This window comes from Anopheles cruzii, chromosome 3 (genome assembly GCF_943734635.1).
Source record: "Anopheles cruzii chromosome 3, idAnoCruzAS_RS32_06, whole genome shotgun sequence".
Classification (NCBI taxonomy): Eukaryota; Metazoa; Arthropoda; class Insecta; order Diptera; family Culicidae; genus Anopheles; species Anopheles cruzii.
In genome coordinates, this window is record NC_069145.1 from 23,449,795 (window position 1) to 23,587,850 (window position 138,056).

At 48.3% G+C, this 138,056-nt stretch overlaps 15 protein-coding genes across 18 annotated transcripts; 7 read left to right on the forward strand and 8 right to left on the reverse strand.

Annotated features, from left to right (window-relative positions):
* Positions 1–12,512: 12,512 nt before the first annotated feature.
* LOC128272724 (O-glucosyltransferase rumi homolog) lies at positions 12,513–14,034 on the forward strand. Its single transcript, XM_053010591.1, has 2 exons — positions 12,513–12,884; positions 12,951–14,034. Exons 1-2 carry the CDS (start codon positions 12,743–12,745, stop codon positions 14,012–14,014), a joined length of 1,206 nt encoding a protein of 401 aa, XP_052866551.1. The 5' UTR covers positions 12,513–12,742; the 3' UTR covers positions 14,015–14,034.
* A 1,168-nt stretch (positions 14,035–15,202) lies between these two features.
* On the forward strand, positions 15,203–19,909 carry LOC128272977 (UDP-glucuronic acid decarboxylase 1). Its single transcript, XM_053010872.1, has 5 exons — positions 15,203–15,286; positions 15,946–16,409; positions 18,528–19,115; positions 19,193–19,459; positions 19,533–19,909. The coding sequence occupies exons 1-5, from the start codon at positions 15,226–15,228 to the stop codon at positions 19,653–19,655; spliced, it is 1,503 nt and encodes a 500-aa protein (XP_052866832.1). The 5' UTR covers positions 15,203–15,225; the 3' UTR covers positions 19,656–19,909.
* Positions 19,910–20,210: 301 nt separating this feature from the next.
* LOC128270077 (zinc finger protein 502-like) lies at positions 20,211–22,655 on the forward strand. Its single transcript, XM_053007482.1, has 5 exons — positions 20,211–20,572; positions 20,643–20,941; positions 21,008–21,337; positions 21,406–22,200; positions 22,275–22,655. Exons 1-5 carry the CDS (start codon positions 20,335–20,337, stop codon positions 22,653–22,655), a joined length of 2,043 nt encoding a protein of 680 aa, XP_052863442.1. The 5' UTR covers positions 20,211–20,334.
* Positions 22,656–23,027: 372 nt separating this feature from the next.
* LOC128273207 (hexosaminidase D) lies at positions 23,028–25,312 on the reverse strand. The gene is made up of 3 exons (XM_053011134.1): positions 24,967–25,312; positions 23,277–24,871; positions 23,028–23,195 (listed from the first exon to the last, which is right to left on the reverse strand). Exons 1-3 carry the CDS (start codon positions 25,310–25,312, stop codon positions 23,028–23,030), a joined length of 2,109 nt encoding a protein of 702 aa, XP_052867094.1.
* Positions 25,313–29,799: 4,487 nt separating this feature from the next.
* LOC128272191 (lysophospholipase-like protein 1) lies at positions 29,800–31,435 on the reverse strand. Its single transcript, XM_053009949.1, has 2 exons — positions 31,198–31,435; positions 29,800–31,107 (listed from the first exon to the last, which is right to left on the reverse strand). Exons 1-2 carry the CDS (start codon positions 31,271–31,273, stop codon positions 30,431–30,433), a joined length of 753 nt encoding a protein of 250 aa, XP_052865909.1. The 5' UTR covers positions 31,274–31,435; the 3' UTR covers positions 29,800–30,430.
* Positions 31,436–31,954: 519 nt separating this feature from the next.
* On the reverse strand, positions 31,955–37,626 carry LOC128270078 (protein bride of sevenless). Its single transcript, XM_053007483.1, has 5 exons — positions 37,401–37,626; positions 34,801–35,592; positions 33,928–34,377; positions 32,417–33,861; positions 31,955–32,342 (listed from the first exon to the last, which is right to left on the reverse strand). Exons 1-5 carry the CDS (start codon positions 37,624–37,626, stop codon positions 32,013–32,015), a joined length of 3,243 nt encoding a protein of 1,080 aa, XP_052863443.1. The 3' UTR covers positions 31,955–32,012.
* A 3,853-nt stretch (positions 37,627–41,479) lies between these two features.
* On the reverse strand, positions 41,480–65,599 carry LOC128274037 (synapse-associated protein of 47 kDa). 2 transcript variants are annotated; one of them, XM_053012122.1, is made up of 10 exons: positions 65,530–65,599; positions 62,302–62,885; positions 57,731–58,003; positions 51,729–51,808; positions 51,553–51,650; positions 51,342–51,479; positions 51,125–51,264; positions 50,908–51,035; positions 50,040–50,360; positions 41,480–42,748 (listed from the first exon to the last, which is right to left on the reverse strand). In XM_053012122.1, the coding sequence occupies exons 2-10, from the start codon at positions 62,496–62,498 to the stop codon at positions 42,615–42,617; spliced, it is 1,509 nt and encodes a 502-aa protein (XP_052868082.1). In that variant the 5' UTR covers positions 62,499–62,885; positions 65,530–65,599; the 3' UTR covers positions 41,480–42,614. The 2 variants fall into 2 exon arrangements, with proteins under 2 accessions (XP_052868082.1, XP_052868081.1); XM_053012121.1 differs by having other exon boundaries at positions 57,722–58,003.
* On the forward strand, positions 65,405–67,289 carry LOC128274039 (zinc finger CCHC domain-containing protein 10). Its single transcript, XM_053012123.1, has 4 exons — positions 65,405–65,508; positions 65,968–66,178; positions 66,274–66,435; positions 66,504–67,289. Exons 2-4 carry the CDS (start codon positions 66,141–66,143, stop codon positions 67,015–67,017), a joined length of 714 nt encoding a protein of 237 aa, XP_052868083.1. The 5' UTR covers positions 65,405–65,508; positions 65,968–66,140; the 3' UTR covers positions 67,018–67,289.
* On the reverse strand, positions 67,187–70,067 carry LOC128270079 (DNA replication licensing factor Mcm2). Its single transcript, XM_053007485.1, has 2 exons — positions 70,062–70,067; positions 67,187–69,989 (listed from the first exon to the last, which is right to left on the reverse strand). Exons 1-2 carry the CDS (start codon positions 70,065–70,067, stop codon positions 67,329–67,331), a joined length of 2,667 nt encoding a protein of 888 aa, XP_052863445.1. The 3' UTR covers positions 67,187–67,328.
* A 579-nt stretch (positions 70,068–70,646) lies between these two features.
* LOC128270455 (transcription initiation factor IIA subunit 1) lies at positions 70,647–76,499 on the reverse strand. 3 transcript variants are annotated; one of them, XM_053007851.1, is made up of 6 exons: positions 75,487–76,499; positions 73,231–73,443; positions 72,673–73,153; positions 72,267–72,581; positions 71,930–72,171; positions 70,647–71,841 (listed from the first exon to the last, which is right to left on the reverse strand). In XM_053007851.1, exons 1-6 carry the CDS (start codon positions 75,511–75,513, stop codon positions 71,734–71,736), a joined length of 1,386 nt encoding a protein of 461 aa, XP_052863811.1. In that variant the 5' UTR covers positions 75,514–76,499; the 3' UTR covers positions 70,647–71,733. The 3 variants fall into 3 exon arrangements, with proteins under 3 accessions (XP_052863811.1, XP_052863815.1, XP_052863812.1); XM_053007855.1 differs by lacking the exon at positions 72,267–72,581 and having other exon boundaries at positions 73,246–73,443; XM_053007852.1 differs by lacking the exon at positions 72,267–72,581.
* A 1,032-nt stretch (positions 76,500–77,531) lies between these two features.
* Positions 77,532–81,088, forward strand: LOC128275745 (squamous cell carcinoma antigen recognized by T-cells 3). Its single transcript, XM_053014355.1, has 6 exons — positions 77,532–77,659; positions 77,732–77,952; positions 78,014–78,355; positions 78,429–79,264; positions 79,341–80,520; positions 80,593–81,088. Exons 1-6 carry the CDS (start codon positions 77,624–77,626, stop codon positions 80,711–80,713), a joined length of 2,736 nt encoding a protein of 911 aa, XP_052870315.1. The 5' UTR covers positions 77,532–77,623; the 3' UTR covers positions 80,714–81,088.
* Positions 80,864–82,627, reverse strand: LOC128275746 (something about silencing protein 10). Its single transcript, XM_053014356.1, has one exon. It carries the CDS (start codon positions 82,592–82,594, stop codon positions 81,146–81,148), a length of 1,449 nt encoding a protein of 482 aa, XP_052870316.1. The 5' UTR covers positions 82,595–82,627; the 3' UTR covers positions 80,864–81,145.
* Positions 82,628–83,002: 375 nt separating this feature from the next.
* On the forward strand, positions 83,003–87,922 carry LOC128274739 (RRP12-like protein). Its single transcript, XM_053013038.1, has 8 exons — positions 83,003–83,428; positions 83,496–85,751; positions 85,821–85,980; positions 86,045–86,317; positions 86,392–86,669; positions 86,735–86,895; positions 86,959–87,514; positions 87,601–87,922. The coding sequence occupies exons 1-8, from the start codon at positions 83,031–83,033 to the stop codon at positions 87,710–87,712; spliced, it is 4,194 nt and encodes a 1,397-aa protein (XP_052868998.1). The 5' UTR covers positions 83,003–83,030; the 3' UTR covers positions 87,713–87,922.
* LOC128274740 (transport and Golgi organization protein 2) lies at positions 87,534–89,668 on the reverse strand. The gene is made up of 3 exons (XM_053013039.1): positions 89,448–89,668; positions 88,214–89,257; positions 87,534–88,107 (listed from the first exon to the last, which is right to left on the reverse strand). Exons 2-3 carry the CDS (start codon positions 88,867–88,869, stop codon positions 87,885–87,887), a joined length of 879 nt encoding a protein of 292 aa, XP_052868999.1. The 5' UTR covers positions 88,870–89,257; positions 89,448–89,668; the 3' UTR covers positions 87,534–87,884.
* Positions 89,669–105,696: 16,028 nt separating this feature from the next.
* LOC128269679 (uncharacterized) lies at positions 105,697–119,280 on the forward strand. The gene is made up of 4 exons (XM_053007065.1): positions 105,697–106,536; positions 116,850–117,501; positions 117,563–117,878; positions 117,945–119,280. Exons 1-4 carry the CDS (start codon positions 106,196–106,198, stop codon positions 118,130–118,132), a joined length of 1,497 nt encoding a protein of 498 aa, XP_052863025.1. The 5' UTR covers positions 105,697–106,195; the 3' UTR covers positions 118,133–119,280.
* Positions 119,281–138,056: the final 18,776 nt, after the last annotated feature.

Here is a 138,056-nt window from a genome sequence, read left to right on the forward strand (position 1 = left end):
CATACGCAAGCATGAAGCATGCTTTCGAAAAAGATTGCGACTGTTTTGCAAATGGGCCAGTCATGTGGTAGTCACTCTTTAAGACCTCTTTGACCCACAACCCCCAGCACACAGGACGGCAATCCTTTTATCGATTTTCCAAAGCGCCCTTGGGGCAAGTACGAGTCACTTGACGAAGACCGTTTTTCACGGTTGACAAAGTAGTTCAAATTGTAGGGATAATTAATGAAGTTTATGCTGCTGTTTCCGGGGGTTTCTAGCACAAGTAGTGAATCTAAGTGAATAGTTGTTAAGCAGCGTGTAGTTTTGAGACTTTGAAGCTATGTTCAGATATAATTCTACAAATGGATGAACTAAAGAATGTTTGCATAATAAAATATATAATACTTTACAGGGCTCACCAAATACCAACAACTAAACTCAAATCATAGTGCTGTCAATTTTGTGTAAAATAATAGATGACCATTTTTACTCCTCTCCTACCTAGTTCGGTAAGGCCTCGTTGTAATAGAGCTACGTATCTCCCTGAGTTGTAGCTTTAAAAGCTAGACACTCGAGAATCTCTTGCACCTAAAACACGATTAGTGTCTTTTTTCCAAACCTAAATCGTGAGGAGTGGTTATTCCGTGGTCAGAGGGTTCTGGCATTGGTCCGATTTTCTATCTTCATTTCAATTTATTCAGGTGACAGATGGCAAATTGAATCGAGGGTTGCTAAAACTTTTCCTACTGGCTGTTCGGTCCCTTGCTTCCTGCGATTCGGTAGTACGAAAAACTTTCCTCAACCTCCGCTGAATGATTGAGATGATCGAGCATTTTGGGAACATAAATATTCATTCAATGATGTCACTTTTCGATTAGGTGGCTATAACCTATCGTAAAGTCCTTCGACAGTTTAATGTTTTCCAACATACTGTTTGCAGAAGAAACATTGTTCTTCGCGACACTCTTTCTTTGCCTCTCGCTTAATCACGTTATTGAAATTCATTTGCTATACGTTTTGTACTCACAGCTCTGTTCTTAAATTCTTTTATATCTTTTTCTACTCAATTGACATGTTCTTCCTGATTGTCCTCTTTCCATGCGCTAGCTTTGTAAATTTTCTCATAAGCTCTAAGGTTTCCATCATAGAAATTTAAAGGACAGACAAGTGTTATTTTAAAATGATCCACTTTCTATCGTTTAGGACGGATGGAAACCATTAGGAGCTCAGCCTTATTTCATTGGATTTTTTGTGTTCTTCTATTGTTCCTTTGTGGTCTTAAATACTATATTCTTCTAGTGAACAATGAATAAGCGCTCGAATCAGTGAGTAATCGTGACCATGCGTTGGAGTAATCGTGCGTTGGAAAAATGTAACTGTAATGTGATATAAAAACATCAACGCAACACTGTTATCTTTTTATAAACGTTTGATTATCCAGCGTGTTTGCCCTATGCAAACTATATCCAGTTACATACAGCCACGATAAAAGGAAACGATACGATTGAATGAAATTTTTGAAAAATCAGGATTAGCCAAAACCGCTTGCAAGTATGTTATAATCTGACGAATGTTTTGCAAAATCGGCAAATTTATCAATGGATAGTGTGTTCTTTCAATTGCACCAAACATTCAACCAGTCACCACCGTGTACGCATTGAGTCCCACACCCTCTACCTTCGCAGAAATCAGGCCATGCGTGTATGCGATTCGTAAAATCGGAAAAAGTGTTCCATTAGCGTGATCACTGACGAATTGTTCGCTGTGACCCGAGTGAATGTAAACTACGGAATGGTGAAAAAATGTATGTTGAATGTTTGGTGCTTTTTTGGAGAATTCACGGTGCTATCACGCCACTGGGTTGATTTTGTATAGCATAACAATATTTGAAACATCAATTGTCGTTTCTCGCGTGCTTTGTAGCGATTTTGACTGCAGAAATTGTACTTCCTGATGGTCTATCCCTGTTGCATTTCTTCGCCATTTCGATAGTAAGTAAACTATATGCATTCAATAGCAGTCGCATTATTGTCTCTCTGTTACATTTGTGTTTATTTTATACTTTACGAAAACTCATTAAACCACACAGTATCTTCGAAATCATTCAGCAAGGGGTTTACTTTCTCCGCCATTTGCCAACTCCGTCCGTTAACCGATGCTCGATTCCCGTCGGTGCGATTCTGCTCGCTGTGCACTAGTTGCCCGTCTTAGACATCATAAACTGTGGGACTTGACGATGTTTCTGCTACACGGAAGCTTTTCCAACATTACGTGGGTGTGATTTTGATGAAAGACAAAAGCATGTCTTCAGCCATCATTTGCCAATAAGCAGTATAAAGTGTGACACAAGTCGCCTGCGATTATCGTTTTCCCGTTCGCACCAGCGAGTACGGTTGTACGGAGCGAGCATGTAACATGTGTTGTTATGTGGCACAAGCAAGTCATTGAAATTGTATGTAAGCGAATTGAACCCTTCTAGAAGCGATTGTTACCCTTCTAAATGAAGAGGTTTCTTATAGTGATTTACTTCACTGTTCTGTGAGTGCGCAACTGTCTTTTAATGGTTTAAAGATTTCAATCAACTGTCTACTTGTCCACTATTTCCTTTATCCTTTCACTTAATATAAATTTCCCCAGCATTTTCCAGCAAATAAAGCGTAGTAGAACCAACTTGATTGTTTTATAATGCAAGCTGCTGTAGACCATCTTGGAGATCTTGAAACATTGGCGCTTCGCGGTTACAGTAGCTGATGATTGAAAAGCATAACGCCATTCATTGTTCATGGCCCGGTGCATCTCTAAACAACCAGACGCTACAGTGTACTTGCCTGGCGCGTTCCGTAGCATGGAGCTGCTTGCACGTCCTCCGCGGATGTCTGTCGGTCAGTCACAAACAGCGCGTAAGATGGATCGCAGATCCTGGACAGAATAATCCATCAGTCGGGCTTTTTGTTTGCCCCAGCAGGTAATTCTCCATCCTCGCGTTACGGTCTGGACGTCTGGCCCTCCCAAAAGCACAATACCAGGTATCTCTATTTTATCGACCGATTATGTTTATTTATGTTGCATGAAAAAGGCGAGCCTTCACCACATCGCTTCTTAGAACCGTTCCCTGGCATCCGAATGTGGCTCTGAACCGTGGCTCTGGCGCTAAAAATGTGGCAATCGTGGCCGTACGTGAGCCACCTGGCGTTGTTCAATGCCTCTCATTCCATGCATCCATGCATTACCCTGTGCACCGAATCAACTGTTCACCAGGATCAGTGTTTACATAAACTGCCGGCTCCTTCCACGACGCTCATCCAAACGCTGCACGATAGACTATGATAGATTGGTTTGTTTGTTGATTTATGCCGAGGAGAAATACAAACACGGTAGTATGAATGCGTGCTTCCTACTGTTTTCAGATAGTGCTCATCTTTATTGTGGCGGAATCCACGTAATTCACAATTAATTGTTTACCGGGAAAAGCGGTCTATTTCATGGAAACACCTCATGCTAAACAGGTTATACTTTTATTGTACTGAACTAGAAACATACTGTGTTATCATCGTGGGATCAATTTTCACCTGAAAATACATTCTGGCGGACAAAACAGAAAACTTGCTGCTGCTTATCAAGGGAAAACATTCTCTGCCATATCTGGAGGCAGCAGTGCGGCTATCATTCGTAAACTTGATATCAGATAAGTAATTCGCCCGTCGGTTAAAACATACAACAGAGAAATGTACAATTTCATTATGCTATAGGAGTACATAAGCCACAAGGTTGAAGAGCACCGGCACCCCTTTGGGGGTTGTGGCAAAAACCGAGGCTACTGAATACCGACACGAGTTCAAGAGACCGACCAGGCGCCTCCATTAACGATGAGTGAATATTGAATATTCGTTCGGTGCGCTAAATCGAAAAATTCGTCAGAGCGATATAACTCCATTCCGTGAATCGGTTTCTGTTGGTTGGTGGGTAAAATCGAACGACTGCGATTATTCATTTCGTCATCAAAGTGCTTCTTCAAGGGCTTATGCGCGCACAGTTAAATTTGTGCCCTCTTGTGAGCTCGATACGTGATATTTAAACATCATTGCGAGAAACAACTGTGTACTTTTCTGAATCATAGCTAAGCTAAGCAGTCAAGTTCACAATGTGAGCTCGTTGCGGTAACTTATACCAAAATTACGTTTCGAAACAGTTTTGAAACCCACGTTCGATCTGGGATCAGGAAGAAGCGACACCAAACTTATGAAGTTCCACACCCACACAGAGAATGTACGGTACCCAACACGTTCAACAGTGTTCGCCACCGTAAATCCGTTTCGAACGTTTTCAATTTCTCAGCCGATCCTTTCACAAAACTTCATGAAGCGTGCGAAGGGATTCTTTATGCGTGGGGATGCTGCCATGGTTCGAGCATCATTTTTCAGCCCGAAAGCTTTCTTTGGGATCTGCTAACGGTAAAATTGATACGCGTTTAAATTCAATGGATCCACACAATCTTTCACTCCTATCGAAGACCTTTCGGAAGTGGTTGAGGTACTGCCTTTGGAGCCAGTGCTTTCTTCCTATTTCATCGCATTTTCTGCGTGGCAACATCCGCGACAACGACGGCGAGGTACGACGAATGATACCATATTAACAAGCACCCACGCCGGTCGCTGTTGATTGAAGAAAGGACTGTGGGCCATTCGGTGACGTTTCAGTTACTCGGCCCCCGGAAAGAGTATGCCTAACGAATGCCGAGAAGTAGCTTTTCCGAGGGGCAGCAGCGGCAAAGTTGGCAGACAAATTTGGCCAATATTGAAAAAAGTTCTCGTTGACAGCGCACATTTGAATAAATATTTTTCGAACCTTTTCCAACGGTATCATTGTCGTGTGCATATGTTCGTTGTCGCACCCTCACGAGCGCCCTAGCGAACGTTAGCAAGCGACCGAATGTGAAGATCAGCATCATTTAAAAGGAAAATAAATAACCTTTTATCCTTCGCCGAACGGCGGCACCTTCGGAAAGCGTTCTTCGTTTCTCTGGAAAGCTGTGACACAGCGACGCTCAATAGATACCAGTTGAAGCACTCATAATGCCGTCGTTTTACGAATATTTCTTCAGCATATTGCGGAAAAGATAAAATGCTTCAATGCTTTGTCAAAGCCCAGTACGCTGATTGAACCAGTTATGTTACATTTAAATTGATCATTAAGATTGTGAACTATTTCCAACTCAGAATGACTAATACACATATTTTACTCAGTCAAATGATGGAACCCATGCCGCTCCAGAGAACTGAAGAACAGAAAACTCGTTTAGTGATAAAGTCGGTGATTCACTTTTTGTTCGGGTTTGCCGCGCCATGCTCTCGGGCGGTTTTTGCGGTGGTTCTTTAACGCCCATCTCTCGCCGAGTGATTACGGTTGACGGGTTCTGTGGCTAGCAACGTTGACCGTAACGACACAGGGATGGCGAATATGAGACAACCCGACTCGACTCCATGACGATGATTGCCATGCCGTCGGCAGTGACTTGACGAAAGGATTAATTATGGAACTGTGGACAGTGGTTACGAAACTGCATGAAATGAAACTAAAAAAGGATCTTAGCAAACTTATGAACTCTGCCCAAGATGCCACACGAGAGAGAGAGAGCGAGAGGACGAGAGAGGAATTACGCAGCATAGCTCTCATGCTCTTCATCGCATTGTCCGAATATTCATTACCTTCCCGAGACATGGAACAGCCCCGGGCTGGGGATAAAAGCCGTGCAGACAAGCAATAATAATGTCCTAATGAACCATAATTGCGTCAAGACCGTAGCCGCCTCTTAGACAGACATATTGGATTCGCCTACGAGATGTCATTTTTAATGCTGCTGTGAGTTTTTAATAACATACTTCAGAGTGGATGGAGCCTCATAACTCAGCGGGTGCCGCTGGAAGCAACTACCAATGTCTCTGTTATTTCTAGAGCAAAATTCCCCAAAAAGTATGCGTTTAAATGCTACTTAACGCGGTGAATAAAACAAACACAAGATTTAGCACCGGTCCCATCGTTTCAGTGGATTTTTAACAACCAAAAGACGAAGGGGACTGAAAGCATAAAAACTGTGTCTGAGTGTCGGGTATCATCCCGGTGATCTCGTTGGATTAGTTTGAATGAGCAAATAGTGCGGAACGCAATCTCTCGTATAACAAGGTTTACGGTTTAGCTAAATTATGCCCATGAAATGACGGCTCGAAACGTATTTCACAGAGGTTTTCAGCATTTTAAATCCGTGGTTGGCAATAAAAAGAGAACCTAGTCAGCTCCATAAAAATGTCTCGCAAGAAACCTTAAAAGCACCGAGGTACTAGTTATGTTAATGAACCACATTTTTGCAAATAATTCAATTCAGGCCAGGAGACAATTACTATCTGGAGTACATGAGTGAAAAGCAATAATTCCTTGGAATACACAAACTTTACTTTTCTGCACCACCCAAACTGATGTCTCCATGCGTTGACTGCTTCATGACAATTGTTTTCTCCAAATCTTTCTACAACGTTCTCAGTACAAAGGCAGTACACAAATTTTCTAAGTTTAAATACCTGGAAACTACGAACGAACAGGCAGTTTAGAATGTTGTGCTTTTTAGGACACTTCCCACTTCATCTTCAACATCATCATCATCCTCAGCATCATCATCGTCATAAAGAGCATCATTGCCAGCATGGGCCAGTGGGCTATTTTTCTTCCAGTTTACTGTGTTCGCAAGGCACTTTATTGTTCACGCTGTGTAAGCGCACGGTTTTGAACGAGAGCTTCGAGAGCCGCAACCTTTGTGTAACTGACCACGATAAGCTGTACGAACACGAAAGGCTTTGCCAGCATGCTCCAACATGGAACAGCGAATAGTTCTCACGCTCCGTCCGTGGAAGAAGTGTGTCAATTCGTGGACCGGTGTAGGCGAAAAGTTTTTAAGCACCCTCTCTCTCGTCCTCTCTCTTTCTATTTCGTCATTGTCTCGTTATTTATGCATGTGAGCGCAAACGTCGACGTTGACCGGGATCCTACGGCGCAGGATTTTGGGATGCTTTGGAACGGACCTTTCCGTAGATTTCGGTTTTACTGCTAACAAAGCTCTTCTCAGTGCAACAATATGCTGTGGTACAAGGCAGTTCTTCGCTCCTCGTTTGTATGCTCGAAAAAGCAAAGATTCAAAAGGATACTTTACCTAAACGCGAAACAAACCAGGCATCTATTCAGTATAACACCAAGACTTACGACACGTAAGTACTGCTTAATGTACGAATAATTCAATTTAGAAATTAAATAAATATGACACAAAAAGTGGTCAAATTTATTCAAATTGTATTTTAAGTTTATATTCATAAATATTACCGAACTCTATAACAACTTTCTAAAAAAAGTACAGTACCCAGCATTAATTTTGTACCATTTTCTAGCACAACGACAATCAAACTCCTAAATACAGCCCAGTCCGTTCCGCTAAGATTAAAAAAAAACCCTTAAACTCAAGACATTGGCAAATATTTTTACAGAAAGTTCTCTCCCATTAGTCAACTTTCATTGTCTTTCACTTTTGTTTTAAAGTTGTGAATAAAATATGTACTAGGTCTATACGTTGAGAAAAGGACTTTTAAAAAGATGGCTGTACCTGCCGATTGGGACTTCCCAGTTTTGCTGTTCATTCATCATTACCTTATTTTGACATCAGGTAAATGAGTCCAGGTCGTAAAAAAATTTAATCAGTTTGCGAACGACCGTTGAAAGGGTTAGACCATGGCGAGTTTTGTGCCCGAAAAAAGCGTTTTGCGGGGATTATAATTTTTCTGCTCCTCTTGAAGAAAACTGCTTCGGAATCGCACCAAATGCTTGTCGGGACTTGTGTTTGGAAGATCACAGTGCTTTAAGTGGTTTAAAAAATTCCAAAATGGCGATTTTGACTTAACAAAAAATAACGTCGAAGGACTCCAAAAAACGGACTTTCTGATGGGACAGAAAGGTGTGGTGTTTCACAAGCTCCTAAAATCTGATGCAAACGTTAATTCCGATCGCTACTGACAACAAATGATCAATTTGAACCATGCATTTATCGAAAAACGACCAAAATGCAATTCTAGGGGGTTCCAATGGGGGCGCCTGGTGGCCCGTGGAAACAAGCACCAGGCCCCCCAAAAAACAAAACTGTTTGAGGATACTATCAAATCACTTGGATGGAAGCTGCTATCCCTCCCCGCGTTATTCCCCAGACTTGGCTCTTTCCGAATATCATTCTTTTTCATCGATGGGATACGTATTAGCTGAGCAGCCTTTCGTTTTTCTACGACGAAGTCGAAATGGGATGACTAAATAGTTTACTTAAAAAGTCTAAGAGTTCTTTCGTCTGGGAATCCATGATTAAGCAGAGAGATAGGAGAAATGTATAGCGATAGCACATACTTTGAATAAAATAGAAACTTGCAAAAAAAAATTATAAACATTTTGTGTGTGTTAAAAACAGTCCTTTTCTCAACGTATAGACCTAGTATAGAAAAGTTTCACACTGTTCCAAAGTAATCATGGAGCAACTTTCATGAGATTTGTTGTTGTTCCACGTTCCCAGAAAAAGTTTTACGAGCTTCGTGATAGAAAGCGTGAAAAATATCTCTCTACCAAAGCAAGGTCGTGCGCCGCGTGTCCAGTTGGCAGTGAAATAACATGTAATAAATCTACCGGAATTCCGTTGCATCAAAACTCTCCCCTCGGAGGTCACAACCGTGCGCATGCACAACCGAAACAATAACCGTTGCTGTGTTTTTTGGTATGCTCGTCGGTTCAGCTCGAATATCGCAACTTTGCTGTGTTTGGCTTAGGTTTCGGGGCGTAAAATCTAAATTCTACGCTAAATTTTTCCAAAGGCTGATGGTAATTGATTAGACATATGATGGTGGCAATTGTATTGAGCTTAAATTTACCTTCTACATTTTTTTAGTTTATTCAAAAGTTCCTTCAACATGCTGCATCATCGATCGTTTATTGACATCGTTTTTCGATCCCCCGGGAATAATAATCCGTTGATGTGTTTACATTTTCACTCAACTGAGCAGCTCTATGACGAAATGATGAACGCTAATCGCTTTATCCGTGTTCTTTTCCACCGTACCATGGTTTTTACAGTTCTTACGGTTATTAACACATGCCTATTATGACACGATTGCATTACAGTTTGTGTGGTTTAATTGAATGTCTTGATGTTGACAGCTAAAATCCATTCAATTGCGGGGCACAGCAACACTCTAAGTAAGCAATTGTCGATGGGCATCGAGGGAGTAAAACGGCGTGGTGCTCGCGGCCCGTTGCGTTAACCAGCTTTCGCAATTGTACACGGTTAATACGAAGAACTTTTCGTCATGGGAAGCAAAAACCAACAGCTTAATTCCCGGGAAATCACACCGCCATGCCGAAAATTCGTGCCGTGACGGCCACAGGCACAGCGAGAAGCACTCACCGAAATCAAAATCGTGCAGGAAGCACGAACGCTTGCAGACTAAAAGGGCGATGTCGAGCCGGTCGGTGAAAATGGACGAATGCACCGTCGGGCAACAAAAGGGGAAACAACCGAGTGAGACCCGACCGGAAAGCGCAGGTGCCAGGACGGGAGGGGAGCTAGCTCTGGCATCAGGAAAAACGTCGGGGAAAACGCGTAACGTCCAAAGTCTAAACCGTGGTTCGCACTTGATCTGGATCGACGACGTGCACTGAAAATGCACAGAGCCCACAGGAACTCATTCGGCAGCATCATTCGCATCATCATCATCGTCATTCGTCATTGTCCCGCTCGTTTCCGGATTTCGCGGAGCAACCGGGCCACTGCAAGCAGAGGAGAGCGAGTTTTCCATTAAAGGTCGATACGACTCTGGGGGCTGCATGCTGAATGTTGAATGGAGTTTTCGTAAACAAAAACCTGTGCGTGAAAGTAAAACAATTGAAGTATAATTTATGTATGAAGTTTGGTTGTTAGAGCGTTCTTCTCGTAGAGCATTTCAAAACAGCATTACGTGGTTCAATCTTAGTACATCCACTCGCACAGTTTATGATTATAATATTTGAGTAAATTTTTGACCATACTAACAGTAGTTTCGTTTAAATAATTAGCAGCAGTGTCGATGTTACTGTTACATTATGTCATTTTCCCTTTGCCCCAACCAAGTTGTCTGGGGATTCCTTTCACGTCTTTCCTATCGCCGCAACGGTCGAAGGCTTTAAGGGCCGTTTACACGCAGCGATATATCGCTGCAATGTCTTGTATCGATTAATCGCAGCGATATATTGCAGCCAAGGTGAAGCGTCTACACGCCACGATGTATCGTTGCGATTTGAAATGACAGCCATGGAAGTAACACTGTATTGGTCTGTCTTGGCATTGTGCGTTTCGGTTAAAAATAAAAAATAGAACGTGCCAAGAGTACTTATCAGTCCCAGTGGTCGAGGAAATGGCTTTTAAAGTGAAGCCATTATTCTCACGTTAAACTTTTGCTCTAAAAACATTCAAAACAACATGCCAAACCACCATCAACACACGCACACATGTCTATCCACCGTCAGCACACGCACCCATGTATGGAGATTGGACCGAAATTGATGCTCGGCGCATTCAATTTTTTTGATCTGCCAATCTGGTCGTATACAAGCAATTTGTTCCTTTTTTGCTGTCTACACGTAGCGATATATCGTTGCAATTGGTTTCATACAAGGCATTGCAGCGATATATCGCTGCGTGTAAACGGCCCTTTAGACGCAATCAATTATTTATCGCGATGCCACTCATTCAACGTGGCTTTGTATTCAATAACCAAAAAAATGTTTTTTATGTTCAAAACCTCACTGACCTTCGAATTTGCCATCCCAGTCACGTTTCTGATGGCACGAGGTTTCGTTCGATGTTTTGAGGTCAATGTGAAAATTACAGACGACACGATTCCGGGCCACTAATTCATGGTAATGCTGTGCTTTCGCCGGGATGATTATTTTTCTCAGTTTTTTGGTGAAACCTTCGTTCCAGCGCTTCTGGGTAAGTTTTGTGTACACGTTTTGTTTCAACTGCTGCATTTCGCTTTAGCATTAATTATGTGAACAGGCCAAAAGAGACGAAAAACATTAAAGGACAGAGAACGGGTTCGGGACCTTTCAATATAGAAACGCTTATTCCTCCTTTCCAATCGTCAGAACCATTTTTAAGTTTCACACCACCATTGGTAACCATTTTTTTCCTTCTTGCATTTCTATGGACGGTAAACTAACGTATGCATCATAGATAACAACAATGATTTCCTAAGCCCACATGTAATGATATTATTCATTTAATTAAACCTATGAATTTGCATTTAAATTAAAACCAACCTTGAGCGACTGTTGATATTCTTTTTTGCTTTAGCTTTATGGTACTGCTCGCCTAGCATGCTCTGATTTGTTTGCGCATTGATTATATAAAATTTTGTTTTTATTTTTTTTTTTAACAGGCTGTACTATGTGACGCTGTAAACAGCTGTACTTTGTGGCTATACTATGTGAGTTCATAGAAACTAATCGATTTTGACATTGATGAAACTCACTTAGACGTTAATATTACACGCGAAACACTTTGCCAATTGATAAACATTAATTTATTCAATTAGGCTTCCCTGTAAATAACTCGGAAAGAGTAAATGGCATTCAATAGCTGCATTCTATAATTGAATCAAACTGCATAATTTGCATTTAAATTCACATTGGCAAACGCGTAAAGGTCATTTCCAGGATTCCAATTGCAACAGTCCGGAGCCGTGGGTGCTCTTGTCGTTTGCAACAATAGATAAGCGCAGACAGCAAAAAATTAGATTTGAAACCAATGATTATATAATTATTCAATTATTTTCTACCTTAACACACCCTAAACATTTGCTGAAAAACACTTCAACTGAAATGTGATAATAAAAAATAAATTTTATTTTGCTGCATATGCAGCTTTTTTACGCGTAGTGTATTAAAAATGTTTAGATAACTCCAAACAAAGCATAAAAGTGTAGTTTTCGGTGGCATGCTACTCTTTTTCTTTCTGAAAACCCCAGAACCTTATTACTTTTATCACAGTTTCACCCAGAAAAGTGTTGTTTTTAGTGTGAATTATCAAAAGATATTGTTTGGACTTTTATTGTAATCGTTAAATTATTCGGAATTTACCGTAAATAAAAACCGTTAACCGTTTCATGAGTTTTCGAACACACCCAGTGAGCAGTTTCGAATTAGAATATACTCATTTTCGAAACGTCTCACGCTCACTGAAGTGAGACAAAGTCCTCACAGTCTTTGTCTTTATCTTAATTGTCTTAATTATTTGTCTTAATATTGTCACAAATATTCTTCGCGTAAGAAACAGCTTTATTAACAACACTTACTTACTTACTTTTTAAGTAAGAACAGCTTTATTTAATAAAATTTTTAAATTTAATTTTTGTCTGGCTGGCTGCCCTGCCCTGGCTGACAGCAGCTCTCATCAGTTGTCATCGCAGCAGAACAAAATAAAAAACACGCCACCGAAAATTGTTCGGCTTCGGGAGAAAAAACCGGGAGGATTATCTCGAGGGCATTCGGAAAGACTTCGAGAAGGCCGCCAAAGTGCAACGATCGAAATGTGACGACTACAACTACGGAAAGAGCCGCCTTAAGTACGGCAACTACAGCTTTCTGGGCAAAGAGCGCGCCTTGGAGAAGGGTGATCCCACGAAGGCGTACAGTTACTACGAGAAGGGCAAACATGACCCTGTTCAATCCACTAGCTATAGTTCTGTTTATCGTCCTGCAACGAGTGTCCGCTTCCGATGATGGAATGTGTGTTGCGAAGGAACAATGCTCCGAATCGAGTGAAAACACGCCTGAAACTAGCCGCTATACAGCCGGTAAAAGGACACCGGCGCTCCGAATATTACTGAAATCGTCTAACGGTTAATCGTTCCATTTTCCAGAATTCAACGTATATTTCAGCAAAATTGAATCAGCTTTAGCCGGGTTTGTTCCATGCAACGACACGAACTGTAACTGCCACGCAAATGTTCTGAAAGAGGACCTGAAGCAGTTTAAAGCAACCGGAATCACGAAGGATATGATCGAACGAGCCAAACAGTACGGGACCCACTACCAAGTGATCGACCACAAATTGTACCGGCAACAAGATTGCATGTTCCCTGCACGATGCTCGGGTGTAGAGCATTTCATCAAGCCACTGCTCTCCCAGCTACCCGATATGGATCTGATCATAAATTGTCGCGATTGGCCGCAAGTTCACCGGCACTGGAGCAAAGAAAAGACTCCTGTGCTATCGTTTAGTAAAACGGAAGAATATTTCGATATCATGTATCCGGCATGGGCCTTCTGGGAAGGTGGTCCTGCCATCGCCCTGTATCCGACCGGCCTGGGACGTTGGGATCAACACCGCAAAAGTATCACGGAGGCCGCCGCCGAGGTGCCGTGGGAAAAGAAACGGCCCATGGCATTCTTCCGCGGTTCACGCACTTCCGACGAACGGGATGCATTGGTGATGCTTTCGAGAACCGAGCCCAAACTGGTCGATGCACAGTACACAAAGAACCAAGCGTGGAAATCTCCCCAGGACACACTGAACGCTGAACCGGCGCACGAAGTAACGCTCGAAGAGCATTGTTGGTATCGATTTCTGTTTAACTTCCGAGGCGTCGCGGCAAGTTTTCGCTTTAAGCACCTCTTTCTCTGTCGATCGTTGGTGTTCCACGTCGGTGACGAGTGGCAGGAATTTTTCTATCCTTCCCTGAAGCCATGGGTCCACTACGTGCCAGTGCCGGTACGCAGCACTCCGGATGAGCTGGAAGCTTTGATTCGTTTTTTCGATGAGCATGACGAACTGGCACAGGCCATCGCCGAAAGGGGCTATGAGCAAGTATGGCAACATCTTCGTATGGCGGATGTCGAGTGCTACTGGAAGAAACTGCTGAAGCGGTACGGCAAACTAATACGCTACGCGGTGGAGCGGGATGTGGGGTTAATCGAAGTATAACGTGATGATAAAAGACTGAACAGAACGCACGGACACACAGTTAGCACAATCCATGTCAACCTTATCTTATGATTTCATCTAATAAATACGGTATTAATAGGAAATATAAGGCATACACGACGACTCCGATATTGATTTTCTTATACCTCCCATCTTTCACTCACTATCTGGGAGTTGTTTGCAAAAGTATCGTTCATCATCCATAATGTGCCAGTGGAATTGGAGATTTCGCACCTCAACATTGAGGCTTCGAGTGTTAACCGTTTTACATAACCCTCGCATATGGTGCAACAAATTTACTACGCTTCATAACCTGTCGTAATCGATAGCGAAAACGTGGTCGAGAAATTAAGACCTCTCTTCCGAAAACACGCATAAAACTGGCCGTTGAACTTGAAACAGAAATAGGCGCGCATAGCAATAAATCGTTTTAATTATGTGAACATTCCCAGCGGATTATGCAAGGTGGACGCCTCGTGGAGCAAACGAAGGAAGATTTTAGTTGATTGCTTGTTAAGCATGTCTCACGCCGTTTCTGAAGATCATGGTACAAATTCGCTTCTTAAATTTTGTTTCAAATTTTGCGCCATATGCAAAACCCGAAACCGGTTGGTACGCATCATTACGCAATGAACTCGTTCTTTGCCAATACATTCACCGGTTTGCATTGAGCTTGAGGATGGCCTTAACATTATTGTTTTATCGTTGGCCAAACGTTAAAAATGACCCTATTGGTAACGATCGCTTAATGATAGCGATAGGTAGCTGCTCAATTGCATCGCTCCAATTTCACCGCTCCGCTCGAATTTCACAAAACCAAACGGTAATAGTATATTGCGGGGATGTTGTGTGATGTTTATAGTATGACCGCGTAATTTATATGGATCCAATTAATTGGGAAAGTTGAAAGGGAAAAGTTCAAACATGTGGGATCGGAGCAATTCTGCTTTCCGTTATAAACCCGAAAAAAAACGCTCCGCAGCTGATCAATGTTTTACTCTGCATCTCATTCACTCGTGGGTCTCCAGAGTTGCTGCCGTCTCACCATACGGTTGCCATTGCCAGTGCACGCACACCATCGCACCAGCGTACTGCGCCTGACACTGCGGGTGGAAAATAAACATGTCAAAGCCAGTGGTAGGCAGAGACTGGTTTCAATTCGACCGCGGCTTGGTTTTCGGACAATTTGTACCCTTTCGTCGGTCAGTGATATGGTGTTTTCGAAGAGAAAGATGAAGCAGTTCTTAGCGTTCGGAGTGACGATCATCTTTGGTAGGTTTTGCGCGCGCCCTGAAGCTCCGGCCCACTGTTCGCGGACGGTTCGCGTAGTGTTCTCGCGCATAAAGTTGGTGCGTGCCCTCGCTGCGTGCTCGGAAAGACGTTCCGCTTTGTGGGACGATCTAATGCAAGGCAGAACATCTCTGGTGGTTGCATTGCCGTGTCCGTAGTTACCTTTGTGTCCACAGCATAAATATGTCCGTAGCATAATATCAAGTTTCGTGTGAGGCTGTCTATGATCGATACGTCCGACGCGTGTCGGGCTGTTCTAGTGTGTCCGTATTTACGCAATCTGTTTTATTTTTCCACGATGCCTTATTTCTCTGCGATTTGGCAACGTTCCGGTCACAAGTACGACAATCGTTGCCCATATACAGATGCTTTACTTCTTGTCTTGCTGTTTGTAATTGCGGGACACTTTTTCATGGCGCGCGATTTTCTTCCCCGTAATCATGATGCGCCGTTCAACGCCGGGATAAGCTCCAGATACGGCGTATCTAGGGTTGTTTATTTGTTGTTAAGGGTGTATGCTGCACCTTGCTTCGCTGGAATGCATTTTTCGACGCCAAGTTGTGTCACCTTACTGTTTTTTTTTCTTTCCGCTTTCCTTCCGACTGGTGCCCTGACCTTTCCTTACGCTCTTCTCATCACAGTGATTTGTTTGTACAAATCGTGGGGCAATCCGGTGCACGGAATGGGACCGGGGCAGTACGGCGACGAGGACTTTGCCGACGAAGCCGATAACAGTGTCTTGGGTGCGGATAGCTTCGTCGTTGGTGACAAGCGGTTAGCGGGGCCACAGGAGCGGACAGTGTTAGCAACCGACGATCGAACAATCAATGATAGACGGCCCCTCAATGGTGCCCTATCGGCGGAGGAGCGCGGTGCGATTGGCCGGCCAGTGTTCCGCGAAAAACATCGAACGAACCAACATAACGATCTCCGGCTGACCGCGGCGGAATCGGACAGCGAGCGAGAGTCCCGGCTCAACGAACTGCACGAGGCGAAGCGACAAATTTTGGAGCTGGAGCGCAAAATACAGGAGTTGGAAGGTCGGATACCGCGCAAGTATCCAGACGTAACCTTTCTGAACTACAAGAACCGCAAGCGAATCTTGGTGAGTCCACGTTGGCGAATGCACGCCAATAATTTATGTTTACATTCACGTACGCGATCTTGAAGTTTATCTTTGCCATAAATTGTTCAATGAATTAGATGCCATCGCGTTATATGTCACTCTGGGTTTAAACCGGTGTGAACCGAAACTTTCCGATCGGTATCAGTAATGCTCTGGCATCATGTATGATAGCGCCAGATGGATCGTTGATTGCGTTCCGTTGGAAAACCATTTCCTTTAGGTTGGGGCTTATGTTTGAGCAATAAAAAACATACATTTGAACTCGAGAGCTGTAACGGAAGTTGTGTTTTACGAACTAAATCTATAGAATTCTATGCATGAATTTTGCATATGCTTTTGACGGTAGCCCCTTGCCAGTTCTGTAATCCGTAGCATAAACTATCTTCGTGCTTCAAGGGAGGTTTAAGTAGGACAATATTCTGTTGTGCAACTGAGACGACCACTCTTGTGAGAAACGTGTGTTGTTTGTCATTCGTCTCGTAAACTCCCCTGTTCCTTTTTAAACGGATCTGGATGATGTTTCGAACGTGATACTACACATATTGACAAGAGTCGTTGTCGCGGTGATGTTAATGGTTGAAAAATATTTGCCTATTTGTCACGATCCTTTCGTTCCGAGCCTCGCCACACACTCCTATGTTAATCGCGTAGGGTTTCTGATCGGCACTGTGTAAATATTAATGGCGTGTGAAGGTGTGGAATACCTAAGTGGGAATACTTCGGCTAGGTACTTCATCATCGTCTGCAGACTCATAATCATGTCTCAAGAGCACCCGCCCATTGAAAGTGGTTGTTAGTGGAGATGAAATTTCAAAGCCAAATTTCAACGCATGGCCGAACGTATTGATAGCGCGGTTACGCAATGGAGGCCCTATCGACAGCATAAGATGCACTCCACCATTTACGGAATATCTTTCCGATGGAACATCATTCATAAGCTTGTGAAAATTATGTCGACTACTGAAGCAAACAATGCTGAGCCAAAAATCTTTTATTCGGTTTTATGTTTTGCCTTCATCAAAACAGCTTTGAGATGGAGATGTTATGTTAGTCTGACCTCCTGTTTTAATTTTGTCTGACCTCCATCAAATCTTTAATGACAACCTCTTTTAGCAAGCAAAACCTAAACTGCGAGGTCCTTCGATATGAATGCATTTAGAGGGAGTCTATTTCAGCGTGCTAACTACCGCTGGTCTGAGTGCTTGTTGAGCGTTGCTCTTCCAAATAAAGGAATGTTTTCATTTTTTGTCGAAAGTTAGGTAATTTCGCCTCGAGTGAGCTTTGCTTGCCGAAGCTATCAGCTGTGGCAGGCCTATGTGTCTATGTTGCAATCGCTTTCGGTGTTCCATCAACTTTTTTCCATTAGTTCCAATATTATAAGGTGGATATGCCGGGAGCAACAGAATGCAAGTCACTACTCCAATTTATTTTTTTACTTTTTTTGTCTGCTTTTGTCGATCAGCCCAATTATGGTATACCGCATAATAACGAGAAAAGAAACTCGTTTTCCAAAGGGCCCCTGTAGTTGGGCGGCATAAAGCGTTTAGCGAATCTATTTGTAGGTTATGACGCGTAATATTTATGCAACCAATTCACTTTATTTGTGTTGCTTGAGAGGCGTATTAACAGATGAAGGCTTGTTGGATTGAAAAAGATTTGGCGAATACAGTCGTTGAAATATTGTTTTGTATCACATCAATGAAACCTTTGTTAAACACCGCGGATTATGTGTTTAGTCTTTGATTTGTCATTTGAATCAACCAGAATGAAGTCGCTAAATCCGTGACCCACGCAATACCCCAAACCGCACACCTGCCTTCTGCGCTGTTTGGCATGGCACTTTCGGAATCTATTTTTATTTTACGTCCAGGGAGCACAGAGCAAAACTTTGTCTTCTCCTTCAATCTTCAATCACAGGAAAAGTGTGTCACATATATTTTATAGAGACTACGCTCAGTATATTTTTTTGGTACGCGTACGATGGATGATCCTCAAGTTGAATACCCTACAGTTCCCATTTAGGATGTCTGTTACAAGGACAACGAAGCAACTGTAATTTTTTTCAATACTTTCTTGTTTCTTCACATATTTGCGCAGATAACAGGAGGGGCTGGATTCGTAGGTTCACATCTGGTCGACTATCTCATGATGCAGGGTCACGAGTTGATAGTGGCGGACAACTTCTTCACCGGTCGCAAACGCAACGTGGAGCATTGGCTTGGGCACGAGAACTTTGAGCTTATTCACCACGACATCGTCAACCCCCTGTTCATAGAGGTGGACGAGATCTATCATCTGGCGAGCCCCGCCAGCCCCCCGCACTATATGTACAACCCGGTGAAAACGATCAAAACGAATACGCTCGGAACGATCAACGTGCTGGGGCTGGCGAAGCGGGTCGGCGCCAAGGTGCTGATAGCGAGCACTTCCGAGGTGTACGGCGATCCGGATGTGCACCCGCAGCCCGAAACCTACTGGGGCCATGTGAACCCGATCGGACCACGGGCTTGCTACGACGAAGGCAAGCGCGTCTCGGAAACGCTCAGCTACGCCTATGCCAAACAGGAGAAAGTGAACGTACGCGTAGCGCGCATTTTCAACACTTACGGGCCACGGATGCACATGAACGATGGGCGCGTCGTGTCCAACTTTATCATTCAGGCTCTGCAGAATCAGTCAATTACCGTAAGCCTGTGCGCCGAGCCAGTTTTCGCGTAACGCGTGGCTAAAGAAAGGTCGGGTTCTCTCATTCGTTTTCGCAGATCTACGGTAGTGGGAAGCAGACGCGTTCGTTCCAGTACGTGTCCGATCTGGTCGATGGGCTGGTCGCGCTGATGGCGTCCAACTATACGCAACCCGTTAATCTGGGCAATCCGGTGGAGCGCACGATACAAGACTTCGCCGAAATCATACACGATCTGGTGGGCTGCAAAAGTCAAATCATCGAGCTACCCGCCGTGGAAGACGACCCACAGCGACGGAAGCCGGATATTTCGCGGGCCAAAAAAATTATCAACTGGGAACCAAGGGTAAGAGCGGCAGCCATAAAGGGTGGAGGTGAAAGATGCTTCAAAGCTAACGTGCCCCTTTTTCCGTCACTAGGTTCCACTGCAGGAGGGACTTATGAAAACGATCGATTACTTCCGTAAGGAGCTGGCGCGATCGAACCACTCGCAGCGGAACATTTTCGTTCCCGAAACGACGGAGTATCGAAATTTACTGTGACCGTCCTGTGGCTGGGTGTGCAGATCCGTGGTGAATAAGCTCTAACGCGCTAGGCTTGCTCAGTGAAGTGATGTTTTTTCTGTTTTGTAGATAATCCTATTGGGTCATAGCTGAAAGAGGTGTAAATTTTTTTTATGTTAGTGAGAAGATATTGGAAAGCCCAGTTTTATACATATTGTACATATTTTCTAGTCTGGTTTTTGTCAAGCGTCGTGAAGCGAGGATGTCGTGTAATTAGAAGAAGTAGAAAACGATCTGTTGGAATAATGGAATGCAAAATAAAAGATGGAAAACTGAAATGCGATGTTTAAATTAAACACCTACTTATACTGGGGGACATTTAACGATTTGGCAACGAATTTACATGATACACAAGAGGTTATAAAAATGTCTATCTGATGTCCCTTACAATTATGTCTACCACTGTAAACCAGGCGCTATGCTGGCAACACTGCTTGTCACTGCGTTTGACATTCCATTACAAACAGTAAACAAACCTGCCAGCTGCAGATTGTTTTGCTTACTGTTGTTTCAATGCAAAAGTGCAGTTTTAGTTTTAGTACTACCGGTGAAGATTTAGTGATATCTTGAACACACGGCGGTGGCGGTTTAGTGCCTTGACACACACCCGAAGCCAGTGGTATCTTTCGCGCTTCGTCTGCATGGACCGCCGAGAACGATGAACGATCTGTGCCGGTTGTGTTTGAAGAAGTGCGAACTTTTCGGAATGCACATCACTTCCGCCGATGGTTTGCTGCGCAATGTGCCCAAGATGCTGCAAGAATGCATCTCGATCGAAGTGAACGACAGTGAACCTAACATGTTTTCGAAGCTTATCTGCAACGATTGCCTGTACAAGCTCGAGCTGTTCGCAGCCTTTCGGGAGCAGTCTTTGAAAAGCCAGGAATATTACTATGGTACGATACAGAAAGGTAATTAATAGGCAGATTTCAACTCCATTCGCGTTTTGCGTCTTTTGTTCCCAAGGTCTGGTACTCTACTACCAACAACCAACACCCTGCTCGTCGACCGCGCCAGTGATGGGTGCAGCGTGCGAGGTGTTTGGGATCGTGAATGATTTACAAACGGGACAGCAAGGGGACCCGGAACATCATACCGAGGATGACGCGCAGCACCATCAAATTCTGGCCGATATCAACTTCACCGGGAATGAGTTTATGATGGACGAAACGGAAAAGTCTCAGTTGAACAAAGACTATGATGACATAATCCGGAGCTTGGAGAAGGACGACCTCGATTTTACGACGAACGATGACGCTTTTCAAGTAAAATCAGCATTCATGGGCATCCACTTTCAGCGCATAAAGAATCTAACGTTAGTCCGGTTGTAGATCAAGAACGAGTTGGGAATGACGATTTCCAAAACTGCAGAACAAAAATACTGCCAAAACACCTTGAAGGAAGATCAGCAACAGCAACAACAGCAGCAGCAATCGCAGGATCACTCGCATCTGGAGCAAGACCATAGGGACAGCGGACGGGTTCTGCTCTCGGACACCGCAACACGATTAACGGACTGTTTTAATCCGTACGATGAGATTGCACAATCGATCGCAACTGATGGCACCTTACACCAGGATCAAGCACCCACGGAGGACGACGGAATCGATTACGATGATTTCGTTGGCATGGCAACGCCATCGGACGTCCATCAGGAAACGGTATGAACAAATATGCAGCCCACGAAACATTGGCCAACAGATTGAAATAATTATCTGCTTCCCCTTAGTCGATCTCTGACATCCAGGTACAGCATTTGATGGAAGATGTGGTCCAAGGAGAAGGTCTCGCCATGGTGCAGACTGAACCGTCGCAGAACGCGCAGTCAGTCATCGTATCGTCTACGGATGAATTGCTGCAGGAACAACCGATTCTCACGACGCTGGCCGCACAAGACACGGCAGACGATTTCCGACCGCAACCGAGTGAACCGGAAGCGCTTACCGGTCACACCGGGACTAGCAGCGATGATCTTCCTCCGGATGGCAAAACCTGTGGCGTGTGTTTCAAAACGTTCCGCAGCCGGCACAAGCTTAAGCGACACCTAAACACCCATCTGCGACTTGCACCGTTCAAGTGCACCTTCGACGGGTGCACGAAAGCATTCAAATCACGCATCGGCCTCGAGGAACATCTGGCGCGACACAACAACACGTTCGAGTACTCGTGTGACATTTGCTCGAAGGGTTTTCAAAACCGCAGTTACCTGACGGCGCATCGTCGTGCGCACAATACAGTGCGCAACTTCCAGTGCAACCTGTGCGGGCAGACGTTCAAAGCGAAACAGGCCATGCTGAACCACAAAAACCGCCACCTAGGATTGAAACCGTTCGCGTGCGATCACTGTGACAAACAGTTCACCACCAATCCGCTGCTGCAGAGACACGTCCTCGAGAAACACCCCGTGACCAGTGCCACGGAAGTGCGCTATCCGTGTGAAGATTGTGGTAAAAGTTTCACCTCGCGAAGCTACCTGAAGGTTCACCGAAAGATCCATCGGAACGAGCGTTCGTTCGTTTGCGAGGTAAGCCATCTGAGCGGTTTGTGGTTTGTCCCTTGTTCCTCCATTGCTGAATTGTTTTGTGTTTCTCGATTTAGATCTGCCAAAGAGGACACATAACGCGCGTTGATCTGGAGGTACACATGACGACGCACACGGGCGAAAAGCCGTACATTTGTGAGATCTGCGGCAAGGGGTACTCCCGACGGAACGCGTTGTACTGCCATCGGCGTACGCATACCAAGGAGCGCCCGTACAGCTGTGATATCTGTGGCCACGTATTTTCGCAGTACACACCATTGCAAGTGCACCGCCGAACACACCATGAAAGCGGAAAGTGGAAAGCACAGGTGTCATCTGAGGAAGCACCAGCACCACCACCACCACCACAGGACTTACGGTGCACGATCTGTATGATGTGTGACTTTGCGACAAAGTCCTCGTTAGAAGAGCACATTAAAATAAACCATTCGCGGTAGTGGTTCGTGAGTAAAACCTCGAAATTGTGTCGGATTATTGATTTCGATCTTACTGGGGCCGACGTAACTGCAAAAGAAGAGTTGTACCACAGGGTCTCGTTGTTTGAATCGGCCTCTATTTTCACGTAATGTTTGTCTACTTCCGCATGTACTATTCACTAGTTCCGTCAATTACGGGCCGCTTACAGCTACACGCTAACACAAACACCGTCACGGTCAGTCTTGTTTTGTAATCAATTTTGAGACAGTAAAAATGAACGCTTCCACACGATCCGTGGGTCTGCTGTCCTGTTCATCAAGATCCGTTCCGTTTTTCGCAATCGTCGCATCCCGCTTTCAGTGGCGAAACGGTATCTTGACGTACTCGGCTAGCTATGTTTTCTCGTCGATGCCTAGCACCTCGAACGGCTTCAAGTAGGGCAGTGGACGCTGTGGCCAAACACGTCGCTTTCGTAGCCCATCGCCGGCCCGCTCCAATCGCTTCAGCTCCTCCAGTATGGGAAAGATGCGCTGCTCGATGAACTCCCCCCCGTACGTCCACTGTGTCCGGCAGAAAGAACAATCAGTTACAATAACCCGTTTATTGAATCGCTAGAAGGGCACTTGTTGCCCGCCACTTACATGATCGTACGCCTCGGCCAGCGTAGAGGCCGCATTACGGGCCAGATTAGAGACCGAGTTCAGCAGACGATAGTTTTCACCGAGCAGATCGTCCACGCGGGCCGCGCTGCTGAAGTTGTGCCGAATGTTGTAGTCCGTCAGCCACCCGCGACGCTGCTTAGTGTCCTCGATGTACTCGTTCGCCTCGGTCACTAGTGTCGTGAGGCGCAACATGAACCGATAGATCATACTACCCGGAAACATGCAGCGTGAGAAGGTCACCATGAGCGAGTCCTTGTGAAGCTCCAACCACGCATGGTGCTCCCCGTTGGGTTCCGGGCACGTTAGGCTGCTGAGGATCGGGTTCGTTCGGGCGCTCACGTCAAAGTATCCCTTCGCTGCGGTCGACAAGCATACCGCCAGGCTGGGTAGAGCCGTCGGTAGCAGTTCGCACAGCACCGCAAAGTGATCGTACCGCTGCCAACCGGTGAGCGCTAAGCCTTGGAGTCCGTGCGCGAAGCGGTTCCCCTCGCCCTGCATCACCGCCAGCCACCGGAGCGTGTTCTCCAGATGTCGTCGAATCGGTGGCATCAACAGTCCCTCTCCGTGGGCACCCTTGAAAGCCGACGCGGCCCAAGCCGTTCCGAACACCGACGCGTACTTCTCCCAGGTGGCAGACTGTACGAACTTGTAGATATCTTCCGTGTACACCCAGATCATCGGCTCGACAAGTGGCCCAATGCCGGACGCCTGAAGGGTATCGAGCGAAATGTGCCGCAACATGTCGTCCCAGATGATGATGCGAAGTTTGGGCCAACGGCGGCGTACCAGCGAAGCTACGTTGTACACGTGATCGAGGAACAGTTGATCCTTGAGCCGGTGCCGGCACCGCGAGCACTCCGCCAAACGGTACACCTCGTCGCAGCCGATGTGGACGTGCGTCAGTTTCGGCGTTAGTCTTTCGATGTCTTCCCGGTGCAGAAGATTCTCGTTGTCGGCCGGGGTGTGATACTCGATCACTTGCCCCAGAAGCTCCTCCAAGAACGCCATCGACGCGTTGTAGCTCGGACAGAGGGCCTGCGGTGAATCGTCGACCTCGCGCAAATGTGCAAACTCATTCAGCTTCAGGGCGTACTCAAGGTGACCGAACGTCTGCACCAACGGAATCACGTTCAGCCCAAGCGCAAACGCTGTCTTCAGGATCTGCAGCAGCTCGTCCCGGTTGTAGGCGTTCCGGGCGGCCAACGGTGCCAGCGACCCCCCGTAGGGAAACATGTCCTCGTACTCGAGCAAAATACCGGTCGCACCGAGTGTCTTCAGGATAGGCAGCAACCGCCTCAGGTACGACACCTTCGGTGGGGCTCCCTTCAGGTCAAAGTGAACCAAGCGCTGGGCCGGAGGTCCCGGTTTACCGCCCGGACCAATTCCAGCAATCACTGGCACGCCCATTCGCTTCAGCTCATGCTCGTAATGGCTCTGCCTCTCGGCGGCTATACGCATTTCGTCCGAGATGTGTCGTAGCACCTTGCTGGCCTCATCTGCCCGACCACGGCCCAACTTTGGCTCGTGCTCAATCTGATGATCCTGCATGATCGTGTCCCAGTCGCCGGCGCGTGCTGCTGCAGAACTCAGTTTGTTAGTACCTCAGCGGTAGAGTATGGGAAATGCTTCTTACCCAGTGCCGGCTTTCCTGAAGAACCCGCTATTCCGCCAACATCCGAGCTTCCGGCGGAAAACAGAGTCGGCTTTACGAACTTAACGCCACCATTTGAGTCCTGCGAGGTGTCGCCAATGTAGGTCGGCGCACCTGCCCGCGATGCCGCAGTTCCGGTGTTGGCGGCCGTTTCGTAGAAACCCAACCGATGCAGCAGACTTTCGTGACGCCCGTGCGTGTGGCCAAGCATCAGTTCACGCAACGACACTATTTTGCCACCATTCTCCGTAATGTGGGTCGTGTACAGGAAGCCCCAGAACCACAGGACCAGCAGGAAAAGGAGTGCCGCACCGACGAAGAACAGCTTGCGGCGCCAGCAGACCATCAACAGGCGGGAATGCATTGTGAGCTGTCGGTTCTAAGGTTGACCCAGTTGAAGGATGTGCTTCCGGGTTGGGAGCCTTTTCTACTCCACCTAACGAATGGTACGAGTCGAAATATATTGGACTGCCAACAGTGGCTTTTAAGTTATAGATAGGATAATGAGCTAGAAAAAGTTTTTTTTTTAATTCCCGTTAGAGTCATGTGGGAATTCTATGTAAGTCTTTTAAATAAAAAAGGGAAGCATTCCTTAACTTTTTTCTTTTCAAATCCGTCCTCAGTTAGATACGAGGCGAACGAGTACCAGAGATTCTCGTTCGTTCCTTTCGCGATTCATTCTAGTGGGCTACCGTCCACCCTGGGCCGTTGGCAGAATGAAGCCTCACACACTCGAAGGGACCGGTACGACATTAATAATTTATAACGTGCGCGCCCCCAGAACAGTTTGCACCTCGTCGTAAAAAGAAACGGCCAAAACGCTCCCCTTGATGCACAATTCGCTTAATTTGTTGCATTCCGGGTAGGAGTGGAATTTGAGAAATTAAAAATTCATGTCACCCTTGACGCATGACTCGCGAAGGACTGTGAGCTGCGAGCGACCCGTGGTCCGCGCGCGCCGTAAAAGGGCTGTCGATTGTAGAATGTGTTTATTGGGTATTTGAAAAAATATGTGAATTCGCCACAAACTGTAAGGCGGGACGAGAAATCGTAAACCGGCCCGGCGGCCCCAGAAAAACCGGAAAACCGAGAAACATCAAAGTATCGACTCGAGCGTACACGACTCACCAAAGAGCAGGGAAGAATCCTCAAGGCGCAAAAGAATCCCAGTCGCGGAATTTCTGAATTTGTCTCCGTCCACACCGTGGACTTCAAAGATGTTTTCGAGGAGTGTTGCAAAAAAAGCGAGAAACAAAAATTGTGCCGAGATGATGATTAGACCTGTGTGACCCGGCTGTGTGGACCGATTGAGGTGGTTTGCCGCAATCGGTGATGGCTCTCTTTAACGCCAGCTCCTCAGGGGGATGGCCCTATAAAATCCCAGTCCCATTCAGGCGCGAAAGCACGGACGCCGAGGGCCACTTTGGGCGAACCATCTCCACTCAGGTGGTTTTCGTCGCTTCCGGCTAATAGCGGTGGATGGCGGAAATAGCTGTGCTTTGGCAAGGATTGGCCGGCAACTACCTGCAGAATGTGGGCTTGCCCGTTTCATCGTTTTGCATGCATTATTTACGAGAGCCATTATCTTGATGGCAACCATCTGCATACTTCGGGAGCGATGGGAGGCCCCACACGGGTCAGGTGATTGGTTTAAAGTGTTCCGTAAGGGGAGAATCCAGTTCCTCACTCAAGGTTAGCTTTTAAACTTTTACACACACACACACACACACAATGCGGGTGCAACAATGCTCCTCTGATGCTCCGTGTAGTTTTGTGGAGATTTTCTCACCTATTTCCGGTGCGTCCTGCGAATGTCGGGAAGGTGTTCTATGCGCTACATTCGCACCGGGCTTGAGCCATCTTTTCCAGTGGTCTTTGTCTTTTTTCTTGTCTTGCAACGAACGCCAATACGTCGTCTCGTTTCAATTGGCACGAAGTTTCATTCCCCGAATACTAAAACACTCATCAAAATGAGTCCATTAAACACTCTGCAGCACTTTTCAACATTTTCACTATTAAACAGTTCTACCTTTCGCAAGCAAACCCCGCAAGAGACACACAAAAACACGGTGGGGGCCCGGGGCACGGGCCAAGCAAAGGACCAAAGTGACCGACGTCCACAGCTTCGAAGCCAACAATCGAATGAATGTCCCACGAACGATGAACGGCCGCTTTATATGGATTGCCCCAGCGAGAGAACGCGGAATCTCAACTCCATCGCGCGACGAATCCTTCCGCTAGAGATGGCGCGTTTTTTCTTTCACCAGAAAACCAGAGTTCATCCGAAATTCCGTTTGTTGTGTTACAAACCGCGTCGCTTGTCAGGTGGCGCGGTGGCCTCAGTGCGCCGAATCGCGCCGGCCGCGGAGAGCCACCGCGGGGGGCTCGGAAATGCAGATTGAACTATCGAAAGTGCCCACTGTGGCCCCAAAAAACCGTTCCCCCGTTTCGGGATCTTCGAGGGACCAAAAATCCGGCAACCCGACGATGACCCGACCCGACGAACAGCAGATACATGAGATAACAGATTTGACAAAGATAATAAAAAATTCACAAAACTTTTGGATGAAAGAACGTGGGGTCTTTACTATTTTTGAATGCTTGAAGGTTTATACTCGTACATTATTCAAAGTATCACAATTTTTTTGCTACATAAAAATTAAAAACTGTAAAACTGAAACAAAACTGTAGTATCTATGCTCCACAATGGTTAAGTATCTCGCTAGTGATCCGGTTCCTTTCATTTACCGCTGCTACCGTTGGAGCCACCATTGACTGTCCAGATTAATTGGGTATTCAAACTCGTTATGCTAGTCAAACAGACTACTGCCATCATTCGATTTCACGTTTACACTGCAATCGGACTGACACGATGACCCAACAGGATCTGCACGAGCAAATACTGTGTTACGAGTCATGTATGCGATCTCGAGACTTTGCCATCCTGCCGATCCACGCCACTAGGGCTACTAGGGCATAAGGAAAAGTTTCAACGGTTTTCCATCCGTTCCATCATAGATTGCAAAAAACCCGGCATGTTTAGAGGGTGGCCAGTTTTTCAGACGTTTCTGATTGCGCGGAAGATAAATTAAATCATTGATGATGGTGGAGTCCATGCACCTGGGTACACGTTCCCCTTTTTTCGGTTCAAATAGATTTCTGATAGCAGTCAATTACTAACACGGTTATGCTGCTGCCAAGAGCTGCAAATATGATCGATACCTAAGAACAATAGTGCATCCGCCTCCCTCAAATTGCACGTACCGACCGATAAACATTGATTCATCAACGGCGCGACATAACGCCGTCGCCGGGATTAATTAGTGAACGTAATTCTCCCCCGAGCCAGCTTCTGAGCTTTCTCGTTCACAGCAAGCTTTCGATAGGGAAAGAAAATGGCAAGAAAAACTGACTGGAATGCGTTCGGGTGTGTGAAAACGGGTTAGACTGCTCATTAAATATGTTCCGTCGAGCGATGCTAATCGGACGGATTAAAATGGGCGATATTGTTGGTGGCGTTTATCGGTTCATGCATTGCTTGCTGGAGTGTTCTGATAAAAGCGCCCAGGGTATTGGTAGCAGGAGACACAAATAGTCAAGGTTTAGTAGAGGTGTCGAGGGTCGCCATTGGCATATCAATTAATTGTTCATGACTAAATAATTACTGACGACTTTCGCAGACAAATTTGCTGTCCTGACTTTTAACTGGAAACGGAAACCGTAAAACATTTTGATTACAAATAGTTTGCTCACCTTGTGAATAACGGGTTATCATTTTTAATTTCCTCCCGACCCAAAGATTTTGGTCGTTCCTGTTCGCTTACAGCTTGTCTGTAGGTGGTGCTTCAGCGCACTGCACCTTGTTCATATTCATCCCGGAGGGATTCGAACCAGACGTGTCTGCACTAGAGCAGTCCGGTGTGAGGCCGACGGATGCCAACTTTAAACGCCCAGACTGTAAATGCATTGCCGACCAAATCTATCAGCAACGAAAGGCAACTTCATGGGTTTTCGAAAAAACATTCTTACCCATCGTTGGAGGTCACAAAACTGAACGGTATAGATAGCGGGGCCTCCAGCCGGCAAAAAGGAGTGGAATTTTCTCAACTGCAGACCACGCTGCGAAACGAATAGAACAGGTACTTCTCGCGGTACAAAATGTGGCTCATCAACCGGAAGGAGCGTAATGTCCACGCTGGACCCACAGTCCGTCATGGTAGGGCCACGATTGGCTAGCAACTGAATAGAGCCACCTTTCGTTCTTTTCGAAAACTATGCGTTGGTCCTGTGTTTGTCCGGCCAATTAAGTATTGCATGAGGTGGAGCACAGGGTTTGAAAGCGAATTGGCTCGAAGAAATTACCGGCGGCGCCACGCGGTACATGTATGGTAATGTTGCGTGATGTGTGGCAGTAAATCGGATTGATTTTAAAATGTTCCACTATGCATGCGTGGACGTGGCCGACAGGATATCGCGCGAATTCCGAACCACTTGCTCCACTGGGTATCGAGCGAACAATAGCAACATAGAAACGTTATTAATAATCCAATCACAGGAATGAAATGCATAAAAAGTTGGATTGACATTCTGAACCAGAGCTTTGCATCATTTTATGTTATTTAAATTTCCAAAAATGTCTTATTAAAATAAATTTAAATGTACTTTAGTAAATAATTTCCCCTTTTCAAAAATAATTCCGTTCCCCAAAATTTCCGCAAAGGGCAGGAATTACTAACGGCGATGATTGAATCAGTATCAGCATCGTACTAATCAGCCAATACTTGGCCACAATGCGATTTACTCCCATGCTTCTACTTTTACAGCAAATCAAACTACACTTTAATTTGTTTTACATTTTTATTGTCGTATTTCAGTACAACAACGGTAACACTTACTACCAACCGCATATCAGCTGCCTACTTTCAGTATAAATTCCCCACTGCTTTGGTCCATACTTTTCCTTTTCCAAACTCCTTACGAAGGCTAATATAAATTTATCAAGATTGAATCTCTTGATTTTGCTTTTGGGCTTCGAATTCACGTTGAAGCGCTTATCTATTGGTATTTGCGTGATTTCTCGAATTCTTTTCGCCTGCCCGCAAGGCACACGCCGAAGTGAAATGCGCCCTTTACTTATAATTCGTCTAAATGACCCAAACGACACGAGGATAGGGCGTTGCACCTAATTGGGCCAAACACGAGTCACCACGCGACACTATTAATAGGAAGGGTGCTACTACTACAACCACAACGCACCAATCGGAAAAGGATATTTTTAGATCAGTTTGCCGACGATGTTCGTTAGTGGCGCTTGCCGCTTGTTTACTCGCCGATCGATGCAAACGCTACCGGTAACCGCGTTTTCCTATCCGGATAAATCCTGCTTCCTTATCCTTACAATGTCCATTCGCTATAGAGAAGCTCCGCTTCTACTGTTTTTATGAACTTTGTGGTAGAAGTCTTCGGCAAACTTCTCGTTGCATCATAGCTTTCCCTTTTGCTTACTTTTCGGTGCCACCGTGCTTGGCGCCGGAACCGGATCGTCCGTCGGTTCCGGTATGAGCTTTTGCACCCAATCGATCACGCGTAGTAGTTGATCTTTCTTGATCTCGTGCAGTGCCGTACGGTGTGGTACAAACTGGCCGCGTACACCGAGCTTAGCTAGCTCGTCGAATGCCGTTTGGCCCCATTCTATCGGTACGAGCGTGTCGCGTTCACCGTGCATCATCAGCAGTTCCGGCAGCCGGTCGTCAGGCGATACGCAACCGAGAGAATCGTACACTATGCTTCCGGTGTTAAGGAATGATGAAATCGCAAAAACACCGCCCAAGTCGCGGTTTAGGTGGTACGCGGTGTGTAGGGCCAGAGCACCTCCCATCGAAAAGCCACCGATTATGATGCGTCCGAGCGGCACTCCAGCAGCCATCTCACGCACCAGCAGCTCATTCACGGTGTCGTAGATCGAGGCCAGCGAAGTGCGGATCTCGGGACAGTCCATTTCGATGCGCTTCCGATTGAACCATACGTTGGAGTTCTCACCACCCATCGGTGTGTAGGGCTGGACAGGAGCGGTCGGAATGATGACCTTTATGTGCGGGAACTCCATATCACGACCGAGCAGAAAACGAATCCACTCCGTCAGCCCATTGCCCGTATCGCCTGCAAACGGGGAGTAGCGCGCGGTATTTGAATTTTAAATTAATTTTCTTCGGGCCATCGGGGTGGGTCACAAATTTACATAACACTCACCGGATCCGTGCAAGAATATCAAGGTTCCGACGTGCTGCTTCCCCGTAGGGTTGAACACTTTCTCAATCAGTCTCATTACGTTTGGCTGCTGTGATCCGCTGTCCGCTTAGTATTAGGATATCACAGACGAAACTGTTCTCTCGACAGATTGAACTCACTCCGTAACAAATTACGCTTTAGTTGCCACCACGGCGAACTCGTAAATGAACGTTAGCCACGAAATATCTAATCGCAGTTTATCGGCAAACCATTTGACAAAAAAGGTACAAAGTGTAAACAAACGTTAGTCGTCACTCGGTGCGCAAGGTAACTAATGCTGTAGGTGTGCAGGGCTTGCAGGGCTGCTGCACACCCCAATATCTAGTTACTTTGGCATGCTTTCGTTCACGGTAATCACAGGAATTTGAATTTAAATCATATTTCCTATAAAAAGAATCTATTGATATAGTGCGATTTGGCATGCCTGTTCTAGGAACCTTTCGAAGTAAATGAGTGGATATAGCACCAGAAAAAAATTCAGTAAGCATGGGTCTGTTGAGAACCTTTTATTACAAAATAAATAGACTTAAATATTACTGCTTCATTAAAAATGAAAGAGACACGTTCGATGTTGGTCTACTAAAAATATGCATTGTCTGTCACGAAAGAAAAGTAAGGTGATGGAACCAAAAAACACACATAAACCACGAGTTTTCACAGCAGTAGCGCCGTGAATCGGTGTAGATCATCCGTTTCCATATGACTAGAATGTGTGCTGGCAGCGAAGCTGGAAGACCGGTGTTCAACCTGTCCCTTGGTGCTGCACCGTGAGCTTCTCAGAAACGAGTAATTTTATTCGGCGAGAGAGAGGTCAGCGAGTCGGAACAACTGTACGGATTGGAGATGCCATAGAAGTTCGGTGCAATGTGAGTGACGTTGCTGGAGTTGGTTTGAATAATTCCGTTGCTGATAAGACCATGGTTGTTGGTGCCGTTGATGGTGGTGGCACCATTTTCCTGGCGCAACCGGCTACGCTGGCCACGCAGTGGCAACGTTGGAATTTCACTGTTGGCCGCGTACGCTTCGTCGAGGTCCTGATCCATGATGAAGCTATCGTCGGTTGGTGATCGCTGTCGCATTGCCGGATTGACGCACTCATAGACACTCTGCAAAGAGGAATCCCATGGTTAGCAGATTAGAAAAGATAGATTTCTGGTTGCCGTAACCATCAATCAGTTACCTGTTCGGAAATGTACTGATTTGCTTGAGCAAATGCCAACGATGTCAACGATGGAAGCGCTTGTACCAAATCTGACCTGGCAATGCCACGCACCATCAGGAAACAGCGCGGAATCATGATACCGACCAGAACCGCCAAAGCAGTGGCCACCATCCCGAGTGAGACGGCCGCTTCGCGCCACTCGTAGCCAAACATGCACAGCGGAATCCACACGGTCCATATTACCAGACAGAGCACCGATCCGGTCACCAGCAGCAAGCCTTCCCGGTAGTTGCGCTGGGAGCGGAAAATGAACGGTGCCAGAAAGATAAGTGCTATCAGCAAGATCCCGTCGTACGCAATGACCGCCCAAAACCAGTGGCCGTAGTAGATCTCGCTGCAGGAAATGTTGTGTGCGTTCGCTTGCAGCACGATCACCAGCTGCGCCGACAATCCAAACTGTACGAGCGTACTGAAGCCACAGATTACACTCTGGATGTAGCCGTTGATGTGTGACAGGAACCCACCTTCGCTGCCGATCGAGGCAAGCATGATGGCGCGGCACAGAAGCAACGAAAATGTCATACAGTAGCACACCGAAACGAGGAAGATCTTGACCGTACAATGCGCGTTCCAGGTGTGCAAGGTGTCTGCCCGATGGCCACCGAGCTCTGTTGCCTCGCCGTAGCCAGTGTACTCGAGGCTGAACGGAATGAACGCCGCGAACTGTACGATCAGGCTAACTAACAAAAGAATACTGCCCAGAGGATGACCCTCCAGTATGTCGTCCATGCAGACCCGCACCAGGAGGAAGATCAGTATGGCAGCGCACAGCAGAATGCCGAGCGATGACACGGTCAAACCGGCCGCCACCCAGGCTTCCATTTTGAGCTGCCACGACATCTCGCCAAATATCTCTGTAACATCGCGGCCGTCATAGTAGATCGGCCTATGGTGCCGCTCGATAAAGTCCGGATGCCGAATTTCAAACTCCTTCGCGCAGTAGAAAATCGCTCCCAGCGTCGCGGGAACGTCTGTGTTTTCCGAAGAGCGCTGGGGAATGGTGGTATAGTTGGTGATCACGTTCGAGCTAGCCACCAACTTCATCTGGCCGAGGGATTTCATGGCAGCGATAACGTTGGCTCCGTTCAGATCCGCCAAACGTGGCACGACCTTTTGTCTCAATTCCACCGCCATCATCTGGGTCCCGTTTAGTAGCTGAAGCTGTGCTAACACTTCCGAATGTGACCGTTTGGCGTGATACTTCCAATTGTTCAGACACTCGATACTAGCGTTCAGGCACTCCGTTCCGGTGCGATTCAGAAGATCGGCCACCTCCAGCAGCAGTCCACCTTCGGCGAGGAGATCCGATCCTCGTAGTGTTGTCCCGTACCGATCGGACGAGTAACCCAGTATGGTCACATTGACGGCACTCTCCGTTATCACGTACGCCGAGGCAGGAACATCTTTAAACGAACGAAGGATTGTTAGAGTTGCACAACTTTGGCCGAACGACACGAACGTTTGCTTACCGGCAACTTGCCACTGTTCCCTTCCGCTCAACACAAGCACAACGGTACCGTTGGAAGCGTAAGATCGGATCGAGGGTTCCAGCCCGAGAAGTATGTAAATGGTGTCGCTGCTAGGAATGCTCTCCAAGCACAGATGCTCGTGCCGGCAAATGGCACCGAACTTGGTGGCTAATTCGGCCGATCCTGAACGAATCACTGCGGAGGAGTTGAGGCTTGTCCACGGTAGCTCGTACAGCAAGTGGGCAGCCTTCGTGAAGAGCATATCGTATGTGGACGGGAGCGGGAAAATATTGTAGTCTAGCGTTTCCGAGAGGAGCCGCACTGCGGGCCATATGTGGGAACTAACGAAGATCCCTATCGTGTTGGTGGAGCATTCTTTCAGATAGTTTACTTCCTGCTGTAGTATCCGCTGACTGAGGGATGAGTTCAAGAGATGAATTATGTTGAGGCCTGAAAAAAGTTTAAAGAAAATGTATGATTGAATTGAGTTTGGCTGAAATCAGTCAAAAATGTAGACCACCAACAATAACTGGAAATAATTAATAAAAAAAAAACAACCGATCAAATGTTACGATTGAGAAATCCAATCCGATTAGAATCCCATTAGTCTAGTTCTAAAATAAGTGAACGTAACTACCTTCGAAACTCATCGAATATAGCGTTAGTGGCATACATTCCCTACTTATGAAAGCTTATAATTGAAGGAATAATAAACGTGATGCAAATTTCAAGGCCAATAGCCCTCTAGAAAAGGTACAACAGAAGGAGACCCAAATGAAGCTAAATAACGTGTTGGTTGCTGCCCTCAAATGGTGACCCACATGAGCGTGGTCCGGTACCATTTCAACCTCATTTCATATTCCTCACACTTACCTAGAACGATGTCCTCGCCGACCAGTCGCAGCTCATTGATACGATCGATCGCCAGCACCGCAGCTCCGAAATCGTCCATTTCGACGATGAAGGTCATCATTAGGTCACCGGGTAGCCGGAGGACTCGATAGCCATGCTCTTGTGCATAACCATCGACATACGCGCTCAGCCCATCCGATGTGGGTTCCGCATCTGCTCGAGCTCCGCGCGGGTACTTCCGGTGCTGATAATCACCAGATATGTCGATAAACGGACGATCCGGGCACTCGAAGACCTCGTGGTCGCCGTCGGCTGATGGTGTGGACGATGCCGTCGTGTCTTCCCACTTCTCACCATTCTCGTCGCCTGGTAGACTTCCGATTGACGGTTGCAAACTATTGGCGGCAGCTGTTCCGTCGTCGATCGACCGGGGCTCGATCGGTAGCGACCCTTGCCGGTCGAGTGTGTCGTCCTCGTCAGTATAGCTCCGATCCGCTGATACATCCGGTTCGGAAGGCGACGTTGTTTCGTGCAGGTCATCGGTCGGGTGAGCAACCAGTGGCGGAACGGCCGATAGAACCGCTTCACTGGAATTATTCTTCGGGGCGGAACTATCAGTAGTTACGGCGGTTGCCCGCGCACTGAAATCTAATGTCGTTTGTGATGCTGTTGCCGCAGCGGAACTGGTTATCACTCCTGTTTCTGTTGCTGGTTGTTCTACCGTTACCGGTGGCGGCGGAACATCCAATGGTTCGGAAGAAGCCAACCGACCACTCACGCAAGGCAACCCATAGCATAAGATCGCCACCAAGGCTGGAAGGAAATGGATAAAAAATGCATATAATATGTTACAGAAGGTTCGGTTCCGTTCCATTGTGCAAAAGCGCCTCCAATAAACGTCCCCCAAACGGTTTATTGAACACTGGGCCCAGCAGGGCAAATGTAATAAAACAGTTAATTCTCTGCGCTCCTCAAAGGACATTCGAATTTCGAAGCACACGTGTCCCGGTTGTTACCGGTTTATTTTTATTCTGTTCTGCTTTCTTCCAAGGGGCCCGGTGCCTAATCGAGGGTGTAATTGAGACGGGAGTGTTTCTCTCTCCCCGACCGACCGACCAGCGACCCCGTGTATCGGTCATTATTGTAGCATAAGGGATCCGACACATCGGTAGACACAAGACATTAGCCTGCGTGCGTTCTGCGAGCCGTGACGCTCCTTTACTGTTGGGTAGGGCCGACAAAGGTGAACCGCGTTCGCCGGAGGTGCACACGGTTCAACAACCACTCAGTGCAGTGCGTGGTCTAAACGGTGTTGCGTTCGTTGGGAGGCCTAGTCATAAATTAACCGATGGCAAACGAACAAGTCTCGCACCAAACGCTGATGGGCAAGCGATTTATGGTGCGCTTTGGTTCAATGGTTTTACAACGCAGTATGCTCGTTGTACAATTTTTATAAATGTTTAAGAAAAGTAAGGAATATAACAGGGCCAAATCAAACAACTGCTCCATGCAAACGGCAACCAGCTTTGCTCCCATTCCCAGCCACTGAGGTGAAGATCCAACAGTGCCGGCATAATGATTTGTTAGATCGCAATCGGCGCGATCGGCAGCAAAACAGGAAAGCGTAACTAAAGAAGCTGTAGACCGCGTGCTTACAATCTGCAGATTGTAACACCTTGATTATAGCTGAGCATAACAATCGTTTGGAACCGAATCGATGCTACTGAAAAGCGTCCATCCATAACTCGATCGGGGGCTCACGAACACCGGCACCCGGGACGTGGGGAAAGTGACGACTGTGAGATTAGGCAAAGTAAGTGAGAAGATAAGAAAAGTAAGGCACATCGTCGTTAGTCGTTAACATCGACGCTTTTCTCTTCCTGTGCAATTCAATCGTTAAGTCCGCAGATTCATTTCTGGGGTGAAATTAACCATTCCAATCGATATTTCTACGAAACCTCGAATTAGATCGCATCTCATTTATATCTTTGCGATTCCAAATCACCAATTAAAATGGTAAAAACCAGTTTACAACAAGTCTGCTTTTCATTACTGAATACACATTTTTACATGTTCTTTAAATGATTTTTTTCCTAATACCCCTCGAATCACAACGCAATCCAATTCTTCCATGGTTCCATAAAAGATAGAATCTTAATTTTAATTTTTTCAAAGTATAAATTACTTGTGAAAAATTCAAAAGATGGTACAAAATAAACTCTTTTCTTCGATATAATATGAGAATTCATGTTAGCACAAAGTACCAAAAATACATTACAATCGTCATGTGCAGGGTGGTGAGAACAATGAAATTCCCGCCAAAAGGCGCATTTCTTTGTTTTGCTTGATTAAAATCAATTTTTGTTTTGTTACGAAGCACATTGCGAACCCAATCTAAAAAGCGTCCAAATAGCTGCTTGGGAAAGTTCTGCCGGCGCGCAGAAAATGTTTACGCCCAGAACACGTCAGAACATAACATTGGCACCGCCGGCGAGTCGACAACATGCCCGAAAGTGGCAACCAACGTGCGATAACGCACCCGGGCAGAACCGAAATGTTTCCAGTTTTTGTTTGGCCCTCCGCAAAGCATCTTCAGCACTGTTGTCGGCCTAATCACTTACCACCGATAAGACACGCAACTTTAGGGCTGCTCGGTTGCCAGCACTTTCCACGAGCCATTACCGTGGCCATTCGGGACGGGGCCGGGCGTTGTTGACCGACTTGTCGGTGCGACGATCTGCGTATGCTGGTTGCACTACTGTGACGGCCACTTTCGCTCATTAAACCCTTCGCCGTCGAGTCGATCGCGTTCTCGCTTGCAGTTAGCGTCCGATCGATGGGACACATTAATGTAGCATTTCGCAGAGCAATAGCCGTTTTGAAACACTCGGACAAACAATTACTGGACAATGGAGGTGCGGCCACCGTGTTACGCTAATCACATTCCGGATCGGATCACACACAGAGCGTAAAACAGATAATCACTTCCAGTATTCGGGTTTCACTTCGAAAGTAGGGCGCACACGCTGCACTTTTACGCCATCAACAGCTAATGCCTAATGTGGGGCCGGTTAAAGAATGCACATTTTAAGCAATGGAGTAACTTTCCACGCATCACTAGGCCGCGTGGTATACGCGGAAGATTTTTAATGCTCGTTAGCGATCGTTTATGTCACTGGGAAAGTGCTACCGAAACACGCTTTCAACGGCCACGAGCGCACTGTCCTCCGAATTGAGGTCATAGTTTGTAAACCATGCCCGAATTAATAATTCCACACACTCTGCAGCGGTTGTAGAACCACTTCACAAGCCCACGATTCACCCCTTGAGATGACGAGTTCGAGGTATTTCGCGCCCTCGCTTCAACGGTTATTAGTCTCGGCTTGCTTTGACCCTGCGCACGTGGTGATATGCGACGACGGCAGCCGCGTGTGCTGTGTGTCCTAACGGACCGGGCGATGGTAAACAAATGGACACACTGCGCGACGAGCAGCGGCACGGCTTCCCAGCGGCCACCAAAGTGGTTCGTGGCACACCACGCTGAACAACGAGGGGAACTGGCGTTACGAGGCGTGTTTGCTGGCGTTTATCGAGGCGGAACCAAAACACCAAGCAAACCTTCTTCCCAAAACATAAACCATAAGCAACGCACGGACCCGCTGGCGTTGGGTTTCATCATAAGCTTTTCGGTCAGCCCGGTTATGGAGGTTCGTTGACGAAATGTTGAATCGATGCGCCGGGAGGCTTCTCCTAAATTTACTTCCTCTACCGAGTGTTCGCCAAACAGACGGAAGGTATACTGTTTGAATTCAAAAAACGTTATCGTTACTTAAAGTAATTTTTTGTTACTTCCCAAGCAAACCGTTACACCAAATAATAAAACACCGACTGACTGACTAAGGTGTCAAGTTAAGTTTTATAAACGATCCGCTCTCCGATACTTGTGTGCGACAGCATTGGTCAACTGCCCTTATCACGCTTTTAACGCACCACTAGCGAGAAATGTAGTGCCTCTACAGCGCACACAACCTAGAGCCAGTTCGTCGTTTGCCACTCGCAGTACTCTCCGCCCTATTTAATAGGATGACGGATATTGTCGCTAGATAATGGTTTCGTTTTATTTTTGTGGAAATTCCTGGGAATGCCACTGACAATTTGCTGTCAAGCTAGGGGTGAGCGACAGATGTCCGAGATAATGATAGTGGTTGTGCGTCCGCACCCACAATCGGCAGGATGTCCAATGCAGGCACCCTTTTCGGCACCCGAACCGACGAGGACGAAAAGAAACAGGGTCCAGGTGTGTCCTGCTGGTACGCTTGAGGGTACACCTGGTAAATCAACTCGACCGCCTGAATCGTGGCCGACGGGCAAGGTAAATCGTTTCCGGTTCGCCGAGCGCAATGCTAATGCCCTTGAGGTGATGGTGCCGCGCGTGAGGGAGCACAATGATCTTCCGCCGCGACAAGCGAGTGATTTACACCGCCACCGCCAATGTGCGCGCTCCGTTCCCTTTCCCCGCGAAGGTCGGTGGAAAAGTCTTGTTAAACTCCGTCTGGGCCATAATTATTTTGAACGCAATTCCAACCACAACCGCTCTTCAGCTGTCGGGATCCAGGCGCCATCGACGGATTAGATTGTTGTGGTGGTTGTTGGGGCCGGTGCCGGTGCAGCAGGGCGGCCAACTATTGTGAACACGCACACACTTCGCTTCGAGCACGGCTTTGGCACGATTGATCGATAAAACGATAAACTTGGGCTATAGGGACACAAACGCACCAGTGTTGCCGCAGTGTAGTTGGGGATAGAACTGCTGTACCGATCTGCTCTGGACTTCCTCTCGACTCCCCAGGCACGTACACCGCACACTGAGGACCGGACGGAATTAGTGCCCTGCCTAGAACCCGGTCGTGACTAGTTACGTGAGCACAGAAAATGGCCGATGTGTGCACAACCAACCAAAGCCACCTCATAATCCGGTTACCATAACAATGGCGAACGACGCACCAGGGCCAAACAAACCGACGGCGGAATGGCGCAAAACAAAAAAGGAACGGAACGCGCTCCCGACTGGCAGGGTGACAGAATACAACCGGTGGTGGACAGGTCGCTTCTTTTTGGTGCCGTGCTAGTGTTGCGTATGCCTCCACATTGGCACTATTGGTTGCCCGCGCACCGCACAACGGTACTAACTGCTGACAGAGGTCGTGGCAAGCCATGTGCTCTGCGGTGCGTCATGCTGAGTCGAAACTTGCATTTAGTACTTCGTTTCTCTGTGGGAGCCGACGAGGTTGTAAAATCACTCCTTATGCAGCTCGACGCGAAAGGGAAGCCTTACGCCGAATCTGTCGATCACAGTTTCTAATCGCATAGACCAGACGGGCATAGGAGTACTTGCGGGATTGCCAGGGTATTAAATGTACGCCCGCTGCATACAAAGTTACACCGTCATAAATCTCAAAACGAAACTCCGTAACCGGTCAATGGGATCATTGTACAATCATACTACCGTCTCACCTATTACCACACTCAAACAATACGTAATGCACGGAAAAGAAGTTCCCGAGAATTGGCAGGAGAGAACACATTAATACTTAAGGCTCCTTTCGGGTACTAACATCATGTCGAGGGTCGCCCACAAACAAAGGTGGGTGAGTTCATGCCCCTTGACTGTGATTTGTGGTTCCTGCCAAAACTTAAATCAATTCTTGTAAGCATCACCGCAATATGCCTTCCACCAGCTAACGAACTGTAACGCTTTTCAAGCGACTCAATTACGTTACGCCAAAAACTATCGAGGACGGCGCGTCTTTATCACCTCACAGCTTTATTATCTAACGAGCACTGTTTGGCGGATTGACCAATTGCTATTGGTCTTGGGCAAACTTTAGGCGACACTCCGAACACGATCGCACCGCTGTGCTCAGCCTCTGGCTTGGCTTGATCAACCCCGTCGTCACGCTCTGGTGGAAAACCCGCGTCCAATGTGCGCACCGACGTAGCGCGTAAACGAAACTGAGGGCGTCGGAAGTTGGGGCGCCTCGTGCGGTGTTCAAGGTTGGAAAAGCCGATCGCAAATCGTGCGGGGCTCGCGGAAAAGTGTCTCACGCGAAACCGAAACACGAACACGACCGAGCACGGCTCGGCATGTTTTGGCCACCGACGGTTGCCAACGTGACGCTCCGATTGCGATTTTGGTCAAGAATTCAGAAATTCTCTAGAGAAAGCGAATGAATGGCGGCTACTCGGGTAGAGGGACTCGGAACGTATGCGAATCATAAAACCTAGATCATGAGTGCACTAAATGCACTGTCAGTGTTTGCATGGCATGAAAATAGTGCTGGAGGATACTAAATTGCAGCCACTTACCGTCCAATAGTTTTCGTTTCCAATGCTCCGTTTCGGACACTGAAATAGAGACTCACAGCGTTCGATACGTTGTACAAGCTTGTATTTTATATTCCTCAATGTTATAACAATTCTCTCGGTAGGTTCGCTAGCCCTTGTATTCTGTACGTCAGAAGTTTTAAGATAGACACGGTGTCGGCAGATACTTTTGTTGCCGATATCGCATACTTTAGAGTGATGTGTTGAAGGTGTGCCAAGGTATTTGGACGAATAGTTTAATTTCTGGCTTCGTCTGACATAGAGACTGGATAGATGGATTGGAAATTTATTGTTAACTCCCTGCTCGTTCGTTGCTACTACTGCATGTTACATATACGCCCTGGAATGCAGCTTTATTTGCATCTTCATCTTTTCAACGTTTTAAGACAGTGTTGTAGATGATTGGCTCGTGACGCTTCCACCAATAAGCCAGTTCCTTAATTTAATTGTCTAATACTTTGGTAAAGTAAGAGGATGTCTAGCTTTGTAATATTTGAGTATCAAAGTAAAGAACAAATGTATGAAAACGTTCGAAAAAATAGTGATAGTTTCGCACTGTAAAAATAAACTTTTCTATAGTTAACACCATCAAGCAGAACTTTGCGTTTCTATTAACAAGTATCATTGTTTTCAAGATCTCTAAACACTGTTCTAACTTGACCCACAAGCATAGAGTTATCCAATTTTCTAACATGGATAGGTTCTTGCGCCAGATCCACTACGAAAATGAGAAACGTTTGGGTTCTTGAAATTTTCGATGCAGTAGTTTTGTCTCATTGAGGCCAGTCAACTGTATCGTATAACTGTAGCATCATTTCTACTTCCAGACTCCTAATAAATATTATTTCATCATTGCACTTCGTCTCCGAATGATGCAGGGGCGGTTATTAATATCAATTTCTTTGTAACATGATGCGCTGGGTAAACTTCCAGCGCAGCAGCTTCGACTCAGTACTGCCAGTCCATGCCAAAAAAAGTTAGTAAATCATTCGACGGGAAAAAGCCGAAGGAAACAGGAGTAGCTTGATATGTCGAGGGTACACTTTCGCTAATGAGAAAAGTGCATCAAACAAACCCGATTATCGATGCCACCTGGTAGACGGATTGCCAAACCGTATCGTTTGTAGTTTGAAACATTAATTCAACAGACATCGTTATCATTAAATTTCATTACAGTTAAGCAACTCACTGACTCGGCAAGGCGCAAACTCGACCAAATTGATGGATTATAGTGTGAAAAACTTAGCCCCATTAACATCAAACCTACCATTAAAAGCTACTTGTAACGAGTGCATAGAGTTTATGTTTTAACGCAAGTAGTAACACATCTCGCAAACCATCATCCAGCAATCCAGCATCCCGCGCGGTTCCCGAGTGAGGCAGCGGTGCGCCCCTCACTTCGATGCGCTACAGTTGATCATATTACAAAGCAATTGATTGAAACACTCGTTTTATTTAAGATCCGTTTCGTCGTCCAACAGCTCGTCGACGTCCTTCTCCCAGTTGGTGTTGCGCTCGTTGCTCCCATCGTTAACCAACTCGTAGTCCTGCAGTTCCGCTTCCAGATCTTTTTCCCATTGTTCCTCTAAAAGTACGAATAACCGATCGTTAGTGGACTGAGCAAGCAGCAGCAAGTGTTAGTCTGCACGAAATGGTGCATCGTGGGCCGGCCAATCCGACCCAGTCGATCGATAGAAACGGAACAAATAATTAAAACGTGTCCAAAAATCATAACTTGCCAGAGTTCGTTAGTTTCGTTACAAATCATCAGTAATCGCTTGGAAACTATAAATGCTTTTGCTAACAATGTGGTTATAATGGTGCCGAAGGCTGTGTGCGAACCTAAGACGGGTTTCGATGCATTTGTGGAGTGTGTCAAATTAAATATGTAAGGTAACTAAACCGTTCTGTGGCCTTACTGAACTATCTTGAGAATTAACACCATCGAACGTCGTTGGTGGCTTTCTTTCAAATTGACGGCTTGGCGTATCGGTGTTTGACGCTCTCCCGTCTTCGCTGCTCAATACTCAATCACACAATGCCGCGTTTCGCTTGGTTTGAATCAATAATTGCCTTAAAATTTATTTTCTCTATACAGAATAATCGTCTCCGTGTGTAAGGTGTTCACTATTCTGTGAAATCGTGTGTCGTGTGTGTGCAGCAGTGTCAATATATCGTTGCTGTTAGTTGCTGTTAATGTGTATGGGATGTGAGTGGTTCAAGTGTTCTCCGTCGCACCCATTTTGGTTTTCTTCCATCACGCCACCAGTCTAGTGCTGCGTGATAGACGCGTCACGATGCGCATCTATCACGTGGCGCTCCTGACTATCGAAAGCACGCCTTCTTGCCCGATCGAAAGGGTCTCCCCGATTCTGTTCCAATCTGTGTGAGAAATATTCTTTGCCTTAATTCGTTAATATTAGTACTCTTGTTGCTGTTGCTGTTGCTGGTTGACTGTTCTACTGGTGGCTATTGCATGTTGCACACACTACCCCAAACCTTTACTCCTTTACGCCCGAGAAAGACAGAGAAGTAATACGCAAGTCAAGTCAAGGGGACTTCGTTAGCACTCGCAGCGGGTGAAGGGGCCTCTGCTCGTGCACGTAACATAATTCAAAAACCGAATTATTCCGTTCGGATCGAACCGGATTCGAGATTGTGGTGATCAATGTTCCGCTCTTTTAATGAACGACTTTCCGTTCGCCAACTAGTAGCGTTGCCTAACAACCTTTGCGCAATACAAGTTGCGTCCGTGGATGCGTGTGCGTGTGTGGTAAGTGATTGATTGAATTGGTTTGGTAACTGATCCGTCGTGTGTCGATTTTCACACCCTCACCGTCCGATTCTATGTTTTGTGGGGGCGTGCGGGGACGTTAGCATACACAATGGGGTTAAACTTCTCAATACAACGCACACACAGATACACACACACAGATAGAGAGACAGAGATAGCGGAAAACCGGGAGCGGGAATTAAATATCGGGTGAACTATGTTGGTACATATGTTTGTTCCGTGCTGCTGTTCGCGTTACGTTTAAATATGTCTTTTCTTTTGTTTTGTTTTGTTTTTTTTCGCACGATATTTTGCGGCATCACGTTTTTTTGCGATTGTATTGTCATATCTCTGTTGCTTTTTACACGTTTTGTATCCCCCAAAAATCATCACACAACAACGAATCGAATCACTGGTTTTGCCGCCCTTCTTCATTGTTTGCGTGCATTCTTCTGGTGCATTGCAGATACCCAAGCCATGTTGCCATGTGTGGACGGCATATCCTTCGTCAGTTTGCGCCGGCCCCGATCCATGTGGTGCTCCATCGTCGGACAGGCCGCCAGCCGTGGCTCGGGACGGCGCGCAGGGTGGTTGCGAAGCCGATGTTAAACTTTTCTTCCTAACCTAAATAGCAAACCCGCTTCCTTGACTTCCCGGTGGCCCGCTAGTGGCCGCTTGTGTTGTGGCCGCTTGCCGGCCGGTATTCTCATGCTCGCACGCTGATACACTGCCCACTTTCGGGCGCACCGATAAAGAGCAAATATACTGTGTGTCTAATAGAATCAACGCAAATGCATAACATCGGAAAATCTGGATTATCTCTCGTCAATACTAGGCATTACGAATACTGTTGTAGCTATTGCACGATATAACGATAGTTTTGCGATTCGTCTGGTGGATTCTACTCTTCTTTTTTCCGCCCATTCCAACAAGGTTCTGCTGCTTCTGCAGGTATGAGAAAACCAGCCGATCGATAGGGAAATGATAATTATCAGCTTCTTTTCATGCTCCCTACTGCATAGCTTCTTCTTGAGTAACGACTCACAGATAACGTAAAGTAACAAGTAACTGTCATAGATCCCCGTGCATTGTCGGCCCTTTCGGAGGATATAGATTGGTGGTAATTTAAAAGTGAAGGGTAGGAAAACCGTCGATAACGGGATTGTGTTATTTATTTCGAGCGCCCTACGGAGTAGAGATCGACCGCGCCCATACGTGCACGTACTTGTTTTCAGGTAAATGGAAGAACATTAACTTTAACACCAATATACATCTTATTGCTACAAAATACACAAACACCATCTTGTCATTGAGTCAAGTGGTGGTGTAAAAGAAAAAAAAATGTGTCGCAAACGTACAAGCCATACGGACAGGGAATGGGCAGCAAGCAATAGCAAAAACAATCGGCTTGAGGAATGTATATAACTATACAACATCTTCGGTGGGTCACTAGAGAAGAGGATTGATAAGAAAACGAAAACCCTTGCTGCAAGTGATAGCGAAACTTTCGCCGCCACTCTTTTGCGCCAAGAAGGAATGACCAATCAAAAATAGAGCTAATTTTAAAACCACTCAACCGTTGGTCATTTACAAACAGAACAATTAAACGACTTTTCCGTGCGTGTGACGAACACCGATACAGAACATTCGTCAAGCAAAGCTTGCCAAACGCAGCCGATCAGGACCTGCTGCTTGGAACAATTTGCTGCCGCGACAGGCTGTGCACGGTGGCAATCGGTTTCAAAGAAGTAGAGGTAAGGGACGCTTCACATCTAGACAGAAAGGTACACTGATTGAGTAGAATTAGTTGCCACATGTCCAACCAACTTCCCGTATTTGTGTGGGTATGCGTGTGTGTGTGTGTGAGAGAGAGAGGTGTGTTTATGGTTGCACTCAAAAAGGGGGACACTTTTGCTTATTAGAACCGGTTAGGAACGCGACTTTGCTCGATTTTAGGCTGCGTGCCAGTACTGTTAGTGAGTGAATTGATTTATTCTCGCCCTTGCTCGCCTACATAAAGATTCCCTAAGCACTCGAAACAACAACAATAAATATCGATCTCGATATAAGATTCTCGTTCATTTCTCTTCATCTATGCGTTTTGTTTAGATTTGTGTAACCAGATTATTATAGCTAGGTAACGAACGTAAGTATAGGTCGGGTGTCAAGTCAACCGAGTTTGTCCCTTGCCTCGCCGCACTTTCGTCCTAATACGTTTGCCCTTCTTCGGGCTGTTGGCTTCCCATACCGCCCTTCACACGGTCTCCTTCTCGTTCGACGTAGTCCTCAAATTGTCTCGTTGAGAAATTGTTACTAATTGATTCCGATAAGATAATATGTGTGTGGTTTTGTTTGTATGGGGCGGGCTCGTATTGGAACCATCGTACCCGCGATTGCTGGTGTATATTTTGCTTAACTTTGTTTTATTCATATTTGTTTTTCCTCTTCTTAAGTATGACTTATTGTGTGACTGAATTTCTTCGCCCAGCGCCAACAAAATATTGGTATGATACTATTTTCCAATTTCAAGATAACACCGCTCTCCACACCGATATACATTTTGGGCTGGTGTGTATAATTAGTTATATTTTGAACTGCTTCACTCGCTTATTTATTACTCCATTGTTTTTTTTTTGTTACTGCATATGGGATGTTCCTATTATTTACCTTTTTAGAGAGTTCCGCATTGAAGAGGTTATTTTTTACTTTTATGACGCGAGAACATAGATATTTTTGGTTTGTGTGAGTGTTTTTTTTTGTAGGATGAGAAGTAACTTCACTGTCGTGTGTTCTCAGCGACTAATATCTATCGCATATACTTAGTCTTAGTATCGTACACCGTAGTTGTTATACGCGTGTCGTTATGTGAATAGATGTGTATTTTCTCTTTTCGTATCCCCGCTCTGGGAGCTCCGTTCTTTGTATTAAGAATACGTGCGATTGCAGTAGAGTCATTCGTTTTATCATACTACTCTTCTTTAGGCTGTTTGGTGGTCCAAATCCAAATCCGCAGCGTACGAATACCAAGAAAAAAGAAAGAGTACAAATCAATGGGACAGAGAGGGAAAGCGAGAAGAAAGAAGGAAAATGTTGTTAGTGTTTTGTTAGCATTGAGTAAGTACAGAATTGATCACCATCGATAAGGAATTACTGCGGAGGAGGCGGAAATAGAGCAGTACTAGACTGTACTAATACAATAACAAAATCAAAAAGCGTTCATACACGTTTGGACGGTACTTGTTGAAGATAAAAAGCCTGATTCTGATTCTGAAAAACTGATTCTTACAATATATAAAATAAAATCCAAAATGTATGAGACTTCTATAGTTCCTAGATTCTATGGTTTTTAACAGGAACGAACATATACGAAATGACTACATAAGGTAAGCGAACCGAGACGGAGAACGTTGCGTATTCCCAAAAGGTTGCCACCACAAGAAAGGCTTGTTTGAATTTAAATTATTACGCAAACTAAACGAGACAGAGTTGCCAGATCAAACGGAATCAAACGGAATCAAACGCACCGACACAAACAGCCTAAATTTTTTTCTCAATCAAGTGCCTGCCACTTTGTCTGGTGATTGGCCTTGAATGAGAGGTATATCTTCAGACACATTATAACCACATTAACAATTTATAACTACAATACAAACTAAGATTCGTACTTTATCAAAGCAAACCAAAGACGTCTCGCATCTGGCAACCCTATAGTATGTTTGAACATATGTTTAAAACAATAAAGCTGCTAGGAGAAGTGAAAGCAGATTGTGTGACGAAAAAGTAGAGCACAGCTGAACCAGGGCTCGGTATACAAAGCGAATAAAATGAGTTTCTTATTTATATCCACCAACAACTAGTGAACGTATCAAGAACTGAAAAGACAAAATATAGCGTAATTAAAACAAAATTGAGGTAAAATGTCATGCTATTTACCTTAACAGACAGCGTTCGTTGGCAAAAATAATTTAAATACCCTTTTATTTGCACAAGATATTCCGAAACGGAAAAAAACAGCTAGAACATGACAGATATCCATCATCGCGCCGAGCCTAATTTGGCAGTCTGATAATATTGCCGAGCCCAGTCAGTACACACGTTAGGCAATTAAACTAATGTCGGTACGGAACGGTAGGCACCTTTAATGTACCCAAAAGACAGTTTCTCCGTAGTTTCGATTGCTCCACAGAGAATTTCGCGCGACTGGAGCATAAACCAAGCCACAGCCACGTTTGAGACGACAACACGACTGTTTAATGCCAAACATCATACTCGCAGTTCAACAGGGCAAACACAGCGTGACATGAAAGCACACCAATCCTCTATTCACTACAAGAGCAACTACAGAACATCGATGTAAATAAGGCAAACAATTAGATCTTGGGTAGTTTACGAAAACCGTTGGGAATAATACTGCAAACTATGTCAAAAATCGCACAATGTAAGAAAGACTCACTAACCACTTGCTTTTGCTTTAGTTTCAGACACACATTAGGGCACGCATAAACAGGCAAGTACAGGCAAGTTGAAACATTCGCACACAAAGTAGTATTTTACCGGTAGACAGTGAGACAAGCACTGAAAGCAACGCAGATCAATTGCAACAGTTCCAAACACAGTCACAGAGGGTAGCAGTAGTGTATAGCTGTGCAGCATTGGAATTGGCATACTCCTATCATTTCAACCGTCTAGTACAGCGTTCCTACTATACCAGAACGGCATTCCTACTCCTATTGTTACATTTTTTCCGTTTGCACACGTTTGGGAATGGTTGTGGATTGTTTGGTTGGCTAGTGTTTGGAAGTGTGTACTGCTTTTTGAACAATGTGCCAACAGGACGTTGTCGAAAGAATGGAACGGATCGTTCTGGTCACGCATTACAGTAAGGAAAACTGAAAACGGGTTGCAGTATTTCTTAACCAAGAGAGAAAGAGAGACCGAGAAATATATAGAGAGAGAAATAGAGTAAACACTATCGCCTACCGTCAGCGAACAGAACTATCGAATAGATGGGTGGGTCATGGCGTTGAAGTTTAGAATGAAGCTAAGGGAATCGGATGTTACAACAATTCCGTAACACCGGTCCATTTTTGAAACGATCATCTGGAACGGGCAGAAGGATAGCAGATATTATAGGTCTGTGACACTGTCACGCAGAGCGCGTCAAATAGTGTGCAATTATAAGGAAACGAAACAGCACATTGTGAACCGTAGGACGGTGTGTTTGCTAATGCACGATTAGAGTGAGATTGTGGATAAGTGGTAAAATACACACATACACACGCACACACATATGCACGCGATCGTGCGCGCGTTTTACGTTACTCTTCTTTGCATCAATTAATTGCAATCAATGCGTATCGCCGAGAGTGACAACCGGTTCGAGAGAAACAAATTAACATAAAGACTTATGCATCGGAAAACCGAACCCGTGTTGTGTTCCGTACACTCCAATCAACGAGCACTATAGGAATGCGAACGAATACGCATCCATCAGCTGCCTATGGCTAAAAGGTGTCTGTTTTAAAGGAAAACATCCGGTTTCGTAAACATGTTTCACTACGGGAATCTAAGTATTCAAAACCAACCTACCGGTGGTTTGGCGGCTGTGCGAAAGATTATCTGGAAAAAGTTTGAAACATAATCACGATTTATATTCATTACGTTCACCAAACTATAGCTCATTGACTAACTATGTATGCAAGCAGGTTTCTATTACTTGTGGTGCGCCTGTATCAGATTTGCCGACTATTGGCATTTAGTAGCGTGATCCGCACATGCAGTCAACTGAAACTTACGAATTACTAGTCAAACGTAACTCAACAGTTTTCGTAGTGTTTTGCATTGTAGTTCTATATGTTGCTCAAGTAGTGTTAGTGGTTGGTTGTGCCGCTTTTGGGGATGTTTCAAGAAAACGTTCATACAACGTATTCTCTAATTCACATGTGTGCAGTGTTGCTTCCCTAATTTCTTATAATAAATTATTTACATTGTCATTTTAAACCAGAGGTTTCAAATTGCCAGGATCTTTGATAGTTGATGACACGTGTTTAAACCATTTGTCGTTTCTCATGTAAGCCTCCATCGAGCACCCTCGCAGTCTTACCACTTTTGACGCTGTCTTGTCCAATAGATTCATTTGCCTGCTGTGCAAGGCTGTCGATACCCAGCTTTTTCATGCCAGCCTTTACCTCCTCCAGATCCTGCTCGCTTGTTTGAAAACTATCCGAAACGAACTCGCCGTGCTTGCTTTTGCCGATATTTGTAGCACCGACAGTACCCAACGGCGCGTCACTCGTACCGGGTTTACTCGGGGCACCGTTCGTTTCCAGAGACAATTTCGAATCTTCTGTACTGATGGACTGTGAGCTTACACAACTCGGTTTGAGCATCGGTTTCGATGCATCAGACGGACTTTTCATGGGCTCTTTTTGGTGATTTTGATGATGAAAAAATAAAATTATCAAAATTATCACATTAAAAATAAAATAAAAACTGATAGGAAATTGATAAAATAACGAAAGATGAGTCATACAAACGAATAATGCTAGTAGAAACCGTAATAATGATTATGAACTAATCAGCATTATAGATTTGCGAATCAGTTTTCGACGCCCGAGCTTATGGTGCCACCCTTTTTGTTATTCTATTCTAATAACTATCACTATTCGTAGTTGAAAAAATGACAAACATTCAACTATATGTACTGTCACTACATCGCTGTTATCCAAGTGTAAAATTTTAGGTTAAATTGTAAAAAGTGGATAATTTGTTAATTATAATACTTCTAACAATTGCTGAAGATAATCGCAAAGAAAGAAAAACAAAAGGAAGCGGAAATTTCTTTTTTTTAAAGCCTTTCAAGACAGAAGCAAACTGAATTCAATCACACTCATAAAAGTAGGGATTATGGGACAAAGGAAACCAATCCTTAGGACACTAGAAAGCTGCAAGATGCAAGTGGTGTACGTTACCCTCTGTATCTTCACTGGCGCCACGTTTTACGAACTCGTTATTGTCTCCCAGCGTACCCAGCTCCGCCGCTTGACATATTAGGGAAACACGGTAGAAGTAATTACGCCAGAAGCTTTCTTCCGTGATGCTGCAATGGGGAACGGTGAGAAGCATCAGTCAGAAACGCTTATAGCATAACGCAAGCAAAATCACTTTATCATTTGCTGCAAAACTTACATTTTAGGGACCAATTCGAATCGCATCTTTTCCAATTCTTTATCATCATTCATGATTGCCAATGCAACTGGATACGATGAGTCATAGTCAAAGTCGAATTCAACACCAGCCGGTGGCGCACGTACAAAGTTTCGACGATCCTAGACGGAGTACAGAGATAAAATTAAATGAAAACGCTCTTGCTGATCAAATCGGTAGCCGCAAGACCAATACTTACCGCCGACAGGCTTAGAATTTCTTCCTTGATCTTGGCCTCATTAGCATGTCCTACCCACGGACACGCACCAGCACCGCTTCCTCCTTGCTGGTTTTTAATGAATGCTTCCTGTTCCTTGCTGAATTCTCCCAAAATGCTCTGTTGGAACAAAACATGAGTAAGCTTCTGAAGAAATAATCCATTACCGATCGTTTACTGAAATGCCGCTTACGTTGTCTTTCAGATGCTTAATCTTATCACCAGCTTTGTTGAACGAAGAGTAAAGGAATGATCCAATCGATTTAGCACCAGCAGTGACTTTATGTGTAACTGAATAAACAGGAACGCGGTTATTAGCAACTAGTAGTACGTACAACTATTAGACATTGGATTGGGCTGCCCAATTACCTTGACCAATCTGTCCAGCATTCTCTTCAGTTGGTGTGCCTGGGCCCGTAGCGGGACGAGAATCAGCTCCTCCAGTGGCACTATATGAGCGGACAAAGTAAAAGAAAATAATAAAAAAAGAAACTTAGCGAACCACGTTTGCACAATTGAATGCCAAACTTGACCAGCACTGCTTACGTATAGAAGCGAAAAATGCTTTCTTAAAGACAAAAATTTAACTAAGGCAAAATTGCCAAAATTGAGAAAATGCATTCACAAAAGAAGGAAAAACTGGTACATCCGTAGGAACGTAAGAAAAAAAAATCACACACAAAATCGACGCAGCAGGACTTAAAGAGTGTATATTGTGTTTAAAATTGTTTCAAGGAAATCGGGCACAAGTTTAAACTGTGTTCAAACAGATCGATTAAAAAATGTGATAGATAAGAGAAAATTTGCGATTTCATAAAACGAAGACACAGAGCCATTTACGCACTAAAATATATGATAGGCAAGATTGGAAGAAAGTTCATAATAAACTGACAGGTAGAATTCGGAAAATCAAGCAACGGTTAACTGTACCAGTATCAACGAAAAAAGGAAAACAAGAAACAAACACTAAAAGAGTATTTGACTAGTGTAAGTGTAGAGTATAAGGTTAGCTTGTGAAACGTGTTGTGTTAGAACGAGTAAAAACTTGTTAAGTGTACAATACAAAAAGCGTTTCGCATAAATCTGACGAATAAGTTACGAGTGTTTGTGTGATGTGAGCAAGAACAAGAAATGGAGTAAAACTTATTCTATTTGCAAAAAGTAGTATCGATTTTTTCTTTCACAAAATTTCCACTAATCGTCCAAATACAAATAACCTGTTTAGTTCTTTTCAAACTATGTAAAACACGTAACCATACTAATGCTATAAGTAACTGCAGTTAACGAATCTAGGTACAGTCTGGAATAATTCGATTAAGTGTACGATGTTTGCAAGAATATAACGGTAACACCGAGGTAGAAATGAAACCTTCGTTTGTTTCGGTCATAGAGGGAAGCAAATCATTTCTGTTTATTCACTCTGGCTATGGTAAACAGTTCACAGTACACGATAAAACACAATATCGTATGAATCCGCTCATGAGCGCTCCATGAGTGCACTTTCATAAAACGCCTAACGACTTTCACAGCCTCTAGAGCCAGACACTGCAGTAGTCGAATTATTTAGCACCTAACTAATGAAAAATTGAAGAAAGAATAATTACCACAAAACTCCGAACTAATCTGGAGTGGCAATTTTACATGCGGACCTTGAGGCCGAGCTGTCGCTCTATCAAAAACAGGAAAGAGGATACCATGGCAGTTTATTTTCCACTCTTTTGAAAGAGTGTTACCAACCCAAATGAAGCAAAGCCAGTGGCCCGTTGACGGCTTTCACCTTTTTTTAAGAATGACTTCAAAAAACCTGCACTTAAAATTGCTATGCAAAAATAATTTAAAAAAACAAGAAAAGAAGGATGGGATCTAGAGCAATTAGATTGCAAAAAGACAATAAAATAGCAGACACGGTTTTGAAAGCCAAAGCAAAAGCTCATTCAAATTAGCTTCGCAGCTAGTAGGGGTTTTGGTAGTAAAATGTTATTCATAATCCATTACAGTTAGAGTTTGCTGCTTAGCATTTCAAGGTCAATATGCGGTACAATGGTGATCTTAGCTTGCAGGTAGAACAAAACTTATAAGAAAACCGAAACATAACGCATGAGTTAAATAGGGTGAAGATTAGAAAGGTTGGAAAAGCCATTAGGACGAACAAATGAAAGAGTTGTTAAAAAGTGTGTCAAGAAGCCAGACTAAACTCTACCTTTCCTGTGGTCTGCTGATACGGTCAGAAGAATGCAGTGGGGCATACAAGTGCGAAATGGAAATGAAAACGTTTAGTTACATACTGCACACGAATGATCAAATCATTGAATCCGCAACCGTACACGTTGGTTACAATTTTGTTGAGCGAATATGTTTAACAAGGGCAAAATCACATAAATCGCCTCGGAGAAAATCCGCAAACATTTGGTTTAGTTTATGTAACATTTCTCGAGAACGAGACACGTAAAACTTGACATTTCATACATACTAAAAGAACCAAAAAATGATGACATATTAAAGTATCCATACGATGCCTTTCAGAGAATAATGTCTTGCTATGTTGGTGTCGATTGATAGAAGAAACAGCAGGCGGCATATCGACCGCATCCCATCGTTAACATTCTTTAATACACTACGTGATGAACAGATGAGCCGTAAGAGGTCGTTTACGACCTCACGGTAGCGAGCCTTGTATGATATGACATCTAATCAAAGTTAGATGTTACGACATATCTCATTTACGGTCTCTATTCAACACAAGTAAATATCAGAATCCAAAATCGTTAAAATACCGAGAAAACCCAGTTCTTCTTAAATGAAACAAATGGTAGACATACTAAAAGAAATATAACCTTATGCTAGAAGGCATTAAATTGCCGTTTACAAATTGGGCGCGAACTGGGCTACAATTTCAGTGACTGCTTTGATTCTGCAAGACTCACAACGAAAGAATGATACAGAAAAACAAAATACGGAAAAGCAACCTAGTCCCCAAAGAAATGGTGCCGAAGGTATTCGATTTGATTGGAATGTATCTACGTTTTGTTTGGATGGTGTTAAAACATTTTACCACTATTGTTAATAGTTATTAAGTTTCGAGTATTATGAGTGAATTTTTTTTTGTAGAAGTTTAAGTCTTCCTTTTGCTCGTAAGTGCTTCATGTTGTCTGCTGTGACAGGTATCGTTGATCTGTGGTCGCTTCTGTAAAAAACTGTAGTTATGACGCTTGCAGGTGAGAGTATGAGGTTATGATGTGTCGAGTAGAGTGAGAAAGTGAACAGAATCGAAACGTAAAAAAATGCGATACAGAACGTAAAGATAAGGCAACGAATCGTTAAAAATATGACATTAAACAGCGGACGTGAATCCATGAATTGACCAAGTGGCTTCACCACCGCGTCGCGTAACCAGCTATTCGGTGCCAGAGTTCAACAGGGATTCCCGAACGATCAACCCATGCCCTGGCAGCTAGCTGGGCATTGGTCGATCGTTCCCACCAATGACTCACAGCAATAGTGCAATAATTTCCAAAATCATAACGTAATCAATATTCATGGATTATTTTACACACTAAACAAATATCACTTAAAACTAGAGTTCAAATGGGCCATACACAAATGAAGAAATTTTTCATGACATTTAGGTAGTATATATTGATTGTACGATATATCTTTTCGACTACTAGTGATTGGTAAGTAGTATAGTTTCAATGATTCACTTGTTTCGTTAAATAATCATATATGTAGGTAAATATATATATATATATTTATTGACTTGTTCTGGTCTATTTCTTTTGCGCAAATGTGCTACAGAGCTGTAACTAGTGAGTGACTGAGTTCGCAAATGGACCTTGACCCAAGAGCTACTTAAAAAGTGCACCGAGAGAATAGTATTTCGAGTTGTTGGATGGTCGTTTGACTAGGTTAATGATGAGCTAGGCTATAATGACTCCAAAATATGCTACAAATTGCCCGTTCGGCCGACCGTTTCACTAGGCAAACGAAAAACACACACTCGTGATGATAAAACATAGCTGGATATAAGCTGAATGGATTACGTCTAGGGTAATGTGCCTGAACATGACGATTGCCATCACGGCATGTGACACAACCGGATGCAATTGCTGGGAGGATAGTGGAGTGTTTGTATTTGTTTGCGAGTTAAAACTGTATGTTCCGCAAGTGCCACGGGTATTACGGAAAAATCGGCCAAAGTTAAGTGACTCCATAAGCTTACATTTATATGCGATTACACTACGAAAAAGGAACTTTTTTTACTATTCTTACAAGATGGGCTAACTGGCGTATAGAGAAACATCTGACACACAAAGCATTTTAAGAGTGCACTTAAAAACTAAACCCCCGAAACATGCTTTAAGCAAAAACGATTGAAACACTGTAATGCAATGCGTGATGAGAAGGTGCAAAAATCAAATGTTAGTTCGATAAACGGGTGTCTGCTTTTTTTATTATAAAATATTACGTGTAACAGTTGTACGCATATTTGCTATATCCTATCAAAATCTAGTAACGGCTGTGTTCGAATTTATCATAATCTGTGTCCCTGTCTCCATGTTAATTCGCATTGTCTCCATGAGAGTTCGCAGTTAATTCCTCTTCGAAAAACACGCAGCCCAGCGGTAGCTTACACTTCAGGCGCCACTTTATTGTCAAAACCAGTGTGTGAAAGTGATTGACCAGCAGGATGGGCGGACGGGGCTTTGCTTAGAGTTTTAACGCTTCCTTCTCGTCTTTTCATCCACAAAGTCGCTTGAGTAAAGAGTGCTGGCAAGCAAAGTGAGAAAGAAAAGCTAAAGTCGTGCCTTGCTCCACGACTACAACAACGTGCTGAAACCGAACGGTGATCTGCAAGCTACAGCAGAAGGTCAAACACCGTTAGAAACGCAAACTATCTCCGACAGATGTCCTTGCCGAAGCTCATAATGTTCGCTTCCTTTTTCTTTTTTCCCGTCAACCCCGTATTAATAGTAGGGTGCAGAGTTCCACCAGCAGCCTGGCAGGGAACCAGTTCGGTTGTTTGTTGTATACACAAAACCGTAAAATTCGTGTACCTCGCCATCGATTTTTATTTCCGTCCAAGAGATTAAGAGAACCCACTGAGTGGTTGATTTGAGTAATAAAGACAGCATGGTTGGGCAATCAATGAATGTTGCAGAACAAGGAATTGTGTTGAATGATTTCATTAACATTAGCTTCTCTGTGAGTCACAGACCTTTCCGCATTGTAAACAAACTGTATTCTAAAGAGTGCAAAGCTTTCCAACAAGCTAATTGTGCAAAAAAAACTATATTACCTATTCAGACAGTGATCGCCGATGTTGTTTAGGTTTAGGTTAACTTATACCAATGAACCGAAAGTGAACGTAACCAAAAGTGAAATTATTGTATCGTAATTTTAATGGTTAAATCCCTGAAGGTTGTAGAAGAGAAATGAAATATAATGAACAAAAGCAATGATAGATGATTCTAAAGGTTATGTTTTCTTTATTATCGCCGCTTTAAATAATTGATTCTTTATGGAATGATAAAAATAAAACAATACGCAATGAAAACATTGGGCAAATGTGAACAGTTACTTTACTATCAACCAAGTACTTTTTAATGTTTCAGTAAAAGGATTCAAAGACAAGGGTGCAAATTACAGGTTGATTCAAAACACTACAAATATGTAGAAATGTAGATTAGCAACAACATTCGCAAAGGGAACTACAACGACAAAGTTACGTTCAAAGTATTAGAATTTCTTTTTGAAACAAGAAGTAAGTAGTAGAAAATTCAAATATTTGAGCTGGTCAACATTGAAAGAACGAAATTAAACAGAATAGATAGAAACAACCAAATATCATAGATTGAATAACTCGTAGACGGTAACAACTCTTGCTCTACTCTAAATTCCATTGAATTGTATAAATATTTTTAAATTTTCCGCCTGAACAACTTTATCGCTTCCCCTTTCGAGAGTTCACCAGTCGATACGGAAACTTAATAGCTTTTGAGAGTGCCTAATAAACTCTGTTAAGACATCGTTTACCTAAAGGAAAGCTACAAATGTGAATTGGCTCTACATCAAGCCGTACTCAAGGATCAGAGCCGTGAATATGGTACACAACACAGTCTATAACAAAATCCTCACTACGTACTATAAATTTGGTTTTTTACGGCGAATAGAACGTGTTAAGAAATGCAACCACTTTCGTGCTTCATTGCATTGATGCCGTTTTATTGCATTTTGACACTATCCAACCCTCGTCCTTTTATTCTCTATCATTTATTATCTCTGTTTCACTCGCTATGATTTTTTTTAATAAGAAAAGATCTGTGGAATTAAAATTTCAGTCAATTATGTATAGGCCCATTTACCTAATATACCTTGACCGGTCCTCCTCATCGGCAGCATCCGTCGAGCCGGCAATACCTTGACTAGCCTTCTCGGGCGATGTGACGAGGCCTTCGTTGGTTATACCACCATTTTCGTCTGTTTGGTTCGTCTTTCTTAGCCCAGGAATTGATGGCATCGAAGGCATCGCTGGCATAGCAGGCATCGACACCGTCGGAATCGTGGGCATCGATGGGATGGACGCGTTACCGAGCCATCCCGTCACCTTCGACGACACGCCAGAGAAAACTCCTCCTTTTGTGGGGCTACAAAACAATAACGAGAAGTAGTAAGAAAGTACAAATAATTAATAACACTTAGAAAACGACTTATGCTGCTAAATTTTGCACTTTTAATGGTGAAGAAATTGCATCCAAAAATTAATTACAAATGTTTATTTGGTCATAGCTTTTCCATCGATCAGAATGACTTCTTTCCGATTACTTTCAGAAAACTTTGCCTGAACCATAAAAGAAATAACTAGTGAACGAAAATTTGAACAGCATTAGAAGTATTAGCTTTTAATACGCATTGACATTTAGATGATCTCGGCAGTGGTCCTCTGTAAAATATTTTCGGTGATACTTTCGATGATTAGATAAACTAATTGAGTTTAGGATTCAAATGTTTCGTACACTGCCAGCGGAGCCATAAAAGATGATACAAACATGACACTAACATTTATCTCCATAAAACAGTATGCAAAAGAACACAAACTGCTACTACGGGTACATAAATCATTTTGCGAAGAAGACGCTTCGACCAACCAAGCCTTGAAAAACTTTCAAAAGAAAAGGACGATATACGACTTCTGTCCGCCTGTGTATGTGAACTCGCTCAAACATGGGCATCGTTAAAAACGATTTTTTCCTTCCGCCTTAATTTCACCTCCTTCATTTCGATCACGATTTTGATAATTCATGCTCATGGGTCGGCACGATTTAACGGAACGTCGGAACGTGCGTTTTTAAATATATCATATAAAATCAATTGCTGGTCAGTGCACAACAGTATCGTAGACGCCCAGTTAAAGAGCCCATTTGGAGGTATACCAAATAAAAAACGAACACAGCGTAAAACACTTCGACGGGAGGCACATTTCTAAGATATGTTCCCAGCATACCATTTACGCTCACGAACGTGACCATCGTTCCAAACGTTGGTTCTTAACGCACCACTCACGGGTGACTGAACAACTTCATGGTGATCCATCATCCGTCGTATATAGTCATACAAATGAGGCCAATCACTCAAAAGCGCAGATGGGTCCATTCGGCGTTTACTTCGAAGCGCGATAAACCCAATGAATGGATGTTGGAAAAGCTTAGCTTAGATTTTTCCGAAAACAATTAGTACTCTTAATTTTTTTTGTGACCACAAAACCGAAACCGAAACCAAGTTTGCAGCTTACAGTGAGCAACCTCTCAAAACCCTCACGGAGAAAAACGAAAACGGTCTACCTGAAACAGACCAGGCGCCTCCATAATCCGGAACGCAAACCCAAGTAGACCGCACATAACACAAAGCTAATCCACAATAAAAACAAGGCCAAGGCGCTGCTCGATCACACTTTGCAGTTTCGAAAATATTGATCCAAAGAAATTCAATCAACACGATGGCGTGACGGCAGAACAAAAAAAACATAAACGTTGGGCAGGGCAGAGATGGAAATGAAAGCTTACAGAAAGGCGTTAGACCGTGTGTCGGGCAGCAGAACATATCGCAGAAGAAACTCCCCATTTCGATCGTCCACTCAGGTCCCATTCAGCACGAAATTGCACCGCTTCTTGAGCTGTAAAACACGCATCGCGTATTTTCCCTCCTGAGCCCTAACAGTCTGGCCCAGTTACGTAATAACCCCAGGATGCTGTGTTTCACCAACGCTTTTCTACAGGTTGCAAGGTTGTGAGAAGGACGTCGTTTTTATTGTCCAGCATATTACATGCAACACTTGGATCATATCCCGGTATATCGAGCACTAAAACGAAAGACGAAACAGCTAATGATATCATTCGACCGCACATCGGGTGGCGATAAACAATGTAGTCTCCTGTTGCTTTCGTTGGGGCAGCCGTTGGCGTCGTCGGAAGAGCGTGAATCGACTCTTGTCGAAACTGCGACCCGGTGCGAAGTTACCGGTGGATTATCCTTCATTTGAGGCGCAACAACGTCATGTTATTGAAGCAAACTGGAATCGGATTGGCGCTACAAAGTTGGAACGAGCCGTTTGATGTTTGGTACGAGCGTCAGAAGACGCAAAAACAATGAGGTCGAGGTTCAAGATTGTCAGGTGCTTTGTTGTTTGCTGTAGTGTTAGAACACATCATACGTAAGCCACCAAGAAGAGCAGCAAGACCTCAGGGCAACGGAACAAAAGGTTATATGTATGACGACGCCTGCTTGCTGCGATCAATAAAACATTGTAAAGAGCAATCAAAGAGCATCAGATGCTTGGCTTGCTGAACCGTGATAGGAAATATTTCCAATTTGCGTCAGAAATTCACTCAACAGCTGCCAGTGGAAGTTGACATTTTCTTCGTAACAAATTTATCATAATTTAACGTGACAAGCGCCGGTGACAAGCGCGGTCACATTTCGGTCCCATACTCGCGCTAATATCATTGTAGAAACGAGTTAGCACAAAAAATTGCCTTCCTCATACACTGACACCCATTTACGGGACAGCGTACAGTGAACAAAGCAAACAACGCGTATCTCGATAGCGCAAATTACATCACCAATCGGAGATCCCTTTTGCAGAGTTCAGCGTCACTAAGCACCGCCGCTGAAGGGAAGAAGTGTGTGCGTAAAGGAGGACCGCTTGAAACACCTCCGAAACTTTATAATGGCATACTCCAGGGATGCTTGCAGCTTCGTGGAGATGGTTTTATCTTTTTATCGCTACCAGTGGCTCTTTTAAGACGGCATCACTAAAAGGGGCTGTGGAATCTGTGGAAAAGTTGCTGCTTTACAGTAAAAGTCAAAACAAAATCCGGACGACAAGAAGTATTCAATACTCAAGAGGTGCGAAACAGGATACGACAAGAGTGTCTGCAATTCCCAATTAAATCCCAAAAAGGAACATTTTATGCTGAACCACACGCTTAAAAAGCGTTACATCCATTGCACGGTGAATATTGTAGAGAAGCAAACGAAAAAGCTCGAAAGTTATGCAAAAAGGATAAACCGTGTGAGTGTGTGGTTGGGTACGTAAAATTTAATTTGTCCTCACACTTCGCACGCGTGTAATTTCATTACTCAAACGTTAATACGTGCTGCTTCAACCGTGGAGCGTACTGCCATCCACCTGCAAACTCCAACGCCAGTGATGGGAAAAATTAAACGATATCTGCAACACAACTTTCTCGCACCTCTGATATGGTTCACCGTGACTGAAGCCATGCCAATCCCATGGGGCCTTTTTCTGTTCCACTGTCTCTATCTCCGTTTCTCTTTCTATTTTGGTTGTGTTGAGGTAAGTTGAGAGACCCACTATTCCGGCCAGTTTGGAAGGTGGGAATGCGTAATAAATTCAGTGGAGATACGGGTGTCACAATAAATTGTTGACTCAATTAGATGGCAAACGCAATGGCAAACGCTGCCGAAGCTTCGCATCGGCCATTGTTGGTTAATAAAGGGCCGTATATCTAAAAACTCTACTTTGGCCATCATAATCACATCAGATCAGAAAGGATGAACCGAATTGGCGTGTTGCTTTAAACTCTTCGCAAAGTAAATTAATGAATGATACTAAAATAAGGTAAGTTCAAACGTTTTATTACTATAAACTAAGAGAAACAGAGAAACAGAAAGTAATTGAACGCAATAAACATCAAAAAACGTCCCTGCTTGAAAAAAAAACCCCAACCCAGCCAATCGATCGATCTGATCTAAATGTCATCCGACTTCCGGTCTCTCTCACTGTGTGCCGTCACATGGTCATCAACATCACTTATCCTTTCATGTTTGATGCACATACACAGAAGGGCTAAAAAGTTCTCGAAACTGTCAAAAGTAAGTAAAGGCTACACGGTGCACAAAACCAGAGAAACATATCGAAAAGCAAACAGAAAGGAAGGAAGAGAAAGAGAACGTGAAAGTGGAAAGAAGACAGAATGCGTTGGTAGAAAAAAAGAAACAATGGAATAAAGAAAAAAAGCCACACACCCGCCTACTGAGAGTCTTCTCCGAGCAGCAACGTGCTTGGGGAAAGGAACACCGTACACACACATGCACGCGGCCGAAATGCAGCAAGGATGTTTTCAGGAGAGAGCGCGAAAAGAGCACAAGACCCCCATACGGAGAGCACAAACTGAGCAGATCTCGAGTGCGAGTAAGGCTGCTGTATCATGTGATTGAAATTTTCTTACATGGGGCGAGTTTATGGAAAATTTGTTCGAAAATAAGTTACTTTCCCGCAAACACTGAAAGTGTGTCGGGCACAATGTACTTCGTTCGATGCTTGATTACATAACAAGGTGCCTTTTTTCAAAACGCAACGATGGTATCACGTGAGCTGCCTCAAACGTGACACGATGCTTTCTCCGAACCGCAACGCGCTTACCTTTTGTCGCCTCCATCGCCTGCAGCTGCTGCGTCGGGTGCCGCCGCTGCCGTAGACGACGCCGCAATAACACCGGAAGTAGTCGCTGTCGCAGTGGTCGCTGCCGAGTTCGGGGGAGTCGGGACCTCCTCGTCCTGCGGCTCGCCCTTGGCCGCGCCGATCCAAGAGGTCACTTGGTTTGTTAATCCGGAGAACATGTTCACTTCAACAAGGTTAGGGAAGGTTGAAGGATTTTTTGTGCCCCTCTTCTTCTCGCTGAGTGCACTCTGCTTCCGTTCGGCAGCACACCGATTCGGGACAAATTGAAACTATTTCTTAACGCTCCGAACGCCACGCAATATCACAGCTACAGCTCGATTGGCACACAGCTATAGCAACTTTGCGTTTTCGGTTCGCCTACTTAGAGCGTGTAATATAACGATGTTTTGCTCTAACGATCGGTCTCACAGTACGTTCACTGGTCACTTTTTGCTAGCGTCGAATGCGGGGCCGAACCGTGCGCATCAAACACGAAATCCTATGAAATTAGGTGGCAACACCGCACTCTAATGAGTCCGTCGGCAGAGTATCACTGAAACGCTTTCCTGTCGATTATACAACACAAGAACGAATGAAACCAATACACACACACACACTCGTGTGGTGTCCGTTTGGTAGGACACGGAACAATGGATTAACCGACAATAGGACGCTCAGTTCGGGTTAGCTTGCGGAATCGCCGCAGAGCAGAAGGATCTCATGTTTCGGATGCTGTCAACGGACAAAAGCACCACTCACACCCACAAACTCTACCAATAATCAGGCCAACGCACCAAGGCCGCTAGATGTAGTGTCTAAATGGAACACGGAGCAATTGGAAGGAAGCCAGCGATGTCTCCTTGCGAAGCCCTTATGTGCACTGCCATTTCTGACGGGCAAGTGTGCGACTACACTTCACTCGAACTCAGTTGAAAGGGTGCTTTTGGAGTACTTCTCCCGAAAAAGAGAGTACATTGACGAACCATATACGATTGACAATGCAGCCGAATGTTACTAACATGACAACCCACGGTTAGTGTTGCCGAAGGAAACGAAAGGTTTCCGTCAGAACATTCTGTCCGCTGGAAGCTTTGGAAGCCAAACCGGCAAACATGGAGAAAGTAGTTTCCACGGTAAATTACTATTACTACTTCAACAAGCTGCTGTTTTCATCGTCTCATGGATATTTGCGTTGATATTTTCTCGATTCGACTATTCCTCACACACACACACACACACACACACGAACACTTGCTCTTCCACGCCCGTGTGTTGTCGTACGCAATTAGTCATCCTATTAATTCGCAAGGGTCCTTGCCTTGCGACACAAAATGCCAAATGCAAAGGGGGAGCCCTAACTGATGAGGAAATACGAGAGGAAATGATTCGGTGGAAACAATAGAAGTGAAATAATTTATTTAAAGGCCTGGAAATCTGGATAATGTAGAGCATATGAAACAACTTTTCGCACGCTTTCTTTCCAAGTCTCCAGAGACACACGTGACTAACACTTTCCAATGTACAAGCGCTTCTAAGCACAGCTCAAGTGAACAACTGCGCTGATAATCCAACTTTATGTTGTCCACTGCTTACTATGGCTATAGATTTGCACGACCTTCCGTGTGGAAATTATTATGGAACAGAACCTCTGTTGCAGAATTTTCGCATTTCATTTCCACTCGCACCGTTAACGGGAATTTCCCTAACCTTTCACACAATCAATATTTTCTCGGCTGAACTAACAGTCCGCTAATTACCGGAAGCGATATGTGAGAAGTAAAAAATTTACTTCCGTCCAGCACACCAGTCACCGTTGCTAGCCGATCGAGTTCGTCCGTTCGAATGACTCGAACCCGAAGGAAAGTTCAAGCGCACGGCCCGACTAGTCCGCAATGTTGGAGATTTCTCGGCTTCGGGATTTCGATCGGTCGGTCCCTCTCTTGCTGGCACACACGCACATCCACTAGAAAGACCTTCCAGTGTGTCCTTTTCCACAAAAAAGCTCGCTTTTGCGCGTACCACCAGCAATGCGCATTCGCCGGACGGGACTGACGACAAACGTCACAAGCAGTACGAGAAGTAGACGAACTTTACACGTTTTGGGAATGCCATCCGTTCTCTCAGCGCGAGTGCGGAAGCACGCCAAAACGCCGAAGTAAACGGCCAACCGCGACATCTCGACCCCGAAACGCCGAAGGAAGTTTCCAGCATAAACCGCTTCAAGAACCATGCCATCCGACATGCGTACCACACGCGCGTCCACTTCGCAATAGCCGTTGGTAGTGGAATGTGTCCTTCACTGTTGGCGTCGGAAGGAAATTCAAACGATGACAGTTCTGTCCCCATCTGGAAGGACAACTGTTTATCTACGATGTGCCTTCCATCCATTGATTTTATGCAATAACTAACTACAAACAATTTATCAACATAGCAACGTGACTTCCAGGCCATGCCAACAGTGCTGCAACTTTGCTCAGTCCAATCAGGCTGCCTATCATGAAGAAGGAATCAAAAGGATTGAGAAGTTCGGAGCGTGTTCGAAAATAGTATAGCACAATCGATCGTTCCCCTGCGAACCTTTTTAAGAACGCTCAATAATCTAATTTAATATAGACCAATCAATAGAGAGTATTTGAGCTATCTATGGCGCGCCTTCGTTGCTTCCAGGAAGACATGGGTTAATGATCTTGCGGATTGGGTTGTTCCGGAGATGATGATAATCACATTTGCTTGACTATCCTACACAATCGTGTACTTACGACGTGGCCTCAATGCTCTCCACACTGCGTGTACATCGCTCACGAACCACCCCTAACCCGTGGACGAATACCCTTCGGATACAGCAAGAGCATTGGAAGAGCGGAAAAATCGATACTCCACCAATCTAGTGAGAAGGATTCGCAAGTCCAGTGCTTTTGCTAAAGCAATTTTGCCTTTCTGGCGCTTGCCAGACTGTGGGGGCAAATGTAGTTTCACACATCTGCTTCGGTACCGTACCAGCGAGGAGTGATTCGTGTTTTTAAGTGTTAGTACCTAATTTGGAGCACAAACTCGGAGGTTTCTTTTGAGTTGCGTGCTTTTTTTGCTACGGATTCGACTTTTTATTAGCACCACGCAATTTAACCGATTGTACACTGCCAACAAAGATCACACCTAAAAGACACGACCGAGCTACAAAACAACGTAAAGGTACTAGAACTGTTTGCTTACACGTACGAAGGTAGGAGGAGGAGCAATTCTTTGGGAATTTGGGCACTGTTCACCGCGAGTTGGAATTTGCACTACGCACTGGCGAAGACGAACGGTTTACAGATGAAGTTAGTTCCTTGCACTGAAAACGTATCGAGCGCACAACGAAAACAATTGGCTGGCGCAACTGATATCGTTGACAGCTGTGTAAACTCGGGCTTCGTTTATACTGCCATGGTTGTGTTCTGCTTCGTGCCGATTTACGACATGGAAGAAATATTAATCGTCTACGGAACCCTAGCGCGTGATTTATGCTGTTATTCGCACTGAATTATAAGTCTTATTCGTTATTTGAAGGGTTTTTCAGTGCCATCAATCATTCTGTATTCCGCGGATGGGTTTTCCAGAAAAGCACAATCACGTATGTTCAATCGCAGTTGTTTTCATTCCAAAACATAGTCTCAGCGGCGTTGTTGACGGTGCTAAAGTGTGGACCCTCGCCTGAAAATTTGCATTGAAGCCAATCTTAGGTGTGCGCCGTTGTCTATTTAAGTGTACACCCCGGGCCAATCCGGCTATCGGCAAGGAAGTTCTGTGGCAGTACTCTTGTGCTGCATCTAACACAGCGCAAAATGCATCTTGGTGCCCAGAAGCTAGCACTGAAGCAAAAGTAAGCACGCGGCATGTGATGACCGGCGGCTGAGAAGGCGTCGTCTGCAGACAACGAGAATTAATTGAGCAATTCTTTTACCTCTAATCTTTAAGAGAAGCAAAGTTGGCAGCCGCTTTTCCCAAGGGAATACGGTGTCAAAAATGTCTTGAATTCGGCCACTGGAGCTACGAGTGCAAGGGCAAACGCAAGTATCTGCACCGGTCATCGCGAACGCAAGTGTTGAAAAGTAACTTGACTAAACTTCGCGCAAAAAAGTAAGTGGAACTGTGAGCAATCGGAAATCCGTATGCCGAAACTAATTCACAATTCGTTAACATTTTAGTGGCGAGAGCAACGAAAGTCAATCGGATCCGGCGGTGAAGAAGAAAACCGATGAGGACAAGAACCATTCCAGTGCGAACTCCGGTTCCTCAAGCAGTAGCGATAGCAGCAGAAGTAGCAGCAGCAGCAGCAGCAGCAGCAGCAGCAGCAGTAGTAGCAGTAGCAATGATAGCGACAGCAGCGATAGCGACTCAAGTAGCAGCACCAGCAGCAGCTCTTCGAGCACTAGCAGCTCAAGCGGAAGCTCTAGCAGCAGTAGTGCAGGTTCTTCCGAGGACGAAGCAAAAGTAAGCAAAAGAAAGAACCTGGTAAGCGAGAAAGATAAGGCTCTTAACGGACAGGAAGTAAATATCGGAAGCTTGACGAAAACAAAACATGGAAAACCGAAAGACAGAAAAGGTAACAGAAAAGGTGGTGGCAATAACGTAAGTGACCGTTCCGAGAGCGGCACGGAAGGACCCTCACAATCTAATGACGAACGGAAGAAAAGAAAGCGTCGCAAAGAAGGTGACTAAGGGCTGAGTTCAGAATCTTGCCGACCCTACTTCATGCATCGCTAACCATCGCTTTCGCCAATCGCGGGTGTTCTACACGGAAGTTCCACACAACCTTAGGCCCTTCCCGCAACTAACTTACGCCCATCAGCGAAGGTCTCTTTATGCCCCCTATCGGAAAAGAAGAAGCAAGCACACATTTATTCGTAAAAGTAATCGTCTAACTTGTACATATTGATAATGAGAAAAGTGAAACGCGCAAAATAATCAGAAAACGTAAATAAACCATACATATTTAGTAAAGCAAGTTGGTGTAGCCGTCGTTTTCCACTTTACGCTTCAGCCGCCTCGGGTACGATCTGTACGATAATCTTCCGCTTGGCATCGTAGGAGAATCCATTGGTTTTGAAAACTTCCGATTCCAGGAATGGCTTGAGATTGTGAATGTCGATCGCTTTAGCCCGTTCGGACAGATCCTTCTCCATGACCTCGACGTGCGTGGCTCGGGGTCCATCCTTGCACCGCAGGTAGGCGAGCTGATCGAGCGTCAGTTGACGCAGAATGAAGAACAGCAATTCGGAGTGATCGCGCTGGAACGACAGGTACTTCTGGAACGTGGAGCGCATTTTGTTCATCACGCTGAATTTTTGCGCTTCGATGAAACTCTCCAGCATCATACGGATGGCCATGTTCACGTCTACGTCCTGCACCGTGTCGCGCAAGTGCATGCGCGCATGCGCTTCTGACATTCGAATAACACTTTCAATGTGTCGCACCGTGATAGGGAGTGAGCCGGTCGAGAGCGATTCCTGGCGCAGCTGCGAGTACATGTTGGCGATCTTGTCCTGATCCATATTCGACAGCTTCGGGTGTACGTTCTCCTTTGCGTACACGATGTACTTCTTCAAAAGCTCCTGCGGTATCTGCATGCTGTCCTCGGGCTGCGATTCTGGCACCACGTCCACCATTGATGGGTGATTTTTGATGTGCGAGTTGACCACGAACCGGGCCAGAAGTTGATCTTGCATCGGATCAAACTCATCCTTCACCACACACAGAACATCGAATCGGGACAAAATTGGTTCGGATAGGTTCACGTTCTCCGAGAACGTCATGCTTGGATCGTAGCGTCCACCGATAGGATTGGCTGCCGCAATCACGGCACACCTCGCTTGCAGTGACGTCACGATGCCTGCCTTCGAGATGGAGATTGATTGCTGCTCCATAGCTTCGTGAATCGAAGTTCGATCCTGATCGTTCATTTTATCAAACTCATCAATCAGGCAGACTCCCAAATCGGCCAGCACCAGGGCACCAGCTTCCAGGGTCCACTCGCGTGTCGTCGGATTACGTCGCACATATGCCGTCAAACCGACGGCCGAAGCACCCTGGCCGGTAGTGAATACCGCTCGTGGAGCGATCTTTTCTGTGTACTTTAGAAACTGCGACTTGGCCGTTCCTGGGTCGCCGCACAGTAAAATGTTAATATCGCCACGAATTTTGTGTTTGTCGCCGGGATTTTTCGATTCACCGCCAAAAAGAGACAGTGCAAGGCCACGCTTGATGTAGTTGTGCCCGTAAATCGACGGTGCCATGCTCTGCACGATCCGCTCGCTGATGCGCGGATCCTTACTCAGCCGCTGGATCGTCGAAATATCTTCATCCGTTAGCGATGCCACTACGTGTTTGCTGTTTTTCACCACCAAATGGTTGGCAATAAGGACGGTGGCAAACACCGGAAAGCCCTGCTCCGTGTTTAGCGATCCATCGTAGTTGTTGGTGTAAATACCCGTTACCTCAATCTCATCGCCCGGCTTGCACTGGTCACAGAGGTCGGCCAGCAGCACGCAATCCTTGCTACGTGGAATACGTCCCGCCGGAATACGACCGGGCGATTCCTGCAATGTAATCTTCTGGTAGTTTCGATACAGCGTTTGCTCCATGTTGATCGAAAACGGTCCAGCACTCTGACACTCGGGACAAGAACCCGGCTTGACCTCCGTGTTCTGGCTCTGGACGAATGGCCCCAGCACGTAGCCACACTTGACGCAATCGTACTTGATGACCGAAAGCTGTGGCAGCACTCCGGTCGTTGCCGTAACAACGCCCAACGTTCGAACCAGTTGGTTCAAATGAAGCTTCCGGAACGTGCGTAATTCCTCCACGAGCGGGAGATCCGAAATGCGGACATGGATCTCATTCGTCACGCGCTCGTACCACGGATGGATGTCAGTTACCATCTTCTTTGCGACCTTGTCCATAATTTCGAGCATTTGGAAGGGTGCCTCGGGCAGAAAGTACGCCAAGACATGTTGGTTGCGTGCCAGATCCGGATACGACACCACAAAGCTCGAGTTGTTCTGTTGACACATGCGCTTAATCCGACCGAGGTAAACGTAAGTTCCCTTCTCATCGACGAACGTTCGCAGAAAGTTGTTGAATCGATTAGAAATTTCGGTCCGAGGTCCCAACATCGAAACCCACTCTTTGATGCTGTGTCCTTTCGTTTCATCGAGGTTCTCAATCGATTCAACCATCTCCGCGTCCTCCGTTTCAATCTCCGCCGCCTTCTCCGCGGCCCGGCGTTTCGCCTGCGGGATGTCATCCTCGTCATCGCTTTTGTCGTAGAATAGATGATCCTGATCGTCGCGATGAATACCGGCCGCCCGATCGCGTCGCCGCATTGCGACCTCAGCCGCGGCTCGATCTGTCTGCGAAATATCGCTGTACTCCTCGACATCCAGCTCGTCCATATCGTACCGATCCAGGTGCGGCACCGGCCGGTAGTCGGCTTCCATGTTGTCACCAAACAGCTCCTCGCCATCGGCTTCCTCCTCGTCGACCATATTGTCGTCGCGTACCGTCGTGTCGCCGAGGATTTCTTCCTCGTTCTCGAACGGCTCGAAATCGCCAACCGGAGAGGTCATCCCGGACCGAAAGTTTCGGCGATCCATCTCCGACGGAAGGTTTGGTGCTGGCGAGCTTGGCGCGTCCTGCAAGAGGGCACGCAGCCAACGAATACGTGCTTAGTGTCGATTTCAAATTTAATTCTTTCACGCACTTACCGACATTGTACGATATTAAAATATTAACGTAAAAGAAAAATACACGTAACACGTAATACAGTATCAGTTACAACAATAAACTCAACAACTCGTCTACCGCGCAGCAGCGTTCAACTTTCCGAAGCGCAACACTTAAGCTGAAAGCGCACGGTTTGCGCGCGCAGCTTTGACAGCAGTGCGTTAATGAAATGTCAAAATAATCGCTTTTCCGTCAACGGTATTGTCGATACAGAAAAGTCGACATAAAAAAGTATTGAACTTTGAAAAATTAATACAATGTACAAGGTTTAATTTATGTACAATTGACTAATAGAGTAATTTGACCAATTTTTCATACATTTTGCTGAGAAAATGAGTATATATGGGGTTAAACAGAAAAGGGATGAACATTGAAATAAAAATGGAAATTCTTTGATTCTAAACATTCATAAACATTTCTTCGTCTCATGTTGGCAGAGAAGTATTTTTCAATGGTTTAGGATCAACATTAATGTCTAAGTCATTCTGATAGGTTACTGAAATTTTTTTTTTCTTTCCAAGTGCAGCTTGTGAAATGAAGTACATTTGTGAAATGATATTTGGGCTTACATTTATTGTTTTACTCCATAGAATGTTAATCCGGTTTTGGATAGTTTGCTGTTCAACGCTTCCAAGCATGGCAATAGTTCAGTTTCAAAACAAAAAGTAAGATTCGACCTTAAGAAAACGCGCAACTGTTCCATGAAAGTTTTATCATAACGTTCACCACTTTTGTGTTTTTAGTTTCGTTACTTTCCGTTGTGTTATTTTCATTTTAGCAAAAAACAGAAACAAACAAGTAAATCCAGTATCCATCACTGTTCAACATGACACAACTTGTTCTACTTTCTTTTCTCCTGTGCATCGGGAACCGGCCTACATTGTAAGAGGGGAAAATATCTCCAGAATATAATGCAGTTGCTTCTAGGATAAGGTGCAGAGTGTGTGAAAATGTATTGCTCAATGATTTTCAATAGTAGTTGATTACTATTACATCGCTAGTTCAGCTAGTGATCGCGAACGACACCACTCTGATGCGGATGAGACAAGAGTTTTAAATGGTGGCATATCGCTAAATGTGATCATAAAGGTTTTCGTTTCGCAATCAACCATTGCTGGCGGGTTGTGTAAGGCTTTTTCCTCAGAGAATCGAACTGTTTCGCATATCCGAAACATAGTCTTTGTCTTATCATTTTCATCATACAATACGGACAAACACGTTAAAAGGCATGCTGGATACTGTGAAATCATTGCGAGAATCAAATCTTTTTTTCTATTTGGTTCAGTAGCTTTTTTAAAGACGACACACAGTAAAGCACGTTTATGTATTTTTGTCTGCTTTGTTTTGTTTCCGCAAAAAGGGGTAGAAACTGAGGCGCATTCTTACTTCTAATCTACATTTACTAGCGCTATTTACTGCCACTATTTCACACGTTCCTATTTCTCCGTTTCCAGAGCTTCAGAGCGCCGTAATTCAACATAGCTGTGTATCCTTTTCCAATCTCAACATTTTGTTGACGATGTTCTGAATATTGAAACATTTTTTTACCTTCTGATTGGAGCCATTTACAACTGACCTTAGCTGACCCGATACTTTACTGACCATATCGATCTCAGTAAAAAAAAAAACAAATAACACCGCTCCACCTTTTTCTTACCATTCGGCATCACCATTCGATTTCTGAAACACAAAGTCCTTACCATTAACATGCATGATACCGTCTTTTAGATAAAACTTCCACTTGTTTCGAGATCGGGTGATCTGTAAAAGGAATGAGCGAAGTATTGAAAAACGGTCATTTAGATGTTAATCCGTATTACGATTGCAATTGAGGCACTCTTCTGCATACCTTGTCATACTGGCACACGACAACGTTATCCGTTTCGAACAGGTCGGACGCATCTTCATCCGTGACGTCGTCCTCACTGTTCAGCGGTTCTTCCTCGGCGCCGCCCTCTGCATCCAAATCATCCTCTTCTTCTTTGTCCAAATCCTCGTCGTCATCGTCAGGAATGTTGTCGTCGCTTATGTCGCTCGCTTCCTCATCCGACGTATCGACTGCACCATCCAACTGACAAATCCGAATTATCACTGCAAAGAACGGGCAATAACGGCGTACATGAACTATCACGCTGGACCGTGTAACCATTTTAACAACCGTGTGGTGCCCGCTTAATGCTACTTACCTTCGTCATGAGCCGCCGACGCTGAAGCTGCTTTCCGCCCGGCCCTTGATAATCGACGACGAACATTTTTACCTCCAACGGGCTTTGCTGTAGAGCTGCTGGTAGCTACCATGGTTTCACTGTCAGATTTTTTGCTGCCGTCGCCATTCGTGCTTGGTGTGGACAGTAGCTGCCATTCGAAAAGTACGGGCCTGCTCGATTGCGCACAGAGCTCCGAATTTGTTTGTATAATCGGCGAATCACTGGGCGAGTAGGATTCGCCCATCGGATCATCATCGCAGGCACCATCCAATTGCTTTTGGATCGGAAGTGTATCTATTGAGTAATAGAGACGACAGTAAACGGATAAAACCATAAGCAAGATTTCCACAGAGTTGGTCATGTTAATTTAAGGTGGGTTACGCACGCTTATTCATGCTGCTGCTCTGCAGATACGAGTTGACATGCTGCTGCAGGACTGAGGACGCAATTTGTGGCGGCAGCGGCATGATGGAGGAAATGATTGGGCTGGTGAGGACCTGCTGCAGTTGGTTCTCTTGCAACGCGGACGCAGGCACCTGTATCGTCAGCACACGTGGCTGACTGTTGGGCACGTTCGGTTGCGCCGGAAGCGTAATCTGGATTGCGACCAGCTTGTTCGGATCGAGTGCAGCCACCACGGTGGACGGCACAGCCCCAGACGACTGCTGCTGGGCACCGGTAGTCGAGGCGGTAGTCGTCCGATTACTGCCTGTCATTGATTCAGCTGGTTCCGGTTTAATCGGTACAGATTTCACATTATTGCTGGCAGCAGTACCACTGTTAGCCACTTTACCATTCTCTTGGTTTGTGGAAGACGATGCTGCCGCAGCAGCTGCTGCCGCCTTTGCTTTTTTGGTTCCGTTTGCCTGCAATGTAAGGGCGACGGAATGTATATGAGATCATAAGTCACGATATTTGAAACTATCTTTAGCATTGAGGTTACCTTGGAGTGCGAAACCGACTTTGCGCCGCCCAAAATCGGTGGAAGCTGCTGGTCCTGTGCTTCCGGCCCTACCTCGACCGCTTTATTCGCCAGCACCTTGGAGGTCCAAATTTGCTTCAACTCCTGCAGCACCTGCTCGTCAACACCCTCGTCAAGAAAGGCGTCCCGTACACCGCCAATGACATCGTCGATAACCGTTTGGTATACTTTAAGCTGGACAAAAGGGAACAGAAAATGAAAAATGTTGTAAGAAGAAAATTACACAAGGATTTGCGGTAACTTCTGAGACAACCTCCTTAACAGCACCAAACTGTCGTAGTAATATTCTCAATCAAAATGTTCTTAACGCAGTTAATTGGCAATTGTTACCAGTTGTGGTGATCGCTTACGATTTCATCAACGAGAACACAAGCGCACACTTCACCATTCAATTTGATCAAAACTTGGCATCCGGGGGGGGGCAAATATTGTTGTTGACACAAAGGAACAAAATGATAAAATGGAGAACATTTTACTATGTAAAACTTCCCCGCAAAAGCCACAGAGTCTCAAGTCTTTAGCGTCACCAAAGCACCCTCCTACTAGCCGGGTGATAACGAACGAACGAACGATGAAGGAGGCCGGTGTTTTTCCTTTTCCATTTCAGCATTTCGTAACCAATGGTAACCAACGGGGTGAGATCCAAAAGTAGCAGGAAGCGCCAAACCGCTGCAAGCAACTGCACACGTTGAGCGTGGTTCGGCGACATACCCGTTGATAGATAAGCTTTATCAGTCGCGGTTCGGTTCTCATTGCCCACTGTCCTAAACTTGACCAAGTTCCTGAAGGTGGTTACTTGCAATGGCAACAGAAAGTCGCAATGTGATTGACACTTCCCATAAAGGAATTATGTATTGCCCGCATGAAATTCGACAAACCAAGCATACTATTCTCGTAAAACAAGAGCGTGGAAAAATGTGCTTCATCTATCAAACATGAACACAACAACCGGGTTCTGCAATTGTTTTTGTCAATACAGAAAAAAGTATAAACTAGAGGGTTAATTGCTCAAAGTTGGAACGCCATCATTTTATTTGTTTTCTCAGATGGCCCCTGTCTATTTTACCAAATGCTGTCTCGGCTGGCGTTAAAACTGTATGTCTCCACAGCGTTCTGATCGAATGTGGGTGTCTGCCACTAGAAATGTCATATGTCTACAGGTGGGTTCAGGCGACATGTTGAACACCACACACGCGATAAGTAGACGATACGGTTCCGCGACCACTTGCGACATCATAAAAGAAAAGTATACAGAAACATAAAATACCGGTACATTATCGCAAAGCACGCATATTAAGGATCACACGAGAGTTTAACTCTCCAGATACCAGATAGACACTAAATACTTAGTTTTTTAAAACCAATTGATTTTGGTCTGGATTTCGTACAACAATGGGGCTCCCTGCCTATTTTTCTTTTGCAGGTGTACAGCTCCAAGCAATGGGAACAGCACTGATAAGCGGAGTAAAGTACCTGTCTTTGTCCCACGGCAAAAGCTAGCCGTCTTGACAAACCTACGCACATACAACAAAACACAATTTGTTGCAACTTGATTTTTTGTATCAACTTTGCAATATTTGTATTGGTTCTTTAATGTGCACCGCATTTATGTGCAATGCAAACCACTTTTTTGTTATTGAGATGCAAATTAAATTATTTATCGAAAATAGTATAATCGACCAAAGAACGAACGCAGCAAAAACTTTCCTCAGACGACCGCGCAGCGGTTGTATCGCCAAATAAGAAGAAGATGGTTACTAAGAGCAACATTAGCCAACTGATAATTAAAATACTATTTAGTCTGTAATCGATTTGATTTTCTAATCCAATAAGCGTATCTGCAAATACATCGTAATCCAAATCCACGCCATGCGCTGCTACCATATGGTGGCCTCCTTTTCTTTTTCTTTTTCTAATGAATATTTCTTCACCAACAGTGTTTAGGATAACTCGCTTTTGCGCCATGCGGAAACACCACCCTTTGGCCTCTGCCATATGGATCCTGTCTGTACCCGTAGCTTGTCCATTACTCTAAAACCCTTCAAGGTACGTCGTCTTTAAAGAATCTTTCTGCATGTAATCACACAAATGTAGCCAAACAAATAGGTTCATGCCTGTGTGACATGAATGTTAATTACGAAGGCCTTACAAACCAGGTAGCTGCTCATCCCAATATGCATGAACATTCGTAGAATATTCATAAGAATAGTCACTTACCACCGATGTCTGACTGAGAGCCATCATGAGCTTGTGGGGGGTTTGCTATCGGACAGTATCAGTTCCTGGCGTTCCGGCAGAACTCTTCAGCGGCACACACTTCAACGGTGCGTTCCTGGTCCGTTCGTGTCCACCGCGAACCAGTTGTGCGGTGCGATAAGAGGCCGACAACAAGTGCGCACTCTGTTGCGACCAAGATATTCTTTCGCCTCGTCCTGGGAGTTACAGGCAGCGAGCGGCGCCACTGAAACGGTTTCTCGGTATCACTGAGGCGCCAGCGCAAGGGAACGGGCACGGGAAAAGTGCAACAGCACCACACGATTTTTGTCGGCCGCAGAATGCAATTTTGCTACGGCAACTGACTGACAGCGCCTATGATAATGGCGAAGATGACGATCAGTTCTCCGACGAATCGCTTCTCGCCCCAATGACTCGTGATTACGTTGTACACTTATTCGATTCGTGCTGCTCGAGTTTGTCTTCGGCCTTTCGTTGTCTCGTTGCCCTAGTTGGTGCTAATCGCGGCTCTACATGGTCCTTCGAACTTCGTACTCGGTCGGTGCTCTACCGTTGGGAGCTCTTTGGCACACAGCCTCCTCTGGTGTCGCCGTTCTCGAGTGCGCGCGGGTGATCACGATCCTCTTGGCGAAGGTGATACGATACCGATGGCTGAAAAAATCACACCTCCGTCTACTGGACGGGCGAATGTGCACAGCAGTAGGCCTGATGTTTGTGCCAGTTTGCGGTTCCGGCTGGCGAGTTAAGTCTGAGCATGAATGAAGCACAATACGGCCCGGGGTGTCGCGACACGACCGTGATGATCACGAGACCCACGCCACACACGAGGAGAGGTTGCTTTGCCGTCGACGACGTTGTCCGCGTATTAGCGGAAGCTGCCCGTGCTTCTTCCCGCCCGAAGATTTGTTCTGCTTCGCTGGCTTTTGGGAGACTCCCGTAGCTTGCGGCAATGACGAGAAGAAAACGAAACACACCGCGGCCTGCCAGTCAGTAGCGAGCGCCGTTCACACACTCATCGCACGGATTGACAACAGCCGCACACACCACTGAGCGAACACACACCGCGGCGCGAGATAAAAAAAAAAGTGGGATGACGGTTGCGGCGAACGGGTACGCAAAAAAAAAATGAGTAAGTTACACCACCGCCTGTACCGAGGTCGTCGGTTTGTGTAATAAGTTCCAATTCGCTACTCGTAGCGCGAATTTCTTCAACCGGTCCGTTTGCGCCGTTTTCTTGACCCACGTAAACAATCCAACAGCAAATCCGCCTTACGTTGCTCGAAGTGGCAGCGGTCAGAGTGGTCTTTCTGAGCCCGTACCAAGGGCCCCCTGCCGCCGAAGATACGAATCAACCTGCTGCTTTCGTCGGATGTGCTGCCAGTGCTGCTTTGATGGGTTCAATACCAACGAAGGCCAACCTTCGAAGCGCTTGGTGCCAAATTGATCAGCAACCGCCGAACTATCGTCGTAGTATCGCAAAAGAAGATGGACGCGCAATTTTCTGCCGTCCTCCTTTTTGAGGTGTCGCTTACTTGAACGCGCTACGAAACTGTACCATTTTCCACAGAACGAACACACCAACCGTGCGCGGCAACGAATTGGTACGTTTTGTCGTCTCGGCTTGCTTCTACCCGCGGAGTGACAGACGGAAGGTAAGCTGTGATAGTGTTGATGCTCTTGATGGTGGTGTTCGTGTTGGCGCTGCTCTGAATTTCTTCGACGTAGCACTGACAGCCAAACGAATTCGTTGAATTATTCGTTGAAAGGTAGACCAGACATTTTTATGTTTGCTGTTAACTATTCAAATTAAAAAACAGCGTTCCATGCATACCCCTTTGTTAAAAAATCCCCATTATCGAACTCATTTCCCCTTTTTGAATGCTCACCGTTGGAATATTTAATCGATCGCACGCCATTTGGGAGGCGGAACAATTCACAGTGTACACATTCGTGTGTGGTGGGAAAGAAAACAAAATACGCAGCTGTCAAAAGGCCAGTATTGTTGGGGTAATTTTGTAAGGTTAGGACGCCGTGAAGCTGGTTCTAACCGCAACAAACCGTGCGAAAGTACGAAAAATTGTAAAAACTAGCAATCGAGCATTTGCAACGGCAGTGCAAAATGTCCGACGTGGAAATGACGGAGCAAGGCGAACAGGTAAGTCGACCAGGTGGCATTATATTTACTCCGCTTACGCCGTGTGTCACTCCGGTACGGTACTCGCTTCAGGCCGTGATCGACACAATCAAGCTAGACTCCGACGATGACGACGATGCCACATCTTCAGAAGGCAGCCACACGGAAGATGAAGAAACGGAGGACGATGACGACGAAAACGACGATGAATCGGTCGAGTCCAAACACATCAAACAGTACATTGAGATACTGACGAAGATTGCGGGGGACAAGTACAACTACGACAACTACGTTCAGCTGCTGGAAGTGGCACAGTAAGTGGTAGGAGTTCTCATGCAACTGGGCCACCCGTAATGCCATGGTTTTGTTTTGCAGCGAAATGAATGACCTCGACAAGATTCGTCAGAGTGCCGAAATCTTTGCGGCCATGTATCCGCTATCGCCGGACATCTGGCTGCGGTGGTTAAAGATCGAAGCGTCTCTTGCATCGACCGACGAACAGATCGAGAAGGTTGAAAAACTGTTCCAGCGAGCACTGACGGACTACTACTCGGCCGAGGTGGCGCTCGAGTTTGCCGGATTGGCCCTGAAGACGGACAACAAAACGATTGCGGAACGTATCTGGAAAATACTGGTACCGACGTACGCGCTACACACGTTCAAGGGAAGATCCATCTTCGAGGCATACCGCGAGGATGTTTTGGCGAAGAACGGAGAGTAGGTTCAACGATCTTTTTTTCTATTTTCGCAGCAAGAAAGTATCAAGTGTACATTTCGTTCAATATTTCAGTTCCGTGGAAAGCTTCAATCGAGTGGCTCGTATCTACGAGCAGGAACTGAAGATACCGCTGCGCAACATGGAAGACTCATACATTGAGTATAAACTGCTCTGCGAAAAGTACAAGTCAATGTTGACCGATTTGGATGAGGAAAAGTTTGAACGACGCTACAAGCAGGCGAAAGCGGCACTCCAGCAGATGTTGCCGCACGAGACGGCTCTTGCGGCGTTAGAATCACACCAGCACCAGGAGCGGGCCGAGCTGTACCGCAAGTACATCGCCGATTGCCGGTCTGACATTGACGACGATGAGAAGCAAATACTGTACGAACGGATGGTGACTGAGTGCTGCCTGGATGGGACCGTTTGGTTGGACTATCTGCGGTACCTGCGCCACTTTCCTCCCGATCCGGACGATAATCCTTCCTCGATCGTCTTCCGACAAACGCCACTGGACCTGGTGAATCGTGCCCTGCGCAACTGTACGTGGAGCGCGGAGCTGTTCGTCGAAAAGATGCGCATCGTTGAACGTGACCAGAAGGCGAGCTCGAAAATGACGGTAGTAAAGATTATGGAAGATGTGGCATCGGCCGGTCTGCAAACGCCGGAAGCATCGGTCAAGGTTTGGCTGGAATATCTGACGTTCTTGAGACGGTATACGGATTTTGAGAATGAAAAGGAGCGCGACATATTGCGCGCTAACTTTGATCTGGCGTGGAACCAGCTTGGCCGAACGTGGGGTGTGTTGGCTGATCCACAGTGCAAGATTTTGCAGTTTTGGGGCAGGCTTGAGTACGATGCGTTCCGCGAACCCAATAAGGGTCGCGATCTGTGGCTCAGTGTAATGGGTAGGTGATGATGCCGGGTGAATGAGCTGATGCAACGTTTACTGACTTGACGATCAATCTCTTCTTTCGTCCCCAGAAAGTGCCGATAATTCGACACGAGCCGGACTGTGGATCGAGTTTGCCGAGATGGAAGCCAAACGCAACGCCGACGCCGTTCGAAAGCTGTACCGCAAGGCAATCTCCTCAAACGGCTTAGATGATCCGGAAACACTTGCCGCCGCATGGTTGCGCTTCGAGCGCTGCAACGGTACGCTTGAGCAGCTCATCTTTGCCCAGGAGCTTTGCAAGGCCACGATTGAGAAGTACTACAAAACATTGATCAAACCGGTGCGCTCCGCAAAGGGAAAGCCACGGGTGGATGCGGTGGCAAAAGACACGCCTTCTTCGGATACGACACGGAAAGACGGAGCGACGGATGGCACGGCCAAGAAAAATCTAAAACGCACACACGAACAGTCTGCGGTTAACGATGCACCGAAGGAAGAATTCAAAGTTCCTGCCATTCCGTCAATCAACAGTGCACCGAAGTCAGGGGAAACGAATTCGGAATCGGCTGAGGAGACGCACGAACGATCAGACGGGGAAGTGAAGCGTGCCAAACTAGAAACACCGGAAAAGGGAACCGAAACTCGCCAGGTGTTCATCAGCAACTTAAGCTTCGATGCGACGGAACAGGAAATTCGAGACACTTTTCCCGAGCTTTCGATAGAAAGCATCGAACTTGTAGCGTCAAGTTCGGGTAAAAGTCGTGGTTTCGGTTACGTTCTGTTGTCCAACGAACAGGATGTACCGAAAGCACTTAGCCTTGACCGTCGTCCACTGGCCGGACGCCCAGTATTCATTTCGAACGTAGCGCGCGATAAAGCCAACCGACAGCATCAGTTCAAATATTCTTCGGCCGTTGAACCGAACAAACTGTTTATCAAAGGCCTTCCATTCGAGTTAGGTCGCGACGACTTGCAGCGCCTTTTCGAACCATTCGGGGCCATTAAGGACATTCGGATCGTGTGCTTCCGAAACGGACGCTCGAAGGGTCTGGCGTACCTCGAATACGAAACGGAGGCGGCAGCCAAGCGAGCGGTGCTGAAACTGGATCAACACGTGATCGATGGGTTTACCATCACCGTTGCCATTTCGTCACCGCCACCAAAGAAGAATCCAACCGCTACCGAACCGATGAAAGCATCCTCCGGTGCGGCGGAAGACGGTGGAGCTACCTCAAGCCTCGGTGCTGGAAAACGCCAGTTGGCGAAAGGGTAGGTGAACAGAATGCCTAGTCTACCTTGGAGACATATGTTATTCTCGGTTTTCGATATCTTCCATTCCAGTGACGTGAAGCAGAAACTTTCGCCGATGATTCCGACGGCGCTGCTCAAGCGAACAACGGCCCCCGCTGGTACGGAAAAGCCCAAATCGAACGACGATTTTCGTAAGCTGCTTCTTAAGTGAGCAGCAAATGGGAATCTTCCGATTCGCACCCAACATTCATCATAACATTCTTCGTTCTTCGTTCGTGTGTATTTTTTTGGAGGACTATAAGTTTGGGGCAATTCTCTCAACGGAGAGAGTAACAACAGTAAAAATAGCGTATGGAATAGTTTTATTCCGCCTTTTCTCTTGCTTCCATCGTCAACCGTGTTGTGCGATAGGCAGCGTTTGCGTTTCTTTGCGGAAGTGGTTTATTCCGTAGTATCCATAAACATCGCGATTAATTTTGTGTCCGTTATCGCGGATTCTTCCATCATTACTGCTACTCCACGTAATATTTGCTTTTCCTGTGTCGCTTTTTGTCTGTATTTGGGTTTATATTTCTCACTTTGTAGTGCCGTGAAAAATGTGAGAATAAAGTTATTTCCTTAACATAAAATCCCAGCCACTTTTTCACTTCAACTTAATGCCACGCTTCACGAACGGTTTGATGCTTGATTCTCCTGTGTATCGCGTCGTTTCGGTACGCACTGGCCGGATGGCCCCCTTGCGTCGGATCAACGCCTTACGGTACTTCAACTTATTCTTCACGCGCACGTTGCGTTGATCGCGACGTTTGCGCACCGTCAAGCCCTTGTTTTTCGCGATCTGGTAGGTGATCTTGCGTTTTCCGACCTCATCAGCCGATTCCTCTTGCTCCTCTTCTTCCCCATCGTCGCCGTCTTCCAATTCCTCGCCGTCGGAAAGTTTTGGCCGTTTGGTAGTTGAAACTGACTCAAGTTCGCTTTCATCTCCATCTTCCAGCTCATCGTGGGTCGATTCTTCTTCGTTCGCCGTTCGCGCAAGGTTCGATTCCAATCGATCCAAAACACCGAAGCGATCGCGCTTTTGGCTTCTGATGACACCGGTGCTGCGTTTGTCTACATCGTCGGTAAATGTGATTTCTTCGCCGGCCGCCAATGCATTTTTAAGCTGCTCAACCTGTCCTTTGATGCTTAGTTCATACTTTTGGTCCAGCTCCTGTAGCAACTGCTTCATCTGTAGCACACGTTTTACCAGCGGATGAGCCTGGATGCGCACCCTTTGCGCCTTAAGCAGTACGTAAAATGTAATGTTGCTGCAATAGAGCAAACCGAGCTCGTAGCGTTTTTGCAAAAGCTGTGCGAATGGGTGGTCCAACTTATCGCGTGTTTGGAGAAACTTTAGCACCGGTTCCATCGTTTCAGCGCATTCGCTCAGCTGTTTGGTGCAGTCCTCCACCAGACCCGCAAACTCCGGTGAATCCTTCAGGAACAGATCCTTCTTTTGGCGTTCCGTTAAATCCGAGAGATCTTTCTCGATAACGATCAAATCCTTCGAAGCAGACTTTGAACTTTTGGATTTTGTTTTCTTGGACTTTTCAGTGGGGGTCGTCTGCTGAGTGCTATCGAACATGAATGGATCGAAAAGAAAGTCGGCCTCGGTCATGTCTTTCATCAATCGCTTTTGAATTTCCTTCGCTTCCTGTTCCTCCAACAAGGCCAATTCCTCCTCCTGCGCCGTAAGACTGTCGTAGTCGCGGTCAGCATAGCCCGTCCCGTAGAAGGCACTCGCCTTAGAGCCCCACGCTTTCCGGTCCGGCAAATAGTCTTCCTCGTTTGCTTCATCGAGATCACTGTCGTGCTCGAACTTGCGGATATCCTCAAAATCCGGCTCCTCGTCCTCGTCCTCGTAATCGTCCCCGTCGGTGCCATCAGCATCGTCATCGAACTGTAATACCGCTTCCGAACCGTCGTCTTCCTGCTGATCACGCCGGTTAACGTTGAGCTTTAACAGCTGTTTTTCACCATCGCTATACTCATTTTCTGAATCGGATGGTTCATAGTCACTGCCCACGTCTCCGAATTTTATTTTTTCCGACATCGTAAAGTTGCTTCGAGGTTATTAAATTGAAAAATGCAAGGAAGTTAAACCACACACTGCGCACCGTGCAAAACACGTGCGGTTTGTTTTGTATACGACTTTTGACAGTTCTCTGCTAACTCAGGGTTTTTGCGGAAAGGTTCAATAATCGTTGGACCGTATCCGAGTTTGATTCTCTAACACCTTTTTCATAATTTATGATACACATTCAATAAATATTTATTCTAGGTTACACGACTCGCTAGAAACACTTAATTGCGCATTTAACACTTTGCTGACCATCCCTAGCTGTACAAAACTACCCTAACCTCAACTTGTCACTGTGGCTGTCACAGGTTTGTTTTGGTCGTGCATTCCAGCATTTCGCGTGCACGTGCATATTCCACCGGGCTCGAGGCGAATTTTAAACTAAAGTGTTTGTGCCACTGTCACGAAAATGAGTAAATTTCGTTCGAAACTAAAGAAGAAAGTCGGTGGTAAACGATGGAGGCGCGGCACGGCGTCTTCCACCAACCCGGAGATTAACAAGCATCGCACCAAGGCAAAGAGCCGGTTCTTTCAGAGCAACCTCAGTCTTGCTCCGCTGCCGCCGGCCGCCGATAAAAAGCACAATCTTACGCTGGAGGCCGTTCTGAAGCACGATGCAATTCAGTCGTACGCTGAAGGAAGCAAGAAAAAAGTGCCCACAGTGAACGATATCGCGGCCAGCATGAAGTCGTTCAGTATGAAAGATGGCGACGACGAAATGATGTCCGATTCGCAACACGGCACCTTCAAGACGTTCCAAACGTTCGCCTCGAACTGGAGTGCCTGCTCGAACATGAGCTTCAAAAAGTAAGTCCCCCTATTTTTCACGTGATGGTAATGTGAAAGTATCCTGAATGATGTTCCATTTCTGCAGATTGCTGACTAACTTTCGGGCCGACTCGCAGTTGCAGAAGGACATGTTGGCGATATTAGCCGCACTGACGGAAGTGATCAAGGAGAACGGTGGATCCGAAAGCAGCACCGAGTATTTTCTTGCTCTGATGGAAACAATAGAAGCGGCCAAAGAAACGAACGATTCCGTTGCGGCCGTTTCGCTGCTTGCGATGGGCATAAAATCAGTCCCAGAAGCGGTCCTGCGTCGCAAGTTTTCCGAAACGGCTCAAACGTTACTGGCTCTGCTCGAGCGGTACACTGAAACGGATAACCAGATCATGGTGCGGAATCTGATCGGCTGTTTGTCGGTGTTGCTGCGGGCCCAAGAGTACGGTCAGTGGAAGCTGTCCTCCACGCTCAAGTTCTTCGACGCTGTGCTGGCTTTCACGACACACACGAAACCAAAGGTACGAAAGGCGGCCCAACACGCTGTGGTGGCCATCATTCACGGTAGTTGCTTCATGCTGCCTCCGAAAACACCGGAAGACGCGGATGGTCTGGACAAACCAGCCGTTGTATTGCAGAGGTCCCCGGTAAAACATCACCCGGCCGGCGGTCGTGTTGCACGTTTCTGTATCGCCCACTTCAAACCGGAAAACATTGCCAACAACCAGACCGTGATACTGCACACGCTCGGTTTGCTGCACAACGCTCTGCCCGGTTTCAACCGCGAAGACATCAAGCTGGTAGCGGAAAATCTCCTGTCGATCATGACCGCGACCAACGTGCTGATCCGCACAAATTGCTTCCAAACCTTCCATTCGCTGTTCAGTTCGAATACGGAAAACTTGACACCGGTATTGGCTGGCAAACTAATTTCCGCCTTGTACGATTACCGACCGGATCGTTCGGATTCGCGGCAAATCATCGCGTGGCTGACGGTCCTGAAGGAGGGTCACTTGTTTCTGGCCCGGTACGATCTCTGCTTATGCAGCAGCTCGTTGCCGAAGTTTGCGCAGGTTTGCACGCAAGACTTCTGGGCCAGCGAACGATTGGACGTCGTATCGGCCGCTTCGAACGCACTGAAGGACATACTGTACGAGTGCGTTCAGCCGTGCTGCGAGAGTGAAGCTGAGGTGGAAAAGCATCGATCTGCCATCGAGAAGGTGCTCCGGTACTTGACCGACGTCCTGTGTAGCGCCCCCTTCGGTCACGCAGCAACGCACGTGCTCGTCATACTGGCGATTGCGTTCGACGTAGCTGGAAGATTTTTCGGTGAAACATTGGCACCTGCGCTGACCACGCTGGGCACACGCTACGATGCACAATCGTCGAACCGTATTCAGATCGAACACGCCGTTCTGCAGGCGATCGGTTCGATGGATACTGTGCTCGTGTTGCAGTGCATCCCACTGGCCGGTCCCGATGGTAAGATTGATCTTGAACGCACCTGGATGTTACCGCTGCTGCGTGAAGGATTGCAACAGGCCAGCTTCGAATTGTTCAACGGTGTGATTCTCAAACTCGCCTATCAGTGCTACGTGATGTGGGGCAAGCTGAAGGAGAGCGAAAACAAGAGCCAGGCGCACATCTTCGAATTGCTGTGCTGTCAGCTTTGGGGCCTCTTTCCCGGTTTCTGCCGCAGGCCGAAGGATGTGGACAATTTTCGGCTGATCGCCAAAACGCTCGGCACGGTGCTGAACGATAATCCCGATCTTCGCTCTCCAGTGCTGGACGGGTTGAAGGAACTGATCGGGCATCTCGAAACGCCAGAGGACCGGGACGCGGTGGGTCGTTTCGCGAAAAATTTCCTTCCACGATTGTTCAACATTTACACCACGAAACCGAAGGGTAGCTTCGAAAACGAGGTCCGCCAGGCGGCGTTCGAAGCCATCCAGGCGTACTTAAGCATCACGCCGCGCCCGGTGTTGGATGAAATGTTTGGCACGGCACTGCAGCAGTTGCAGGAGAAAGCTCCCGGCACTTTCCTGTACGATACGCTGTTCGACATCGTCGAACAGCTGGCCCTCTACCAGACGCGCGAAAAGCTGGACGAAATATACGCCCGGTACATAACGGTGATTTTGAAGCGCGAGAAAAAGCAGCAAACCGTGGCCAAGACGAACGCCAACGTGCGACGTCAGATGAAGAAAGCATTGAAGCTACTGCGCGAGATTCTGGCCTCCGAGAACGAGGGTTGCGTGGCGTTCGTGGAGACAAAGCTGGGCAACATCGAGAAGCTGCTCCTGGGAACGCTACACCTCAGCTTTGAAGGCATCCAGGCACCACGTTTGGCGTAAGCATGCAACCGATAAGCTTTCGGGACGAACAATGGTGATCATTTTGTTTCTCTTCACCACTCTAGTTGCTTGAAGTTATTGTTGGAGAAACAGCCGGACGTGCAGCTAAACTGCAAGCTCGTCACACGCACCGTGCCGGAAGCGGTCGCCACTTTCCATGTGGAAGCAGTCAAAAAGGACAACGTGGCTGTGGATTTGTTGGAAAACATTGGCCAACGGTTCGATGTAAGTGTTTGGAATTTTGTGCAAATCAATGGCTAACTTTTACTTTATCATTTATTCACGGCAGGAAAAGCGAAAGATAAACGAATTTATTGATCTCGTTATTGCGGGTTTCGCGGGCGACAGCCAGCTGATTACCAACACGATCTTTGTGCTGCGCAATACGCTGCAGCAGTTTACCGGCACGTTGTCGATCGATTCGATCAAGTTTATGCTCGAACAGGTGCTAACGTTTCTCGTCGGCAGCAACCGAGCGGAGGTCGATGCTGCTCTGCACTTCCTGCTGCACTACATCAAATCGCTTCCGATCCCACTTGTCAGCAACTATCTTTCACTGATCGTAAGTGTGCGGTGCGGCTTTCGGTGCGATGAGTTAGCTCTAAGCTTCATTTCTATGAACGTACTCTTTTTAAGGTTAAAGCACTTTCGATGATGATACCGGATGCGAAACGCCACTCGCGTTTGCTGGTCGGGTACATTTACAAAAAGCTTTGCAAACGCTTCGGAGCATCGGAGATCATCGAACTGGTGCCGGGCAATGACGAGACGACGCATAAGCGACTGAAGAAGATACGCAAGGACATGGCTCGAGCAAAACGCAACAGGGACCTACAGGAGAAGACGGACCGGGAGGACCAAGACGATGAGCAGGAACCGGACTTTGTTACCCATCTGCAGAAGAAGAGCTTAACGTAAGTTTCAGTGGTTCGCCGACCTGCGTGGCACAGACATGGATTGCATTGTTCGTTTTACACAGGATCGATGACATTTTGGAAGATTCCGACACGGACTCAGATTCGGGTGTGGAAGATGAAAAGAGGAGCCGCCAGAAGACGAAGAAAATGGACACGTTCATCAAGGAGTCGTCGGATAACATTGTCGATTTGGCCGATTTGGATGCAATCGGTAAAATAACAAGTAAGTATTGGCGGAATTTGTTGGCTTCACCGTGTCCTGCAATGGCATCCCTTTTTACTGCAGCAAGCGAACCAATGGAGGTGACCGGCGCAGATGCCGAACGTACTGCTCGTACAAGTGGCAAACAACGGAAGGATCCGAACCGTGGTTTTAAGACAGCTTCCGACGGTCGGTTGATCATCGAGGACATCGAGGACTATTCGGATTCGGACGAGGATCCGGATGAGGCCGTTGGATACGTGGATAAGGCGAAGAAACGCGTGTACGATCAGGACAGTGGTGATGATAGTGACACCGGCGGCGAGTTGCCCGAAGCCGAAGAGGACGATGGACCATCCTCGCGGAAGCGTAAGGCCATCGACGCGCTAAGCGCACGATCCGGAATGAGTGGAACGAGCAGTCGGTATGTTGCCGGCGGTAAGGGTATCCATCGACCATTGGCCTCCTCCGTCAAGTCGGGTCACAGTAGCCGATCCGCCAAATCCACGCATACGGCCAAATCGAATGCTGCAACAGGCACCGAGTACCGCGCAAAGAAGGCTTCCGGCGATGTGCTGAAGAAGGGACAACACGAACCCTACGCATACGTCCCACTCAGCCGTAATTCACTCAATCGAAGGTGTGTATTTTCCTGTGAGCAAAAGGGCTCCCGTTTGCTTTAACAAGACATCACAATAACTTCACTCGTTTGTTGCTTTTTCTCAGAAAACGGGCGAAGAACGCTGGCCAGTTTAAAAGCATTGCTCGCGGCGCACGGAAAGGGGCTGCGGCCGGGTCGAAGAAGCGTCTGCTGAAGGCAGGATCGAAGCGCAAGTAAAGCCAGCTTGCAAGTTGAGTGTCCTTGTCTCAGGAGCCTGAGGAGGCGCCAAGTTCTGCGATGTATTTTGTTTTTGTCCAATAAAAACCATAATTATTGAACTTTACGGGTTGAACTGAATCTTTTTCGCTTTCCCGTTACGGTCGTCGGTCGTCTAGGTAGGAATGTTTGTCTAAGAAAAGTCGCGCACAATACGCGTCGTCTTCCAGTTGGCCTCCAACGGATCGTTGTTTACCATGGTCGTTTCGATGAACTCCATATGATTTTGCCGATCGATCAAGATCACGGTCCGCGTTCGGCTACCGTAGCTGCCGTTCGGTATGCGGACGTTCACGCTGGATAGATACTCGGCGTGCTGTCCGGCACGGCGCGTTAGTTCCGGGTCTGGAAAGTGGCTACGGGATACGGGAAGAGAGACAGCAGCGTTCAGTAGATTATAATTATCTGCTTATTTGTCCAATATCCAGTAATTCTAACATGTAAAAATAATCACCAACTTACCGGACGTCGCTCTTCAGAAGGTCCATCAGTTCGTCAACCAGCACATCCGAATCGGCGAACGGAATGTTGCGCTTGGTAACGATTGCTTCAAATTGTTCCCTACCGCGGCACACCTTCTGCAAAGGTTTCTCGAGCGTACTGTTACCGAATGCTAGTGCCTGACCCGTCGCGCACGGGCTAATGCTGTGTGGAGCGTTACTTGTGTGCAGCACTAGTTCCTGTGGTTCCGGCCGGATTCCATCGCCCGCCACCGTGCCGGGACGTACCGTGCCGAGTTCCACTGACACGAAGTTAAACGCACCATAGTTGTCGCGGGCGAGCAGTTGCTCGCTGTACTCCCGGGCTGCCTGATCACCGGTCAGAAAGTTGGCCACGATCGGTCCCCGTCCGATGGTGACATTCGGTTTCGATTCCCCGGTCACGTTCAGCAGGGCACCGATGCGAATGCTACCCGGCGGATGGTTGCCGATAGCTAGCCACGTTCCACCCTCACGGCCCGGTTCCATGTCGCGGCCACCGACGATTCGGTCGTTCTCCTGCCACGGTGCAGCTTGCTTGGCTGGCCGGGCATAGAATTCATCACGGTTCGAAGCGAGCACCAACCGATAGCGCCCACAGCCGGCCCCATCGTCCACGTACACGAATAAAATACACATTATTTTTGGTTGGCGAACCTCCAGAGACTCCGGCCAGTTCGAGTGGAGATTAGCGCCACCGACAGCAAAATCCGATGCTCTCCGCCGACACTATCACTTTCGACTGACGTGTTGGCGCTCGGGGCAGCGGCTTGGCCTGGTCCTCTGGTTACTTAATCGCGTTGCGTCTCGTTCCAATGCCGGCGTGACTCACACGTCCGCCATCGGTCAATGATCACTTTGCTTCGCGTAACGCTTTCTCTTTCAATGGCGATGCCACACAGCCGGTGCCTCTCGGTGGGGGAGCACCGAGGGTGGGGCCCAAAACCGTTGTTGCGTGTCAAAGGTCAGTTGAGATTGCCCTTCTGGTCCGTACGTCGAGCGTGAACTGGCAAGTCACGGGGAGCCACTGGGAAAGATAAAGACCAAACGACAATGTAGCCCCCCTGGATTGTAAGACAACACTACCGGCGTGCGGTGGCTTTGAAAAGGCGTCATGTTTTCGCACTAACGGCCCCAGCCATCGACGCAAACGATTCGTTGGGTCGAGTGCGCTTGCGCTCGAGAGTTTGTTTTCGGATGCTCTGCATTGCACCCACCTTCCGCGGCACCTTTCTAGGTGGCCAAAAATATACAGCGAACAGCTGTCGCGGATTTGGTACCGCGCCCGTCCCACTCGTAAACAGCACTGATAGTGAGCGAGACCATGAATCGGCGGACTTCCCGTGGCGTTACTCTACTGATAAGCTGGGTGTCGCTGCCGTAGCGTTACCGGTGTCGATCAGAATTTTTGATTTTCCTAACGGCCGTTAGAAGTATCCTTCCTTCTTGGAGACTCACGTTCGGCACAACTGGCGCCATGTAACGTACCTTAGGCTTCGCGAACCTGAGTTAACGAGTTAATTTACAATCGCAGTAGACTTTGGCGAATTTCGAAACGGCGAAGCAACCGAGCGGCGTTTATCGCACAGTGTGTGGCGAATGTTGTGTGACGGCCAAATTCTTGATTCGCTATTAGCAACTAGCGTTATTAGTAAATAGCGCTTAAATGTGGATTAATTTTTTCGCCACGAATGCCGAGCACATTTTAAGCGGAAGAAAGCCACACTGACAGAGGATTTGAAAATAAAATTCTTCAGCCCAATGCCTCGACACTTCCCGAAACCGAGAACTGTGGCCTATCTGTGACGGTCGTCAAGATAGGGCAGGATTTCATCCGACTAATTTATGACTAGTTTTGTAGTACTCCGATTAAAATGATTTATTCGGCATATGTTGGCAGTTGGTAGTTGTTAAACCTAGAGTCGCTCCGTTGGACACCCAATGGTTCAGCATTCCGGCTTCAGAGCACGATAGTTGTCGGATACACCACATTTTGGATCCCGTGGCTGTCCTTCGTAGCACAGAATTTTGATACGTTGCGCTCCGGTTTTGAACTAATGTTCCTTGTTGACAGAGAAAAAAAGCCGTACATAATAGCCGAGGAAAACGACTGCAAATTAGTAGCCGTTAAGTAGCGTTTGTGGCCATATTTGATTGTTTTGATTGGGGTTGCCGTCGAATGAGAAACCCACCGAACGGGCTCTCTTGACATTGTTTAGCCTCTTTAAGTTTCCTAAGAATACAACATTCCACCTTTCCAGAGCGGTGCACCGCTACCGTTCGGGTGGCATTATTAAGTTTCAAGGCGGCCCACTAGTGCCACTACCAAGCGTAGCCCAATAGTGAACATCTTGCGGTTGTCGCCAGCCCGGCTGACCATGATTCACACCGCAATCGGGCTAGATTGTCTATGATTGCGTTCGCCCGTTGCTGGCGACCGCGGGTGACTGAACGATAAATGGACGACTGCCATCGCCTGCCTGCCTGCCACCCACCCACCGATACCACCACCACCACCCAACCCAAGATGGTTCGTTCACCCCATTGTTCCGAAAAGTCGAGATGCAGCGGATCTCGAAAACGTATCAGGTTCCCCCGCGCACACACTCAACCTTGGCCGGGTTTTCTGACCCTCCACGCAACACGGAGCCTCACGATTCCGATTCCTCCGGTGGCCACGGAGAAGGGGTTACGCGTAGCAGCAGCCGTTTGCCGTTCTACCAAAGCTCGCATGATCTTATCTTTGACCTGCTTCGTGGTTGACGAAAAGTTGTCTATCTAATCTAGCACCGAATCTGGCGGACGACGATGGGGGCCGCCATGTTCGATTTCTCTATCGGCCCGATATGAATTATGATAATTTTCGTTACTACTTTGGGTCCCGCTCACCTGCTCGGCACGGGGTGAGGGGGTGGGGCCAGATAGCAAGGGCACCGAAAGGTGGGATCGTTAACCGATAGGCCAGCAGGCGGGCCATCAATGCCTTGATCCGGCCCACTGTCCAGTGAAATAAGGCCAACAGTTTAACAATCATTTTCACCGTCGTGCAACTTTTGCCACCGTCAGTGAACGTTCGTCACCGACGGGTAACGACGCCATTGCCCGCAATTCACATCCAGCGACAACATTCCCTCCACCAGAATTCCGTCACCGAACCCCCACAGAACAGCAGACCACCAGCCGGAAGCTTTCGGCTGGTGCCGCTGTAAACAATGCGCTCGCTGTGTGCGGTACGTGCTTTACCGATAAAAAGCGAGTGCGTCGTATCGAATCCTCGGACGGCCCACCACTCGTCCGAACGACCGGATCGAAGATGACAGATCGATGCCGCGGCAGCCGGCGGTTGGTGGCCCCAACACGCCGACACCATCGCCGAGCGCGAGGGGAGCAACCTTGAACAAGTTTAATGGCACAGAAAAGCTCCGCTGCTACGCGGCACCCGCACGCTCCACAACAACAACAACAACCAGCTACGCGGTATGCAGTATTTAAGCTGCTTGATCCGTCGCTGCCGACGGCGTCGTCGTCGTCGTCCGTTCAAATGTCATTAGAAAAGCGGAGCCCCAGCCCGGCGTGGTAAAGGGGTTGTTTCTGTGTGTGGTAGAATGGAAACATTAGAAATGCAAATTGGCATCGATGATAAAGTGGAAGCCTCACCGAGTGTGCCAGCGGTGCCCATCAGCGGAGATGGCGTCGGTACGCCACTGCCGCTACTGCGCCGTCCGCTTTGATTAGCTGGCGTGAGAAACATGCTAAGCTCGAGTCGTCGGCGGCGGATTGGACGAATGGATGCATCAGGAAGACGCCGGACGCTGGTAATGGTTCATGGAGATGGTGTGCGGCGATGGACGGACGGAGCGGCCCGAGATACGCGAGGCCTGTGCAGGTGTTGCTTGTTATTTATTGACTTATTTGTATTTGGCGAATGGTTTGATGAAGAATTGTATCCAGGTTCTTTTTAGTGGGTCAATTCTCGAAGGCGTTCTCTCGCCACTCATTCATTGTTTCATGTGCCTAGAGGCTGTCACTGATGCTTTGAGAATTCCATTTACAGTATTGATCATGTTGTGGGTCAATTACAATACCAGCCAGGAGACGTCGGAGTTAACTCTGTGCGATCCTCAAATGCGATCATTCGATCAGTGGGAGACACAAAACGAACCGATTGGCTTCCACATCTTTGTAGAACAAAACCCTGCACAGCTGCTGCTTCTATCCGTTGCATCAGTTAACCTCGTTTTGAATTTGGACAACAACGATGGAGTCGCATGGTAGGCCACGGTGTTGTATTATTGACCCAACAACATCTTATACGAAAGAAACGGTCCAGCCGGCGGTTGTTGTTTGGCTTACCCCTTTCCTAACTAGAATCGAGCGGTAACGCCGCATCCAACGACACGTTCAAGTGGAAACGGAAATTCCAATATCCAATGGCCCCTGGCTCCTCGCCAGCGGGCGACCCATTATGAGCCCTGATCTTACCATTTTTTTTTCTCAATCCTCCACCACCGGTTTATTCAACTTCTAAACAATGCCGCTCCGCAGCCAATCTTAATCATTTTCGATTGTGCCGACCGACAACAAGCTTCCATGGGCAATGCGGAGCATATGTCATCGCTTTCGCTTCTAAGCACCACCGAGGGTGAACGACCGATCGTTGCAAAACAAAAGGGAGAACCCCCCGAAATAGGAGAAGAAAAGAAAAGTAAAACGACGTAATTCGAGCGCCTGACCCTCGGCTCTTCTGATCATGTAAATCCCGCACTCCGGGGTCATGGGCCTCGATGGTAGGCCTAAATGCGGTCAGTTTTTTTGCGGCTGCCTACCTCTTGCCAATCCCTATGGTAAACCCGCGCTCGACGCGGTTCGGTCAAACGACGTTGCAACACACTGTCCCACATCCTCATGGCTTGCGGGTTTGCGTTTTTGCGCATCGCAGCACGCCGGCAACGACGACGGTGTGATAGCGGAGGGCTCTCGGGTCGGTTCCGGCGCTATTGACCTTGCCATCCCTTTGTCGCTGGTTTTTGGAAAGCGGTCCCTAACTTCAGTCACTGATTTTTGGCCGTCGTACAGCGCGGCGATGGCATCTGCCGGGTTGTGCACCAGGTGTAGCTGACACTCTCCCAGCCCCACGGTACAGGGTCAACGACCTCATATGCCAGCGAAGTAAAAAAACGGCGAAGGAGCACACCATATCCTGCGCCATCGTTTTGCAGTGTGCGACGTGCATGTTTTACCGTGGTGTGTAGAAATTTCATCATTGATTGGGTAGTAAAATTTATGTACGAGTACCGAGTGGCAGGCATGTGACCCATAAACGTCCATGAGGCCATAAAGGTTTGGTGGTAAAAATATTTACAACAGTAAAACAAAAACACGGGAAGGATCGGTTGTATCGAAATAAAAACTACGGTGATTGGGCAGAAAACCTGTCTATAGCCGCGCACCTCTTACTTAGCATCGGCTCTCCCCGAAATACTGTTGCCCCCGAGCACAGTGTGTGGCGGTGGGAATCGGTCGGGAACACACCGAACATCCTTGCCAACGACAAAGCGCGCGCGCGCGCGCTTCATTTTTTGGCCCTTCGCCGGGTTCAACATCCACGCTCAAGGTCAGGACCGGATTTTTTGGCAAGGGTTCAAACCAAATGTCGTTATGACACCGACATCGGCGCCGACCAGCGATGGCCCCAGCTGCTGTGCCGCTGCCGCTGGTGGTGGTGCCCAACACACGTGGTACGCGGTTGTGCGCGACTTTGTTAAAGGACCTTTTCGCGTCACACGCACCGCGCACCGGGCGCCTGGGCACCCGGGTAGGTTACACAGGGATCCGTATAGAGACCGGTAAGGGCAAGGCGCGATCGTTGAGTGTCCCTCGTACGTTCTGCGTTCATTCATACCGGCAGCCTTCGGTGCAGAACCTTCGGGCTGTTCGAGCTGGGAAGCGCAAAAAGGGCGCGGAGGCACCCAAAGCGTAACCTAGAGAGAGAAAAAGAGAGAGGGAGAGAGAGAGAGAGAGAGAGAGAGAGAGGGAGAGAGGGAAACGGGGACTCTAGGGGATGTTTTCGATTACACAACGGCAGCGTGTGCAAAAATGTTGTCAAACCTGATTCTAGTGTAGCATCCGCACCGCCGTCCAGCAACGGCCGCTAGTCAACCTCTCTCTCTCTCTCTCTCTCTCTCTTTCTCTCTCTTGCTTTCTTTATCCCCCACTCTCTCTCAGTCACACACACACACACTTGTAACGGTATAAGACGACGGTATGCAGTGAATTCTGGAACGTTACATTTGAGAAATTGCGCAACGATCTTGCCAAAGCGCTCCGTTGCACAACACAACAACACCCGGTGATGATGATTAGTTAGTTGCAAACACAAACACACACACACAGACAGGGCCCCCGGGCCGGATGTGTGATCCGTTTTCAATAGGAATTATTAATCCCCGGGGGGACTCTTGGTGATTCGGAAAAGGGCTAACGACCCAAACAAAACCGTCCGCGATCGGGCGCGGGAAAAAAGGTTTATTTATTGTTGGCACATTGGCACATAATTTATAGAGTACAGAGGGCGTGCAGAGAGGGGGGGAGAGCTTCCGGTTTAGGCCAAGCGGTGGCCTTCGCTCGCCGCACCGGGGAGTGTCTGCATTGTGCGAAATGTTGCACCGTCGGCACAGGCGATCCCGATGCCGAGGGCCAGCATTCCATTCGCCCCGCACCGCACCGCTCCACTCATCTCATCCTAATGCGCTGCCATCTAACAGCAATCTAATGGCAATGACCTTAGCACGATAGCCGTGAGCTTCGCCGATGTGTGCCGCCAATCGAGTGGTGCCGGCGGTGGTGGTGGTGGTGCTATCCGGGCCGGGCTCTGGCCGTAGCACTTTGGCCCGGCCATTGCTCCGTCAGGCCCGGGCCCCGTACATTGTGGCGGTGGCCGCCGGTGTCAAGTGCATATCGCTAGGCGACCGGTCCACTGTGGATTGGAGTGATGCACCCTAAATTGCTTTCGCTCGAAGCAGCTCGAACCTTCGTTCTGACTTCCGTTTTTCGACACAGCTGGCCAACGATGCCAACAGCAATCAGTTGATCATGTGCCAACCGGAACCCAGAACGCTGACGCACGCACCTGGCACGTCACACGTCTGTTTGACGAAGATAGTTGACAACGGTGACGGCACGGGGCTCAAGGGCGCGCGAGAAACTAGATCTTGATATCGGTGTTGGAAGTGACACGGGCCACTATCTCTCTAGTACTTCGGTCGCGGCCGATTTCCTGTTTGCACCGGGGGATATTTCCCAATAGTTGAAGGTCCTCCCTAGGCCCCGCTGGTCTAGGTGAAGTGGTTTGCGTCGATTCAAAAAGTAGATTGATTTACCGTGTTTCTTCCTGGTACTAGAACTGGACAGAGAGCATCAAAAACAACACAATTGCTGAATACAATCCGGAGAATGTCGGAAGCTTCGTATATCTCGGTACCAACTCGGCAGAAGATAGACGAGATACGTCGCAGAATACAAATAGCCAACCGAACATAATTCTCTATATTGTCCATAATCAAGTCAAAAATAGTGCAGAGATTATACAAGACGATAATCCGCCCTGTCTTTTGTTATGGATCGGAGAACTGGGCCCTGACTCAGTGTCAAGAAAGCAGGTTAAATCCTTTCGAGAGAAAGATCCTCAGAAGAATCCTTGGCACAGTGAAAGATGGAGAACATTGGAGGATCAGACATAATAGAGATATCTGTGAAATATTTGATGATCCAGAAGTTTCTGTCATGATAAAGAAACAAAAATTGCAATGGGCTGGGCCAAGGATTCCAAAGGAAACGCTGTTGGGAAAGGAAGAACAGGGCAGCGTGCCGAGAGGACTGGAGAGGCGTGATACAAGCGGCCATAGCCCGAATCCGGTGTTCGCGCCAACTATAAGGCACTTAACACTTAAAGTTGGTGCACTGATCGGATCGAAAGAGTCTCGATAAACTAAGCAAAACTATTACATCCTCCAATCGCGGGCCTCCCGAATAGTGAACACGGCCACACACGCGGCCGTCCATGCCACGTGGAGTAATTAATTCGCATATCGGCCCTGCCAACCCCCGGCCAAGCGACGGCTAAGCCCGACCAAACGGCTTACCAGTTGGCAACCGATATCTTCGCACTGTCGCATCGCCGCAACCGGGTGGAGCCGGGATGCATAAATCAACGCGCCCGCGTAGTGCTGTTCGTCCTCTTCTACTCTAGGCCACCCTTCTTCCGGCCTCCGGCTTCGGCGCCGCGCTCTAATCACTAACCGTTTTGATTAGATGAGGAGGAACTCGTACCGCTCGGTGTGGCTCTGGTGGTGGTGGCAGCGGCGGCAGCATCGTCGTCGTTGTTGGTATACTGCGTCACTCGGTCAATGCACTCAAGTGCCCCTCCCCGCACCCCGTGTGCATCCTGACGTGGGGCGGCGTGATCTTGCGTGCGTAGCCCTGCGAGCGGTGTAGCGTTACTGCGCCGGGCGCCACCGCACCGTGGGCCCATTGAGGGCAGTAGTGCGACGGGATCGCTAGCAGCCGGCGGGAACTTCAAAGCTGAGTCCCCAGCAAGAAGATGTCATCATCCGAGCGCCGAGTGGGGAATTTTAATCACGCCGACAGTTGGAGGATCCACCGTTGGACGCCACGGTCACGCCACAACCAGTCCGGGCTCCGGGTCCCAGAACTCCAGAACACTCGGGCACTCGGTGCACTCTCTGGCGACCAACGCGCGCGCGCGCACACGTGACACGCTAACCTTGAGCCGGGAGCGCCGATGGCGCAAGTGTCATGACGCCGCCAACGTGCCAGCAGTAGTGGGTCGGGTAGATAGGAGCGCCCGCGCGCGCATCGGACTGGCGTACACCGGGAAAATGGGTTCTGCACGCTCGGTCCGGGAGGGGTTTCGGGTTCGACGAGGTCCGGGTCCAGTTTGCTCAGCTGCCCAGCGAGAGAGTGAGAGAGGCAGAGCGTGAGCCAGGGCCGGCACCACCGTTTGTGTATTAGCATTTCCTCGTGTTTGCCTCGTGAGGCCAAAGGGGCTCACGGCACCACACACACACACACACACACACATAGCGTAACGGTGACACTAATTGTCCGTGGCAGGCCGCGGAGACGGAACCGACCGAGTGCGGCCCCCGGGGGTGGTGCTTGCGGAGTGCATCGCGCCCTCACACGCACGCGGCGGAGTTTAGATTTCGTTGCGTCGCCAGAGCGCGCAGGTGATTAGGTGGTTTGTTGACTTTTTTCGCCCGCCGTGTTCTTGAAAGTGCAATGACTTTTCCGCGGGCCCACCGTGATGCAACTCCCGTTGAGTGGGTGGCGCAGGGGCGAGGGGAAAAGTGGTCCCGGCCGGCGAATGGGGTTGGGTTTGCTTTGGGACACATTGTGTGCTTTCGTTTCCGTCGGGTTTTGTCGGGCTTTGTTGCGTGCTTGACCAATATCAGCCGATCGAACCAATATGTAGTTGGGCTAGTTCTGAGAAGCTATAAAGCCACGCATTTTGCTGTGTCATTCGAGCACCCGCTTTACCCACGAAGCAAAGATTGCGGACGCGACTTGATTTTGGGGTTATTAAGTTTGATTTGGGTGTAAATTGGGCGCATAGAGCGAAGTGAATCGGTTTCTAATTTTGTTCCGATTATGCGAAAGTAGGATAATGTTCGTCGCATCTCGCGGTTTACGGTGCGCACCAGAAGCTTTCGGTGGAACATCGCTCGTCGACCCTTTCTACCCGAAAGATTCGCCGTAGTTTTCAAAACTTCTCAATAACCCCAAGAGCTTTATCAGAAGTACGTTTTGAAGCTTTTTGGTGCGATTTGGCGGCGACGGCCGTTTGGTTTCTGATCAATAACTCCCGGCTGATTCCATCGACTGCACCAACTCAACCTTTTCGTCCTGTATCGAAAAGTCGGACCCTTCTTTCAACCTTAACTTTCCCATATCATTTATGTTTTCTATCGCTTTCCCACTATCTGTCAATGGGACGATCTTCTGGGATGTTTGGAGGATGACAGTCTTTCATCACAATATTGTTGTTACTTTTCACTATTTCTGAGGTACTTTTCCATAATGCGCAAACGGCCCAAATCAGACCAGAACACGTAACGTGTTCCTTTTTTGGAACAAAACACGGTACCCGTTTTTTGTAGGAACTCTTTGATGTGACGTTATTGACCTGTAGCTTGAGGTTAGTTTAAAGTATGGAATTCCCTATTGTCTCTATATATGGTTAGCCAAAGCACACATTTTTGTAATGTAATACTGCGTAGAATTCAAGCCATCATTTACTTTTGTTTCGTCACACATTTCCAAACGTCGACATCTTCCAACATTTTTCAGGGATAAAAGCTCCCAAAGTAAACGACGAAAATGACGCTTATAGCTGACGAGCAACAGTAATTTGATAACGATTAGCGAATCACACCTAAAAGTTGTGTTATTTTAAAGTGAAGGATCAATGTTTCAGAAGAACGAAACATGAAAAGAATATAAAATGTGTCGTACTGCCTCTTCAAGACGGATACAAGGAGCTTAGAGGAGAGCCTAGTATCGTACTAACCCTTGTAATATGAGTCGACTTACGCTTTAGACAAAATTTCCCAATATCCTAGGACTAGCGACAAATTTTTGCGATTCTTAACACAATGTTGGTGTCAAATATGCTCCGATCACACCATGGGCCAATATTACGAATAAATCGCCCAATGATCGATGATCTTGCCAACCTATGGGTCTCGACTCGTCACAACCGAAGATGGGTTTCCACCGGCAGGGCAGGAATGTACTCCGTTGAGTCAACGGTTGAACTGAAATTCCAGCTTCTCCACCTTGATGACTCAGCTAATGACGAAGAATTCTTGGCGGCCGGACAGGGGATTCTGCGAAGCAGAAGCTGAATCCTATAATTTAATTCTTGCCCGCCCCCCTACGTCGTACGCTTTGCCATCCCGGCATCGCCTAACGGAAGCGAGATGAATTCTCGGGTTGCGGCGGAAGAAACGGGGGGGGGGGGGGGGGGGGAGGGGGGATGTTCGCGGAAATCCGCGGGCAGCGGCAACTTTCGCTTTCGCACATTTCTTTGGCGCTCCACACGCGAAAAGCGTAAATGGAGCAGCGGAGCGCGAATTGAGAACGGGAAAGGAACGTGGAAAGAGAACACAAGAGAATGAGGGCATAAAAAAGGCAGAACCCACAAACATACACACACACACACGCAACAGCAAGCAACAATCGAAAGCAAAAGTGGTGATGAGTGGTCATCCCATCCCGGTGCGGCTGCGGCGAACGCTCTCGGGCGAAGGAAACATTTAAATTCTAAACCTTCCGGAGTTTGGGTTGAGTTGGCGGAATTAGGCGGAACGCGGCTGAAGATCGGGGTGGATCGAAGGGAGGCGGACAATCCCGCGGGGCCGCAGATGAATCCACAGTTTTCTTTGTTTTTGGTACCGAACGACTCCGGAAGAGAAGCGGGCTCCGCCGAGGTGCAGCGCAGCGCAACGGCAGCGGCAGTGGCCCTGGGACGACCAAGACGATGGTCGAAAGACGGTTCCACCTCTCCGGGGTGCGGCGGGAAGATGGTTTTCACCCAACGCAAGGGTCAACGAACTTCGGCTACTTTCGTTGGCGAATGACCTTCTGGGAGTTGGTTGGGCGGTTTTGTTGGGCGAACACCGTTCTAGCATAAGCGCCCCGCAAAAACAAGGCGCAAAACCCGAACGAGAAAGAGACAAAAAACAGTGCGACCACCAAGAGAAAGACGGACTACAAACACGATCGCGAAAGAGAGAGAAAGGACGAAAGAAAGAGAGAGAAAGAGAAAGAAAACCGGTGCGGCGCATAACGAAGCGCCGCGCCGTCGAAATTGCCACGAGAATCTTTCAGGTCCGCACCGAAGGACAGGCGGGCGGGCGGGGATCGCGTAAGGAGCACCGGGCCGCCGAGGGCTGCGGGGCACTGGGCGAAAGATGCTGCTGCGCGGCGCGGCCATTCAACGGCATCTCGTCGATCTTCATAGAGCCCGGTGAAGGGGACGCGGCCCGTGTGCGGGAACTAGCGTAGCATAAATTATGGGGAATTGAATTGCCGAAAACAGAACTATGGAAGTGGAAGAGCCGCCGTCGCCGCCGAATGTCATAAAAAAAAGAAACTGCGACACCACCAGCCGGCCGCGGGGCTCGAGGTGAGGGTTTCAGGTATGGGGGCCGTGTGCGAGGGAACCGTTGGAACCGGCCCCGGGGGCCTATGATCCGAAGGATTATTTTGGTTTCGTTCGAATTATGCTGATCGCGCGTGGCGCGTCAAGAGCCCCATGACTGGGCCACGGCGGGCAGCCTTCGACGGGCTGGTTCTCTGCGTCGGCCAACCAGACGGCAACCGGCGACGACGTGACCAACGTTCTGCGTGTGCCCCCGACGGCCGGAGGCTGTGGCTTTCTCTGCAGACGGCCGCCCGGACCAGACCGGACGGAGAAAAGTGCGACCATGAACGTTGCTAGGTCTGCGCGCCGGATGAGCTTTCTCAAGATCTTCGGCGGAACATGTTGTTACTTCATGAGCTGTGTGTGTGTGTTTGTGTGCCTAGAGGGGTGTAGTAAAATGGTGCCATTTTGACAGTACGTGGCGCTTTGTACTTTGCACAAAGTCCAGTGAAAGAGTTAAATTTTATTTATATTTAAAAGAACAGCTACTCAATTTATTTTCGTTACATTTGCCCATACACCGTTTTACGTTTTACCATATTATATTGTGATAAAGTTTTTCAAAATAATGCTTGTTTAGGTTTTACGGAAAAAATCAGATCTATGGAGCATGATCAGTATTTAAATGATTTTGTTGGAACAGTGATACAAATTTGAGTCGAACATACTTGCGATGAAGTTACTTTTGAAGAAGTGTCACGGGGTAATCGATCCAGCCAAAGATTAACCTCAATTCGACAGAGAAAAGTAGCGTACGTTCACACCGATAAACCAACAAAGTAACCAAAGTCGACGGCACAATCTTCAAAAAATGGCAAAATAAGGCTCAAGTGTAGAAATCACCACTCGTGACAATAAATTTCAAAACAGTTAACCTCCGGCGGCGGAAAATGTAAATTAATCATCAACATGTATTTGATCTCATTCAACGGAAGCCAATGATGTAATAGCCATTCGTCAACGATTTTTGCGCATATCTTATAGGCTACGGCAGGGTATCGACTTTAGCATTTAGTCCCCCGAAATGTCAATTTAACAAACTGTCTGCTTAGAGAACGGAGAAAAATTACAGGAAACCGTACCTGCCGAATACGGTCCCCGTCTGGCATTTCTAGTAGCGATTATGGCGTAAAAACTCAATCGAACTGCGGATGCGAACTGAATACGAATGAAATTTTTGACACTTGTCCCAGATCTTCTAGAGCCGCAGCAACGATTTTCGAAAGCTACCACCTCTTCCATTTTTGAATTGTTTCCCTCAGCTTCTCAGCCACTCTGGGAGCGTTTACGCGGGACACAGGTCATTGACATTGCGTTGAGTACAATTTTAAAGCTTTACCATTTTTTATATCATTTAAACAATTGTGGTTTTGATAAGTCTGGTCCCTGTAGGTCCAGTAACCTCTTTGCTCAACTTTTGGTTGCGCCCTCAAATTGAAAGGAAGCCTTCAATCTTGGTCACAATATGGTTACACAAGACAACGGGGAATTTGAATTTGACTTTGAGTGCGTCACAAAAAATGCGTTTTTTTTTAAACAAAGAATCGCCTTTTGTTTATTTATTTATTGCCTTAAAAAGGCTACGTAGTCTGATTGACAAATTTCACGTAAGTCTTAGAACTAATAAGGCAGCTAGTCTCATCTAGTGGGACGAAAACAAAAAGCATAAATGTGTGAATATGACGGAATAAGAGTGACACAGTAAAGTAAAAAAGTGGCAACCAAGTAGGCGTTGCAAGATGCAAGATATTCGCAAAGTTCTGCCCATATGTTGCGTCAAGAAAGTTCGGATACAGAACGAACCCATTGGGTCAGCAATCATTTATCAACACTGATTGTTAGGTATCTGTTTTTTTAATAGCATCTTTGGAAACAGGGACCAAGGAGCCTTGACAATTGTGCTAACAATTTACGAGAGCGTTAAACGGTGCCGGTGGAGATTTTTAACCGTGCTGCGGGCCACTAACGCTGCGATCGTCTTAGAACTCCGCCGTTCGTCTCTAACGCAATCTTTTGGCGGCCGTTTTGTGGATGCGACCAAACGACGACAGTGGAGCCTCGCTTTTGGATTGTTACGTGCGCCATCTTTAACGGCGGCTGGCTGTCAAATTAATTCCATATTCCGACGGCGCTTCTTCGTGGCGGCGGTGACGACCGAAAAGTTATGCTGCCTAAAACCGATGCCCGCCCAAATTACGCAACGCCCTTAGTGTGGCCGCGATCGGTCGTTCGATTGCGTACACACCATCCAGATCGTCTGCCGGGCCGCCGGGTGTGTTCAAGGTGTTCGAGCCGGGCCTCGGGCCTTTCCGTCCGAAATCCGTGAACTTTGAGCCACCAACCCACGCACACACGCACACACGTGGGGTCGGCACTCACACACAGCCGGTCACCGGCGTATTATCATATTATCGGCCACGTTGACCGCGCCGCTAAGGGCCGCCCGCAGAAGCCGCGCGAGGCCGCGCGAGAACCGGCCGACGGACGTGGCGCGGTGTTTGCTGATGACGCGGCCATTGGGTGGCTGGGCTGAGGCACGCCCGACACCACCACCGCCGCCGCCGCCACCTCCGCCATCGTCGTCTTCGTCGTCGAGCCACCTCACTCGGTCACTCGGGCTGGCCGCCCGGTCGCGGACTGGGGCAGTCGGGCAGTCTCACGCAACGCCGCCGCCTCCACCGTCAGCCCCCCGCCGGTACGAAGCTCGGGTGAAGGAGGATCGCGAAAAAAACTCGAACCCAGACTCGCGTACGAACGGCGTGTGGAAGAAACCGGCACAACCACCACCACCATCAGAAGTAGCGGCAGCAGATCGCAGCGCTCTTCAGCTGCAGCAGTCGCGGCCACCGGAATTCGTTAGCCTCTCAGCTCGGTCCGTCTCTGTCGGGCGCGTGGTCGCGGCGATCGCGCGCGCGGCGTTAGAGTGGTTCGCGGCTAAATTCCTGCATTTGTTCAAGGTCACCGGTGGCGGTGGTGCTGGTGGTCGCGCGGCTCAGGTGCAGCCTCCGCCTTGCGGGTGGGTGCCTTCCGTTTCATCCGCTTGGTGGCGGCGCTTGACAGCTTATTAATGGCCGCCTTTGGTTCGGTTTTTTTTGTTTGATCCCAACTTCTTCTATTCTCGCTCTCTCTCGCTCACGCCCAATGCCCGAAAAAAAAACGGTGCCATCCAAAGTGGCTTGAATTCCGGTTCGGGCCGTCTCCGGCGGTCGGTCATCCCACGAAAAAGACCATAACCGCCGCCCCCTAGTAAATATGCGTAACGCGCCTGTCCGTGAGGTGTGCGCAGCTGTCTATGCGTGCGTGCGTGCGCATTCGTGTGTGTGTGTGTGGTTGGGCAAGGAATGCAAAACTAAAGACGCCTTAGACGGCCACCGCCACCAGTCGCGCAAACCGGTTGTTGCGAAAATCCTAGAAACTCTCCTGATTGTCACGAAACTCGAAACCTCGAGAAGAAAAAAAACGGGAAAAGAAAGGCACACACACACGCACGAGCGCAGCCTGGGCGAAGAGACGATAGCGAGGGTGCCCGCTTTTCCCCCAAAAAGCTTGTCAAGAGCACCGCCGACGCCGCCACGGCCGCTGGTCGGGTGAAGAGGGCTGGCCGTTCCCATTACGGGCGCTGGAGGGATCGGTTATCTCGCGTCTTGGGCGGCGTCTTGTTCTTCGCCACCCCAAAGCCGTCCGCCAGTCAGCCAGCCGGCCAGCCAACAATTGGAACAACCTTTTTTTTAATGGCCTTAAAGCGTACGTGCGAACGTACGTTGCGCGAGGGCACGCAAAGCGGGCGTGCGTCGCGCCGGCGTGCGTCGGGTCGCCGGCTCTCGTACCGTCGGAAAAAATTCGTAGACCGTCTTGCGCCGCCGCGGGTGTACCGTTATGTCCTTAAAACGGCCCCTCAGCCACAGCGTTAAGCCCGTAATAAACCGAAAAGAAAAGAAAAAGGCGACGCACAAAACAAAGAACGATCTGGCCGATCTCCAGCGCGCTGGGTGGCGGTTCGGTTGGCTGGTCCCAGGACTAGCACCCTGCCTCCACGCCTTTTTCGGGGTGTCACTGCCGCGGTCGGGGCGGCCCAGCTGGCCACTCGCTGGGCCCCCGTTCCGGCCCACGAATGTCCCGACCCAAGACGAGACCTCACGTACGTGCCCTTCAAACAGCTTCACTCCCCTCCGGGTGGTAGTAGGGGTCAACACTTCACGTCCATAAAACGGGACAGGAAAAACTGAAACACACCGAAGAGCGCGGGTTCGGCTCCAGAATTCCGCAATAAATTTTGGCACCAACCGCAGGCGGTGGTAAAAAAATGAATATTTTTAAAAAAGAACCACACACACAGAGAGAGAGACATGCGCGCACGATTATACAACCGCCCCGAAGGCCAAAATGCGCCACATTATTGCACGCTGCGCCCTCGGTTCGCCGACGGGGGGTCACCGGTAGTACCATAAACCCGAGCAGCGGAGCGCGAGCCAGAAAATGACAAAAAATGCATCTCCGGAACCATAAAATCCAGAACCCCCCCTGGGAACCCCAGCCGGGCCCTGACCGCACACATATAAAATCATAAAAACATGCATCGGGCTGGCGGCTCCCAGTTTTGGCGGGGTCCAACAAAAACCACGACCAACTCGAGAGGTCGGCGGCGTAAAGCCCCCGACGCCCACCACTGGTTCCTGTTGTCCTCAGCCCCACCGGCCACGTGCGTCGTGCTCTGTCACTCCCGGAGCCGCCACTGGGGCCGCACTACGCAATCGAAAGCTTGGAAGTTGGGAAAAAAATGAGCGGAGAAGACCCAACGGCGCAAAAGGATGTCCGGTACGGTACACGCCGGCCATGCGCGTGTAGCCGGCACTCACACACATAGCGGGGGGCTGGAGCTTTCGACCGTGCGCGGTGCGTAACCCTTTTCGGCGGAGCTCGCCACGCTGAACACTCGCCGTTATGCGCGCGCGCACTCCAAGCGCGCCCCAGCGGTCAGTCCGTTAGTTCTCCTTGAAAGAGCGAGACCGAGATGGCGCGCGCGCGCTCGCGGCCCGTCCGGTGTCCTACTCGCACTGCGCAGAGCTTTGCGCTCGGGCCGGCGACCGTCTCGCTCTGGCGCGCCCGACACCCGAGAGCCCGAAAAGGGTTGGCCCGAAGACGCTCGTCGTCGCCGTCCGAAGCCGTTTCGCGTATTAATATCGTGGCGTTGCGCCCGAGCGGCGTCAGTCAGTCGAGTTTCGCGGGTTGCGCCGGATTGGCAAGCCGTCTTCTTCCTCTCTGCGCTCGTTCACCGTACCACTACCACCGACACCAGCACCGAGCGATCCATCTCCGTAAGCCTCGTCCAGCTCTCAGCTCAGCTCAGCTCAGCCTCTTGTCCGTGGTACGCGTGCGTGCGTGCGTGCGAGCGTGTGTGTGTGTGCGCGTGTGCGTGCGTGCGGAGATCGTGCGCGCGCGCCAAAAAGCTCGCTCGCTCGCTGGTCCGACGAGGGAATCCGAGAGCCAGCGCCTGCCGCCGCCGCCACCACCGCCGCCCATGCCGATCAGTGTTTGCGTCGCAGTTTACCGTTGCCGTCGTCGTCGTCGCGGTCGTTGTGGTTGGGAAAAGTCCGGTCCAGCAGTGACGAGACGAGGCCGCACCGAGCACTGGAGTGGAGCCGCACCAAGCAGCGGAGCCGAGCCGAGCCGAGTCGAGAGATCACTTGCGGGATCACACGCAGGACGCACGGCTGACAGCAGCAGTGGGCGGTGTCCGCGATGAGTGTGATCAGCCCGCCGATCCACGTGCTGGACGCGATCCACACGTTCGTCGCGAAGACGGGCATCCGGGAGCCGCGCCTGACCGTGTCGAGTGGTTCGCGCAACGGCGACAGCTACTCCGGCGACGTCTTCCGCGTCGTCATCTCGCCCGGCCGCCGCGACATCGAGGACTTCGAGAACAACAACAACAACAACAACAATGACGCCCTGGACGTGTGCATCAACGGCGTCGGTCTGCATCACGGGCGGCGCACAGCGAACGGACACGGCCACGGTGACGCCGATGGCGCCGACGACGAGCACGCCGACGACGCAGGGCTGCTCACGGACGTTGAAGGGTAAGTACGCTCGGGCCGCCTTTTTGGGCGACTGCAAGTGTCTCTCTCGGTGCGTGTGTGTGTGCGCGTGTGTCGCAGTTAGTGCATGTCCCGGCAGATAAGGCTGGGCAGAGGTGTGTCTATCGTTGCCTTATCGCCACCACTCAACTTCCTACAGCCGGCCCCACCGGGGGTCGGCCGGACCACACCTGCGATAAGATAGGGGCTGCGCGGGCGTGTGTTCTGCCTGCCGCGTTCTAGGTGCCGCCAAGGTCGCCAACTGGGGCCGCCGCTGACCGCCACCATCTCAGAACGAGCGCCGACCAATTGTCAAACGCGCCGATGGAGGCGCACAGTGGGCCGTAGATTCGCGAGGGGTGGCGCGGCAGACCCTTACCCGGCCTGGCCTCCCGGTGCCCGGTGCCCGGATGTAGATAATCAGCGCATCGTGATCTATGCGCGCGCGCGCGCGCACGAGCTAAAATAGCCATTGTCTACGAGGTGACAAGCCATCCATTGTGGGTGTGTGCCGGGGGGGGGGGCGGCGGTCTGAGGGCCGGCCGGAGCGCTGGAAGAGTTCGATTGACCCAGTTTCGGGGCCCGACGGCCAGCACTGTCGCTGACGGATGACTTTGAACTACTTTCGAGTGTTTTTCGTCTTCTTCTTTTTCGTCCGTGCCACGCATGCGACACAGCATCCGGCCGGCCGCCGCCATCGCCCAAAACAACCACGCAGGCCGCGCATCCCCCTCCCCGGGGCAACAACGTCAATTGAGGCTAATGGTTGGTGGCCCCCCCAAGAACGCTTCTGGAGGCCGCTCCGTTTTGTTTTGTTCTAAGCCGCGTCTAAATTTACGTGTCCCAAGTGCTGCGCGCATTGTTGTGCGTTGGGATTGTTCGGTGGGCGGACTGCGCGTCCAAGTGGCGTCGATTGTGGCGACCGGCCAACTGTTTTGGATAAAATATTCGTAAAGGTCCCGGCTAAGCCGACCCTCGGAGGCTTCGTTCGCCCAATGTTCAACTTCGGAGATGAATTACACTCCAACGGCTATGCTTTTATCGAACATGCGATAGGGCAGGCCATGCTGTGGGCCAATTATATTCAGCAAAATTCCGCCTCTTCGCATCACTGATTGACTTGGTTTAGGCTTGTTGTTCGAAGAGACATCGGTCTGTGAAGGTAGTTAAAAATTTAATAAGCAAAATAAACTAAGGGGTAAATTATTACTCACCTTCTTTACAAATCTATTCGGTGTACGATTTGACGTGTAATTAGAACCGCATTTTCCCAGCTTAGACGAACACCGCGATTCGCTTTACTATATAGAATAGTTTGAAGACTCTGCCATCCTCTAACGGGTCGCAATTACAGACGACTACGATCGTATTCAAAGTATCATCTATACGGATGTTAGTCTGTTATTTACCAATCATTTTCCGGCAATTCGCTGTCTCGCGCGCTTTCGCGTGTCAATCGACCAAATCAGTTTGGCCACGAACGAATCTTAGTTCCCGTTCTTGTCCCGTTTCGAGTTGAACCAAAATGCTACCCGCCTACTTGGATCTGAAGCTGACATATGCGCCATAAATGTCTTCCGCTAACGTCGAAATACAATCACAAAACGGATGAGTGTGGAAAGTCATTAACACAGATGTCAAAACATGGAACTCTGGAATTTTCAATGTCGGAAGGAACCACCATCGGTTACACCTCACGAAGCAGAGCACCGGTCGCAAGCGTTCGAGAACGTTCCGGGTTTCTTCCACTGCAAGTGTCAAAACAAAATCCCCACTCCATGTGGCCACGTTGGCGCGCATATTTTTCATTCACTCGTGCAACATCGGCGCGCTTTTGGGAAGAAGATTCTAGGCATGCTTCATCCCCACCGCGCGGCGGGATGTCCGGTGGCGTCGGGTTGCGAAAAGAAGTCACTCCAAACCCCGTACGACGTAATTTGCAAACCCGATGCCGCGCCGCGGACCGGAGCACGAAACGGAGACCCCTCAGGGCCCCGGGCGCCTGGCCACACGGAAAAATACGCCAAAGATCACCGCCCCGCACACCCGTGTCCCGTATAGGGTGGTCCCCCCTGGCCCGGTCCGGCGGACGTTTCGGACGCGCGAAACCAGTTTTCGGTTTCCCTTTCGTTCCATTCAACTCTTCCTCCCGCCGGCAACGGGTGGGCAAAGGGGGGTGGGACTGGGGCTGAATCGTCGCGCGGCAAGAGCTTTTTCTTGCCCCGCGCTCCGCCCCACACGCGCGCCACCTTCTCTCTAATTCCGGGCTTGCGGTTTGCTCGCCGCCGCCATGTGTTTGTGTGCGTGTTTATGTGTTTCTTCTCCCTAACACGGTTCTAGGTCCGTGTTCTTTAATGTTCTGTCGTTTCACGTTCTGTTCGCACCCGCCGCGCCGCTCGGGTACCAGGGGGGGCCTGAGTGGGGCTCCAGGCCACGCTATCGGGACGCCATCGGTGTGCAAATACTGACCTTCGCTTTCGCTCTCGGTGTGATCGCCTCCCGCCGGGGGTCGGTTGTCGGGTGTTAGAAGTCCGAGCGGTGTGAGGAATTCGAAGAATTTTGTGCACACACACACACACGGGCGCCGATACATTCCGGGAAGCTTTATTCAACGCCTCGTGGTGCCGCACCAACACACTGGCGGTGGTGGTGGTCCCACGTTCTCGCGCTCCCCGGACTAGGCGTCGTTCTAGGTTATGGGTGCGGAATTTGATGTTTGTTGTTTTTCGTTTCCCCTGCGATATACCGGCGGCAACGTTCATCTTCTACCGTCCAATCGTGTGGCTGGACGAAAATGACGCCGTCTGGCCATTCTACGGCAAAATAAAACGACGGCGGAACCGGTTAGGCCTTGGCTAGGTTTTATTGGCCGTGCGCCGTGCGATGCAGGGTTGACCATCATCAGCTCCTCATCAGTAACTCCTTTTTTATCGTCGCCGATTTTACCAGCCAAACAGAGGAATGGCCACGGGCCACGATGGCTTAGAACTGATAGTGGATTCGGTGAACGTCGTAAACAACCTGAAATGATAGAATCGAACGTACCTGACATTAACGAGAAGGCAAAACATAAACAAAACAAGTATACGGAAACACTGCAACGAAGTGGTCTTTCAAGGATTGAACCGATCGGAGAAATTGATTATGAGCTGTGACATAATCACAACGGCTTACTCTCGGTGTGTTCTACAGGCGCTGATTTGCGCAATAAACAGAACTAATCTTTCAACGTTTCGCGGTCGACGCTGCAACCTGTCTGGATGCGCTTATACGCACGCGTTGAGTTCTAGAGTATCACTTGTACAGTATTACTTCGTCCGGCTTATTTTGCTTTCTCCAACTGGTCATTTATTGAGTTGTACCTTCACGGTGAGTGTTACCGTGGGGATCCAAAATGTTACAGCATCGCCAGCCGCCAGTTGATAAGGTTTTGTCAGATTTCAGAGCCAGTCAGAAACGATCCAAGAACGAACGAATTTGGGCTTAATAAACCACTCTTCTACGCTCTTCAGCAAACGGACGAAGAAGTTGCCGATCGTCTCTTTTTGCTATCCGGTTGCCATCCATTCCGTCGGACCACGAGTTGCCGCTACTGTGATATGGCTTGAACAGGCGTAAAGTGGCCCGCAGGGCAGGGATGCCAAATCGTAGGCTGCGCCCGCCGACTGACGGCTGGGTCTGCCTCAAATGCTGATCGCATTTAAATTTCTCCCCCGAGACCGAAGCGAACGCGGTCCGGCGTGCGTGAGCAGCCCGCCGCAGCAACAGGGCTTAAAATGGTTGCGTAATTTATAAAAGACCACTCGTCGACGTTCGGATAAATTCACGCACATTTTGGGGGCCTCTTTCTCACGGTTTTCGAGACGCACGCAGAAAGAGAGAATGAGAGCGAGCGAGAGAGAAAAGGAAAACCCCCAATGGCCGTTACACATCGGCGGCGGGATCACGGCGGGATCACGGCGGGGGCGCTCCGGAGCTCCACTCAACTAGCAGGGGGTAGTAACATTACATTTATCGCGATTGTCTTACTAAACATGTCAAGCAGCAACAGCTATTTTGGACCCGGGATGTGGACCTTCTCCAGTGACGGGAGTCGCCACCTCGCCGGTGTCAATGCACCCGGGGCACCCAGTTCCAAGGAGAAAGACGCACCTGACGTGTGTGCACCGCAACCGTTAGGTGTCAAAGACCAGAATTAAGGTTACCGTGTTTTGGTTTGGCACTCTTGGCTGGAGCACCTCCTCTTGGGGTACCGGTTCCGGCGGCTGGCGCCGCTCTGCACCGACAAACATCCCCCCCCCCCCCCCCCCCTTCCAGCTGAGCGTGGGTTAGTGACTCCCCGTTCGTGACTCGTGACTCGGTGACAAATGGCCGAACGAACGGCTCTCTAAGCGCGCTGCCGGCCGCCGCCGGGTGGCGGGCTGCTGCCCTACCACACCACGAGCCACGAGATCGGTTACGACGAAGCCCGGCGGGGTGTGGTGGGGAGGCGGTCCGGTACTCACCGCGGTAGCGGTGGTGGTGCCTTCGCCTCGCCCCGCCTCGCCTCGGCGGCTACGTTGCCTAATTCGACTACGTCGCGATCTCGCTTTCAATGCCGCCAGAGGTCGTTGAACGCGGCAGTGGCAGATCGCGGCGGTTGTTGTACGGGCGGCCGCCTGCGCGCACGTAAACAAAACCCCCAACATCTCACAACCAGAGCCAGCCCAGTCAGCATCGTTTATTGTTTCGTGGTTGCTTCGCGTGTGTCTGTGTGGTGTCACTCAGCTGGTAAGCTTCTTTACTGGTGGTGGTGCTGGTAGTGCTGGCTGGAGTGGAGCTGGATGCGGTCCGATGGTGGTTTCGAAGCACCGGCGACGCGTTTTGCATAGCTGAGTAACCAAATCTTCCACCTGATTGCGCCACCACTAAACTGTGCCTGTTTCATGTTTTATGCTCCCAGCAACAACACACACACACACACACGTCGGCTCGAGAAGTTCCTCCGTCAGTTCGCGGAGTGGAGTAGCGTTTTGGAAGATCCGTAAAACTTGATAGCGCCTCCAAACCGGGTGACGGACCCGGGAGCGAGAGAAACAATGGGAAAACACTACACGGTGGCGCCGTGGTTTGCTACAGTTTTTGTTCGCCGGTTTCTTCTCGCCTCTCGAAGCGCCCAAGAAACACGCCCAGTGTGTCCCAGTTTGTCTGGCCCCCGGTTTTTAGGTGGAACAGTAACGAAACATCAAAGCACCATTTCCGGTGTTGGTGCGCCCGTTGTTTTCGAAAAGGGCGAAACGGGCAGGCATTTGTTGTGCAAACAACCCCCTGGGGGGAACCGGGGCTCGAGTGACCGAATAAATGTATGTCAAATTCGTCCAATGGGCACCCCGTCCATCCAAGATGTAGCTGGTACTCCGGTCCACCTGAGGCATGGAGTGTTTTTCTTTTCGGAGCTTTGCGACCCATTGCGGCAACAAACAATCGACCGAGCGACCGATCGATCGGCAGGCAGGCAAAGGGCCGCTAATTGTGGTGCCGATGAACTTTCGTAATCGACTCAGCGTGTTATGTGGAGGAGTACCGAGCGCGAGCGGGCCTCGGGATGCTGCAATCTGATCCCTGCTGAAACCGCTCGCGGACTCGCGAGAAAAAAGCCACACACTGTGTGCTGTTTGGTCAACGAAAAGTAAAACAATAATTATCACATTCTCCACCATCACAACCACTGGAGCGGAGCGGACCTGGGCGTCCCCGGGCTCCAGATGTGTGAGCGTGAACCAGCTGTGAGTTAAGCAAAATCTCGTGTACGGGCGAAGGACCTTCGGATGTGAGATCTTCAAGATGACGGCGGCGGCGCCCAGTGCCATAATGGTGGCGGCTTTTTAGGCCTCATCCGCCTCAATATGCAGATGTTTGCTTTTCTCACCAAACAATCCCGGGCCGCCCGGCGTCCGGGCTGGGCAGGCCCGGGAAGGCCCGGGCTCCCTGCCCGCGGTCCATGCTGTTGCGAAACTCGAGCCAGACGATCCTTTTTCCGGTGCCGGGGTGTTACTTTCACCCAACAAAACCCGACCGGACAGCCACCGGATGGCACCCCCAAAGCGGCAGCGCTGTAATGCTGTTTCCTGTTTCTCAACGATCGGTTTGTTTATTTAAACTGCTGCGCGCGCTCGTGTGTGTGTGCTTTTTTCTCTTATTGCACTTCGCGCTTACGCTTTATATTCCCCAAACCGTCGCGTTTCTGTCACTCGCTCTCTCTCGCGACGGCGTGGAGAAATACTATCGCCAAAGTGTCGGTCGGTCGGTCGGGGTGGTCACCGCGGTGACGCGCTCTGGTCCGCCCCGGTAACGGTGATATTCGAAGTGCCTACGTTGTCAAAAATGAGCCCCGCGAGACGAGCGCGCGGGTCTCATCTTACCTCATTCTCGAAGCCGCGCCGCGGTCGCGCTCGCGCGCCTGCGACCGCGGGAACCCCGCTTGGCCAGTGCCGCGCGGTCAATGACCCGCTTTCGAGCGGAGGAAAGAAAGGAAAAAAAACCGGCACGCGCAAACGTTGATCATCGACTTTTCTTATCGAAGGCGGCCGCCGCCGTCCCGCCTCGCCCACGGGGGAGGGTGGGCGGGCGGTGTCTCGCGGTGAGTTTCACCTCAAGTTCGCCACTTGACGAACGGGGCGGAGAGTGTGTCACGTCACGTTTTGGGCCCCGTAACCCTTAATAATGACGGCGGCGGCGGTCAGCGAGCCAGCGACGACGACCGCACCCCTTAGCACGCTTAGTGTAGGTCAGTGCCGGGATTCTCGAACTGGGTGAACGATCAGCCCCCCGATCTGGCACGCTCTCTGGGCGGCGGGTACGGGGGGCCGGTCTGGAAATAAAAAGAAGACGACGAAGAGAATGCGACATTAAAACATTCAAACACTCGGCCTGCTGGGGGCCCCGTAGTAGATTGGTGATCCGATCGCGACCGCAGAGCGAAGGGAAAAAAAGCCACACACACACCGACCGATCGACCGACCGAAGCGCAAAACAAACATAATAACAGCGCAGCGCAGTTCATCAAAAGGCTGACGCAGGGCTCCCGCGCGCAGAGATGACGCAGTGTCCAGCGGGCCGGGCCGGGCCGGTTTGTTGTTGCTGTTTTTATTCTGGTTTGCCCGGTTTCTGGTTGTTGCGCGCTGCGGTGGCCCCGCGGCGCACAACGGCGCGGAACGGCGCGGAACCCGTGGCGCGCGTAATGGTGTCACATTTCGAAGCTGTCATCACATTCACGGAGGCATCGTAATTGTCGGGCCTGGCCGGCCGGCTGGCTGGCCGGTTGGCTGGCTGGCTGGCCGGTTGGCTGGCTGGCTAGTGGCCAGCGGTTCGGAAAAGGCCCGAAAAAAAACACGGGGTGACGGGGTCCGAACGGTCTGTGACTGCTGCAGCAACAGCTGATAACACCGCCGCCCGCCGTCGAAGGGAAGAACCGACGAAGAGGGAGCACAAAAAAGGCTGGAAAAGAAAAAGAAACGAAACACGTTTTAAGTGGGGCACACGCACAATTCTGAGAGAGAGTTTCCCCGGTTCTGACCGACATTTCTTTCGCCTGTTCCTTCGTCGTCCCGTGTTCGTCGTCGACGCAACGCAACCGCTCGGGTGTTTGGCGAGCTTTCCGAATGAGCGAAAAAGCTCGCGCTGCTAGCGGTTCCAACGGGTTGTGTGACTGCAGATTCTTTAACGTTGAGGTTGATACGGACTAAAAGGGCGCTCTTCGTCTCCTATACCGAGTAGCGAAATCCGTTTGAAGTTCGAACTCACTTGAGTCTTGAAGATTTATCGATGACGTCCGATTGTCCGTTTGTTTGACACGACGACGTTCCCAGAAGAACTAAATAGAAGAGAACTACAAAAGAAGAGCAAAGAGTACATAGAACTTCTACAATGGATCCAGCTTTACGCAGATATCGGTAAGCCTGAATCACGCCGTATAAACGCAAAGCCATATTGACGTTGAAAAGTCGTCAATAAAATAGGTCGCAGCGTCGTCAACATCGTCTCCATGTTTTGCGACTGTTTTTGTAATGATTGTAAACCAGACGGGGCTAGGAATGAAGAAAAAATACAAACAAGAAAACACAGATTTGTGTAAAGTACCGCCAGTGCTGCCGCGGCCACTCGCCAGCACCGAGAGAAGGTCGGTGAAAGGGCGCATCGACAGCACCGATCGCGAACGCTGCGCACGAAATTAAACCTACCATCGCCCAAATCCACCATCGACACCATCGAAAATACGCGGACGGAGACACGGACCACAAACAAAACAAAACCCACCCGCCCCGCAGGACACTCAGCCTCTGCGCCCAGTGTCGCCATCTGGAAACTGACCACGAACAATTTTGGGGCCCAAAGAAAAATCGGTCGAACGGCCGGACGGAGCGCCGGGAGGGCCGGGAGGTTCAAGAAAAAGAAAGAACGCCAACCCCCGCTGAAGCCCCGAAAATCACGGCTCTCTAGAGCCGTGTCGTATCTCTTTCCCAGCGTGTCGCAGCTCGCCTCAACGCTCGGATGTCGGTCGCCGGCGGACGGGGCGCGATGCAATTTTAGCGCGCCGGAGCCGGAGTACGAACCACCAGCGTGCGCCAGCGTGTGTACGTGAGATCACTGACCTCGCGATGGTAGGCACCGCGATGCTTAACACACTTGCGGCGGCGGTGGCTGCTGCTGGGCGGTTGTTCCGCAGGGCCCGGGAGATCCTTTCCAATATGCGTTCACCGTGTTTTTTTTTTTCACTTCTCCCCCGTTTCATTTTACAGATCGCGGCCAATGTATGTTTTTTGGACAACTTTTTAATATTTTAGCCCACATACAACCGAGTGGTGGCCGCAAGCCGAGCATTCTCTGCTCTTTTGGAACCGTTTGAATTGCAGCCCATTCGGCGCGTTAAATTATGCACGCGCCGCCCGATTACGTATCGCGCGTGTGCACTTTGATTGTTAAACGGTCGACCAGCGGTGTGTCACCCCAAAAAGCATCGCTTTTGAAGTGACCGTTTCACAATCGTCAGCTTCAGCTCCCTCTCTCTCTCTTGGTGGTTCTCTTTCGCCCTCTCGCTGGATGCCGCTCGTGCAATAATACGCGCATTTGCGCACGTAGTCTCCATTGCCGCCACTTCGCACATTACGCGGCCAATCGATCTGACCGATAGGAGGAGAGCTTTCGCTTGCCGCAGCCGCAACACTGCGATCATCGCCGATCGGACGTGGTCACCGCGCGCGTTGCTGCTGCGCTGCTGCTGCGTGCCACAAAGAAAATCCATTCTTCGCTGCCACGCGAAAATTAATAACCCGCGTGTGAGTAAAATAAACAATCCGGCGCCGGACCGGGCCGGGCCGGGCTCGGGATGGTGGAAAGCTCATGGAGCCCGGTGGGGCGGGCAGAAAAACACGAAAACGGCCAGAAAACGGTGACCAAACACAAAGCAGTAAAGCAAACAACGGCGCAGCCCCCGAGCTCGCACCCGTTTTTAAATGCCAACCCAAATGTGGCCAGCCACACACACACACACACGTGCGGGCGCGCGCGTACGCGAGAGCAAGAAAATCCTAAAGCTCAACCAACCGCTAATAAGAAGCAAATAAAGGTTGCATAATCAGCACCATCATCGGCAGCGGCCGCATCAGGCCCGAGAGTCACGCCCGTGTGTGTGTGTGTGCGCGCTAGAGGGAGAGGGAGAGGAAACAAAAACAAAAACCCGTGCTCCTCGTGCGAAACCACGTGCACCAGGCCCCTTCCGGTTGGGGTGTTTGCAAAACATTACCCGCCCGCGTGGCCACCACAGAGGGGCGTCGGGCAGATTGGGGCGGGGAACCCCAACATAACCATTGTGGGCACCATTGTGTGTCGCGCCGGGCTGTAACCATTAGTAATGGGGGTCCGGTGGTGTGCCGGTAAACAGAATGTGTCACCTTTGGCCGCGCACTGTTTTTTCACGCTTCACACCTCTCTCACAGTGCTGCGGTCACTCTCATGCAACGATGTGCTGACTTTGCCCTCCTCTGCAGTGCCATAATTTGCACCCCTCAGGTCAGCCCGTTTTGCACATTTCGCCCGGCTGCGTCTCCTGTTGTTGTTGTCCGAGTTCCGAGCGGTGTTTTCAATTTAATCCGCAAACTGTAAACTCGCTACTCTGGAGTGACCTATCCCAAGGAAAGGCAATCCGTACAATGTTGCTGGACGCTGGACTCAAAAACAGAACTCGAACTACCACAGGGATTCCCAGGCTGGGATCCTAATCCGAATACACGACGACGGCGAAAATGACGCGTTCCGTTTTTGTTTTTTTTTTGTTGCAGGCTTATCCTGAACGAGTTGCCGAAAGCGATCAGTGTCATCGCGAAGGTCGCGCCAACCACCAGCCTGCGGCGCTCGCTCTACAACAGCTCCGAGCACTTCCAGCGCGAAAAGTACGTGTTCGACGTGGTCCTGCCACGGTTCGAGCGCTTCCAGCAGTCGCGGGGTCTGCGCACGCTGAAACGCTTTCTGCACTACCCGAGCGTGATCGTGTCCGAGTGCCGCGAGGGCACCGAGTTCATACTGCAGCGCGATCTGGTCGCGCAAGGATACCGGAACTTCCCGCGCACCGAGCCGCTGGCGTACGAGGACGTGCTGCTGGTGCTGACCCATCTGGCCGAGTTTCACGCCATCTCGTTCGCGATGCAACAGCAGGCACCGGAGCACTACGCGCAGATCGTCAGCCAGCTGCGCGAAACGATCTTCGTGCCGCCCCTGCACGGTTCGTTCGTTGACTTCTTGCAGCGCAAGGTGGACTACGCCATCGAGACGCTGCAGCGCAACCCGGAGCCGGGTGACGTGGCCGTCGGCGAACGGTTGGCGCGGTTCCGCGACGAGTACGGACAGGCGATGGTGGACTGTGTGCAGAATCGGGACGACACGGTCATCTGTCACGGTGACTGCTGGATCAGCAACATTCTCTACCGGAATGTGGTAAGAGTGAGGACGACGCAGTGCCCCCCGGTCACCTAACCCTTCACCGGCCCTTTTGCAGCCCCAGCAGCGGAATGGAGCCGACGATGGCTTAAACAACAACTTCGACAGCAGCCTCCTGCAGAAGAACGCCCCGAAGGAACTCAAGTTCCTCGACTGGCAGGTGGCTCGATGCGGCACGCCCGTGATTGACCTGTCCTACTTTATCTTCTGCTGCACCGACCGTGAGCTGCGCGAGCGATTGCCGGAACTGCTGCGTAAATACCACAGTGCGCTGGTGCGTCGCATCGAGGAGCTGTGCGCCATCGACGGAAGCGAGCTGTTCCCGTTCGAGCGGCTGCAAATGCATATGAGAAAATATGCTCGCTTCGGTTTCGGTAAGATATCGCCGCCTCGGGTGCTGGGTGCGAATGGTGACGAGCTAAATTATGGTATGTTTGTAGGCATGGCACTGATGACGCTTCACTCGACGTGCTGCGTGGAGAAGGACCTTCCGGACGTGTCGGCGGCCCTCGAAACCACCGAGCTCGTGGACATCGACAAGCTAGCGAAGGACATGCTCTACAACCCGGCGTACATCAAGCGGATGTCCGGCGTCTGCCGGGACATGGTGCGTTTCGGGTACCTCTGAGTGAAAACAGGAAACGAAAAAGACACTCACCCTCTCTTTTGTAAACGGAAGTCGAAGAGAAGAGCAACAATCTTTCAATGTGTTCATGCTGCCCCCACCGGCTCGGTGGACGCGGCCACCGGCCGCGGGTTAGAGGGTGATACTTAAGCTTAGGGTTGTACAATAGCGGTGACCGCCTCCCTTTTCCCCGTTTCAGTATTCACGCGGCGGTTTCGCGAATCCGCTCCCATTACCTTTGCTCTAGTTACTACTAAAGACAGTATTTGTGCCGTAGGGGACCGACAGAATGCGGACAGAACGAATTGAACGCAACCACATATCCCCGCAACACCGCAATGGGAAGCGCTCGTGCTTCCGGTATTGTGACGCCATAGGCAATAGAATCGGTCAGACGCTTAGGCGCTGTTAGGCCGAGCGCAAGCGCAAACAGCTTCACGAGGAGGCCCCCTTTTACCACACGTAAACGCTAGAGACGGTCACTCGGAAAGCATCGGTTAGGTTTGTAAATGTAAGACGAAAGATAAGCTAAGTTACCAGTCGACAAGGCGCGCTACTAAGAGAGGAGACATTACGAATCGTAATTGAAATTAACTCCATATCATCACATTTTAGTGATTGGCACAAGGATATTAGGCAACGCAAGAAGCACCTACAGTTTGTCTTTGACGACAGTCAAAAGAGGAAGAGAAGGGGAGAGAGAAGGCGAGAGCGAGAGAGGAGTGGAACGTGGCGCTAAGAGGAGATACATTTTCAACCTGTGCCACTAATCATAAGCGCAGCACCACATGTTCAACAGGAAAAGCTTCAAAATTGTTAACGGATTACGAGCATCCCTAAACGGGAGCATGTTTGCCCACGACGTGCAGACTGCGAAGAGCGTTAAATGGTTGGCGCTTTAAGTGTCTTTTGAAGTAACCGGTAAAGGAACGGCTTTCAGTGCCACCTTTCCACCCCCCACAATAGAGCCAATCGTGTTCCAAATTCCAAAAGCGCATTTTGCACGATCATCTCACGTTCCTTGAAACATAGCTTTACGATCCGGTTTTTTATATTTATTCACAAAAGTGCACCAACTCAGGTAGTTTTTAAATAATAAAAATGTTGAATATGATTTGCACGTTTGTAAAGTGTGTGTATGTTTGCGATGGCGTCCGCGGTGATGTAATTCAACGATCGTGGACTTGTGCTCGAATCTATTGCCGTACAACATTCGATGATCTTTACTGGCACGGAAGATGGCTCGTGGTGTAAGGATGAGTTTGAAAACTGCACCCTTATCAGGCATGACTATGAATATGCAAATACCTTTACTGTCATGAAAATCATAATATGTGTTTTTAAATAGTACCATCCATTTGGAGGGAGTGTTTGTTGCAGGCCGCTCGGCGGTTGTAGTAGCCGAAAAAGTAAGTATCATCCATTGCTATATATGGTATCAATTTTAAATTATATGTCCCTTTATCGCTTCAGTTTTCAGGGTTCAGTATGATAGGGTTTTGATACGTGACGGATAATTGATTATCTCGTGGTTTACATTAAAGTGCCTTGAATACTCAATGGAACATTCGGAGGTGAGGATGTTGTCATTCAGAGGATCCCGATGATCCCCATCGATATGGCGTTTGAGTTTAGAAGGTTTCAATTTCCGATCCGTCGTGCATTCGCCATGACCATTAACAAATCACAAGGCCAATCCTTGAAGGTTTGTGGTCTGTTACCTCTGAGGCGCAACAAAGTTCGCCGGGTCAGCTAGTCGATTGATACTTTTGATGCAAAAGTTTATTTTTGCGAGAGGCACAAATTTGCATAAACAAACCATACGAACGAACCCGTAATGACGCCGGCTAGTAGGGAATTTGTATGGGATAAGCGGATATCCTTGGTTTTGAGATGAATCTACGGACTTTTTGCCACGTTTTAGTTTTCTTTGCATGTGTTTCGATTAAATTCACCATTCACCCGTAATACGCGCGTTCACGTATGGTAAGTAACGTTTTGTCGTTATTTTGAGGTAATTAAACGCCTGAGCTATGCAATCTGCATAACACTAAAATGTTTTAATGCATAATCGTCTGCAAATATCGAATTTCTGATAAAAATCTAATGCCTTTTTGAGTTGAAAAAGGATATAAAACAAAAGAGGAGCTTTACCCATTGCGTTTGTGGAGTAACAAGTAATTACCACCATCCTTATTTATTACCAACCAATGAAAAATTACCTAAATTTCAATTTTCATGTCACCAAAATTTCAACGTACAATCAATGCCAATCGTGAATATTGGATTTTTTCATATCAAAGAAAGGCCAAATACGTTTCTAATGATGATGATTTAGGTACATTACCGTTGCAGAACTGTGATCGCATAACGATCGCGTTCAAGTAGCTGATAAAAGTTGGTTTTAAAGACTAATTTTTTATCATTCTTTCGACTTTGACATACGAATTCTCGGAATCTACGAAACACAGAAGGCTAAAACTTCGAATTGGTCATAGATAACTTATCTATTTTAAGAAAATATAACTAAAATCCTCACTTGTTAAAGTTGGCTTATGACCGTAATTTTCCCATAGTGGCACCGGTTTGGTATGTGACCGTTGTGAGTGCTCCCTGCACTGTCATGTCAAAACGAGGGGAAACTTACCGTTTGGATCGTGTGAGTTCCTGCAAAAATGTCCGTGTTGCCAAATTGTACATGGCAGATTCAAATCGTAATTTGAAATAACGAAAGTAGGAAATGTGCACTTTCTAATGTGAAACAAAGTGCCTTACTATTATTATTTATTTATAATTTCCCATACCTGGTTCGTTCTTGTGGTTGATCATTTGATGGCACTGTCAGCACACTGGCGAAGGAGAAAACGATCGTTTGAGTACCCTCCACGTGTCCACTCACGTGACGGAGTACGCATCAACACACGCACGGGACACAAAACAAAACGATTGCTGGCCCCACGCACACAACGTGCCGGATGCGTGACTATTGTTGCTTTGCGCTTGCGCTGTTTACGACTTCCTCTTCTCTCGCTCTCTCTCGCTCCCTTTCTTTCCGTTTCGCAAACTGTGCTCTCACTCTCGCGCACGCCTACACACCACCTGCACAAGCGGGAGCAAATACGGCTGTAAGTATGTGTCATCAACAAACAAAAATAAACGAGAAACCCGAAGCACCCGGTAAAATAACCACATGCGTTCGGAGGGCCGCCGCCCGTGTGTGCGTGCGCGCCGTCAATCCGCGGTCGGTCGGTCCGACCAGGAACGAATGAGAAAGCGTTGGCCATTTTAGTGGTTGTGTGGCAAGTGGAACGTATCGGATTCTGGTGGCGTGCGTTACAAAATTACCGCTGCGGTTCCTGCTGGGCACTGAATGGGGCACTCGGTCTCGGTGAAGCGCAGTGCTGCGGTGCAAGATACAGCAGTTCGGGGGCCGGAAGCTGCGGTGTAGTGAAAGGTAAGAACTGCAGTGTTCCGGGTCTTGCAAGCGCCCACGACCCCATACTTATCGTGATAGGCGTCCGTCGCCAAGCGTGTGTGAGGTGAGGGTGCAGAGTGGTGCAGTGCATGCTGAAGCGTCGACGACCGGTTCCCTGTTTCCAAGGGCCGTCGTTAGCAGTGTGCTACAAAGAGAGTTATTTTTTATCGATTCGCCTGATTTAATTGGCCCGTCTCGAACTGCAGTAAGTGACTCTATTGCCCCGTCAGTGTGACTTCCAATAACTGTCGCCGCCGCGTGGGTAACACACCTTCGCCTAATCTAGTCGCGCTGTCACGAGTGGAAAAGGTCAACAAACGTCGCGGCCTAACACGCCATCTGATCGAATCCGGGGTTCACCGTCGTCCGATGTGCGGCTGTGTTGGTTGAGGCAAGCGCGGTGTCGGATGCGGGTGTGTTCAAGAGGGACGTTGAGCGTGGCCAACCGATCCGCGGGGATTTGGGACGCGTGAAGTGGATGCATTCCGAGTGCAGTGCAGCAGCAGCAGTAGTAAACCGATAACTGTCAAACGAGAGTGGCTCCTCTAAGTCATTCCAGTATGCGACGCCACGAAAGGCTTAAAATTTCAGGTGCGTACTGACAAACAATTGCTCGCGGTGCTCTCGGTGGCAGAGTGTTGGTGCGAGATTGCCGTTTGTTGGACAACGTGTTGCCCGTCCTCGTGCCCCGCCGTCATCCGAGGCGTACGAGTGTGCGCACAGCACACCATCATCAGCTAGGCCAGCCGGTGGCACTTATCGCGCGAGTGAGCGAAACGGACGTGAAGCTAAAAATAGTAAGTAACCGAGGCGAATGTTGGGAAGCCGTTTCATTCCATTTGTTTTTTTCTCTTTGCCCATTTTTCCGATCAAACCTTGTTTTTCCGTTGTTTATGCGAGTCGTATCTACGGTTCTCCACTGTCGCCGTCGCCCTATCAACACTGGCAACGGGTGCTTATCGGTTGGGGCATCGTCTGGCTAGGACTTCCGTCCGTCGGGATGACCGGAACGTTTCCCTCCATGCCGGGCACGTGACAGCCTATGGCAAAATGTCGGACGAACATACCGGAGGCTTCCGGAGGTGGCTTTGCGTTTACTTCTGCTTCTACCGCCGCGACCCGACGAGTATAAGCAGTTGCAGATTAAGGATGAAATTCCATCTAAACAAAATATTTAGAATCGGCCATCGCTCGCTCGTTGCTGGTGTTATCATTTTATCAGTTTTGTTATTCACCCTCGACACTTATACTTGTAGCCCAACGACATGTCTTTCTTTCGCGCGGCGACCATGTGCTTCTTTGCGTCAGCCGCCCCGAGAGCCACCAGCGAAGGGCACTCGGCCAAAACTGCACCATGTGCGGTTCCGACCGTAAACATAAACAATGCACTGCTGCTGGTGCTGGTGCTACTGCTGAGCCCAGCACAATTGCCGGGACCCCCGGGGACCCGGATGCAAGCGAGAGATGCACACGGTTTTGCGTTCGGTGGTTCTGCTGAGAGTGCGCGCTGTGACCGCGATTCTCGGAACGCGAACAGGCGAGAAGTGGTGCTTGCCTGGGTCGCTCGGTTGCATCGCCGAGGCACACGCGGCTGCATTGCGCAGTTCACAACCGACCGAACGCGGTGCGGCACGCAAGGGGCCAGGGCAGGGTACAACTTAAGAAGCTTGCCGCAGAAGAGGTTTGTTTAGTGCCAGAGTGCCGCCGCCCCGTGTCGTCGTCGCTGTGTGTTGGTCAGCATATTCGGTCAGCTGGTGCGGTGCCGCGTGTGGGATTTTGTTTCTTTATTTTCTACGAAAATTTCTACTATTTCCGTGCACGTCCGGACACACGGGCGCACGGAGCGTTGTTTTCGGACTTTCGGACGGCCAGCGCAGCAAACCATTTTCCGGTGTGACAGGTGTGTGTGTGTGCGGGCGAGGGGAGAAAATGTTGATATTTTTCGTTATATTTTTAGCAACATCCTTCGAAAACGTGAACGTGATAAATTGTGTGGGACCTGTCGATCTGGCGTCGATAATATAAGGCTCCCTGTCTCGCGGGCTCTGCAGGATTGTTGACGTCAATTAGTGGCGAGTGGCTTTCCCGGTGCCTGGCGCACATTTGCACCGATTTCTGTTTCAGTGCAGCGGCAGGATATTATGGCGTGCGTGTCTGCGCGCGTGAGAAAGTATGATACCCTCTCTCTCTGTATGACGGCGGCGCGTTCGAATATGTGTATTCGCTTGCAAACCTCAACTCAAAATGCTGCTCCACGACGGGCGGGTTTAGACTATAATTAAACGGAGAGCACAATTTAAGAAGAAAAAACAAAACGGCACTGCACCGTGTTCGTGTCGCTGTGTCGCTATTTACGTTGGTAGGGCTGCGGTTTATTCGCTTCCGCTGCTGCCCCAAAGTGCACTCGCTGCCGAATGCCGTGCAAAATGCGAATTCATCACGACGGCTATAAAATTATTGTACCGTTTTTGGTACTTTTCCAACCGCCACAATCGGTTCCTGTAGTTGTATCTTAGAATCTGCCGTATCTTGCTGCTTCCGGTCGTTGTTCCGTATCACCTTGCAAGGTCGTTGCATACGCACCCGTCACCGTAGGTCATAAGCCTCCGGTCTAAGAAGTGTCCACTGTGGGAAGATGATTAGGCTAATAGCACTGTGGGTAATTTATTTGATAAAAGGTCGGTTAAACAAACGTGGAAAGGACGCCACAAAGTGCCACACACAAAAAGCCGTGACGATTGGTGTTGGCGCAGCATACGTGTAACCACCGTGCGTCAAGCGCGGCGTTCGGTGACGTTCCGTTCGCTTTGTAATGCACATAATTTAATCGAACCGTCGCCACCGCCGGCAATCTTTATTTGGCTCTGGCTGACCAGTCCGGGTTGCTAGGCCTGTGTGTGTGTGCGGTTATGTGGGACGTGGGATACAAAAACGCGGAATATGTGATTGTGATAATTCTTTATCGTTGTGCCCTTCAAAAGTGCATCGAAAGTCAAATACACTCCCTCTACGTGCTCCTGGCTGCGTGGAGCTTGAGGCCCACGGAGTTGCAGCAGCAGCAGCAGCAACAGTTACAGCGCGTTGCAGCCAGCTCTCTCGCTCTCTTTCTCTCTCTCTCTTTTTCGTTCGAATTTGTTGGATTACTTTACAGAAGAAACACACGGTGCGGGTTGATCGCCGCCGCCACCGTGCACCGTGTTCCGTTTTTGCTCCCGGCACCGACGGCAGTGGTTTGCAAAACGGTGCACACACCAACACACCGTGCTCACTGCGCTGTGTGTGTGTGTTGGGGGGGATGCAAATGGACGAGGCCAATGGCGGCGTGTTGTGCACGAGCGGAAAGTGAAAATTTACTTCCGTTTATGGAGTCCGATGATGATTGGTGGCGCGGCATGGCGTGGACCTGCGTCGTCAGCGCCACAAGCACACCAACACACCAGCACGGCAATCTCGTTCTGGGTTGTAGCATGGTCTGGCCGGCACCACCACGGTCTATGCAAATCGGACGCGCGCTCTTCTTTATCTCGCTGCATCGACTTCTGGAGCAGAGTGTTGCAGTTCGCTGCAGACCACCATCACCACCTCTGCCAGGGACAGAACACGGGCACGGGCTCGTTGTGGCCTTGAGTGTGCGCTGCATCGGGCAGTGCACTGTGTGTGTGTGTTTCACTTGCATTTGTGATGCACTCCAGTGCACTCGCTCCGTTGTAATCTCGGCCACTGAGCGGGCAGGCGCATGCATTTCTGTGTGTGTGAATGTCACGTCGGACGGACGCTCCGGTCCGAAGTGGTCACCAGGAATCATCGGTGTGTGCGATCATGATCGCGTGTGCCAGGCACACCATTGCGAACCGAGATGATTATGTGGCGGGTGTCGAATGGCATACGGCGTGAAAACTGTCTTTCTTTTTGTAGAGAACCTTGCGGAAAAGAATAATATTTTATCGGTTTTGCTCTGAAAATCCTCTCTGTAGACCCAAACTTTGTTTGATCATTACTTTCAGTCGCGATCACCGTCACCGACAAGCTCGAAGATTATTAGAAGAACCATTTCCTTACTTTACATTTGCGCCCATTCTTTTGCCAGTGGGCGCCACGAATGTTCTTTTGCGTCAACAGAATGCGCCAGCCAACAAATGACGGGTCGGCTGAAACGCGTCACAACCCTCCCGGATCGATCGATGATACACATCACCCACCCGAAGACCGGAAGGAAACGAGTGGCCGGCAATGGCTGGTCGCTTTTCCGGTCAGTTCCGGAGAAAAAAAAACAACAAAACGATACACTCATTGCCGATGTCCAACGTGTGTCGCCATTCCTCCAACAACACACACACACACACCAGTCAGTACCACAGTCAGTAACAGTCAGTGTGTTCCGGCTTCGTCGGCACCAGCGGAACATGCGCACCGGCAACCCTGCAGCGTGGCAATTTCGTGTTCGGTTTTCCCGGGAGGGCACGGTGCCGGTTTTCCGTCGGTACTACTACGAGCGTGTGTGTGTGTGTGTGTGTGCGTGTCCCCGGGCCGCGTCCTCTCGGGTGTTTGACATTGAGCTCGCTTCGGTGTGTTTTGGGTTTTTCCTGTTTTTCTCCGCTCCACTCCGCAAACACGCGCGTCACACGCAACAGTGTGCCGGCTTGGGCAAGAAGAGCGGTCCTGCTGCGGCCACGGTCGGTTGTGTTGGTGACCGGGCCCGGACCGGGTAACCCGCGTCCGCTCTAGTAGTGGGGGTTGTTATGCTTCCCTGTTAGCTGCTGGAAACTTATTCCGACGCCCGTGTCGAATCCATTTTCCGATTCCGGTTATGCCAGGTCCAAAACGTGAAACCGGATTTTTTTTCAAAGAAATCAAATGTTTATTACATTGAAACAAAAAATGTTACTTTATTCAAAGTATGTGCCATCGCTAGATATACGCTTCTCCCATCTCTCTGCTAAATCGTGGATTCCACGCCGAAAGAATTCTTCGTCTTTTGAAACAAACCAATTAGTTATCTAATTTTCGCCCTCCTCGTAGGAATCAAAGTGCTGCTCAGCCAATGCGTGTTGCAGCGATGAAAATGAATGATAATTGGAAGGAGCCAAGACTGGTGAATACCGCCCGGTGGGAAAGCAGTTCCCAGTCAAGTGTCTTCTGGCGCATTATGGACGTTGTTCGATCAATGCATGGGTTAAATTGATCATTTGTTGTCAGTAGCGATCTGAATAAACGGCTTCACTAGGTTTTGGGAGCTTGCGATACACTATACCTTTCTGTCCCATCAGAAAGTCCTTTTTTGGAATCCTACGACGCTCTTTGCTTGTTAAGCCAGAATCGCCGTTTAAAAAAAAATTAAAACCACTCAAAGCACTCCGATCCTCCAAAACAAGCTTCGATAAGCATTTGATGCGATTCTGTAGCAGTTTTCTTCAGCAGGTAGCAGGAAAATAATAAATGCAGCGAAAACGACATTTTTTTCGACATGAAATCATTTGCCTGATGTCAAAACTGATGATAGTTTTTGGTATACTCTTGCAGAAACTTGAGGCTCGCAGCTTAGTGATTGATTTTTATGGTCCATCATTGGAGCCGTTGAAACAAGATAACTACTTCTTAGCAGTGCGCTCCATCACGATGACCTCTAACTGTTCGAATCGGGGCAGCGATTCAAAGCGCGGAACCGACCCCTTTTTACCACTTACCAGGCGCCTCCTTCAGGCAGTGCGTTATTAAAATTTGATTTTTTAAAAGAAGAGGCGAACTTGGAATGTTTTGGAATATCAACTACACCGAAAAAGGTCGATTAGTGGGCTTCAAAGCTGTTGGCTAAACAAAACTTTACAGTTACGTTGTTAAGATTTGCTTGTGTTTCAAAGATCCATCGGATCGATAACACCAAAACAGGCACCTGGCGCCTCCTTTAGTAGTTGCTGACAATGGACATTATCCTTTCCACCCTTTGTACTGCGTTTCTTGTACAGGATGGCCCATTTAATGTTCTTTTTTTAATTTGGTTGTAAAAAAACGGCTAAATATTTTTCGATGGCTTATACGAAAGGTTGATTAATCATTTTATTTTTATGAAAAACATTTTCGTTCAAATGTCCACCATGGCTGGCTTAACAGTAGCCCATTCGATCGACCTGTTTTTGAGTATATTTTCGACTGTCTGTGGGGCTATCTCGGCAAAGGCGATTTGAATTTTGGTCGTGAGGACGTCAATAGTTGCTGGTTTGTTCACGTAACATAAATAGCGATTGTGGCTGTCGAAGAACCCAATTAGCCAAAATCCGCACCAAACAATCACTCGTTTTGGGTGCATACAACTACAATTCTAACCAAAAACTACAATTCTACTTCATAACTGAGGTGGAAATAAGCTTAAATGAAATGTACTTTTCAAATATCGTACCGTTTGAGTTGAAGACCTACTGAGAAGTTTTTCATATTTCGCAATTTTCTGCAACCAAAATTGTATTTTATACATAAATGGAATGAGTGAACCCTTCGAATAAATGTTCATCTTTCGTGAACCACCCTGTATAGTTACTGTCAATGGTTATCCTTGCCACCATTCTAGTTCACCGCGTTTCTTCTAGTTCAACACTAAAAGTAAGCGTAACTTTTCTCTTCTTCTTACAGAACACTCGGTTGTCCACACCCCTGGAAATTGGGCTAGTTTTTGGTAAGCGAAATTTCTATAAAAATTGCATTCTCAAAATCTCAAATATTTCAAATCTTTTTAGAGTTAAGTACGTCGGCTTGTTGTGATCTGTGTCGCCGGAGCAATGCCAATTTTTTTGCCGATCGCGAATGCTATGCAAACACGCGGGTTTGCGGGATTGAGTTCTGTCCTGTTTTTTTTAAGTACCCACCTTCTGGTGGTGGCCGCCGATAAGTTTATCTTCACTGCGCGAATCGACGGTCCTCATTTGGCGGCTGTGAAGCGGCCATTTTCACTGCTTCGGCAGACTGTTCGGTTCCGGAGGGTGGTTATCTGTTCGCAAACGGAACGAGCGAGCGAGAGAGAATAATAGTTCTCAAATAAAACAAACAAATCAACAGATAACAGACACGCTCGCCCGGGTGGTGGGTGACTCTCCCATCGTCCGTCCATCGTCAGGTGCGTTGTCATGCGAGTGTTTGTTTTGCCCCGTCACGGGTACACACTCGATCGCGCTACATTTCGGCCACTCGACCGCGTAAGACAGTAGCGCGGCCCTTTTTGGAACGAATGTTCTTTTAAGTGTCTGTATGAACGAGCGAGCGAGATGTTGAGGCGTTGATAACTGATGTTGTAATTACCTCACCACGAACCGGGGACCACAGATACAAGCATCGTTGGCAACGGAGACACGCAAGAACGGCAGCTTTTTGGACAATCCGTTGGAAGGAGAGAATCGAACGCCTTATGTTATGTTTTGAATGATTTCAAGTACCGACACGTCACCGGGTCCCGGATCGGGTTGAGACATGACACGACATGTCAGCACGCTCGCCGCGCCGCGATCGTACACCGATCGGATACCGACTCGCCGGAAGAGCCCGATGAGTCAGTCGCGATCGCGGTTTTAAGTTTTGTAACAAGCACACACAAACCTGCACAGCTCACGTCCTCGGGGTCATCATCGGGGTGCGGTGGGGACACTCAATTAGAGGTGGACTGTCAAACATGGCCGCGTCGGTGGAAATTCAGAAGTAATCGTAACCCATTGCCTTTGGGGTCGTTCTTGCGTGTTCTTCCAGAACGAACGGAACCGAACGACCACCGGCTCCGGATCGAATGTTTTTCTCTTTGTGTTTTGAATGTGGCCACACCTGCCGCGCCTGCCTGGCCTCTGTGCCCCCCGGTAGACATAATGCTGTCATCGGGGACCGCGCCGTCGGGGTTTCGAAACGTGTTCTCGTCGTCGGTCGCGCTCCGAACGCCCCAAGAACCGGTTTCTCGTGATTTCACTCGGTGGTCTCCGCCCGTCCGGAGAGCCGAGAGCCCTGCAACATGATTCACTCAGCCAACATTCGCCCGCTCTTTCTCTCTCGCTCTCTCTGTCGCCATCGTCAGGGCGTCCTTTACGTGTGCCATGTCGGTTTCTTTGTGCTCCACCGGTTCTCTCTCTCTCTCTGGGGTGCTTTCAATCGTGGACATCACGTGGTGCTGCGCTGGGCTCGGGCGAAGCAAAACAACATCTCCGCTTCGCTTGGTGTGTGCGTTACGGGCCTCCATCGGGCCGGGCGGTGGCGGATCAGCTGTGGCGCGGACAGCGGGAGCCGGTCAGACACCACCCACCGTCCGCGTCCATCCGCTGTGAATCCGCGAAAATCATCTCTCTGTCTGTGTGCGTTTCGGCCGATTCGCGCACACGTCGGCGCGATCGGAGCGTTTTGTTGCGTGCATTGTGCCACGGCGGGTGATGTTATGTTTGTGTTTCGCTGGCCGGGACGCAGCCCACCAGCGCCACCGGATAGATACCGTTAGCGTGGTGGGGGGGGTGGTACTAACACCGTTTCAGCCTGGCCATCGTACGATGTGACGTCGCCGTCGTCGTCGTTGTGCTGCGCGCATATTTATCGTCACTTTGCTTTATGGGCCATTGCCATTGTTGGCGGCCGTGTCGCTCCCTCTCTCTGTCTCTCGGTAGAGGAGACAAGAGTGTGTTGCTTGCTTCTTTGCACGGCAACGGCACATGGGAAAAGAGGCGCGCGATGGTTGTTGTTGCTATTGTTTTGGAGGGTGTTGAGGTGTTTAGCGTTTCGACCCGTTTTGGGTGGAAATGAAAGCGTAACAGACGGCGGGAGGCCATCCGGTGGCCCAGTCACGCGGAGGTGTTGTTTTTCACGCCGATTGCGGGTTGATGGATTGAAGCACTCTTATGCTGCTGCCATCATGGAAAGAGAGGAAACATTGGCCCCCGCGATTTGTTAGCAAATTATTTAAAGAAGGTTTACGCCGGTGCGGGGGGCGAACGCAACCCCTTGCGTATTTCTTTGTCGCGTAGCGTACCACACACACTGCTGAAGGACATCCTTGGCGCGCAAATCCCCAACCGGTAAGGAGCGTTACAACAGCAGGCAGACGAACAAAAACAGCCTTCCACCGCTGTTGTCGGCCAATATTATTATTTGCTTTCGGAAATGGATTCTTTGTGAGTGTGTGTGTGTGTGTGATGTGGGGGTGCTTTTTGTTGAACATTAGCGTGAGTCAGCTCGCACGGCACGGCACGGCACGTCCGGAATTAGAACGCCAACGGGGAATTATAAGGCGCTTCTCATGGAGCAGCATAAAAAGCATGCGAAGCGGCGTGAGTCGCGCACACAGCAGCAGCACTGGACAAAGTCAGTGGCTGGAAAGTCGGTCACTTTGTGGGGCGCGCCGGTTATTCCGCCGCTCATCAGACGGACGGCCAAAGTGTTTTACCCCTAAACGAAACTGTCGATCGTCGCCAGCGCCAGCGAGTTCCCAAAATAGATTTCACAACAACAAGTTGCAGGCGGCCGGCCGTCGTATCCTGTGAAGTGATCCGGACGGGTCTCCGTTGGCCAGGCAGATGTGTGATACGTGCGCTTCGCAAAGAAATTTCGGTGCGTCAATCCGGTTTCGGCGCAGCCGTTGCCAAAACCGGGTGCCCCGTCGGGGGTTGGACAACTTTCTCCAACACACACCGCCAAAAAAAACAACCAGCCAACTGTCCGCGGCCACTGATGAGCACCGAAGCACCCTCCAAACAAACCCTGCGGAGTGTGCGGGTGTGGCGCATAACTGCACCGGGTCACGTTCGCCCGCAACGTGCAGATGTAACCGTGTGCGAGCCGCCGGCGCTTAAGGGACCTCCGACACAATCAACGCACCACCCATGCGGACGTTTGCATGCGTGTGTTTGCGTGCCCAATAGTGTACCCAATTGCTGCGCCCGAGTTCCATTACAGTCGATGAGGGGGGCCATCTGTGGACAGCAAACAACTCGCCGCCCGCCTGATAATGTGATGGTCGCTTCGCTTCTCGCGGATGACGCATCGCCACCCAGCGAACACACACGCGCATCTTAAAGAAAAGGTGGTTTGGTTTTTTGTGGCCATACTCTGTGGTGGGTGCCACCCCCAGAATATGGGGCTATGCTTCTCGCGAGTCCTTTCTCATTCGGACTCCACGCGAATTTTCTCAGTCACAGTTGCTTTCGATGTGCAGAACACACACCCCAAGTAGGCTGTTTTGACCAGTATGTGGTGTGTGTGTGCATTGGACTCCTTCGATGCCGCGTTTTTATCGCCTTTGTTTGCTGTTTATCTCCGCCGCGCCATTCGATCGAGGAGTATAGACTGTTTCATTATGTCTAAGCACGATTTTGACAGATCACTACTCACTCCACATGACGTTTAAAGAGTCAAACTCAACAGATTCTTTTAGTATACACTTTAACTTAAAAAACGGTGTATAATACGTACAGGTTTCCTGAACTTTTGTGGAAATGCGAAGCATTTCTCCAGAAAAGGGAAAACAGATTCTGCACAAATGGTGCACTATTCCCAACATTTCACTGAGTCAGTTGGCAAAACAGGAAAAATAAACATTGGAGCGGTTCGAAACGCAATAAGGAAATTAAAAAAAGAAGCAGCTTTCAGGATAAAATGAAATTTGGGTGGAAATCGGGTCCTGTGGATAAAAATTTGGGTCAAAAAGGAATGCGTGTTTACGCCAGCAAGAAAAGTGACTGGCGAAGGCGAAGTGACTGGAGTGAAGGCTTTTTGGGCACTTACCAAGGCATACTTGAGAAAACATGTAAAGCCAACTAACACCATTGAAATATTCGCCAAAGATTGGAAGAAAGTGTCCAAAATGATTGCAAATCAGTCTGTGCAAAAGCTGATGCGTAGTGTTCGTTTAAAAGTTCGATCATTGGCATACGGTTAACCGGAATGTAATTTTGTAAAAATGTACTGTTAAGTAAGATAACAGAGCGTTAAATACAAAAAGAAAAATGGAGTTTGCTTGTAATTTGAATTTTTGGCGTTCATTTAAAATCGTGCTTAGACATAATGAAACAGTCTATAGTAGCCTTCGCCGCGCGCGGTTCAACCGCCGGCAGCATGTGACACACAAAGAGGGCATTGGTACGCGATGGATTGCGACGTTTGCTCTCTCTCTCGGTTACTCTTGCTTGCTCACTCTCGCCTAGCGCCGGCCCGCCCGCGTGTGTGTGTGTGCAAATCAAAGTCAACGGGCGAATGCAAGGCTGTTGGGGCGATTTGGAATGCTTTTTTGCTTGCTTCATCTCTCCCCGGCTTCAGTCGCCGGGCACCCCATCAACAACACCGCTCCGGCGTGGTTGGCCGTGAGAGAAAGAGAGCGAACGAGAGCCAGAGAGGGTCGATTTGTGGAAGCCGCCGCTCCGATGTTTGGTAACGCGCGACTTGCGCAGGCAGTTTTTTGTTTGTGTATACGCGGGGGGCCATTCCAAAAGTATCGCGATATTTGTTTATTTTTTGGAAAATATTGCTTTATTTATGAATGTATATTTTGTCGCCTTTAAAGTAATCCCCATCAGATACTATACCAGGTCTATGCGTCGAGAATCGGGATTTTTTGACACACAAAAAATGTTTATAAAGTTTGAATGCGATTTTCTATATTATTCAAAGTATGTGCCATCGCTAGCTATACATATCTCCTATCTCTCTGCTAAATCATGGATTCCCAGACGAATTCTTCGGCTTTTTAAGTAAACTAATTAGTCATCCTATTTCGAGTTTGGATATTCGTAAAGAGCCAAGTCTGGTGAATAACGCAGGGAGGGATAGCAGCTGCCATCCAAGTGATTTGATAGTATCCTGAAACAGTTTTGCTTTTTGGGACATGGAAGCGCCTGGCCATGAGGCACTAGGCGCCTCCATTGAAAATCTCTAAAAATGCCGTTTTTCGATTAATGCATGGTTCAAATTGATGATTTGTTGTCAGTAGCGATAGGAATTAACGTACTTTTACTGTCGTATTAACGTACTTTACCATACTTTTCTGCCCCATCAGAAAGTCCGTTTTTTGGAGTCCTTGAACGCTTTTTTTAGTAAAGTCAAAATCGCCATTTTGGAATTTTTTAACCACTTAAAGCACTGCGATCTACCAAACACATGTCCCGACAAGCATTTGGTGCGAATCATTCGACCGAACTTGGCTCTTTGCATTTTCTCGGCCCTCTGAGAACATTTTGAACCACCGACAAACGCTGCCTTTGGGCCAAAATACAGGGTGTCTCATCATGACCCATACTATTAAAATGTTAAATAACTCAGTCATTTTTCTGTCGATTTTGACATATGAACATGATTTATTAGAGGAATAGAATTCCGTGTATTGACAATTCGTTTAGAATACAATATCGATCAAATGACCGCAAAAGACACACAAAAAGCGGCCTTGTTTTGGGCATTTTTTTATTGTATTTTACAACATTTCGGACGTAATAGCAGCAATTTCCGTTGTAATGTTACCCTTCAGTTCTTCAACGGTCTTCGGTTAGCTGACATACACCTTACTCTTCAAAAAGCCCCACAGAAAGAAGTCAGAAGAAATTCGGCAACAATAAGCACGCACAGTTTTCACGGTTAAACAATTATTTTCAATGTAGAGCGCTACAACTTTAGGCCGCTTTTTTGGCATAAATCAATTCACGGTTTAAAACGGCATAGACTAACGTTTCCGAATCTGGATGATTTTTCAAAATCGACTGACAAAACGCGGAGTTATTTAACGTTTAAATAGTATGGGTCATGATGAGGCACCCTGTAGATTCACTTTAAGCCACAGCAACAACAGTTGAGCCAAAACATGTCCAAGCAAAACAGCTGTCAAAAATTGACTGATTACTCAAAATGGCCGAACTTGCCACCATTAGTCTATAACATAGTGCCCGCGGAAATTCAAATGTCGCGATACTTTTTGAATGGTCCTCGTATCAGCTCCAGTGTTCACCAGTCAGAGTCCCCCTCAGGCGTGCGTTGGTTTGATTGCATCCTTCGGTTGGTGTGTACCCGTTGACGCGGCGCGCGCACCTCTAAGTATGTGGCCTCAAAAAGCGTAAATTTATCCCATCGCCGATGGGGGGGGGGTCTCGTTGGGGGGTTTTCACACCGCAATCAGCGAAACAAACAAACAAACCAGAAAACGATCCACCAAACGGCCGATTGATTGCGATTTGCGCTGCACAAACACCACGACCAGACGAGCTGCTGCTGCGTGCGTGGTGTGTGCAGCGATGCGCATCACGCCGCCGAAAATGGGCACCACGCGCGCCCGCGCTTTGCGGGGGTGTTTTCGTGTGTGTTTGTGTGACAGACGAAGCTCTATAGTCGAAAATATATGCTGATGAAATTGGTGGTGATCCCCTCGCCATCAGCTCCTTTGTGTCAAGGAAACGGAGAAAGGAAACCAAAAACGGCATTATTATCCGTCATTATTAGGCCCCCACCGATTGATCGAGCTAAAGACAGGAAGGGCAAACGGGGAGCGCGGGGCGGGTACACTCACACACGACATGCGACGCGAACACAACACGCGATAGCGTAACGCCGAGCGCGGCGCCGCAAGTACGCATGCTGCGTGCTTCTCGTTGAACGCGCCGTTTCCCCTTCATCGCACCGTGCCGGTGTGTGTGTGTGTGTGTGTGTGAAGGGTTGCTTTGATGGGAATAATTGCGCAAAGTGCGTCAACTCTCATCGCAAGGCGAGAGCCACGTGTGCACTCACCGCCGTGGTGTGCGTGTTTATGTTGCCGGCGGCCCGCGTGAGTTCCGCAGAACGCGCCGCGCGGCGACGATGAGGTGTGCCCGAATCGCGATACGCACTTTACCGCTGACTTGCACACACACACATAAGGCATTTGCGTGTGTAGGCGCGTTGGACCATGTGATCGCGATGGAGCAAGATAGCAACATAAAGCCTTCTTCTCGTTGTTTATGGGGCCACGTTTGGGCCACGGGATGCTTTCGCACCACACGAACACACACACACACACAGTCAGCGTACACGCGTGCCGCGATATGCGCCGCCCTGGGTCGCGCAGATGGTTGCGTTTCGGGGGCGTTATGTTGGTGGCACGTCGCGCGTAGCACGTGGCATGTTTGTGTTTGTTTCGAAACCACGAGGAATCACGAACGTCAATTAGCCGTCCGATCGTTCGTCTCTTTCTCTCGCTCGCACTGACGTGTTCTCCATGTGCTGCATCAAAACCTACACATCACCCCGGGACACACAGAGATTGTTGTTGTTGGTCTCGTGCGTGGTGGTGCTGGGGCAGCAGGCGAACAAGACGATATCTTTATTGTTGCTGCGCTGGAACCGGGAGAAGTCCTGTGAGAAAGAGCAGCACGTTCGAGTAATCGAACCATCGGCGGGCGGTTTGGAAAAGGCGAGTATCGTAACGCGCAATGGAAGAGCGTCGCGTACGATTACACATTTACCATATTTCCGGTAATTTTCGAACTCTCGTTCTCTCTCGTGCGCATTCGACGCTATGTATTATGCAGGAACGCACGGCAGTGTTTGTGTCGGCAGACCTCTCACGAGTAAGGAATTCAATCCGTTAACTAAACCCCCGCCGATCCGGCACAAAAGTAAGGCTATGCAGCGATGGGAAAAAGGCGACCAAAAAACTAAGAAGTCAAGGAAAAATGTAATGGTTTCGACAACAAACGCGCAGGACTTGTGTCTATTGCCAAACACCGGGTTCCTTAAGTTCCCCCAAAGTCCTGCTCCTGCGGCCAACAGCTACGCAGCAGCCGTCTATCGTTCGATCCGTTAGATAACACAGGCCTTGTGATGAGAAGCCAGTTCAGTTGTTTTGTGGCCCCAACCCCCTTCTGTGAGCTTTGCTCTTCAAATGTCATTGAAGAACCTAAAATACGCTCAAATTATGTCCTTGCCGTAAGTAATCCCGAATCCCCCGAATATCGTCCCACCGTTGGGCCGTTCTCGACTGTGTTGGTGGTAACGGGCCGACGTCGTGCGCGTCATGTGTGTGCGACATGACGCCCGGAACCTTCCGCAAAACCGTTTCCGTTCCATTCCATTCCGTGCCGGTTCCGTTCCACTTCGCTTTAGGTGCTGCTGCTGCTGACTGTGGCCACAACGGCGGGGAAGCTATTGGCTTCTTCGTTCGGTCCCTCCGTTTCGATGGACAGCCAAAACGAAACGCAGCACAACAACCAACAACAACAACCAGCATACACGACGAACCGCCGCCACAATGTTGCGCCGTACCGGACCGATTCTCTCCGCTCTTCGCTTGCACCTTGATTGCATTCCAGAATGGCTGTCGGAAACATGCCACGTACAGTCACACACACACAGTGACGAGCCCTTTGCTGATTCCAAGTCTGATGATGTCCACAATAGTAAAAAAAAACAATCCATCGAAAGGTCCTAAGCGGAAGCTACGACTCTTTATATGGGTGTTTGTGTGGCCCGGTTTTTGGGAAACAACGGACTTTTAGGGATCGCGCAAGACGAAGCCGTCGATTTCCCTCCAATCCACAGAACATTCAGATTCCGTTGGGTCAGAGGACGACTCTTTCAGAACTTTATTGGGTCTTTGCAGCACGCTCTTTGGTGTTCACCTTGAGAGGGTCGGCCATTGGATCGGCGCAGCATCGATTGCGCGAATGGAACCGGGCGGGCGGTTGTCCCGGGGCTTTCCATTTTGGTGTTGTGCGCTGTGTCAGCCGCCGCTCGCAGTAACTGTGTTGGTTCCGGCAGACATCAGCGCCGGCACGATTCTGGGTCCCAAGATGGTTGGGGCCACCACCGCGTCGTCGTAACCTGCCGAACAGAGGGAACGCTGTTTAGAAAGCCATAATTGTGCTCAGACTTGTGCGGTGGTGCGCCTTTCGTTCTCGATTATTCGCACTCACCGCCAACCGTAGCAGGCGGCGCCGTGGAGACCGACATGACGATGACCCGCGGGACGATGGATGGATGGGTGTCCGTCGGACGGCGCCGTGTGAGCTCATCTCATGTATGTTGCGATATGTATGTACATGCTCCCTCGCATTCTATTTCTGCGCACACAATGCGTATCGGTCGCAGCAAGTTCGCTCCGGATCCATCATGGCCATCGTGGGGCGGCGGACCAGTCAGTAAAACCTGTAAAAACGGGTTTTCAAGAGCCGCAATGGGGCGGCCCGTGTGGCGAGAACAACAAACCCCAGACACCAACGTTCCCATCCCACGGAGTGCTACGATTCCCGGGTTCGCGGCGCAGTGTGTCTCGCTCGCGTCCGAGGAACCGTCCGAAAGTTTGCAAACAAACGCCACAGCAGCAGCAGTGTGTGTGTGTAATGCATTCCACGCTGTGCCAGGCATCTCGCATACCACCGCACACTGGACTGGACTGGATGGCGGGGATGGCTAAACATAGCAGGCAGCGCGAAACCTTAAATGAGAGTGTGAGAGAAAGAGATGTTAGAGAGGGACCGGCAACCATCT

What these genes read in the sequence shown, in the direction of transcription:
- LOC128270455 (XM_053007851.1), bottom strand. Translation starts at nt 75,513, where the DNA reads ATGATGGCTCTCAGTCAGACATCGGTG. An exon ending in CTCTCAGTCAGACATCGGTG is followed by an intron (nt 73,444 to 75,486) that starts GTAAGTGACTAT and finishes CCTTTTGTCCAG; the next exon opens with CTTAAAGTATACCAAACGGT. An exon ending in TCGTGTGCCAGTATGACAAG is followed by an intron (nt 71,842 to 71,929) that starts GTATGCAGAAGA and finishes TTCCTTTTACAG; the next exon opens with ATCACCCGATCTCGAAACAA.
- LOC128272977 (XM_053010872.1), top strand. Translation starts at nt 15,226, where the DNA reads ATGGTGTTTTCGAAGAGAAAGATGAAGCAGTTCTTAGCGTTCGGAGTG. An exon ending in CGGAGTGACGATCATCTTTG is followed by an intron (nt 15,287 to 15,945) that starts GTAGGTTTTGCG and finishes TTCTCATCACAG; the next exon opens with TGATTTGTTTGTACAAATCG. An exon ending in TTATCAACTGGGAACCAAGG is followed by an intron (nt 19,460 to 19,532) that starts GTAAGAGCGGCA and finishes TTCCGTCACTAG; the next exon opens with GTTCCACTGCAGGAGGGACT.
- LOC128274739 (XM_053013038.1), top strand. Translation starts at nt 83,031, where the DNA reads ATGAGTAAATTTCGTTCGAAACTAAAGAAGAAAGTCGGTGGTAAACGA. An exon ending in ATCCAGGCACCACGTTTGGC is followed by an intron (nt 85,752 to 85,820) that starts GTAAGCATGCAA and finishes TCACCACTCTAG; the next exon opens with TTGCTTGAAGTTATTGTTGG. An exon ending in GCAACTATCTTTCACTGATC is followed by an intron (nt 86,318 to 86,391) that starts GTAAGTGTGCGG and finishes ACTCTTTTTAAG; the next exon opens with GTTAAAGCACTTTCGATGAT.
- LOC128274740 (XM_053013039.1), bottom strand. Translation starts at nt 88,869, where the DNA reads ATGTGTATTTTATTCGTGTACGTGGACGATGGGGCCGGCTGTGGGCGC. An exon ending in CTTCTGAAGAGCGACGTCCG is followed by an intron (nt 88,108 to 88,213) that starts GTAAGTTGGTGA and finishes CGTATCCCGTAG; the next exon opens with CCACTTTCCAGACCCGGAAC.
- LOC128274037 (XM_053012121.1), bottom strand. Translation starts at nt 62,498, where the DNA reads ATGTTCTCCGGATTAACAAACCAAGTGACCTCTTGGATCGGCGCGGCC. An exon ending in TGCTGGACAGATTGGTCAAG is followed by an intron (nt 51,651 to 51,728) that starts GTAATTGGGCAG and finishes CTGTTTATTCAG; the next exon opens with TTACACATAAAGTCACTGCT. An exon ending in CGCCAGTGAAGATACAGAGG is followed by an intron (nt 50,361 to 50,907) that starts GTAACGTACACC and finishes ATCACCAAAAAG; the next exon opens with AGCCCATGAAAAGTCCGTCT.
- LOC128274039 (XM_053012123.1), top strand. Translation starts at nt 66,141, where the DNA reads ATGCATCTTGGTGCCCAGAAGCTAGCACTGAAGCAAAA. An exon ending in AAGCTAGCACTGAAGCAAAA is followed by an intron (nt 66,179 to 66,273) that starts GTAAGCACGCGG and finishes CTAATCTTTAAG; the next exon opens with AGAAGCAAAGTTGGCAGCCG. An exon ending in ACTAAACTTCGCGCAAAAAA is followed by an intron (nt 66,436 to 66,503) that starts GTAAGTGGAACT and finishes TTAACATTTTAG; the next exon opens with TGGCGAGAGCAACGAAAGTC.
- LOC128270078 (XM_053007483.1), bottom strand. Translation starts at nt 37,626, where the DNA reads ATGTGTCCCATCGATCGGACGCTAACTGCAAGCGAGAACGCGATCGAC. An exon ending in AGTTGCGTGTCTTATCGGTG is followed by an intron (nt 35,593 to 37,400) that starts GTAAGTGATTAG and finishes ATTTCCTTCCAG; the next exon opens with CCTTGGTGGCGATCTTATGC. An exon ending in CGGCGAGGACATCGTTCTAG is followed by an intron (nt 34,378 to 34,800) that starts GTAAGTGTGAGG and finishes AACTTTTTTCAG; the next exon opens with GCCTCAACATAATTCATCTC.
- LOC128272191 (XM_053009949.1), bottom strand. Translation starts at nt 31,273, where the DNA reads ATGAGACTGATTGAGAAAGTGTTCAACCCTACGGGGAAGCAGCACGTC. An exon ending in GATATTCTTGCACGGATCCG is followed by an intron (nt 31,108 to 31,197) that starts GTGAGTGTTATG and finishes CCCCGTTTGCAG; the next exon opens with GCGATACGGGCAATGGGCTG.
- LOC128269679 (XM_053007065.1), top strand. Translation starts at nt 106,196, where the DNA reads ATGAGTGTGATCAGCCCGCCGATCCACGTGCTGGACGCGATCCACACG. An exon ending in CTGCTCACGGACGTTGAAGG is followed by an intron (nt 106,537 to 116,849) that starts GTAAGTACGCTC and finishes TTTTTGTTGCAG; the next exon opens with GCTTATCCTGAACGAGTTGC. An exon ending in ATATGCTCGCTTCGGTTTCG is followed by an intron (nt 117,879 to 117,944) that starts GTAAGATATCGC and finishes GTATGTTTGTAG; the next exon opens with GCATGGCACTGATGACGCTT.
- LOC128270077 (XM_053007482.1), top strand. Translation starts at nt 20,335, where the DNA reads ATGAACGATCTGTGCCGGTTGTGTTTGAAGAAGTGCGAACTTTTCGGA. An exon ending in CGAACGATGACGCTTTTCAA is followed by an intron (nt 20,942 to 21,007) that starts GTAAAATCAGCA and finishes GTCCGGTTGTAG; the next exon opens with ATCAAGAACGAGTTGGGAAT. An exon ending in CGGACGTCCATCAGGAAACG is followed by an intron (nt 21,338 to 21,405) that starts GTATGAACAAAT and finishes GCTTCCCCTTAG; the next exon opens with TCGATCTCTGACATCCAGGT.
- LOC128275745 (XM_053014355.1), top strand. Translation starts at nt 77,624, where the DNA reads ATGTCCGACGTGGAAATGACGGAGCAAGGCGAACAG. An exon ending in GTTTTGGCGAAGAACGGAGA is followed by an intron (nt 78,356 to 78,428) that starts GTAGGTTCAACG and finishes TCAATATTTCAG; the next exon opens with TTCCGTGGAAAGCTTCAATC. An exon ending in AAACGCCAGTTGGCGAAAGG is followed by an intron (nt 80,521 to 80,592) that starts GTAGGTGAACAG and finishes CTTCCATTCCAG; the next exon opens with TGACGTGAAGCAGAAACTTT.
- LOC128275746 (XM_053014356.1), bottom strand. Translation starts at nt 82,594, where the DNA reads ATGTCGGAAAAAATAAAATTCGGAGACGTGGGCAGTGACTATGAACCA.
- LOC128273207 (XM_053011134.1), bottom strand. Translation starts at nt 25,312, where the DNA reads ATGCATTCCCGCCTGTTGATGGTCTGCTGGCGCCGCAAGCTGTTCTTC. An exon ending in CGCCGGAAGCTCGGATGTTG is followed by an intron (nt 24,872 to 24,966) that starts GCGGAATAGCGG and finishes GTTCTGCAGCAG; the next exon opens with CACGCGCCGGCGACTGGGAC. An exon ending in TGGCCGAGGCGTACGATCAT is followed by an intron (nt 23,196 to 23,276) that starts GTAAGTGGCGGG and finishes TGCCGGACACAG; the next exon opens with TGGACGTACGGGGGGGAGTT.
- LOC128272724 (XM_053010591.1), top strand. Translation starts at nt 12,743, where the DNA reads ATGACCCTGTTCAATCCACTAGCTATAGTTCTGTTTATCGTCCTGCAA. An exon ending in AACTAGCCGCTATACAGCCG is followed by an intron (nt 12,885 to 12,950) that starts GTAAAAGGACAC and finishes TCCATTTTCCAG; the next exon opens with AATTCAACGTATATTTCAGC.